Genomic DNA, 144,179 nt, shown 5'->3' on the forward strand with positions numbered 1-144,179 from the left:
TAAATGGATTTATGTATTGATCTTATTGTAATATCTTTTAGGTTGTTGACCTAATTGGTTTAGGCCTTAGGGTTTGTATATAGAAGAGGTAGAAACTCTTTGTAAAGTATCATGGTTGTGGAAAAGGTCATTGTCCAGGATTGTAATGTGTGAATATTGTAATATCATTCAGGTAGAGGATTTGGTTGATCATTGGTGATCGATTTGGATTTAGAAGAGGATTTAGTCCTCCGGTACTAAGCTTAACTAGGACTATAATCAAAAATGGTAGATGCTATCTCTGGTAGTTCACTCTATTGGGTTGTTGTCCATTTATCTTTATAAGGCTGGAGCCTCTCTATAGTCAATGAGACTCTTTTTTCAATGAGCAGTACGCTCTAGGCAGTGTGCCTTCCTGCAAGTGCAGGCCCCCCCTCATTGTAACACATACTTTCTGTAGAAGTATCATCTGACTGTGGGTAGGCTTCCCACCATGGTTTTTCCCTTTTTGGTTTTTCCATGTACAAATCATGGTGTTATGTGGTATGGTTTCTTTGCATTGATTATTTGTTTATTTGTTAAGTTGCAGTGTTTACTGGTATTTGTTTCTTCTTTATCGACACTTAATTTGGTTAAAGGTTATTGAGTGGATTAAATGTTATAATCTGTTAACAACTGATTCACCCCCCCCCCCCCCCTTCTCAGTTGTTCACCAGTTATCCTAATATAATTTAGGGGTTGTTGCCCCTCCTTCCAACTAGATGCATAACATGGTGCATCTTTCTAGGGGGAGCATTTTGAACACTTACCAAAATGTTGAGAGGGGGGGTGAATCAACATAAACAAAATATTACCAATTTAATGTGATTCTATCTTCATTATTCATCCATATCAATGAGATAAAAGTAAATAGAAATAACCACAAACACATCCACATAATAACACTAGATGTTTACATGGAAAACCCAAACTAGGAAAAACCATGATGAGAATCAAACTCACAATATGTATATTCACTTTTTACAACAAATGTGGCCATTGACCAAACAACTTACTACTCCAGACTTGCAGACTATGGTGTGTTGGCAATAGACATTGTTCCAGTGAAGGTTGTTGTATGATAAATTCTTAGGAGTTGTCATTGATGGAAACTCAATTCTGAAATCATATTCGGTGTACATAGATTTTATTTACCAGAAGTTGCATTGTTCATGAGGCATAAGTTTGGAAGGTGGAATATAGTAACCGACAGAGTATGAGTTCAATGTTTAGATCTTTATTTTGGTTGCATAATTTTAGTTGTAGTAATAGAGGCAAATGATTCGAGGTTTGAGGCAGATTATATTTAATCTTGATATCCAATGTTGATTCATGAGCAATATTGAAGGTCCATAATCTAGTAACTCAAGTAGAACAGAGCTATTTTGATGTAATGTGCTATCCAAAATCCTTGGGATGATTTCGGTGATTGGTTTCAAGTTTGTGGAGATTGGGCTGACATATGTGAAGCCTTTTATCATGTTGTTTAGGTCCGCATATGAATATGTGGATGGATTGAGCCGACTCATTAGCTACACATTTCATGTTGTGTGTTATGCAGTTTTTGGAAGCTGACATGGGAATTGATTTGTTTTATTAGTGTGGATATATAAGATCGATTTGGTTGAGAATTTTGTAAGAAGACATGAGTGTAAGAAGTCTATGTGAGTGAATATGCAAAGTTTTGTGAATGTGATTGAATATTTTGGTGCTCCGATATATGACAGAGCAGGAAAATACAGGAGAGAGACAAAACAGTTGCAAAAGTCAAATTGAACCTAACTGGAACTACTATTTAGCATTAGTAGATGCTATTCTTTAGTTCATTCATTATTGTAATCATTTGTAATCAATTCTAGGATAGTGAGTCCTCTGGGTTGTAGCCCTTTTATGTATTTGAGTAGTGAACTCTAGGCAGTGAGCTTGAATGCAAGTGCATTCCCCTTTTTGTAATATTATCATACTCCTGATCAAAGTATAATAATATTATGGGTTCAAATCCCACCATGGTTTTTCCCTTTCCAGGTTTCCACATAAAAAAATATTGGTGTTATGGTTTTGTGGTTGATTGGTTTATGTTTCTACACTTTACTTTCATTCTTATGCATCCGGTAGTTAACGAATTAGTTTAATAAATTTGTAAATTGCAAAACACTAATTCACCCCCCCTCTCAGTGTTCATTGATTTTGACAATTGGTATCAGAGCCTAGTTCCTCAGAAGGAGCCTAACAACTTGAGGAAGATCTGGATGATTGACTCAATGGACTCTAGTTTGCAGAAGCAACTTACTATGGAACTTAAAGATCTTGATGCAGATATGAAAGAGAAAAGTAGCCTAAGGAGAAGTCTAGAAGCAGCTAAAAATTTCATTGAATCTCTGAAAGAACAAGTGAACACATCCAGAGAGAAGAGAAAAGAACTAATGGATAAACTCAAGGAGAAAGAAGAAAAAAGCATTGACAATTAAACCCTACAAGAGAAGATGAATGAATGTGAGAATATTTCCAGAGAGAATGGAGTCCTAAAGAATGAGATGCAATCCATTGTGATGAAGCTGAAAAAAGAGATTGAAGATGAGAAGAATAATGAGGAAAATTTGACTCAGTAATTGAAATATAGATCTGAAGAGTGTCACAGATTGAACTATGAGAATGATCAGTTAAGACTTGAATTGGTGCAATTCAAGAATGATGAGAAAGAACTTGAAAGGCATATCATAATCCTAAGAGATGAACTACCCACTACTAATGAGTACAAATAAAAATTCAAAGCTATCTTAGCTAGGCTAAATGAGATGGTGGAAAGTCAGAGAAGTGGAAAAAACATGCGAGGAATTTGATATGAGAAAGGAGAATCCTTTAGTTCTGAGCAAAGCAATCACCAGAAGAACAAAAGACCTTCGGTAAAAAAACATAATTCTTATAAATTAATGGTAAATGTTTTGTTTGCAATAAATTTGGTCATATGGAAAAAGAATGCAGAAATAGGATGATAAAAAATGGTCCTACCTTTACCGGTCAGTGTTTCAAATGCAACAACTTTGGTCATAAGTCAAACATGTGCAGAGAAGTGATGAACAATTTACAAAATAAGAGATGTTATGCTTGTGGAATGTTTGGACATATTTCTAAATGATGCAGGATGAGACAAAATCAGATGAACTTCATGCCTATGCAAGGAAATGTTGTCTGCTATGCATGCAACAAATCCGGTCACATTGCAAAGTATTGCAAAATCAAGAAGGTAAGAAAGAATGTTTTGTTAGACAATAATATATCAGATGAAAAGGGTAAAGAAAAGGTTGAAGAATTCAGAGAGTAGCATAAGAAGATGTGGGTTAAGAAGGAAGATTCAATTGTTCAAAATGGCTCCACACCTAATTCCAATTTTGGAACCTCATTTGGTAACTAAGGCATTTTGGCCTTAGGGGGAACCTTTTCATGCAGATTCTTAAAACCCCCTTTTGGAGTTCTGTAATCGACTGAGGAAGATTGTAGATGATATCCAAAAGATTTCCTGTCTATCTGAGTATCCGATGATGAATTCTTAAAGAAACAAGATATCCAGAAAGCCTTTAGGGTTGTGAATTTATTACAATTTGAAGTTAGGTTTTTAAAATGGGAATTCTATCATTCATTCCTCACATTAAAAATGAAGAGAAAGAGCGAGAGAGTGAGGCGAGCGAGATTAAGCAGCAAGAAATAGAGCTTGAAGAGTTCCAACAGTGATTCATAGTATCCGGTTGAATTTGAAAAGGTATGTATCCATGTTCGAGCTATCTATTTATAACCCTATTTTTGAAATGGCATCTACATCTAGTGTAGAAACTCTATTGGTAGTAGAGATCATTGAAAGGGAAAGGCTAGTAATTAAGAAACATCCACTCAAATTCATCGAAGATGATCCAGAAGGTGCATTTTCTTCTGTACTGTATGGCATGTTATGAAGATATTAGGGCATTCATTGTAATATTGAAGAGATTTAGAATGAAAACATGATATCACTATAAACTAAGCACATGATGGATGGAATGGGGAATCTGAAGCCTGAATTTAAATCATTGCAAGATAAGGGTTTTATCCAATTTGTTCATTTTTTGGTGTTCGATGAACCCGAATGGGCCAGGTATGTCTTGAGTTGAATCCATGATAAATTTATATGGCTAGATAGACCTCACAAGATCACAAAGCAAGCCATCCAACCAGTAACTCGTCTGAATGCAATCGGTGAGATCCCCGGTCTGAGAAAGGTCAATAACACAACAGTGACAGTGCTTACCAGATCCCAACATGACAACCAGTTAATGACAATAAGTGATATCATTGAACATGATGTGAGATTTTCCTCAATGGTGATGAGATACAAGGTGTACCAGTCTAGCAGACATAATTTAGTATCTAGCACTATAATATTTGTAGCCTATCAGATGCTTAAGGAGGATAAGAGATATGACTTGTGCAAAGTGCTTCTTGGTGAGCTAATAAGAAATTTGAAGAAGATCAAACAAGATAAGAAACATGTTTTCAAGTTTGGTTCTCTGATTGTTTGTTTGGCATTTTACTTTTTGAATGAAATCCCTAGTATAGGAAAAGTACAGTGGGATTATGATAAACTGGTGGCAGTCCAAATTAAAGAAGGTTTACAGGGATCAGGTGATGTGGTAACTCAAAAATATGCTTTGTGGGGTTACTTCAAATCATTTCAAGCAATGATGCAAAGCAGAGAGAGAATCCCAAAAGATAATGTTGAGAAATATGAAAATACCATCTATTTCATGGTAGATTAAGATCAATGTCACATGGAGGCAACACAACCTAGAACAATTTGGATCATGCCCATGGGATATGAGGTAGATGGAAACACTCTTGATGCTTGCACACAACATCTTCTAAGTAAACCAGTATATGAAAAGGAAGAGAGGTTTGGTGCTTACAAATAGAAAGACCTAGACCTGCACAAGAAATTCACTGAGCCTGCAAGAAAGAGGAAGGTTAGATAGGAAGTTGAAGAGCTTACAACACAAATGTGAATTACAAAAGAAGTTATTCAAAGGGCTAGGGAGTAGAACATTATAAAGGAGGAGGACATGGTAAATCCTAAGAAGTCAAAACTAGTCTCCACTCCTCCCAAGCCAAGGCAAGACCAATCTAAACCTATCTCTGGTGCTCAAAAGCCTATTCCTCCACCCAAGCCACAAGCCAAGTCAATCAATGCAATAAAAGAAGAAGATATGTTGCAGCCACTTTTGAGGATGTAGAAACAAAATTGATGAAGTGGTGGAGTCCAGTCAACCAAGAAGTCAAGGACAGAAGCTGAGCCATCTGGTAGAGCCAGAGCAAGAAAGAAACAAAATTCTAAATTGGATGAAGCACTGAAGTACGACAAAGTTGAAGGTACATATGATGTTGTCCCCCCAATGACATTAAGTGAAATAGTTGATCAAGTGGTGAAAGAAGGTAATCTGAAGAACATACTTGTATATTATGAGAATTTTAATGATAATGATCAAGGAGCTATAGAAGAAGCAGTTGTATAGTATATGAATGTTTATAGTAAAGAATTAATATAATTATCATCCATGATACCCAAGAGCCTATATGATATTTTGGATGCAAGGAGACATACATCCAGTTTGGAAGATGAAAGGATAAAGGAATATGTATTAGTAAATTTGAGATCTGTAATCTCTAAAAATGAAGTTGATAGATTGCTGAAGATTGCTAAGGATAGATTCAGAAGCAAGAAGAGAGTCAATAAGATCATGCTTGGTAAAATAGATGAAGTAACTAAAGGGATTGAAGCAATTTTGAGATAATTTTTGAAAGAGCATAGATATGATGTTAATTCGGCACACGATGACACTCAACCGAAAGAGCAGTCACAAGATACATCCATTCTGAAAGTACATGTAGTTGTTCCTGATGAGTAGAAAGATCAATCAACTAAGAAAGCCACTCTGGCAGTGCAAACAAATAAAAAAAACCATTGATACTACTAAGGTTGATACCTCTAGTGAAGTTAAATAAGACCCTTCGGTGAGAGAGACTAATTTAGTGAAGGCAACCGAGAAGATTGGAAAAGTGGATGAATAAAAGGGAAAGGTTCAAGCTAAGAAGAGTGAAAAAGATACTAGTGCAGAGGTGACAGAGAAGGGGAAAGGAGAAGAGAAGGATGACCAAGCTCTAGTGATAGTGGCAAGAGACACTAGCAAGGGAAAACATGTCATCACCGATTCAGATGATTTTTATCAAGGACCTATTGATCTCAGTTCTCTTTCTTTGATTCAAGCATTGAATCTTACAACTCTTGCACAAGAAAAAGCCAGTGAGGACTTACTCAAGTCCCACACCACATATAAAGAGTTGATAACATTGGCAGCAGATGTATTAGAGAAAATTTTGTCATCATTTAAACGGGATATAACTGATACTCCCTCTGATAAGCTTAGAAGTATGTTGAGTGTTGTAGAATATCATTTTTTATCTATAGAGAAAGCTACAAACACTAGAGTTTTGATTCAGTTCAATGCTATGAGACTGAAAACATTTTTGAAGATGATTGAGGGAGATAGGGTGAGTTTAATAACTGCTTTGAAGAGTACTCAAGATGCATTACATGAAGGTGGCCAAATATACAAGCCATGTCTAATTTTGCCTATTTACTATAGACATTGACAATAAAATAAAAGAGTATGAAGGCCAATTAGCCAACATATCTCAATCATATGCACCCCATTCAGTCCTGACTAGCAATTTTGAAGGTCAAGTTATGAGTATATTAGATAAGATTAAGAGTTTAAATCAGGAAAAAGACAGAATTTTGGGCAGAGTGGGAGAATTAAGAAGCCTTATCACTCCCTAGATAGACTCACTAATCAGCAGTGTGCAAGATGCAAAGGATGCTATGAATAAGAGTGTTCTAGTAGATAGAAGAGGAGCAGATATGCACACATATATTTTCAGTGGGATGATTAGTATTTTGGAGAGTTTTAAGAAGGGTTGGGATAAGCACTTGCTAAAGCTAAAGATAATTTTTGCTGATATCTTTAAATTTTTGTAAGTAACCGTATCATATCCTTATATATAAATTTTGGTGCATTCCTATCTTTGGCATTATTGTCAAAAGGGGAGAGAGCATAGTGAAAAATGGTGCAAATCCTCAAGGGGGGCTTGTTGATCTTGTTGAGTCTTGTTGAGTTTTGGAGATTCTTGAAGTTTTAAAGTTTTGCAATCTTGAGTGTACAATTCATTTTTCACAGTGTTGCCATCAATTCCCAAGGGGGAGATTGTTGGCAAGAGACATTGTTCTGGTGAAGTTTGTTGTATGAGAAATTCTTAGGAGTTGTCATTGATGGCAACTTAGTTCTGAAATCATATCTGGTGTACATAGATTTGATTTACCGAAAGTTACATTGTTCATGAGGCATAAGTATGGAAGGTGGAATATAGTAACCGACAGAGTATGAGTTCAATGTGTAGATCTTGATTTTGGTTGCATAATTTTGGTTGTGGTAATAGAGGAATATGATTTGAGGTTAGAGGTAGATTATTATTTAATCCTCATATCCATTGTTGATTCATGAGCGAGATTGAAGGTCTGGTATCTGGTAACTCAGGTAGAATGGAGCTATTTTGATGTAACATGTGATCCAGAATCCTTGGGATGATTTCGGTAATTGGTTTCAAGTTTGTGGAGATTGGGTCAACATATGTGAAGCCTGATACCATCTTTTTTAGGTCCGCATATGGATTTGTGGATGGATTGAGCTGACTCATTGGTTACACGTTTCATGTTGGATGTTATACGGTATTTGGAAGCCAACATGGCAATTGATTTGTTTTATTAGTGCGGATATATAAGATTGATTTGGTTGAGCATTTTGTAAGAAGAAATGAGTGTGAGAAGTATTTGTGAGAGAATGTGCAAAGTTTGGTGAATGTGATTGAAGATTTTAGTGCTCTGATATATGACATAATAGGAAAATAGAGCAGAGAGACAGAACAGTTGTAGAAGTCAAATTGAGCCTAATCGAAACTTCTATTTGGCATTAGTAGATGCTATTCTTTAGTTCATTCATTATTGTAATCATTTGTAATCAACTGTAGGACAGTGAGACCTCTGGGTTGTAGCCCTTTTGTGTATTTGAGTAGTGAGCTCTAGGTAGTGAACCTAAATGCAAGTGCATTCCCCTTTTTTGTAATATTATCATACTCCTGATCAAAGTATAATAATATTAGGGGTTCAAATCCCACCATGGTTTTTCCCTTTTTGGGTATTCACATAAAAATCTTGGTGTTATGATTTTGTGGTTGATTGGTTTATGTTTCTACACTTTACTTTCATTCTTATGCATTTGGTAGTTAAAGAATCAGTTTAATAAGTTTGTAAATTGCAGAACATTGATTCACTCCCCCGCTCGCAGTGTTCATTGATTCCAACAAGGTGTATTGCCTTAGGCAAGATACAAAAGATGACTTGCATAGCTAAATATCACTTCTTCAAGGTAAGATATAGATAACTATTCAATACAATATATAGTATGATTTGAACTATAAAAAGAGAATCTATATAATATCAATAACAGTTCCAATTAAAGCACTCTCTAAGTCTTTGAATCTTTGATATGTTCCAAATATATACCACCTTTTATTTGTTTGTCTTTCTCATATCTACACACATACATATATAAAATATTTTTAACCTTAATATACCATCTAGATCAAAGCACACATACTATGAAGTTAGCTAGAGGGAGATGTAATGTGTATATAACCACTAGACCAAAAACACCCAATTTCGTCAATGCAGAATGTACAAAAACGTGTATACTATCGACTCCAACCTCTGCAAGAGATTCATTCATTCCACACACTACCACATATCCTCAAATGTGATTAGCCATTTGTTATCCCTTGATTGAAACCAAAAAGTGATTACCATATACTCCAGAAAACTAACAATATATTTATTCAATCTTCTAGGCTACTTAAGATGAAACATGACTAACCAGAAGATGCCTATACAAAATTTGTTCATTAACCAAACCAGGAAAGAGTACCGAACAACCTTCAATTAAGAGGGGTTGACATCAATGATAAGCTAGAGGGGCATATTACAACAATCTCCCCCTTTGTCATTGATGACAATACTGTGCCAACAAAATTAAAACCAAAACTTCCTTCCCAAAATCTCTCCCCCTTTGATAGTAATGACAAAAAGGTGTGCATGCTTAAGTAAACTAACACCCCTAAGGGTAACACCTTATCAACATCAATAAAAATATGTACAAAGTAAAGAAAGAAAATAGTCCACAGAAGATTACAATTTTTGTAGGCTAGGAGGAATGATAGCTTTATTCACTTATTTCAAAGATCTCTGAGTAATTGCCCAATCATCTTCAATGGAAACCAACACCTTGATTTGACTTTCAATCTCAAGAATGAACTACTCAACAATATTATAGTTCACTGGAACTGACACAGATGCTCTCAATTTTTGCAAGTCTTTTAGAATTTTTACCATACTGGTGAGATGTATGTCCATAATGTCTCACAATCTATAAAAATATTTCTTCACAAGTTCCCTTTGATTGACCAATTCATTTAGTCTCTTGTAAAGTGTCAATCTCCTTTTATCTCAGACTAGTGGATTCACGCCATGTGTAGAAAAATTTATAAATTTGAATTACATTGCCCACACTCTGCACAAATTTAACAATACAGTCTTTTAGACAATTGTGTGCTTCTGCACACCTGTTCCTTGACCAAGTCAGCCAATTGTCTGAAAGATTATTTTCCAAAGTCTTTTAAATTTCTACTTCAAGGTTTGAAGCTTGACCTTTCAAATATTCAAAAGACAATTGCAGTTGATCCTTATAAAAAAAAGAATCATCAATTTGCATATATGGACGCTTCTCATGGAGAAACTTCAATATGTATTCTACAAGGCTCTGAGACACATAGTTATTTTTAGTAGCTTCAAAATGTAACACATTTCTCAACTCAAGTATTTGTCGAGGGGACAGTTTCCCCAAATTAAATTTTCCTTAAGAAACTGGTACCTTCAATACCTTAGATAAAATCTCCTATACAATAACCATTTTCAGTTTTGTTGAGTCAAGCACAATATGTGCTTCTTCTGTCTCTTTGTGCAATGAATCCTCTTTCTAATCAACACTCTTATCTAGATTGTTCTTCATTATTCCAATATCAGTATCCTCATTTATGCTTGAATCTTTATAAGTGTCTACTAGTTATTCCATTACTTCATTTATGAAATGATCAAATGTATCATCACATGAGCATTTTCTAGAATATTGTCATTTTGTTGTTCTACTTCATCCCTTGATTCTTCTACTGCAAGAGATTCTTATTCAGGATGAAATTTGTTAACCAAAACAACTGTCTATTGAACATTGTCTTCATTTTATTTTTCTTCTATTTGTAACATATGAGTACTCCCACTACTTTTACCAACACACAAATGCTTATCTTCTTGCTCTGAAGGATCAGTTAAAGATTTTACCACTTCCAGTGAAACTTCAACCGCAATATAATCAGTCTATTTAATGAAACATTTGTAGCGTCGTAAATTGTATGCACTTGCTAGGGTGGTACAATTTCACACCTAGTTTAGCACCCGCCTTAGTGCATTTTACATTCTGCATTGCATTTCTCCTTAAGAACTTAATTAATCAAATTAATTAGGTCTAAGGTCCTATTTCATCATTCTCTACATCATAAAATTGGGCCCTTTTCACTAAAGCGCGCCCTTCGCATTTTATTCCTCCAATACACCACTTAATCAAAAACCCTAATTAAGTCCTATTTCAAACTTGGGGGCTTGGTTTCGGGGTCAAAACATCTCGAAATCACCTGTAACTTCGGGATTCTCTCTAAAATCATCATATCTGACAGCCCTGAAAATTTGGTGAAAAGTTGTCGGGACCGTGGCGCTCGAAGTGCAACATGGTCCCGGACATTTTTCCTGAAATTTTAGGAGCGCGATCCAATCATAAAATAAAGCTTAACCCCAAGAAATTAGCGAGATATTCAATCTCTAGGTCGGCCAAAATACGAATTTACGACCTAGGGTTTCATACATAAAAGCTCTCTTTCCTCATTTGAAGGGATCCGATTTTTGTTTTCCAGGAACTTCATATGTAGCGAAAGGGTATATCTTTGAAGACTTCAACATCTTACAACATCTTTCTATCAAGCATCTATCAAATTCATTCATCCACTTAGGGCTTGGAAGACATTGAAGAACAATAGGAGATTACCGACTGAAGATTGGCTTGTACTCCTCCCTTGAGGGTTGGGTATGATTTCATGTTGTTTTCATGTCTTTACATAAGCTTCAATACATCATTTATTCATGCCTTAGATCACTTTGCATCTTGATTTAGAGCATTTACATTATCATTTACAAGCAATTAGGGTTTACTTTCTAGGTTGCTCTAGTTTGCTTTCTTGCATTTTAGGACCTTGCACACACACTAGGTCTACACACACAATACATTTTACAAAACAACTTGGCTATTCGTGGAGGTGGAAATCACCGAAGCGGGGGTTTGACTAAGGCAAAACCCTATATAGCCGCCCATACACCCTTTTCCAGATATCACTGTAGGTTTCGGGATTCAGACGACACCGCGGGATACAGATCCGGAGAAAGAAGGTCGAGACAGCACTCTGTATCAAATTGCAGAGCAGAAGACTGGGATAGGGGCATTGGGCGCCTTGGTCCTGCCAGGACAGGGGCGCTGGGCACCCTGGTCCTGCCAGGACAGGGGCACTGGGCGCCCTGGTCCCTGGGACAGAGGCGCTGGGCGCCCTGGTCCTCCGGACAGACAGTTTGCAGACAGCTTTCCGACAGTGTTCCAGAGTGCAAAACAACAGTTTTCGGTGCAGTTTTCAGGACAGTGGCACCCGCGCCCCCATCCCGAACATTTTCAGTCCGATTTTGACTCTGGGTACACATCTGCATTCTTATTTCATCCTTGTATTTACAGCTGTTCATTGTTTAATCTCAATTCTGCAATCTTGTTATTAGTTCGTACTTGCATTTTGGGATTAGGGTTTGAACTTGCATTACTTGATCTTACAATTTCAACAAGGGAATAGAAATCCTAATAGATATCCCGTGGCTCTCTCTTTCACAAAAAGAAGTAGCCAATTGTGCGATATCTCTAGGCTCTTTCGTATTCCGTAATGTGTGTCAAAAGGTAGGATTAGGGCATGTTAACCTAGTCTCGCTTTTTTTTCCCCCACACATTTTGGTGAACCCGACGTGAATCTATCATTGCCTCCTCTTGCATTACATTTGTTAGATCTAGATCTAGATTTAGTGTGTTTTCATTTCATTTTCATTAAAGAGAAAAAAAAAAAAAGTGTTTCTTTGCATTGTGTGTTTAAATTTTATGCAATCTTTTCAAAATGTCAGATTTTTATTTGCAAAATGTTCATGCTTTTGATGATTATTATGAGTATAGCCAAGATGAATTAGATGAAGCTTTAGATGAGTTTTTAAACCCTAAAGATGCCAAACCTTCATTTTACCAAAAACTCATAAACCTTGTTACTATGCCATTTAGGTGTGATGAGAAAGATAAGTCGAATGATTCCTCTCAAGGATACATTCCTATCAACTCTTCCCCTGAATCTAGTAACATGGTTGTTTTCAATAATACCCTCTATGAGGAGATGTCTCCTTTTGAATCAAAAGACAAACCTTTTAACCGATATGATCATGCTTTGTTGGATGATGCTCTTGATGACTTTGTGGCTTTATCGAAATCTTTAAACAAGAACAAGGCCTCTAAATTGGTTAACATGATAAAATTGAATGAACATAATAAGCCTCTCTTTGAAGTCCAAGGTGCTTATCCTTCTCCCACCTTTCAAGTTCTTAAATCACCTCTCCTTACTATCCAAGGAAGGTATGATCATGATTCCTTTCGTACTCCGAATAAACCAATCATCACCGTGCAAGGAAGAAAACCTGTAAGTCCTTACAGTTATGCTAAACAAATAACTAGAGAGAGTTATCATGCGGTTGCCCATACTTATCATACTAGAAATAATAGGCAACCTAATCCTCCTCCTGTTATTCCAGTTTCCCTTCCTAATCCTCAACAATTCTTCCTCAAGCTCCCTGTATTTTGCAAGTTATGGGTAAGGAATATGATCTCATAGAACAACTTAAAGCTACCCCTGCTAAGATATCCCTTTGGGATTTGATTCAAACTCCTTCCGCTTATCATGGAATGTTACAAGATGCCTTGAAAGATTTGAATGTTCCTCCACCGAATACATCTAGTAATATAGCATCTTTTGTTAACTCTGTGATGAATCCTAAAGCTCAAATTGTGTTTACCCAAGATGAGTTGCCTACTAGTGAAATTCAACAACAATATGATCCCTTGATGATTGTGGTTATCATGAAAGACATTGCTATAAGACGAACACTAGTAGATAATGGCTCTGGCCTTAATGTGTGTAGCATTAATTTATTGCATAAGATGAATGTGGATACGTCTCTTATTGAGCCTGACTCTCATCCCATTCGTGGCTTTGACAATGTGGCTAAGACTTCATTAGGTATCATCACCTTACCTCTCACAGTAGGACCTGTTACTTTGCCTACTCCTATCCATGTTATGCCGGGAAATTTAACATATAACTTGTTATTAGGGAGGCCTTGGATTCACAGCATGCAAGTTGTCCCCTCTACATTGCATAGACAAGTTAAATTCGTTTATAACAATAAGACATACACTTTGATGGGTGATACGAATTTTCAAGCTTTTCTACAAACATCTACTTCCAAAGGGAGTTCTTCTAAGCCATCCTCGTCTAGTGATGACTCTTTAAACAAGAAACCTATCGATGAATCCTCGCTCTCCGATGATCGGAATTCTTTGATGAGTCTGGAGCTCCTGAAGAAGATCCTTCTCGACTTGAAACTACACATAAAAAGGATTTTGATCCTGAGAAGGTTCTTGCAGAGGATGATTGGGGATCTCTTGATTTTAACCCTACCTTTGTAGGTGAATATAAGGTTCCTTCTAGAGAAATTAAAATTGAAAAGAAGGAAGAAGCTGAAAATCATAAAGTTGAAAAGAAAGAAGAAGCTAAAAATCAATCAACCTTACCTGAATCTATGAGTAATAATTTTGTGGCCGCTTCTCAAACTTCTTCTCCTCACATCTATAATTATGAAGAGTTTGATTCTTTGTCTTATGAAAAACCACCTTCTCTTCCTGAAATGGCTGATCGTTATGGTCGTAGTTTTCACATTTTTGCTAAACATGGGTATCATGGAAAAGGTTGTGGTGCTCATGAACAAGGGATAAGAGTTCCTCTAGAGACTAATTTTCACAATTATGCCTTTGGACTTGGCTATAATCCCTGCAGACGTACTAAAGCTTCTAAAAGACCATGCATTAGTGTTAATGCTATTTCTACATTTCTATCAATGCAGCACCCTGAGTATATTGATGGGGATCCTTCGGGTGACTGTGCTTTGGATATCTTCCCTACCGATGATGCTTTAGCTGAGTTCTTGGGAGCCTATGACACTCTTCCTCGTTATCATCACAATAGGGGACTCCCTTATTGTTTGAACACCGAAGCCTATTTTGGAAAAGAGATTGATAATGATGAGATTGTGAAAGAATTCCCTCAGTTAAAGGATACTCCTCAACAAAGTAATCTTCTCATAAGTGACACCACTGATGTTAAGATGGATCCTTGCAATAAAGAGAAAGTCATTAAAATTGGGAAATGTTTGGATGAAGAGGAACAGAAACAATATGAAGAACTATTGCATGAATTCCCTGAGATCTTTGCTTGGGCATATTCTGACATGCCTGGTATAGATCCTAAGATCGTTACTCATAATATTGTCTTAGTTCCTGATGCTAAGCCCGTGAAACAAAAGATTCGAAAAATGAATCCTAAGGTGGCTCTGCTTGTTAAGGCTGAGATTGAAAAATTATTGGAGGCTGGATTTATCCGCCCTATTGACTATTCCCCATGGATTTCAAATATTGTCGCTGTGGCTAAACCAGACAACAAAATAAGAATGTGTACTGACTTTCGGGATCTAAATAAGGCTTCTTTAAAAGATGATTTCCCTCTTCCAAACATTGACATAATAGTTGATTCTACGGCAGGACATGCCTTGTTATCCTTCATGGATGGTTTTTCAGGCTACAATCAAATTTTTATTAACCCTCAAGATCAATTCAAAACTACTTTCACCACTCTTTGGGGTACGTTTTGTTGGATAATGATGCCTTTTGGACTTAAAAATGCCGGTGCAACTTATCAACGAGCGATGACCCTTATCTTTCATGATTATATGCATAAGATTTTAGAGGATTATGTTGATGATATTTTGGCCAAATCCTTTCTTTGCATGGATCATGTTAAAGTCCTTGGTCAAATCTTTGAAAGAATTCGTAAATATCACATGCGCTTGAATCCCCGAAAATGCATTTTTGGTGTGGATAGTGGAAAACTATTAGGGTTCATAGTTTCGCATCGTGGGATTGAGGTGGATACTAAGAAAATAGATGCTATTGTCAACATGCCACCTCCTAGAAATGTGTCTCAACTTAAAAGCTTACAAGGAAAGATTCAAGCTATTCGTAGGTTCGTGTCTCAGCTTGCGGATCGTACCTTTCCTTTTACTCAACTTCTTAAAAAGGATATCACTTTTCAATGGAATGAGGATTGTCAGCAAGCATTTGAAGATTTAAAAGTGTATTTGGCTAGTCCTCCTATTATTCAACCTGCCGAACCTTCTAAACCCTTCCTTCTGTATACAGCTGCTTCCTCTCATGCTCTCGCAGCCTTGTTGGCACAACATGATAAAGATGGTAAGGAATGTCTGGTTTATTACATAAGTCGTACCTTACTCGATTATGAGACCCGATATTCTGCGATAGAAAGACAATGCTTGGCCTTGGTGTTTGCGACTCAAAAATTGAGACATTATCTTTTAAATTCAGAAGTCCACGTCATGGTAAAGTTTGATCCTTTGAAGCATCTTTTCTCTAAAACTGATTTATCAGGACGTCTAGCTAAGTGGGTTATGATGTTAACTGAATTTGACCTTAAATTTGTTTCACAAAGAGCAATTAAAGGGCAAGCATTGACCGATCACTTAGTTGAGGCCCCTTCACCTTTCTCCTTCCCTAACCCTGAGTCTTTTCCTGATGACTTCATTCTTTCTATAGAGAAAGATGAAACTTGGGAGTTATACTTTGATGGCTCTAAGTGTCGTACGGGATCGGGGGCAGGTGTTGTTCTGATTTCTCCTACAAAGAAGTCCATTCCTTTATCATATCGTCTAAATTTCCTGTGTACCAATAACATTGCTGAGTATGAGGCTCTTATAGCGGGAATAAAAGCAGCCTTAGCTCTGAATATAAAACACATACATATCTATGGAGATTCGCAATTGATTATAAGACAAGTAATAGGAATATATCAAGCAAAACAAGACAAATTATCACAATATAAAGGCCTTGCTGTCTCTTTATTACAAAATTTCGATTCTTATACTATGGAACCCATTCCTCGAAAAGATAATCGACATGCGGATGCAATGGCATGTGTGGCTTCTCTTGTATCTTTAGAGGACCCTGTGGTTGATCTTAAATTTGTTATTCACAACCTTATTTCTCCAGCTATTGTAGACGATTCTAGCCTGGTAACATGTTGTGACTTTGTAGACTCAGACGAATGGTACTCGCATATCGTAAGATATTTGACTGATGGTACCTTTCCTGATTCTGCTAATAGGAACACTAGGGCTAGAATCCGCAAGCTGTCTGCTAGGTATATCATTCTTTCTAATGTCCTTTACCGAAGGGGTTATGATGGTCTTCTCCTTCGTTGTCTTAACAAGTCGGAAATCCCTGTTGCTCTTGAAGAGGTACATTCAGGTGCCTGTGGGGGGCATTTTGGGGGCAAACCCTTGGTTCATAGATTGCTTCGTATGGGATACTATTGGCAAACTATGCAGAAGGATTCCTTTTCATTTGTTAAAAAATGTCATCAATGTCAACAACACAATAATCTGATTCATGCTCCTGCCCAAGAACTTCGTTCTCAAGTAGCTTCTTGGCCTTTCTCTGCATGGGGTTTGGATCTTATTGGAAAAATCTCTCCTCCTTCATCTCAAGGACACACCTTCATTATAACCGCAATAGATTACTTTACAAAGTGGGTAGAAGCTATTCCCCTTCGCTCTACTACTGTTGAAGTGATTTGTCAATTTCTTCTAGAAAACATTATTTCTCGATTCGAGATACCTTCTACACTATTATTTCAGATAATGGGACATCGTGTAAGAACAAGGACATGAAGAAATTCCTTGAGAAGTATCATATCAAACATCGATTTTCTACACCATACTATCCTCAGTCAAATGGTCAAGCCGAATCATCCAATAAGATAATTGAACAAATTCTTCGCAAAACCGTGAGTAAGCATGGTAAGAATTGGAGTAACCAGCTAATCTATGCTCTTTGGGCCTACCGAACGAGTGTACGAATTACTACGGGAACTACTCCTTATAATCTTGTTTATGGTGCTGACGCTATTATGCCCTTAGAATTGGAGATTCCATCACTTAGGGTTTCTCTCAAAGGTATAGTAGATGATGACTCTTATAGAGAACAACAACTTCAACAGCTTGAGATGCTTGATGAACAGCGTATAAACGCTCTTGAGCATATTCAAGCGTATCACAAAACTCTACAACGAAGCTATAATGATAAGGTTATTCAACGTTCCTTCTCAGTAGGCGACTTAGTCCTTTATGAGAATCAACGCAATGTGAATGCCTTACCTACAGAAAAGGGAAAATTTAGTCCTAATTGGCTTGGACCATATATCATTATTGAGGATTATGGATCAGGTGCTTACAAAATAGCGGATGTAGATGGTACGCCTCTTAAAGAACCTATTAATGCTATGCACTTGCGTAGATATTATGCTTAATTCTTCATTCTTCATCTATCTTCTTTTTCAATTCTTCAACATTGGATAATATGTTAGTATCTCTTAATTAAAGCAAAATAGAATTAAATGTTATGTTGTTTAATCTATATTGCTTCGTGCCTGACAAGCGTGTCTTCTTACTTTATAGTTTGTCTTGAATTCATTTATGTAAATTGTAAAAGATTTACATTCCTATTATGCTAGCATATTATACAGTGTCTTTATGTGTTAAGTAGAATCGTATCATGTTGTGTTTAAATTCAGAATTAAATCACATTAGTTATATGATTCTTAGACTTAATGCATATGTCTTCCTTATCATCAATGTAGTACTTGATTAAATATTTAATTAAGTCACACATGTATCAATTTAATCATGGAGCATTGAGAAATCAATCACATGGAAATTAAATTCTGAACATACATGTACATTTACCAAATGAATTAGATTTAATCAAAACAAAATATACATTGTTTTAAGCATTAAAGATAACACATTTGAGACAAAGAGAAGCATGTATATATATATATATATGTGGATCGTATACAAAAACAGGTCACTGTATATCCAAAATGTGACCTCTCTTTTACATCATAAAATCATCTCCTATCCCTAGGGCTAGTGGCTGGAGAGTGTCAACTGGACGCTCCCTCCTGATCTGGCCGTGAAGGTGGACCCATGGGTGTGTAGCGCGATACAGGTCGTGAGTGACTCTGAGAGGAACTCCTGCGATCCCTATCCATAAGGATCGCGTGATAGGTGGTAGCCTCGGCTTGAGCTGCTGCTAGATCTCGCCGCGCCTGCTGGAGGTCCTCTGATAGGACTCTCTCTCTCTGCTGTGCCCGCTGAACGTCCTTTGATAAGACTCTCTCTCTCTCCCTCCATATATCTACCTGTACTCGGAATGGGGAAAACAAGTCCTCATGCCGACCCGCATTCCCCTGAGGCCTATAGGCAATCTGTGAGGAACTGGGGATCTGTGCTATCATGGAAATGTCTGTCATTGCCTGCTGAATCAGGGAACGCCACTCCTGCACATTAGCTGTGGCAGTAGAACAGATTTTTTGTTAGTACCATTCTATATCATCAAAACATCAATCAATCAATATAAAACTACTATACCTGGATCTCCCTCATGCCAGTAGGGATCATGATATGGTACCATCTGTGCCTGGGCACCGCTAGGCTCCCCTCGATCGAATAATCTATGCATGATGGGTGTAGGCTGGACGGTACTAGGAACAGGTCTCCGTATCGCCTCATGTTCCCCTTGTTGGGGAATAAGAGGTGGATCCAGAGCTATGGTATCATCTCCTGAATGGTGGGGAGCTGCATCCAATTCCTCATCATCTCTATCCTCCTCCTCGTCATCCTCATCCTCATCTGCATCATCACCTACATCTCCCTCATCCTCCTCTCTATCTGTATCCTCCTCCTCCTCCTCCTCGACACTGGACTGATCGCCTATAGGTGAATCAGGATCTCCCGCCTCCTCATGATCCTCTCCCTCCTCTGGCTCCTCTGACCTGGATCCCTGGTCCTCGTCCTGGTCTCCATGTCTCCATGGGCCTGGATAGCCTGTCGGATGATCTGGTGAAAAGATAGGACCTGGATATGATCTCATAAACCATGAGACGTACCTGCGCTGTGCTCCAAGCTCTGCAGAGTAGTCAGTGACTACATCCTGATCAGATCCCTCTAAGTTTGTAGTCTCAATGTCATCTACCGTCGGTCTCGCTACTGCTCTAGGTCTGGGAAGGACCCGTGAGTGTCAAGTATAGATGGGCACATCGGCTGGAACACACTGCTCTAGCCCAAACTGCCTCCATACTCGGTCAAAGTAGAAAGGGACTATGATGTGTGCATATCGTCCTCGCAGTAGGCGGTTCCTCTGTAGGCATGCTAACTGTCTCTCCATACCATCCCATCTGTGCATCTGTAGGTAAGGTCTCCACACTATCACCTCGGCTGTCAGTCTGTCAAAAATCACTCTCCAATATAACAAATCTCCAAATCTCCACTCACTGGTAAGTGGATAAGCGAACACCCTAGGTCGCTCGCTCGCTGTACTCAGCAGAAAGCCGATGGGCCTGGTGCATGTGAAGTGCTCTAAAATCCACACCTGTAGAAGTGTGCATGTCATCAAACTGAACCCCTGTCCGAATACATACTCCTCAAGGTCATGATAGAGATGCGCAAGCATACTTCGACCCCAAGCATACACTCTCCTGTGTCTCTCCATCGCTCTGATACACCATGTGAGACCCCAATGCATGTGCGTGCCTTGCCCATTAGGGCAGATGGCTAGTGCTATGATGGCTATCATAAGGTGTCTCAGAAGGGGTACCTCCCCTGTAGGATGTAAGAGCCAGCTGACCATGATGTGACCTCTCATCTCGCTCGGCATGACTCTCCCTATGCAATACACCTGCTCTCTCTGATGATCCTCCGCTGATCGATTGGTCGCGTATGTAACTGTCGCTCCTCTGATAGGAAGATGAAGTATACGGTATACATCCTCGAGTGTGACCGTCAGCTCTCCTACTGGAAGGTGAAAAGTGCATGTGTCAGGATCCCATCGCTCCATCAAGGCCATCAGCATTGTAGGATGAAATCGAATGGCCGGCATGAGAATCACAGACCACAATCCCACAATTGACAGTGTGTCTCTCTCTGACAGAGTCAGCCGCAGAATCTGATCTCGCAAAGTGCGAAGAATATGTCCCGCTGTATGCTCTCTCATGTACGGGAGACCCTGCAACAACAAAACATGACTGTAATCAGTACTCAATCATCAAGAACGCTAATGCAAACTATCGTACATTGTATGCCAGCCTTGTAACCCCTCGCCAGGCCCTGATTGGGGACCATGGCACCCTGTCAGGGACCATGGCGCCCTGTCAGGGACCATGGCGCCCTGAGGGGACCATGGCGCCCTGAAGGGACCATGGCGCCCTGAAGGGACCATGGTGCCCTGGGGGGACCAAGGCGCCCCACAGGGACCATGGCACCCTGGGTGGGCCCCAGTCAGCCTTCAAGGCCCACATATGATCACAAAAAAGTCAAAATGCGAAAGAATCAAAAGTCAAACATTCAGTCAACTCACCTCGTCTAGTGGCTCGTCGTCGATCACGGCTTGGCGCAGGATCTCGATCCTCGTGGGACGCTCCGATCGTCGTGAAGGCATGATGATGGCTATGTGGGCTCTGCTACACTGAATAGTATTATGAAATCAACAAAGTGACGAATACAAGTGTCACTTTCAAGGTATATACTCTCGTTTGTTTGTTCTTACTTTTTGAAACCCTAATTCTCCTCTGTCATTCATTTTATCATAACTTGAGTTTGGGACATGTGATTTTCAAACCATTTGTTGCGTTGGAATCATATTTTCCTTCCCCCTACTCTCAGGATGTTCCAAAAAGTGCTCTGATGAAGCCTATTTAGTGAACACCCCTCATCAATACTCTCTTACACAATTTGTCGCAAGTAAACATGCTACCCTGTTTCACCTCCCTAATAAGCAAGTCGAAACAGGAAGGGGCATATAGCTACTCACAGATTTCATCACTTTCCCTAGTAAGCATTAGGTGATTTTGTGATCTAACGTGTGTTTTGTAGGGTGCGGTTCCTAACTGTGTACTGCAGATACCGCTGGGGGCTTCGTCCGACAACTTATGGATATATCCTTTTTCAAATAATGTTTACTTTTCTATACTTTAGCTTGCATATGCACGTAGTACTCATATGACCGCTAAAGTGGGGGCTAAATGTAGCGTCGTAAATTGTACGCACTTGCTAGGGTGGTACAATTTCACACCTAGTTTAGCACCCGCCTTAGTGCATTTTACATTCTGCATTGCATTTCTCCTTAAGCACTTAATTAATCAAATTAATTAGGTCTAAGGTCCTATTTCATCATTCTCTACATCATAAAATTGGGCCCTTTTCACTAAAGCGCGCCCTTCGCATTTTATTCCTCCAATACACCACTTAATCAAAAACCCTAATTAAGTCCTATTTCGAACTTGGGGGCTTGGTTTCAGGGTCAAAACATCTCGAAATCACTTGTAACTTCGGGATTCTCTCTAAAATCATCATATCCGACGGCCCTAAAAATTTGGTGAAAAGTTGTCGGGACCGTGGTGCCCGGAGTGCAACATGGTCCCGGACATTTTTCCCGAAATTTTACGAGCGCGATCCAATCATAAAATAAAGCTTAACCCCAAGAAATTGGTGAGATATTCAATCTCTAGGTCGGCCAAAATATGAATTTACGACCTAGGGTTTCATACATAAAAGCTCTCTTTCCTCATTTGAAGGGATCCGATTTTTGTTTTCCAGGAACTTCATATGCAGTGAAAGGGCAGATCTTTGAAGACTTCAACATCTTACAACATCTTTCTATCAAGCATCTATCAAATTCATTCATCCACTTAGGGCTTGGAAGACATTGAAGAACAATAGGAGATTACCGCCTGAAGATTGGCTTGTACTCCTCCCTTGAGGGTTGGGTATGATTTCATGTTGTTTTCATGTCTTTACATAAGCTTCAATACATCATTTATTCATGCTTTAGATCACTTTGCATCTTGATTTAGAGCATTTACGTTATCATTTACAAGCAATTAGGGTTTACTTTCTAGGTTGCTCTAGTTTGCTTTCTTGCATTTTAGGACCTTGCACACACACTAGGTCTGCACACACAATACATTTTACAAAACAACTTGGCTATTCGTGGAGGTGGAAATCACCGAAGCAGGGGTTTGACTAAGGCAAAACCCTATATAGCCACCCATACACCCTTTTCCAGATATCACTGCAGGTTTCGGGATTCAGACGACGTCGCGGGATACAGATCCGGAGAAAGAAGGTCGAGACAACACTCTGTATCAAATTGCAGAGCAGAAGACTGGGACAGGGGCGCTGGGCGCCCTGGTCCTGCCAGGACAGGGGCGCTGGGCACCCTGGTCCCTGGGATAGAGGCGCTGGGCACCCTGGTCCTCCGGACAGATAGTTTGCAGACAGCTTTCCGACAGTGTTCCAGAGTGCAAAACAGTAGTTTCCGGTGCAGTTTTCAGGATAGTGGTGCCCGTGCCCCCGTCCCGAACATTTTCAGTCCGATTTTGACTCCGGGTACACATCTGCATTCTTATTTCATCCTTGTATTTACAGCTGTTCATTGTTTAATCTCAATTCTGCAATCTTGTTATTAGTTCGTACTTGCATTTTGGGATTAGGGTTTGAACTTGCATTACTTGATCTTACAATTTCAACAAGGGAATAGAAATCCTAATAGATATCCCATGGCTCTCTCTTTCACAAAAAGAAGTAGCCAATTGTGCGATATCTCTAGGCTCTTTCGTATTCCGTAATGTGTGTCAAAAGGTAGGATTAGGGCATGTTAACCTAGTCTCACTTTTTTTTCCCCCACACACCATTTGATATCCTTTGGATCCTCACACTTTATTAGATTTACTCTTTCCTTTTTGTGAAGCCTTGTATTAAGAGAAAATTGAATCTTTCCTCTAGCTTCTTTAGATAAAGGGCTACAGACTTTGTCAAGGGTAGCAATCTGAATACCATTTTCTTTAAGTACTACCTCGCTTCTTTTCTTTGTCAAAGCATCATACGGACTAGCAAGAACAAACTTTTGAATATCACACAAATTTTTGTTACAGATGACCAAATATTTTACAATTTCACTTTCAATTACCTCTTTATCTACAAGCTATGCATCATCATAAACATCTACAACATTTTCTATAGATCTATTTTCATACATAGTATTTACAAGACTATCTATAGTAAGAGAAGGTTCTACCTTTTTCTCCTTTTTCTTTTCACCTCTCTTTTTAGTTGGCTTCTTCTGGGTACTCTTCTTTGATTCAGTAGTGGCAAATTATCTTCTGGTCTTCTATGCAATAAGAGTGGCATCCTTTTCCTCAATGTCTTTCATCTTAGTCCTCTTGGTTCTTGGACTAATGGCAAATTTATTTTTTTTCAAATTCTTCATCACTACTGCTCTTTACTTCCTCAACATCCTAAAACTCAAGCTTTCTTTGATCTTTTGTTTTCATCCTTGGAATTTTCATTTCATTGAAAGCATACTTAGAAGGAGTTCCAAAGGAACTTTATATCACCTGAGGTAATGCCAAAATAGATCTAGTCAACCTATGTCCAAAGACATTTGCAACTCTAGGTAGTCCAATATCATCAAACATTTCATCCACTCTTTTCTGTAATCCTTTCTTAGATCTTTCCTCCCTCAAGCTGGCTTCCAATTTTTCAACTGTCCCAAAACAACGCTCATTAGGATCCTTTTCCAATTTGATAATTTCTAAAAATTTTCCTTGTGCCTACTCTTCTGAAACTTCATAGGGTAGTTCAAAAATCCAAGCTACTTGTGGTTCAATGGTCATAATGTAGTAGTTATCTCTGCTAAGTAGAAAGGTGAATTTATCTTAGTATTTCAATACTATATCTAGAGGAAATTTGTGCCTTTCTTGCATCTTTTCCTTGAAGTCCACAAACCATACTCTAATTTCTCATTTGTAGGTCTGAGTATCAAAACTATTGATATGCAATCCCATTTGTGCTCCAATGGGTGTGGATTTCTCCCATACATAATTATCCCTTCTAGGAAGCTCATGTAGATACATAAATGCAAGACAAATAATTAAAAAATCTGAATGTGAACATATACTTACTTTTCCTCATCTTCTCCAGATTCTCCATCAATTGTTCATACAAAAGTTTAGAGACGTTGAATTGATCTCCACACACAACTATTTAGAAAGCAGTGTGAATAGTAATCACAGTCGTGGTACCCTCACGATTCTAAAAATAAATCTTATATGCAAGCACATTTGCAATATATTTGACTCCTAGTTCAGTAATGTCTTCAATTGCCATTGCTCTTCCATCTGTCTTTGCTCCTGTTAGCTCACTCACAGTGTCAATTTTCATAGATCTTTTTGCAAGAATAGAACCATTTTTATAAAGGCTAGTCAAAGCCCTAATCTCATTCTTTGTAATTTTTTATGGTTTGTCTAAGTACATGGTATCTCCATGAATTCTACTTAAAGTAACCCTTGTCCATTTAGGATCATAAGAAAAATTGTGAAAAACCCTCTAAATGCCTAACCCTGACTCGGTAATATTCTCATACTCACTTTTGATAATTATCCCATCATTTTCAAACATTTTCTCTCAAAGGTCAATGAAACTTCCATGACTCACTTCTCCAATATCTACATGAATATAAGCTTAAACGTCTTTAGTGTATAAACAATGAATTGTAACACTAGAAAACACACCTTCTTTATCCTTTAGAATTACAATAAATGGATATGGCTTCAACACAGGTCGTGACTTGAGAGAATCATCATCAACAACGGAAATTGACATCGTGTCTACAACCAGGGTTTACTTTTTCAACATTGGATGCACTCTTTTGTTTCTTTTCATGAGAGCTCTCATAATATCAAATTCCAATTGAACAAAATAATCTTGAAAAACCAATACATTCATTTTTTAGTGTACTAACATTAAATGCGCAAGAACCATAAAAAGATGATAAAAACTCTATTCCAACTATAGGCTCATCATAGTATCTAGAAATTACTAGAAATTCCTTTCCAAACATTGGAATGTTAAAAATAATCCTTAGTATCTTATAACTTCAGGGCTCATGTATGATATTCCTTCAAATCTCCCCCTTAGACCTTGTGGTGTGATTATTATCTAGAAGAAGGTACAACACCTTCTATAGGTGTAGACTGTTGGCAACAACAGAGAGGGAAAACTGAGGAGGGGGGGTGAATTAGTTTTACCAGATCTACAAACTTAACCACAAAATAGATCTAATAAATTGCAGCAATAAAAAAGATAAGAAAATTGATAGCACAACGCACAACACCAAGATTTTGACATGGAAAACATGGTTAAGGGAAAAACCACGGTGGGAACCTACCCACAATAAGATGATACTCTATAGTAGTATGTGAAAATATTACAATGGGGAATGCACATGCATTCAGTCACACTTCCTAGAGCTCACTTCTCAAAAGATAATGACTTGGAAGGCTACAACCCTCAAGGAAGTCTCATTGACTTACAACAAGATTCGGACTACAATCCAGAAGGAATGAACTAAAAGAATAGTATCTCCAAATGCTTGATAGTTTTGGTTAAGCTCAATTGTCTACTCTCCAACACCAAACTCTTCTGAATCACAATACCAAGGGATGAATCACTTGATTGCACATACACCACTCTCTGATAATGCAGACACAACCTTGATACCTAATTTACATGACTTTATCACCTATTTATACAATTCATCAATCTTGACAACAAGGTCGGCTAAACCCTCAACTCACAATTACAAAATTACATCACACAATACAAAGATCAACCATCAGACCAATATAATGATTTACATGACATAACACGGACCTAATTCAAATATCCAAATATGCAACACCACCAAAAATCACACCAAGATCAATAGAAACACGCTACACCACCAGGAAAACTGCATAACACGAAGAACATCGCCAATTCAGCAAAATCACCAAGAATTCAAACAACGATCAATGCGGATCATCAAAAAAATTAGGAAACATTTAGGAAACACTAGCAAGCATGTTGTAATCATTAGCAACATCTACACCAACACCACTTAACAAAAATCATCATCGATCAACATCGGAAACTCAAGAACACTCAAACAATAGTAACTATCATGAAGAAAAGATAACTTGCGGAGAACCAAATCATGAACCATCTAAAATGAAGATACACAAGACCATCCCAAACAATATCCCAAAATCTCAGCACAAGATCTGATCATATCAAAATATACCAGAGGAAATACTGAACTTTGCAAAGCACTGATTAGATAAACAAACTGCAAAATCGGATCATCTGATATGATCAATTAAGCTTCCCAGATCACCAACACCAGTATAGAAGAATATAATGATTCAATAAATACTCCATACACTAGACCATAATCCCAATAAACCAATCTGCAATCACCAGAGTAGGAATATATTGACAACAATATATCCTAGCAACAACAATGTCTAACAATATCCCCCTTTGGCATTGATGGAAACATATGAATGTGAAAAAAAATCAATCCAAAGAAAGAAACATCTCTAGTAGACTCCCCCTAAGATCAAAAATAGTTTTTCACATGCTTCTCTCCCCATTTGACAATAATGCCCAAGACAGAATACAAATTATACTTCTCTCCCTAGAACACATCTTCATGAATCTCTCCCCCTAAAAACACATAGCCAGACTACTCCAGCAGAGGACCAACACCAACTCATCAATCTGAATAAAGAGATAAGACTATGAAGTCCACTGGATTGATGCAACTCAATGCATCTAGTTCCCATCAAGAGGGGTGGATACCCCTAACTTGTCTCCCAAATAGGCAAATGTATCTATATGCAAAGTCTTTGTGAAAATATCAGCAATCTATTCTTTTGTAAATACATACTCCAACTTCACTTCTTCTTCATCGACTTTCTCTCTCAAGTAATGATATTTGATTGACACATGTTTAGTCTTTGAATTTTGCACTAGATTCTTTGACATATTAATAGCACTAGAATTATCATAGTATACGACAGTGATGAATAATGATGAACAGTAAATACCCAACAGATACTGAGAGGGGGGGGGTGAATCAGTATAGACAAAAACTTCTCCAACAACTTAAACTGCAAAGACTGCACTAACTGGTAAACAATATCACCGATCTAAATCAAGGCACTACCGATAAAAAAAAGTATGATTGTGAAAGATGTAAACCGATAACACTTAGAACTCAACAAAACCTAATACCTTATCTCAACTTCACCCATATTCTTAAGCAAGTAATACATCAGAAATATAATGAACATTGGATCAACATACTTTTACCGCTTAACAGAAAACACTAAAACATCACATGAAAAAGCATCACACATAACACACTGATTTTTCATGTGGAAACCCAATTGGGAAAAACCACAGTGAGGATGAATACCCACAAGTTGTTATTGAACTCTTTTGAAGTTCACTCTGTTAGGAGCCTAGTCTGGTTAAGGACTTTACAACAGGTTCTGCTAGGAACTGATCTTGCTAGGGATCACTCGGTTAAGGGATGGCTAAATACCCAGTTAGAGGTTAAAACCCTATTAAAGGTTACCTTGTAAGAGGATTTGAAGGACTCAATGATTTTGAGTCACCCTGTTAAAGGATTTACAAAAAGCTTGTTAAAGCTACCCGGTAAAGGGATTTTCCATCTAATGAAATGGTTAGAAGTCAACAGGTAATACACTGATCTGATAACAACACTTAATGCCAAGGCAGATCCGTTTCAGTTCCTTTACATCTGCAATCACACTCTACAAATCTCTGCTTACTCCATTGGTCTAGCAAGAATCACCTCACATACATTCATTTGCCAACAACTTCAAATGAAAAACATCATCGACCTTATAGACAAGAATTAGGTTGGTAGCCAAAACCTAAAACCCTAAGCATCTAGGTTAACAATACAGTCATCCAATCTTGGCCATTTAAACACATTACATAGAGGAAAAAAATCTTGAACAAATCTCAAGATGTTCTCCATCGTCCATTCTTCACCATTTCTAGAAGCTGATAACCCATCACGTGCTCTCCACTGTTTACTAAGATTTTGCACATTCCTGAGGTAGATAGAATCAATCTTCTTCATGCAAGATCCTTAAGAAGATTCTTCACGCGCACAAGGCTAACATGGCAATGCAATCTAATCTTCATTTCAATGCTAACTCATCATAGGATGTCATCGGTCGAATCACACAGACTTGGAATGCATCAACCGAAAACCCTGAAGTTGAGACTACCAACCGATATTCATATCAAATGAAACCTCGATACAAACTTTGCATATACCGGTTCACACTCCAACATACTGGTTCACTTGTTGCATATATCGGTTCATACTATCATACCGATTCACTTGTCAGTTTTCTTACTTCAATATACTGATTCATACTTCAGCATATTGACATCAATGACAACATACAATCATACCATGTCATCAAACTCTACACATATGCCAACAATCTCCCCCTTTGGCATTGATGGCAATACACAAAGATATCTCTACATATTCTTCCATATAATGTGTCTTCAATACTGCAGATATCTTCTCTGCTTCACATCTTCTCCCCCTTTGACAACATTGCTAAAGTGGAGGCATAAACATCCATGATATACTATGTTGCTCCCCCTGAGGAGTAGAATCCTTCAACACATCAATCCTAAAAAATGATTTGACAATGCAATACCTGACTGATGTGGAGCACATACCTTTAGTTCACCTCTTGAAGGGGCAGCACCCCTAATTCACCTATTAAATAGGTAAATGTAGTCTTTGATAGATGCTTGGTGAATATATTTGCTAACTGCTCTTTACTGGAAACATGTTCCAATACAACCTCTTTGTTCTGAACTTTATCCCTCAAGAAATGATACTTGAGCTCGAAGTGCTTGGTTCTAGCATGTAATACCAAATTCTTGGAGATATTAATTGCACTTGTGTTATCACAAAATATACTCACCGGTTCAGATACAAGGACATTGAAACCACTTAATACATGCTTCATCCAAATTGTCTGGGTGCAGTTCATAAATGCTGCTACATATTCTGCTTCTGCTATGGATTGAGAGATCTACAACTTTGCTTCTTGCTCATCCATGAGACTATTCTACCACTGAGAAAGAATGCACCACTGGTTGTGCTCTTCTGGTCGTCCACATTGCCAGCCCAATCAGCATCAATAAACACTTTGAGATTGAAATAATTATTGTATGGATACCACAATCCATAATCTATAGTTCCCTTCAGATATCTAAGAATCCACTTGACTGCTACCAAGTGAGATTCTCTTGGACTTTTTTGAAAACGTGCAGCAATGCCCACTGCATGTGCAATGTTCGGTCTACTGTGTACAACATAGTGCAACTTACCAATGATTGATTGGTATTCCTTCTCATTCACCAATATTGGGTCATCTTCTTTAGACAGTTTACAACCTATCATCATCGGTGTACCAACCGATTTGTTGTCTTCCATGCCAAAGGTCTTCAACACATCTTTGACATACTTGGACTGAGTGATAAAGATACCATCTTTCATTTGTTGAATCTATAGTCCAATGAAGAAATTAATCTCTCTAATTAGTGACATCTTGAATTCCTTCTTCATTTCATCTGCAAATGCATGGCTCATCTTGTCATCTCCACCAAAAATTATGTCATCAACAAACAATTAAGAGATTAGAATCTGATCTCCTTCTGTCTTTAGATAGATATTGCTATCTTCACTTGATCTTTCAAATCCATTTTTCACAAGATGGGAGTGTAAACGTTCATACCATGCTCTAGATGCTTGCTTCAATCTATACAAGGCTTTATGTAGTAACACAACATATCATTGTCTTCTAATAGGGCAAACCCATCTGGTTGCTCTATATACACTTCCTCTTCAATTATTACATTCAGGAATACAGATTTCACATCCATCTGATGCACTTTGAATCTCTTGAAGGCTGCATATGCAAGTAGCATTCAAACTCCTTCCAATCTAGCTACTGGATCAAAGGTTTCTCTACAGTCTTCTCCTTCTTCTTGAGCATATCCCTTACATACCAATCTTGCTTTGTTTCTTACCACTGTGCCATCTTCATTCAGCTTGTTTCTAAAAACCCATTTTGTGCCAATAACATTTTTTTACTTAGGTCTGGGTACCAAAGACCATGTACCATTCTTTTCTATCTGCTCAAGTTCTTCTTCCATAGCCTTAATGCAGTCTTCATCTTTGTGTGCCTCTTTAAATGTTTTGGGCTCAAATTCAGAAATCATGCAAGAATTCTCTTTGACCTTTCTTCTTGTAAGTATTCCTGCATCCTTATCCCCTATGATCTGTGTTGGATCATGATGCAACTTTACATACCTAGGAATGATCTTAACTTATTCCTCTTGCTTTTCCTCTTCATCCTCATTTTCATCTTCATCAGCATCTACTGGTGTAGGAGCATTGTTGCTTGTACTTGGTTGTTTTGCAACCAGTTCCCATAAGGTTACACTCGGTTCATATACCACTCACTCGCTACTGGTTTCCTCAGGTTTCTTAGAGGTTTCATCAACTCTAACATTGATACTTTCAACAATTCTCTGAGTCCTATTGTTAAAACACTTGAGAGCTTTGCTCTTGGTGGAATACCCTAGGAATATTCCCTCATCACATTTTGCATCAAACTTCCTTTGGTATTCACTTCTCTTGATATAACACTTGCTACCAAACACTCTAAAGTAGCTTACTACTGGAGTCTTACTAGTCCAATATTCATAAGGAGTTTTATCCTTACCTTTCTTGATGAGTACCCGGTTCATAGTGTAGACTCCAGTGCTCACCGCTTCTCTCCAAAAAGTGTGAGCAACCTTCCCTTGAATCAACATCGTTATTGCAGTTTCAACTACAATCCAATTGTTCCTTTCTACTAGGCCATTCTACTGTGGAGTGTAGGGGGCAGACAGTTGCCTCTTGATGTCATTCTCTTTATAGTACTTATTGAATTCACCAGAAGTGAACTCACCTCCTTGGTCAATTCTAAGGTATTTAATCGTCTTACCGCTTTCCTTTTCAACTAGTTCTTTGAAGGCTTTCAACTTTCCAAAAGATTTAGACTTGTCTTTCAATAATGTAACCCACATCATTCTTGAGCAATCATCAGTAAGAATCATAAAGTACCTATCTCCCTGAACACTCCTAGTTTTAATAGGACCACACAAATTAGTATGCACAAGATCAAGTAAATTATCTGATGTGAAAGATTTACCTTTGAAGGTTGAGGAATACATTTTCCCTAGTTGAAATTCTCTACACAAAGGATTCTCTAGTTTGTTCAGCACAAGCAATCCTCTAATTGCCTTGATCTTACTGGCCTTCACAATATTGTCAAAATTTACATGGCAGAGTCTCCTATGCCATATCCAACTGTCATCAAACTTAGCCATTAGACATTGACTGATATTTGTATTTAACTTAAATAATTTACCTTTGGTTTGCATACCAGTGGCCATCAGTTCACCACTCTTTCCTTTTATTTTGCACACTCCATCTTTGAATTCTAGAGTGAGTCCTTTATCATTCAACTGGGCAACACAAAAGGTTATGCCTGAGACCTTCTACCCAATACACATTATCAACACTGCTTTTTCCATTTAGAGAGATGGACCCTTTGCCTTTTACCATACATGGTGCATCATTACCAAATCAGACTACACCTCCATCATACTCTTCCAGAGACAGAAACTTCCTCTGGTCACCAGTCATGTGGTGAGAACATCCACTATCAATAATCCACTCATTAGAATTATCAAAGTGGGAGACAAGAGCCTTCTTGTCTGACACATCTTCCTTAACAGCTACAAAAACTATGTCTTCAATTTCTTCATCTTCTGATTCATCATCAATGACACCTTTATCGACTACAATAAGACAGTTTCTCCTATTTCCTCCTTTGAAATTTTTAAACTTCTCTGGTTTGTCCTTATTATCACTATTAGGACAGTTGATAGCAATGTGTCCTATCCTATTGTAAGAAAAATATTTCAAAGGGATCTTACCTCTGTATTTTCCAGTTCCCTTAGGCAGTCTCTTGGAAAGAAGAGCTTCAAAATCCATCAGGATCTCCTCATCATCCATATCCCTTCTTTGTCTTGGTTCACAGCTAGTACCAACCTCTTTTCCCTTTCTGGATAGTGTAGCAGATGCTCTAAAGGCTGATTCAGTCTTCTGAACACTGCCATCATAACTGTTTAGCTCATATGCGGTCAACTTAGCAATGATGGAGTCAAGGGATACCTTTGTCTTTTCAATAGATCTCAACTCCTGAATAGTGGCAACCCTTATTGCATAGACTGGTAATAAGGATCTCAAAACTTTGCTAACAATGTTGGAATCATCCATTGTACCTCCTGCACTCTTGATGTCTCCAACAACAATTTTAATCCTTATCCCATATTGTTGAATGGTCTCTCCTTCAACCATCCGCATGTCCTCAAATTTTCCCCTAAGGCTCTCTTCCTTAGCTTGCTTCACATGCTCATCACCGTCATAGATAGTCTCCATAATATCCCATACATCTTTGGGATTGTCTTTATCCTAAACATTTATAAACTCAATATCAGATAGACTGCTGATAAGAGCTTCCATGACTTGCCCATTCTCCTGAATTTCTCTTCTTTGATCATCGATGAGAGTACTAGTAGGGACAACATAAGTATTCTCAACATAGTTCCAGTGTTGAGCACCCATGCTTTTAATGTAGATCTTCATTCTATCCTTCCATATCTTAAATTTATCTCTGTTGAACTTAGGACCTTCCCTCTTCATCATTAGAATAGGATCTTTTCCTCAAATGGTTAAGCTTATAACACAGAGGACCTAGAGGACACTTTGATACCAATTGATGAATAATGATGAACATTAAATACCCAACAGATACTGAGAGGGGGAGTGAATCCGTATAGACAAAAACTTCTCGAACAACTTAAACTACAAAGACTACATTAACTGGTAAACAATATCGCCGATCTAAATCAAGGTACTACTGGTAAAACATAGTATGACTATGAAAGACATAAACCGGTAACACTTAGAACTCAACAAAACCTAATACCTTATCTCAACTTCACCCATATGCTTAAGAAAGTAACACATTTGAAATATAATGACCATTGGATCAGTATTCTTTTACCACTTAACAGAAAACACTAAAACATCACATGAAAAAGCATCACACATAACACACTAATTTTTCATGTGGAAGCCCAACTGGGAAAAACCACGGTGGGGATGAATACCCACAAGTTGTTCTTGAACTCTTCTAAAGTCCGCTCTGTTAGGAGCCTAGTCTAGTTAAGGACTTTACAATAGGTTCTACTAGGAACCGATTCTGCTAGGGATCACTCGGTTAAGGGATGGATAAATACTCGGTTAGAGGTTAAAACCCTATTAAAGGTTACCTTGTAAGAGGATTTGAAGGGCTCAATGATTTTGAGTCACCTTGTTAAAGGATTTACAAAAATCCTATTAAAGCTACCCGATAAAGGGATTTTCCATTTGCTGAAATGGTTAGAAGTCAATAGGTAATACACTGATCTGATAACAACACTTAATGCCAAGGCAGATCTGCTTCAGTTCCTTTGCATCTGCAATCACACTCTGCAAATCTCTACTTACTTTTTTGGTCTGGCAAGAATCACCTCACATACATTCATTTTCCAACAACTTCAAATGAAAAACATCATCGACCTTATAGACAACAATTAGGTCGGTAGCCAAAACCTAAAACCCTAAGCATCTAGGTTAACAATATAGTCGGTCCAATCTTGGCCGTTTAAACACATTACATAGAGTAAAAACATCTTGAACAAATCTCAAGACATTCTCCATCATTCGTTCTTCACCACTTCTAGAAGATGATAACTGTTAGGCCCAATATGGAAAGCTAATGTACTGAGAGGGGAGGGGTGAATCAGTACTTCAAATCCTTTTATCAACAATATCTTTACTATTATGCATAAACCAAAAACTATTGTAACATAACATAAAGCTAAAACAAATAAGTAACAATCATACATGATTCACTCCATAACACATATATTTTGGTTACGCAGAAACTCTTGGTTGGAGAGAATAACTGTGGTGGGGATGGCACCCACAACTTCACTACTGCAATAATAAAGAGTGCTCGGTTAGTGCTATATATTTAGCTATTTCTGATAGCTTACCCTATTAGGAGTAACAAGATCTATTAGATCTACCTTGCTAAAGGATTTTACAACACTTTATATAAATGTTGCACATGGTTAGAGGCTTTACAATTCATAGACTTGATTAGAGTCTTTTACCCTATTAAAGGTTTCTCTTACAACTTCAAAATATTACAATAAGACTTTACAAATATCTGCAACTTTACATCTGAAATGCAGTAGCAGATTCTATGTGCTCAAAATAAGATTACCTTGCCTATAGCATACCTTGGTAACTCATAAAGTAACTCGGTAAACCCTTCTGTTTACTCTGTTCTTTGAGTGTTCTCTAAAAACCTTCTCGGTGACCTCTGTGTCTCTGTAATAGTCATAATACTCTGTGATTTCTCTTGTATCACATAAGTCTTGCTTCATACACATATGTACACACATTTCTCTCATTCACATATATCTCTAACCCTAAATTCATGCTATATAAATAGATTTCTTATGTCGGTGATCTGATTCATTGCTTCGATCTTACAAACATGATTTCTTGAATGAATAACCATGCAAAATATTTCATTGGTTAGATGACCTCAAAATTGTACAAAATCTATATGTGTAATTTCCAATGCGATAACGGTTCTATGTGCCTCAATCTTGTAACACGTTTTCATATGTGTGTCTAGGTTCAATGAATCTGGTAACACGTTTCACTTGGTATATATCAACTCGATGTATTATCTTTACTGCTCTGTAGACATGAAATAACACTTGGTAGATAGCTCAGTGTACACTGGGCTTTGTGACTGTTTTCCTTCTATAACCGACTAGACTGTTCATACCAACTAAATATTTCGGTAGTATTAACTGACTAGAGTATATAGAATGACTTTGGATATAAAACTAATGGCAATTTGATAAGTAGTAATAGATAACCCATCATGCCCTCTCCACTGTTTACTAAGATTTTGCACATTCCTGAGGTAGATAGAATCAATCTTCTTCATGCAAGATCCTCAACAAGATTCTTCACACACACAAGGATGACATGGCAACGCGATCTAATCTTCATTTCAATGCTAACTCATCACTAAATGTCATCGGTCAAATCACACAGACTTGGAATGTAGCAACCAAAAACCCTAAAGCTGAGACTACCAAAAGGTAGTCATATCAAATGAAACCCCGATACAAACTTTTCATATACCGGTTCACACTCCAACATACCAGTTCACTTGTTGCATATACCGATTCATACCATCATACCGGTTCACTTGTCAGTTTGCTTACTTCAATATACTAGTTCATACTTCAGCATATTGACATCAATGACAACATACAAATATACCATGTCATCAAACTCTGCACATATGCCAACAAGTAGGCTCATCAAAAATAACTTTGATATCATTCAACATTTTCTTCATCCAAACCACCTGAGTGGAGCTACTAGAAGCATCAATGTACTCAGCTTCAGCAATAGATAAGGACACTGAATCTTGTTTCTTACTAGCCCATGAAACCAATTTCTTACCCAAAAAGAAAGCACCACTAAATGTACTCTTCCAGTCATCAACATCACCAGCCCAATCAGCATCAATGTAAGCACATAACATGAAATCATCATCCCTCGAGTATGACAAATCATAATCCATAGTTCCCTTCAAGTATTTGAATATCCTTTTCACAGCAGTGACATGACTCTCTTTCAAATCAGCTTGATATCTAGTAGCCATGCACACAGCATGCATAATGTCCATTCTAGTATGAGTAAGGTATAACAGTCTATAACAGTCCACCAACCATAGACCTATACAAGCTCTGATTAGCTTTCGAAGATTCATCATTCTTAGATAATTTGCAACCAGTCATGATAGGATTTCCAACCGGTTTGGAGTCATCTAACCCAAACTTCTTCAGCAATTCTTTCACATATTTAGTTTGAGATATAAAAATACCTTTTCTAGTCTGTGAAATTTGTGAACCTAAGAAAAATTTCATCTTGCCTATCATAGACATCTCAAATTCTTTATGCATATCACCATCAAACTTCATGCTCAAGTTATCATAACCTCCAAAGATAATATCATCAACAAAGACTTCAACAATTAAGATATTACCATTTTCAATCTTAAAGTATATATTACTATCAACAGTCCCTTTATTAAATCCCAATTTTAGCAAATAGTTATCCAATCTAGCATACCAGGCTCTAGGGGCTTGTTTCAATCCATAAAGAGTTTTATTCAGTTTACATACCATGTCTCCATCATCTAATAACAAAAATTCATCAGGTTGCTCAATATAGTCTTCTTCCTCAAGATCACCATTCAAAAATGCAGATTTGACATCCATCTAATATACCTTGAAATCTTTATAAGCAACATATTAAAGCAGCAGTCTAACGGCTTCAAGTCTGGCCACTAGAGAAAAAGTCTCCTCATAATCAATTCCTTCTTTTTGTGAATATCCTTTGCATACCATTCTTGATTTATTTCTGACAACTTCACCGACTTTATTCAATTTATTCCTAAATACCCACTTAGTACCAATAACATTCTTATCTTTAGGTCTAGGAACAAGCTCCCATGTGTTGTTCTTCTCAATCTGATCTAATTCTTCTTCCATATCTCTCATCCATTTTTCATCTTTGCAAGCTTTAACAACATCTTTAGGTTCAACTGTAGAAATAAAACATACCTCTTCAGCAGCTAGCCTTCTTCTTGTCATCACACCTTTATTTTTATCTCCAATAATCTGATTTTCTGAATGATTCATTCTCACATACTTTGGAGTATTCTAATTTTTAGGTTCCTGCACCTCTCCACTGATAGTAGCAACATCCAGATTAGCAGTCTCTACCAGATCATTTTTCTTCAATTCTTTAGTTTGAATAGGATTTAGATTAATGTGTTGACCATCATCATATCCACAAGCTCTTATTTATTTTCTATAAACCTCATCAACCTTCACATTTGCACTTTCCACTATCTATCTTAGTCTTTTATTGTAGCATCGGTAGGATTTTCTCTTTGTTGAATATCCCAAGAAAATTCTTTCATCACTTCTTGCATCAAACTTTCCTATGTCCTCATCTCTCTTGATATAACATTTGCTACCAAAAATTCTGAAATATCTCACAATAGGAACATGACCAAACCATAACTCATAAGGGGTCTTATCGATATCACCTTTAATATGAACTTAGTTGAATGTGTAAACAATAGTGCTTATATATTCTCTCCAATAGGTCTTCAGAACATTCCCTTCAATTAACATAGTCCTTGTAGCATCCAAGACAGTTTTGATCTTCCTTTCAACAACTCCATTTTGCTGAGGGGTTCTTAAAGCAAATATTTGTCTTCTAATCCCATGATTCTTACAAAATGAGTTAAACTCACCCCAAAATAGTTCTCCACCTCTTTAAGATCTTAGACATTTCACCTTCAATCCTGAATCAGTCTCAACCTTTGCTTTGAATATCTTGAATTTGTCTAATGCTTTAGATTTCTCCTTCAAAAAGACAACCTACATCATCGTGGAATAATCATTAATTAGCAACATAAAATATCTATCTCCCTACACACTTCTAATATTTGTAGGTCCACACATATCAGTATGCACAATATCTAGCAGTCCATCAGATATATACTGCTTGCTCTTGAAAGAAATTCATGTTTGCTTACCCAATTGACATTCCTTACATACTGGGTTAGTAGGCTTAACAGTCTTAGGCAGATCTCTAACAACTTGAATAGAACTTATCTTAATCATTGAATCAAAACTAACATGACACATTCTCCTATGCCATAGCCAACTCTCATGAATCTGAGCAATCAAACAACTTTCACCGACATTCAAATGAAAAATATTACCTTTAGTCTTAGTTCCAGATGCAATCTCTATATCAGAGGCATTTAGTATCTTACATTTGCCAATCTTGAATTACAAATCACAACTTTTATTAACACTCTCTCCAACACTTAAATATTATGCTTCAAACCTTCAACATACAAGACATCATCAGTATTATTCTTACCATCAAAAGAAATAGAACCTCTACCATGGATCACATAGGCTTTGTCATCTCCAAATCTCACTATTCCACCACCATACCTTTCCATACTCACAAATTTGCTTTTATCACCAGTCATATGGTGTGAACAACCACTATTTATTACCCATTCATCTTTTTCTTCAACTTTAGTAGCTAAAGCTTCCTCCTCAATGATGCATCTAGTGGAATCAATAGGTACTGGTCCATCTTCCTTAATGGAAAAAACCACAACTTCATCTCTATTGGCGTAAATAAATATTCATTATGGATATTATTACACTTTACTTGAGTTAGCTTAGGATAATGCATCTCTTCGTAGTTTGGATTTGAGACACTTAGGGAGGTGTGCACATAGGGATATAGCTTGTAGGAGAAATTCCACCTTTTGTGGTCTTATTTTGCTGTTACACTCCACATTCGATGGGTCATCCACCTCTTGTGGAATATTATATTATTTCTCCTATCTACCCCTAGTATTTCTTACATACCCTTGTTTCTCATTGAGCCACATGTCATGATTGTGTGCTCATATATCCATATGGCCTTGCCTATATAAGCAGGCCCATATTCATTGCATTGGTCAATCCAGCTGATCATTTGCATATTGATGAGAATACAGTTTGTTCTTATCATTCTTTTGTCTCTCTTTTATACTTTTCATTGTGCCTTTGATCTTGGCAAAATCTCACATGGTATCAAAGCCATTGGGGCTTCAATTGATTGGTTTTTGGAGACATCTTGGAAGGCTTCTATTTTCGGATTTGAGGGACAACATTTTTTGGAGGCATCTTAGAGCATTTTCAACCTCACCATTGCATTCAGGGGGGCATTTCCATAAAAATCAAGTATAAACTCGACCTATTTTGATGAAAATCGAATTTTGGGTGTTGGAGGAATTTTTTGCCCAATTGAGGCGGTACGGTACAAAATTTTCAGATCTCAAAAAAAAAAATTCTGAATTTTTTTTTTCCAGTTTTAAAAAAGATTTTTTTTGAAAAAAAATAAAATAATTTGTTTTTGTGGATCCATACCTTCTGCCCAGTTAGCAACACACAGTCAGCACCCAATCAATAGATTTTGAAAAAAAAATAGACCCCTCTTCGTTGAGCAGTTTGGTTTTTGGGTCAATTTTGGAGGCCCATAACTTGCTCAATTTTGCTACTTTTTGGGTGCAATTTTTTTTATTTGGGCTAATCTTTTGTGCTTTTCGCAGTGGTGTGGTTATTTTCTGATTTTAGTGCACAGGTTTTTCAAAATTTTTGGATTATATCAGCTATACCTATCCAATCCTCAATTTTGCAACTTCAAAGGCTTCGTTTGAGCTCATACGACCTCATTTTTAGGTGTATTTTTTTTTTAAAGTGCATATTTTTTGTCTACTTTCATAATCTATTTCAGAGATTTTGAGTGGAAATTGTACTTTCAGATATTGGTCTTATTTGGCCTATTTGGTACTTGTAAATTGCTTGGGTCTTAGGTTAGATCTCTTGCATTATTAGTTTGAGTCTCTTTTGGCTTTATTGAGCCAGTTGTAAAGTTGAAATTAGAAGTCCACTTTGCCATTTTTTGCAAGTGGCCCATTGTACATGCACTAAGTATAAAGTGCCAAATCATCATTTTGGGGGCGGGGTTCTTTGATTGAGTGAATTTGAGGGGGTCTCTTGTGTGATTGTGCCTCTCTTTCTTTTTTCTCTTTCATTTTTGTTGCAATGAGTCCTCATAAATTTCCACCTTTAACTCCACATAATTATGCATCATGGAAAAAGGTCTCACGCATTACATAGATGGAACAATAGCACCACCACCTGATCCTAAGGTTGATCCTAATGCTCAGTTAGAATGGCTCACTAAGAATTGCATGGCTCTTGGAAATTTGCATAAGTATGTATCAGATGACCTCATTTTTCACATTGAGAAGTGTACTACAATCAAAGAGGCTTGGGATATGTTTCAGAAATTGTATGGTCAAGTTGATGAAATCAGAGGTTACAAGATTGACAATGATCTCACCAACTTGGATCCCAAGAGTTTTGATACAATCCAAGATTATGTCACCAAAGCAAATGAGCTAAGAGAAAAGCTTAAGGATTGTGGAATTGACAAAAATGATGCTCAGTTGATATTCAACTTGTTGGACAAGCTTGCACCAGAATATGCAGCATTTGTGTCTAGCTTCCAAACTCATCGTTTGACAGTGAGGAGTTCCTACATTACGCCTTCATTTGATGCTTTCACAGAAATGTTGATATTGGAACAATCTAAGTTGTTGAACACATGGGGCTTCTCAAGTCTTCAAAGTCCAAGGCTTTGGTGGCTAGTCAAGGGAGTCAAGGGAGTCAAGGCAAAGATTCCAACAAGAAGAAGAAGCAATCTAAGTCAAAGCCACAATAGGAAAAAGGGCAATCATCCTCTCCATCACAAGGTGATTTTTCATCCTCTTCCAAGAAGGCGAATCCACCTAAGAAGGATAAACCTACTTGTGCATATTGCAAGAAGTATGGTCATGATGAGCATCGATGCCACACCAAGCAAGTTGATGAGTTGACAAATCTTCTCAGGAAAAACAACATCAACTTGCCATCTGCCTACACAAAGAAGGATTCATCTCCTTCGTCTTCCTCATAGTCTAAGGGAAAAGGGCAAGCATTTGTGGCTACAATAGGTTCTTCACATCAGTGGATACTTGACTCGGGTGCCTCTTATCACACGGGTTCTACAAAGGAGCATTTTTCTTCATTGGAGTCATCTACGGTACCTCACATTTACATAGGTGATGATACACAAGTAGAGGTTGAAGGGAAAGGTTTAGTTGACATGGATGATGGAACATTTGAGAATGTTCTTTATGTTCCTAACTTGTCTACCAACCTTCTCTCTATCTACCAAAACACTCACTATGGGAATGGGAAAAAGGTTGAGTTTATACCTGATTCAGTTGTGGTAAAGGAACTTGATGATGATGCCTTGGTAGCAATGGGACAAGTCAATGACAACTCAAGGCATTATTCATTCTCCCACTTTGTACCAAGTTCTCCTTCTAGGGCCTTGCTTACTCATTCAAATTCAGAAAGTAAGCTATGGCATGAGCGGTTTGGTCACCTCAACTACCGCTACCTTGAGCATCTCAGCACTAAAAACATGGTCACAGGTCTAACTCAAATTATTTTTTCAGAGGGTGTATGCTCAGGTTGTTCCATGGGCAAGCATCTGGAGGAGAAGTTTGATAAGGGGAAAGCTTGGAGAGCTTTGGAATTTCTTCAACTTGTTCACAGTGATGTAGCAGGTCCATTTCCAACACCGTCATTTAGCAAGGCCCGCTATGTCCTCACCTTCATTGATGACTACTCCCACTTCACTTGGGTCTACTTTCTCATTCATAAGAGTGAAGTATTTGACAAATTTTAGGACTTCAAGACTTGTGTGGAGAAGCAATCCAGGAAAGTGGTCAAGATTCTTTGTATAGATAATAGAAGGGAATATGTGAACAAGAGACTTGAGGATTTTTGTACATTTGAGGGGATTGATCTTCAACATTCTGTTGCATACACTTCACAACCAAACAGAGTTGCTGAGCGCAAGAATAGAACTCTCAAAGAAATGGCTAGTTGTATGATACATGCACATTCTCTTGATCCTACCTTTTGGGCAAAGACTATCAGTTATGCCACACACATCCAAAATTGGGTTCCTCACAAATCTTTGCAAGGTATTACTCCTTTTAAGGCTTGGGCTGGTAGGAAACTGATTGTGAGACATTTCAGAGTATTTGGGTGTCCAACATGGGCTCGCATACCTCCGCAAAAATGCAAGGCATTGGAACCTCAAAGTCAGCCTTGCATATTTGTTGGATATCCCAAGGGTGTTAAGGCATATAGATTAATGGATCCTGAGACACATGAGGTGTTTATTGAGAGGAGTGTTCACTTTGAGGAAATATCTCCTAGCTTAGTCTCTCTACCTCCTCCACCTCCCTCCATTGTGGATAGTGATGCTAGTGATTCAGATGATGAGACTTCTTCAACTTCGACTCGTAGGGTTACACCTCCATAGGGTCCACTAGCATTTGAGGAGCCTCATTCTCCACCTCTACCTAGACCTCATTAGGCTCGACAGACACTTGAGTCACTGGGTTCTCTTGTTGGGGATCCTTCAGATACACAGAGGACTCGATCATAGCATCAGGATCTTCCACATGCATTCATTGCTACCACTTCCGATCCTTTCTTCTCTCAGCAAGGTTCACTAGGTGTCATTCTGATCTGAATGTCTACATTTTGTGATAGGATGACTCTCACTTGATACTTGTGCTCTATGTTGATGATTTGATCATTACAGGGAGCACTGCATCCATCATTAGAAGGGTCAAATCTGCTTTGCATGACATATTTTTTATGACTGACTTGGGTCTTTTGCACTACTTTCTCAGGCTAGAGATTTCACAGTCACCTTTTGGGATTACACTATCGTAGCCCAAGTATGCTCTTGATCTACTTGCATGCTTTCATATGGTTGATTGTAAGCCTGCACCGACTCCCTTTCTTTTAGGAGTCAAGCTTGAGGCTCAATGTTCTTCTCCACCACTTGATACCACATTGTATTGTCAGCTTGTGGGTAGTCTCATCTATTTGACTCATACATGCCCTGATATTTCATTTGCAATTGCCATGGTTTCCCGCTTCATGTAGGAACCACAAGAGCTTCATTGGAAAGTCGCCAAACACATCCTTCATTACGTCTAGGGTACACATCACTATGGGATTCACTATGCAGCAAGCACATGACTTCGCTTGGTTGGTTACATAGACTCTGATTGGGCTGGCGACCTTGATGATCGTAAGTCTACTTTAGGTTACAATTTTCACCTAAGCTTCATTGGAAAGCCGCCAAACACATCCTTCATTACATCTAGGGTACACATCACTGTGGGATTCAGTATGCAGCAGGCACAGGACTTTGCTTGGTTGGTTACACAGACTCCAATTGGGTTGGTGACCTTGATGATCGTAAGTCTACTTCAGGTTACAGTTTTCACCTTGGTTCAGGACCCATTTGTTGGAAGAGCAAGAATCAGCATGCTATTTCTCTCTCTTCGACTGCGGTTAAGTATCGAGGAGCTATTAACACAGCGATTGAGACCATTTGGCTTTAGCAAATTCTCATAGAGTTTCGGTTCACCACTCCACGACTGATAGTTATACATTGCAACAATCAGAGTGCTATTGCAATCTTGAAGAACCCAGTCTAGCACCAACAGACCAAACACATCGAGATCCATATGCACTACATCCGAGAGCTGATTCAGAAGTAGGTCATTGATTTGCAATATTGTCCTACAGTGGAGCAGGTTGCTGACATCTTTACCAAAACTTTTACCAAGATTAAGTTCTAGCAGTTGCAAGCTCTCTTGAGGGTGCAAGATGTCTCATTAAGGTGGCTCAATTGACTTCTCATTCCTCTCTTATGGGGGGGACTTTTTCCTCTTTGAGGTTTTGTCCTTCTTTGAGAGTATTTTTGTACATTCATCTCTTTTTTTTGGGGGGGGGGGTTTTTCCCGCTGGGTTTTCTCCCTTTCTCCATTTGTGAGAGATTGCATTGCATAGTTTCTCTTGCATGTGCATATTGTACATGGGTACCTATCATGGCCTAGTAGCCGGGACCCATCTTGCATTGTTGACTTGAGTCTTCATTCCCCTAAGTTTCACTTAAGGGGGGGTGTTGGTGTAAATAAATATTTACTATGGATATTATTACACTTTACTTAAGTTAACTTAGGATAATGCATCTCTTCATAGTTTGGATTTGAGACACTTAGGGAAGTGTGCACATAGGGATATAGCTTGTAGGAGAAATTCCAACTTTTGTGGTCTTATTTTTCTATTACACTCCACATTTAGTGGGTCATCCACCTCTTGTGAAATATTATATTATTTCTCCTACCTACCCCTAGTATTTCTTACCTACCCTTGTTTCTCATTGAGCCACATGTCATGATTGCGTGCTCGTATATCCATATGGCCTTGCCTATATAAGAAGACCCATATTCATTGTATTGGTGAATCCAGATGATCATTTGCATATTGATGAGAATACAATTTGTTCTTGTCATTCTTTTGTCTCCCTTTTATACTTTTCATTGTGCCCTTGATTTTGGCAAAATCTCACAATCTCCTTCTGGTTCTTTATCTGTAATACCTTCATCAACAACATAATAGAAGTTTTTTTGATTCCTCTGCTTTTGGTTAGACTTGTAAGGCTTATCATACTTCTTATGCTTCTCATATCTATCATTTATGCCATGCTTATCAAACTTATCATGCCTATCATACTTAGCCATTCTCTTTGGGCATCTAGAAGCAAAACGTCCTACCTTATTGCAAGAGAAACATTTCAAGGGAAATTTTCCATCATACTTACTGACACCTTTTTGAAGACTGATTCAAGTGGTTCTCCCAATGGGGTGTACTTCCTTCGTGGTCTAGAAGTTGTTTGAGTATTCACTTGATTGTTTGTAGAACTTGATCCCGAAAAGATGAACTTGGGTCTCACTGTATTGGCATCAATAACACCATCATTGACTGTGTTCTTGTTTTTATTCCAAAATCTTGGCTTGTCTTTTCCTTTAAAGTCATCTTTCTTTTCCTTGAATATCTTAATGACTCCTTGTTCAATTAGAACCTTTTCTGTTGCTAAGCCTTTTTCAATAACATCCTTGAAGGTGGCCAAACAAGCTTTCCTTAGATCATAGCCAATGTCCCTATTAACATTTTGAGTGAACATTTCTACCATTTGTTTTTGTGGAATCTCACAAGAGCATCTGCTGGCTAGATTTCTCCATCTTTGTAAAAATGATGCAAAAGATTCTCCCTCTTTTTGCTTGGTGTTGCACAAAGTAGTGACTGATATGTCTGTCTCTATGTTGTAGGAGAAATGTTGGATAAATGCCTCTGCTAAGTCACCCCATGACTTAATGTCAGGTGGTAGTTGAGAGAACCATTCCATAGCTTGATCGCCTAAGCTTTGCGGGAACAACCTCATCAAATATGTTTCTTCTGCCGCTACCTCAATGCAAGCTATGAAAAATTGTCGTATGTGTGCCTTGGGGTCTCCTTTTCCTCTATACTTGTCAAATTTTGGCATCACAAAGTGTGCAAGAAATGGAGGCATTGGAATGCTCTTATCAAATGGATAAGGACATATGTCTCTCATAGTGTATGTTGGTTTTGGTGTACTCATGTCCTCCATTTTCTTTTGTAAATCTCTGATTTGTTGCTCCAAATTATTCTTAGGTGGCGATCGATTTCTTGTAGCATACCCCATGTTTGAGACACCAATTTGAGGAGGAGCTTGTTGCATGTATGGATGATATTGATCATAGACATGTTCGTATGGAGGAGGTCTATATTGATGTTGCATATAGGGAGCACTTGGTATAGCTTCATGTTGAGGAACCCCATATCTATTCTGTGCATGTATACCATATTCTATAGGCATTTCATTTTCTAATGTGTTGCCCCCAAATTTGACATGAGGTTTCCTTGTGTCCAAATTTTGAGCATGCCTTTGAGTGTCCAATTGTTTTGGTTGATCCATAGCTTGAGCATATCTATCTGCATAAGACTTCCATAATGGTCTTCGAAGGTAAGTATCATATGTTTGACCGTGTGTATGTGGGATTTCTGGTTTTTGAAGCAAAGCTGATGGTGATTCAGGTACCATATGCGGTCCTCTATTTCCTCCACTATTAGGTCTCCTTTGATCCATGTTGGAGTGAGTTTGTTGTGAGGGTTGGTTTTCCATAAGTTGAGACATGTCAAAGTCATGAGGTATTTTAGCTCCACTTTGTGCCATCATGTGTAAGAAGTATTGTCTATCCCTCTTCATTATCTCTTCAACCAATCTATTGAAATGAGGATTCATTATGGATTCTTCTATATCTGCTGATTGTATTGAAAAGTTGTCCACATTGTCATTGTGTGTAGCATTTTTGTTTGTAGTGTCTGTGTTTTCCACATTTGGAATGTGTCTATAAACATCCATGTTAGGCAATGTAGTGTGCTCAGGATTGAAAAATAAATAATTGTCATACTCATAAGAACTCATGTTTGCGGACTCTTGAGCTTCTTTAGCTTTTCTCCTAGATTTTTGAAGATGGGTTTCAACCATGAACTAGGTGTTTGACCAAGATGTGAGAGACTAGATGAAAAATGGAAAGAGTATGGAAGACCAAGAGTTGTATGGAGTGTAAATGAATCTGAGGTGTACTTGCAATGTCCAAAGTGTAAGACCAAGTATGTAAGTAGTAGAGTAGGTGTGACTTCCAAAGAGATGATTGTTTCTCTTGATGAGGTAAGCTGACCTTGACTCTAAGTAAGACCAAATGAGACCCAAAGGTAAGAAACCTTGATGAGGGATCACTTAGCAAAGTGTAGTTGTATGTAGTATGTTGACAAAGTGTGATGAGGACAAGCAAGTGACCTTTTGACTCAAGTTTAGACAAGTATGAATGTAAAATGAGATGTAAAGCAATGATGGACTGTATGAGACCCAAGGACAGATTGAATGCTAGATGAAACCTGAAGAGACAACCTAGGAAGCTCAAGTATTCCGAAACTGATTTCCTTTATTTGCTAGACTGTAAAAATTTTCAATTCTAGACACAGACGCTTCTGTACACTTCATAGACGCGATTCACAGACACAGACGCTGCTAAAAACACAGATGCTATTCTGCCCTTCACAGACGCGCTTAGATTATCCAGACGCGGTTAAAACAAACACAGACGCATTTCTGTAAAATCCATGCAATTTTTCCAATCTGTGAAGTTGTTTTGTTGTGACCAAATCCGACTGTTTGACTGTTTTTCGTGACAAGAAGACACAATGTTGATGAGGACTCAATGTTTGCAAGTGTTTTAGACTCCAAAAGTGTGTTGTTTGATGTGAAATGTTTTGCATACACTTGAAGACACAAAAGACACAATGTTTTGTTGTTTGGTCTTGAATGTTTGAATGTTTAAAGTAAGACAAGCACAATTCTTATGGCTAGCCAGGACAATAGTTGTTGATCCCACATAGGATTTTACCCCCGAGGCTACGCTATTCAGAGCGGATACTTAGATGTTTGACCTCACTGGCTCCACCCTCGGTACTCACTTCTCGGGTCAGCCAAGCATCAGTCCCCATGAAAACTCCCCATGGTGAACTTTGTATCTCTACTAAGAACCGTATGTGTGTGGGCCGCTACCAGAGGTCCGACCTCCTGCCCCAACAACTAGAAGGATTTGGGCTTCTAAAACAAAAAGGTGCTAGTAAGGGCATCCGCTCGTGTGGCCATACATGTGGCACTTTCAGCTCTATAAATACAGAAGGCTCCTAGCCGGTAGGGGTTACGCCCTACAAATGATCAAATAAATTTGATCAAACGGGTTTATGGGGAGACATAGTGTCGGTATGAACTAATCAGCACACGTTATTCATAGTTTTTACCATGAATACATTTGATTATAGTGGTTTGGATGAGGTGGGTTTTCCTCGCTACCACTTGGGTCGTTCTTTTCTCACTAGTAGTCCTAATGACCACACGGGAAGACAGGCCCTCTAAAGATTAAACAAAAAAAGCCTATTGCTCAAGACACAAAAGACAATGATTCAATTTTAGTGCACCAATGGAAGTGTTTGCTAATCTATGAAAACAAGGCACACAACAAAATTTCAAAACCCTAGCCAAGGACCTACAACAAAATCTGTTAGTAGTTTGGGTTGTTTCAAATGATAACCCCTTCCTGCAAGCACACAAGTTAGGTAAATTTTAGAAAAACCCAAAAGACTTTGTGAAAAGGGGCCTTCAACAAAAACGTTTTTTTTGCTTCCAAAACAAGCTGCACAAACTTGGTTAGCTAGATCTAAAAGGGTTAGTCCAAAATATAAACCAGATCTGAAACCCTAAGCGCAAAATCCAAAAAATTGAATCAAAGCAAAATTGAAAATTTCAAAACAGTAAACACAGACACTGTTATACCAGACACAGACACGTCTGTACGACACAGACGCGGTTCTGTGATTCACAGACGCGCTCATAACACACAGACGCCCTTCCAGGACGCAGACACGATCAGATGCAACACAGATGCGTTTCGGATACATAGACGCGGTTCCAGAAACCTGCAAAATAAAAATTTGGCAAAAACACAGACGCGATTCCTGATTTCACAGACGCTTCTGAAACCCAGAGACGCGATCCGAACGCTCGCAGACGCGGAAATACCTAAAATGCCATTGAAAAATGTCTGATCTGCAACTTCAAAAATGCAAAATCTACAACAAAAATGTTAAATGCAAAGGGACAAAAGTCCCACCGGGCGTGCCAAAATGTATATGGTGAAAATGGATAACAATAACAACAATATTGAAAGGCTAAATGAATTCAACCACTAAACCCTAGCCTAACAATGAACAAAGATCCACCATAACATATGAAGATTACCTAAGACAATGCAAATAACTCAAAATCACAAAGATTATACCATCACATGTCCAATAGGGTTTTGATCTCCATTCTTTCTATCTCCATTGATCTTGCTTGATGTATATTTGCTCTCAGATTTTTGTATGCACAAGAGCTCAACAAAGAACGGAATGTGGTTGCAAGTAGGATCGTAATGTAGTCAAGTCCTCCAAATTGTCGATTAGGCTGAGTGATTAGGGTTTGACAATGAAGAAGGCATCTCCTTAAATAGAAGACACAATATGAAATGGAGGGATAAGATTGAGAGGTGTAAAAAGAGAGGTCGGCTAGGATTAGAGGGTAGGTATAAGAAATACCAAAATAATGAAAGAGGTAGGTAGTGTAGGAATTAAGAGATGAATGACATGTGTCATGTGTAGAAAAAGATAATGAATTAATTAAATAAATAAAGATTTATTTAATTAATAGAAGAAATAGGACAATTAAATAAATAAAATATTTATTTAATTTAGGAAAGGGTAATTTAAATAAATAAGTGTATTTATTTAAATGAGAAATAAGGCTAGAAGAGGATAAATCAATTAATTAAATAAATAAAGATTTATTTAATTAATAGAAGAATTAGGCTTAGATAATTAAATAAATAAAATATTTATTTAATTAGACATGACAATTTTAGGTGTCTACATTTTGCCCCTCTTTGAGACAATGCGGCTTGTCGCGTTGTTTCAAAGAAGATAAGATGAACTGATACAGAGTTGCCCTAGAATGGGAATAATATGCCCCCTCGAGAGATTGGATGAAAAAGTCTAGAAAGATTGCAGACAATCTCTCGATAAGAAAGATAGGCTAGAATGAACTGATCGGATAAAGTGACAAAGTCACGGGATGAAGAATACTGACTCGGGAAATGAAGGCGAGGGCTAGGGTAGGCTATAAGATAGACCACGGGCAAAAGACATCCTCATTGTCATCTACACATTCACAAGATTAGAGTGCAGAGAGAGAAAAGGGCAGCAGCAGTCAGCAGCGATGGCTTTCGTACACAGATTCGATCGTGTTCGCCGATTTCAGAGGCCAGCAGAGGCAGGAGAGCCGGTAAGTACCACCAAACCTCCTCGTACTTTGACGCATCTCAATTTTGTCATTAATGCATGCTAGGTAATGTAATAAATGCACGTTTATGTTAGGAAAGCGCGTTTGCATTTGAAAAGTATGAATTTGCATCTTCTAGGTCAAATCGGCAGTTCTGTGATGAACATACACTGTCGATTGGATAAGCTGCTGAGAGGATACACTCAAGTAGGTCCTCTAGGAAGACTAGGATAGATCAAGGCACTTTGTGATGAACAGTGAGTACCAAGATAAAGTACTTTGTGATGAACAGGGAGTACTAAAATATGAGCAGCACTTTGTGATGAACAGGGAGTGCAAATGTGAGTAACACTTTGTGATGAATAGGGAGTGTCACACACGTAGTACTTTGTGATGAACAGGGAGTACCACTAGGATAAATAGCAACACTTTGTGATGAATAGTGAGTGTCACTAAGGTAGATAGCCATATGCATTTAGATAGCGAGTAGCATTTTGTGATAAACAGTGAATGCCACTATAACTGACATGATTGAGTTGCTTGACTGCAGGAGTATTTGCTGATGCTAGAGTGACGGGAGAGATTCCCGTCGACGCAGAGGTTGCGACCTGAGTTGACACTTGAGGATAGAGCTGCCATCGAGGAGATGGGTTTGAGACATGTGCTGTATGTGCCTAAGTTTCGGGCGAATAGGGGACTGCTGACTGCATTAGCTGAGAGATGGCACTCTGAGACGTGCACGTTTCATCTACCGATGGGTGAGATGACAGTCACCCTAGAGGATGTATATAGGATTATGTGGATATCAATTGATGGGGAGTTGATTTCATACGATCGAGATGGAGACAGGGATGCCCTTAGATGAGTGTTCTAGGATCCAAGATTGGAGATGAGGGCAGGACACGTGGCATGGGATACCATGACATGGATAGGATTAGCACTACCAATAGTGTTGGCAGGAGTGATCAGTGAGTTCCTCTGTATCAGTTTTGTACCATTTTGTATAATGATGTAGACACCTACGGGTGATTGTAGCCATATGATTTTGACATCATTGTATCATGACACTTTATATATATATGAGATGATTCATCTTTGCGGCAGCTATATGCATGTGTACCTATGTGATGCTTATGATATGGATGCAAATATGTATATGATGCAATGCAATATTTTTTTTTGTTCTTTTATGTTTTATATGTGTATGCATGATGCAAATGTGAATGTAAGTAATGCAGATGAATATGATAATGCAAATGTAAATTGTGCTAACAAGTGTTGTGTGCAGGATGTGATGCAGTTGTGATATCTATATGTATGTATGAAATGCTTATATGTGGTAATGTAGGTGCAGCTACATGAAATGCAAATGTTTTTGGTGTGTCATTATACTCAGTCATGTGATAGCAGGCTACGTGGACTCGAGAAGGATGAGGGAAGTCAATCAAGAAAGGGGGGATGAAAGATAGAAGATATGAAAGTGAAAGAGCTTCTTGTGCGTTATCATCATTGAGCTTTATTATGGCAAGTAGGTTATGACAATCGAGGCATATGTTTGACCCAGAAAGTCATTGTACCCATTTGCATGGAGATAAGACAGTCACAAACAAGGAATGCCCCAGTTCATACTAGACTCACAGTGTCCTCATATCCTTGGACAAGTCATAGCATTACTAAGAGACAATCCACAGACAGCAAATGCAAATAGGTGACGATACCCCATCCTCGCCTTTCTAGTCAAAGACATCCTGGAGATAGTATCTCTAGTCAGAGACATCCTGGAAAAGCTAAAAGACATGTCACCAAAAAGATGAAATCAAAAGAAAACCAAGACTCGACACCAACATCCACTATAGTCCTCAAGTTTAGTGTCTCTTGTCACTTGTATAAGTCTTATTTGATTATGGTCACAATGTTCACTTTCACAAAAAGGATAGATAGCACTGAACCATATGTTGTCTGAGTCTGTTGAAAGATTTGATTTTGTTGAAGCTCATTGTTGCTGCTGTGTCTCATTTGAAACTGACTGAATCCATGAAACTGATACTTTATTGCGGAGAAGACAAAACTTTATTGCGGATCTGTGATGCAGATGTTGCTTTATTGCGGATTGTGCGCGGATAGACTGAAGAACGCTAAAAGAAACTGTACTCCTTGAAACATGTGATGTTCTCATTTCCACACCCATCACTAGACGTAGGATTTGTCTTAGTCACAGATAGGATCTGATTTATTATGGATGGAAAGGGATGCGAAAAGGGAGGTTTATTATGAATGGCTAACCAATCCTAGGTAGATCAATAACAAGCCATGATGGGACTGGGTAAGTTTATTATGAATGAATAGGTTGTGAGTGTGTGCCAAGTGAAAGAATGAAAGTGAATCCTGAAGGAGGGAGGAGCAATGTCTCTACGCATGGCACTGGTGACCCAGTTTTCACCATGGTACTTGCCCAAGGCGCCACCGAAGTGGTTTTCACTGTTGGACGAAATTATTTCTCTTTACTTTTTTTGATTTTTCAATGTTTTTGTGTCACAAGGCGCCTGTTTGCCAGGTTTTCACCAAGTAACGATTTTTTTGTTTTATAATTTTTTTGTATTTTTGAAATTTTTTGATTTTTTTTTTTTTTTGAATTAAGATGTTCTGAAAAGCTATGTGTAGAACTTGCGAAGGTGCATGCTGTTGATAGGATCCTCCAAAGGTTCACCTTCTGTAGTTGAGAGCTGATATACACCGGATCCATAGGCTGCTGTAACGATGTAAGGACCAAGCCAATTTGGTTCAAACTTGCCTTTCTTCTCTCTGTCTTGCTGATTCTTGGGATTTTCTCTGAGAACCAAGTCACCTACCTCAAATGTGCGAGGCTTGACTTTATGATTGTAGCTGCGACTCATTTGTTGTTGGTAAGCCTTGAGATGATTAAAAGCAGTTTGTCTCTGTTCATCCAACAGTTCTAGTTCTTGTAAGCGAGAGACCCTGTAATCTTCATCGTTGATTATGTTTCTCAAAGAGACCCATAAAGAAGGTAACTCGACCTCAATAGGCAAGATAGCTTTAGCGCCGTAGACAAGTGAGTAGGGTGTAGCTCCTGTAGGTGTGCGGACACTTGTGCGGTAGGCCCAAAGTGCAGGATTGAGTTGGATATGCCAGTTATGGCCAGCGTCGTCAAATGTCTTTTTGAGGATTTTAAGAATTGTTTTATTAGATGCCTCAGCTTGGCCATTACCTTGGGGATAATATGGTGTGGAGAAATGATGAGAGATATGGAAGCGCTCACAGAGTTCACGAACATCCTGATTTTTGAAGGGACGCCCGTTATCAGTGATAATGGAAGTGGGAATACCATATCGGCAAATGATGTAGTTAAGGATGAAGGTAGCAATTTGTTTCCCAGTGACTTGTGTGAGAGGCACGGCTTCAATCCACTTTGTGAAATACTCTGTAGCTGTGATAATGAATTTATGACCGTTGGAAGAAGGAGGGTGAATCTTGCCTATGAGATCGAGTCCCCACTGACAAAAGGGCCAAGAAGACGCAAGTGGTTGTAATTCTTGTGCTGGTGCATGTATTAGGTCTCCATGAATTTGACACTGCTTACATTTCTTGACAAACTGATATGAATCTCTTTCCATAGTAGGCCAGTAGTATCCAGTCCTGATGAGTTTCTTGGCCAAGGTAGGACCACTAGTATGCGGACCACATATCCCTTCATGCACTTCACGTAACGCAATCTGAGCTTCGTCACTTTCTAAACATCTAAGGAGAGTGCCATCTAGACCTCATCGGTATAGGATATCAGCTAGAATAATGTATCGAGAAGATTGGTGAATGAAAGTGCGGCATTGGTTGGTCGATAGATCGGGAGGTAAGATATTGTCGCGAAGGTATGTGAATATGGAACCATATAACTGGGATTCAGGACCAACAATGCATATCATTTCAGTAGGAGTGATCTCATATGAAGGAACCAACAGGTTGTCTACCAGGAACTCATAGCAGGTTTCATTTTGCGGTAGATCAATTAGTGAAGCAATTGTAGCCATGGCATCTGCAGCACGATTCTGCTCTCTTGGTATCTGCTCAAAATCTATCTTTATGAAGTGCTGTTTCAAATCATCTACCAGTTGTTTGTAAGGCATTAGTTTTTCATCTTTTGTTTGGTAATCATCAGTTGCTTGACGGATAACTAGTTGAGAATCCCCAAAAACATGAAGTTCTTGGATCTTCCATTGAACTGCGATTCGTAATCCAGTTGTTAATGCCTCATATTCCGCTATATTGTTAGTGCAAGGAAATGATAAGCGGTATGACTTTGGTATAAAATCACCCTGGGGGGTTATAAAGAGAATATCAGCTCCTGCCCCATGCTGTGTGTATGAGCCGTCAAAGTATAGTTGCCATGGCTTTGTATGTGATATTGTTAAAATTGCTTCATCTGGAAATTCTGACTATAGAGGAACATCATCTATCATGGGAGCATCTACTAATTGATCTGCAATTGCTTGTCCTTTTATTGCTTTTCTGTCCACGTACTCGATGTCAAATTCACTCAGGATCATTACCCACTTGGCCAGTCAACCAGTAAGTGTAGCTTTGTTGAGAAGATACTTTAGTGGATCAATTCTTGCAATCAACTTAGTTTTGTGAGTGAGCATATAATGTCATAATTTTTGTGAAGCAAAGACCACAGCGAGACATGCACGCTCAATTGGTGTGTAGTTTAGCTCATATCCCACCAATGTGCGACTGATATAGTATATTGCTTTTTCCTTGCCGTTAGCTATTTGTTGTGCTAGGAGTGCCCCCAGTGCTATTGGAGTAGCTGATATGTATAGTAGCAAAGGCTAATCTGGAACTGGTGGCATCAAAACTGGCGGATTCAAAAGATAGTCTTTGAGCGTCTGAAAAGCTTGTTGATAGTTATCATCCCATTTGAACTTGATATTTTTATGTAGCAGGTGCTGAAAAGGATTACACTTATCTGCAAGTTGTGCTATGAATCTTCGTATGGACTGGAGTCTCCTTTGTAAAGATCGAAGTTGACTGATATTCCTTGGTGGCTGCATGTCTAAGATAGCCTTGACTTTTGCTGGATCGGCTTCGATTCCTCTTTTGGACACAATGAATCCTAGGAGCTTCCCGGAGGTTACTCCAAAGACGCATTTCTTGGGGTTTAATCTTACCTTGTATTTTTCCAACCGATCAAAGATGACTGAAAGTATGTCCAAATGCGTATCTCTGTCTATTGATTTTCCCAAAAGATTGTCAACATAATCTTCCACAGTTATGTGCATGAGATCATGAAAGATAGTGGTCATTGCTCTTTGATATGTGGCACCTGCATTTTTCAGCCCAAAGGGCATGACATTCCAACAGAAAGTTCCCCACGGACAAGTGAATGCTATTTTATGTTGATCTTCAGGTGCAATCCTGATTTGATTATAACCGGAGAATCCGTCCATTAAAGATAACATTTCATGACCTGCTGTAAGATCAACGATCAAGTCAATATTTGGTAGCGGGAAGTCATCTTTTGGACAAGCTTTGTTGATGTCTCTGAAATCTGTACATATTGTGATGCTGCGATCTGGTTTACTGACAGGTACTAAATTAGAGATCCATTCAGGATAATCAATTGGGCGTATGAATCCAACATCCAATAATTTCTCCATCTCTGCTTTAACTAGTAATGCCACTTGTGGGTGCATTTTCCTTAATTTCTATCTTACTGGCTTTGCCCCCGGTTTGACTGTCAAATGATGCATTACCAAATCCGGGTCTAGTCCAGGCATATCAGCGTATGACCATGCAAAGTTGATTTGTCGTTCCTTGAAGAAGCTTATGAATTTTGCCCTTTCGGACTTTGTCAATGATTGAGCCAGGAATATGTTGTGTGGAACCTCTTCTGTACCAATGTTTGTCTTTATAGTCTCCTCTACCAACATGGATGATTTTTCCTCATATGATGCTGGGAGAATGTCGAGCCTTCCATCTTCGGGTGCCTCAGAGAGGTTTTCACCCTCAGATACGTCCTTTCTTTTTACTTTTTTGGAGTCAGATAGTGCCATAGTGTGGTTTTCGCCATAAGACCCTTGTTTTGTTCTTATTTTCACATTTTTGCGACTGGAAGGTCCGACACCCTCACCAAAGTATGCCATGTTGTTGAGTTCTATTATGTATCCTGCTTTGTGGTCTCCAAGGGGAAGATCATCTCATATGCCAAGATAGTCGATAATGGCTTCGTCATTTTGAAATGTATCAAATTGTGCTGATCCTTCATAATCCCAGTCAATGAGTTGGGGATGAACAAGGGGAAGGCTTTTAATGTTTTCAGAGTTAGCGGGGCTAAGAGTGAAGATGTGGTTATATTCGGGTATATCGAGACAATTGTCGAGGTCATCGATGGCACTCTCCTCATCAGTTTTGATCGCAAGCGAATCCAAATTGTCGTCACTATTAGCGCATTCTGGGACAGGTGTCCTCATCCTATGTGATTTCGACCTAAGACCTTGAAACGAAGACTGTGGGAAATCCTTATGAGTTGGTTCTTGACCAACTTTGAACCTTTTGTAAAATTCCTCCTCTTCTGTGGGTTCATCTGGCTCTCTGAATGTCTCACTGAGCTCATAGTCACTGGAGGATTTGTCTGAACCCCATTCCCATTCGTTGGAATCTGTGGAATAGTAATCTTCTTGTTGAACTTTGGCAACTTTGATTTGTGATGCCTCTTCTGTCCTTTTAGTGTGGATCTTGGAAGTCAAAAAACCAAGTCCCTTTGAGCATTCTCTTTTTATAGTCAATTCAGGTTGTAAGGGTTCTATGACGCCTTCTTTGCATAACCCAAGAGGGCTTTTTCCATCATACCCAAATTTTTTTAGAATCTTGAAGCCTTTGCCATATTTCTCATAGGGTATATTGATCTGATCTTGTGTGTCTTCTTCAATGTCTTTGTAGAGCATTTTGTATAAATCTTCCTCTCCTAGTTCGCCCCATTTTTGAAAGGTAGTAGGATCCCATCTGAGTATCATGATGGATATTTGCTTTTAGGATGTGGCCTTCCATATTGTTTTGGAGAGCTCATGACTTGTCGCAAATACATGGTCTGATTTAAAGTGTATTCTCCCATGCCTTTGTCTTGAAATTTGCCTTTAAGTTCACCTTGTTTTGATGTCGAAGGTTTCAATGACTCAGGGTCAATGTATGCCGAAGAAGGAACAGCTTCACGATTACTGGGAATGATGGTCTCAGTATGTGATCTCAAGTTATTGCAATATATGAACGGATTTGGATCACCGTTGACTATTACCTCGACTCCATTATGAGGAAACTTAATGCATTGATGATATGTTGATGGGACTGCCCTCATTTCATGAATCCAAGGACGTCCTAGCAATATGTTGTATGTAAGATCCAGATCTAGGACTTGACAAACCACATCCTTTGTGACTGGCCCAATTCTTAGAGGTAAGGTGACTGTGCCCTTGGATGAGCACTCTTCATCATCATATGCCTTGATGGTGATCTGATTTTCTGAATTCACAGCTTTATCAGAATATCCCAATTGTTTAATGGTGCTCAAGGTACAAATGTTTAGACCAGCTCCTCCATCTATCAGGACTCGCTTTATTCGATGTTTGTGTATGAAGGCTTCAATGTGTAAAGGTGCATTATGTGGCTGACATATGGAGGCGTCATCGGCTTCTGCGAATGTAAGGGAATGTGGAATGGAAAGGTATCCCACCATGGCTTGAAACTGGTCCACGTTCAGATTAGTAGGAACAGCAGTATCTCTCAAGATTTTGTCAAGGATAGCTTTATGAGCAGGGGATATGCGTTAAGAGCTCAAGAATGGAGATGAGCACGGGTGTCTTCCCTAACTGTTCTACAAGGTCATGCTCAGGTTTGGTTGATGAAGAAGCGGCATTTTTAGTGGAAGCACCTGGCAAAGTAATCTTACCTCGATGAGTTGTAACATGACATTCAGAGGTATGTTCGGAAGAAGATCCAACACCTCTTAGGACAATCTTAGGTCTCTGAGAAGGATTCTCAGGATTTTTGTTCTTGATAGTAATGGTAGATATATGATTGTCCATTGAAATGTGATTGATAGTTGAATCATAGTTGTAAGGTGCTCTAGTATAGTTGGCTTGATCATCTGTGACTTTGGCTTTTCCTTTGTCATGCTTTGGGAATGGTTCCTTAAACATTTCATGTTCTTGATTGGATGAGTGTCCCTCAATCTCAATGTCACCTCTATCAATAAAATCTTGCACAGTGTTCTTCAGTCGATGGCAATTACCTATCTTATGACCCTTGCTCTTATGAAACTCACAATACTCATCATCATTCCACCAATTTGGTTTGACCTTTGGTTCATATGGAGGAAAATCTGGAACTGTGATCACTTTGTTTGCCACAAGCTTTTTGAAGACTGATTCAAGTGGTTCTCCCAATGGGGTGTACTTCCTTCGTGGTCTAGAAGTTGTTTGAGTATTCACTTGATTGTTTGTAGAACTTGATCCCGAAAAGATGAACTTGGGTCTCACTGTATTGGCATCAATAACACCATCATTGACTGTGTTCTTGTTTTTATTCCAAAATCTTGGCTTGTCTTTTCCTTTAAAGTCATCTTTCTTTTCCTTGAATATCTTAATGACTCCTTGTTCAATTAGAACCTTTTCTGTTGCTAAGCCTTTTTCAATAACATCCTTGAAGGTGGCCAAACAAGCTTTCCTTAGATCATAGCCAATGTCCCTATTAACATTTTGAGTGAACATTTCTACCATTTGTTTTTGTGGAATCTCACAAGAGCATCTGCTGGCTAGATTTCTCCATCTTTGTAAAAATGATGCAAAAGATTCTCCCTCTTTTTGCTTGGTGTTGCACAAAGTAGTGACTGATATGTCTGTCTCTATGTTGTAGGAGAAATGTTGGATAAATGCCTCTGCTAAGTCACCCCATGACTTAATGCCAGGTGGTAGTTGAGAGAACCATTCCATAGCTTGATCGCCTAAGCTTTGCGGGAACAACCTCATCAAATATGTTTCTTCTGCCACTACCTCAATGCAAGCTGTGAAAAATTGTCGTATGTGTGCCTTGGGGTCTCCTTTTCCTCTATACTTGTCAAATTTTGGCATCACAAAGTGTGCAAGAAATGGAGGCATTGGAATGCTCTTATCAAATGGATAAGGACATATGTCTCTCATAGTGTATGTTGGTTTTGGTGTACTCATGTCCTCCATTTTCTTTTGTAAATCTCTGATTTGTTGCTCCAAATTATTCTTAGGTGGTGATCGATTTCTTGTAGCATACCCCATGTTTGAGACACCAATTTGAGGAGGAGCTTGTTGCATGTATGGATGATATTGATCATAGACATGTTCGTATGGAGGAGGTCTATATTGATGCTGCATATAGGGAGCACTTGGTATAGCTTCATGTTGAGGAACCCCATATATATTCTATGCGTGTATACCATATTCTATAGGCATTTCATTTTCTAATATGTTGCCCCCAAATTTGACATGAGGTTTCCTTGTGTCCAAATTTTGAGCATGCCTTTGAGTGTCCAATTGTTTTGGTTGATCCATAGCTTGAGCATATCTATCTGCATAAGACTTCCATAATGGTCTTCGAAGGTAAGAATCATATGTTTGACCGTGTGTATGTGGGATTTCTGGTTTTTGAAGCAAAGCTGATGGTGATTCAGGTACCATATGCGGTCCTCTATTTCCTCCACTATTAGGTCTCCTTTGATCCATGTTGGAGTGAGTTTGTTGTGAGGGTTGGTTTTGCATAAGTTGAGACATGTCAAAGTCATGAGGTATTTTAGCTCCACTTTGTGCCATCATGTGTAAGAAGTATTGTCTATCCCTCTTCATTATCTCTTCAACCAATCTATTGAAATGAGGATTCATTATGGATTCTTCTATATCTGCTGATTGTATTGAAAAGTTGTCCACATTGTCATTGTGTGTAGCATTTTTGTTTGTAGTGTCTGTGTTTTCCACATTTGGAATGTGTCTATAAACATCCATGTTAGGCAATGTAGTGTGCTCAGGATTGAAAAATAAATAATTGTCATACTCATAAGAACTCATGTTTGCGGACTCTTGAGCTTCTTTAGCTTTTCTCCTAGATTTTTGAAGATGGGTTTCAACCATGAACTAGGTGTTTGACCAAGATGTGAGAAACTAGATGAAAAATGGAAAGAGTATGGAAGACCAAGAGTTGTATGGAGTGTAAATGAATCTGAGGTGTACTTGCAATGTCCAAAGTGTAAGACCAAGTATGTAAGTAGTAGAGTAGGTGTGACTTCCAAAGAGATGATTGTTTCTCTTGATGAGGTAAGCTGACCTTGACTCTAAGTAAGACCAAATGAGACCCAAAGGTAAGAAACCTTGATGAGGGATCACTTAGCAAAGTGTAGTTGTATGTAGTATGTTGACAAAGTGTGATGAGGACAAGCAAGTAACCTTTTGACTCAAGTTTAGACAAGTATGAATGTAAAATGAGATGTAAAGCAATGATGGACTGTATGAGACCCAAGGAAAGATTGAATGCTAGATGAAACCTGAAGAGACAACCTAGGAAGCTCAAGTATTCCGAAACTGATTTCCTTTATTTGCTAGACTGTAAAAATTTTCAATTCTAGACACAGACGCTTCTGCACACTTCATAGACGCGATTCACAGACACAGACGTGGCTCTGTTCGACACAGACGCTGCTAAAAATACAGACGCTATTCTGCCCTTCATAGACGCGCTTAGATTATCCAGACGTAGTTAAAACAGACACAGACGCGTTTCTGTAAAATCCATGCAATTTTTCCAATCTGTGAAGTTGTTTTGTTGTGACCAAATCCGACTGTTTGACTATTTTTCGTGACAAGAAGACACAATGTTGATGAGGACTCAATGTTTGCAAGTGTTTTAGACTCCAAAAGTGTGTTGTTTGATGTGAAATGTTTTGCATACACTTGAAGACACAAAAGACACAATGTTTTGTTGTTTGGTCTTGAATGTTTGAATGTTTAAAGTAAGACAAGCACAATTCTTATGGCTGGCCAGGACAATAGTTGTTGATCCCACATAGGATTTTACCCCTGAGGCTACGCTATTCAGAGCGGATACTTAGATGTTTGACCTCACTGGCTCCACCCTCGGTACTCACTTCTCGGGTCAGCCAAGCATCAATCCCCATGAAAACTCCCCATGGCGAACTTTGTATCTCTGCTAAGAACCGTATGTGTGTGGGCCGCTACCAGAGGTCCGACCTCCTGCCCCAACAACTAGAAGGATTTGGGCTTCTAAAACAAAAAGGTGCTAGTAAGGGCATCCGCTCGTGTGGCCATACATGTGGCACTTTCAGCTCTATAAATACAGAAGGCTCCTAGCCGGTAGGGGTTACGCCCTACAAATGATCAAATAAATTTGATCAAACGGGTTTATGGGGAGACATAGTGTCGGTATGAACTAATCAGCACACGTTATTCATAGTTTTTACCATGAATACATTTGATTATAGTGGTTTGGATGAGGTGGGTTTTCCTCGCTACCACTTGGGTCGTTCTTTTCTCACTAGTAGTCCTAATGACCACACGGGAAGACAGGCCCTCTAAAGATTAAACAAAAAAAGCCTATTGCTCAAGACACAAAAGACAATGATTCAATTTTAGTGCACCAATGGAAGTGTTTGCTAATCTATGAAAACAAGGCACACAACAAAATTTCAAAACCCTAGCCAAGGACCTACAACAAAATCTGTTAGTAGTTTGGGTTGTTTCAAATGATAACCCCTTCCTGCAAGCACACAAGTTAGGTAAATTTTAGAAAAACCCAAAAGACTTTGTGAAAAGGGGCCTTCAACAAAAATGTTTTTTTTGCTTCCAAAACAAGCTGCACAAACGTGGTTAGCTAGATCTGAAAGGGTTAGTCCAAAATATAAACCAGATCTGAAACCCTAAGCGCAAAATCCAAAAAATTGAATCAAAGCAAAATTGAAAATTTCAAAATAGTAAACACAGACGCTGTTATACCAGACACAGACACGTCTGTACGACACAGACGCGGTTCTGTGATTCACAGACGCGCTCATAACACACAGACGCCCTTCCAGGACGCAGACGCGATCAGATGCAACACAGATGCGTTTCGGATACACAGACGCGGTTCCAGAAACCTGCAAAATAAAAATTTGGCAAAAACACAGACGCGATTCTTGATTTCACAGACGCTTCTGAAACCCAGAGACGCGATCCGAATGCTCGCAGACGCGGAAATACCTAAAATGCCATCGAAAAATGTCCGATCTGCAACTTCAAAAATGCAAAATCTACAACAAAAATGTTAAATGCAAAGGGACAAAAGTCCCACCGGGCGTGCCAAAATGTATATGGTGAAAATGGATAACAATAACAACAATATTGAAAGGCTAAATGAATTCAACCACTAAACCCTAGCCTAACAATGAACAAAGATCCACCATAACATATGAAGATTACCTAAGACAATGCAAATAACTCAAAATCACAAAGATTATACCATCACATGTCCAATAGGGTTTTGATCTCCATTCTTCCTATCTCCATTGATCTTGCTTGATGTATATTTGCTCTCAGATTTTTGTATGCACAAGAGCTCAACAAAGAACGGAATGTGGTTGCAAGTAGGATCGTAATGTAGTCAAGTCCTCCAAATTGTCGATTAGGCTGAGTGATTAGGGTTTGACAATGAAGAAGGCATCTCCTTAAATAGAAGACACAATATGAAATGGAGGGATAAGATTGAGAGGTGTAAAAAGAGAGGTCGGCTAGGATTAGAGGGTAGGTATAAGAAATACCAAAATAATGAAAGAGGTAGGTAGTGTAGGAATTAAGAGATGAATGACATGTGTCATGTGTAGAAAAAGATAATGAATTAATTAAATAAATAAAGATTTATTTAATTAATAGAAGAAATAGGACAATTAAATAAATAAAATATTTATTTAATTTAGGAAAGGGTAATTTAAATAAATAAGTGTATTTATTTAAATGAGAAATAAGGCTAGAAGAGGATAAATCAATTAATTAAATAAATAAAGATTTATTTAATTAATAGAAGAATTAGGCTTAGATAATTAAATAAATAAAATATTTATTTAATTAGACATGACAATTTTAGGTGTCTACAAATAGTTACTACCATCAATTCTCGGTCTCCCCTTTCTAAAGATAACACCTCCAGTTGCCATCGTAGATCTCCTCAAGTGGTTAAGCTTCTTCCAAATGATCTAGCTCTAATACCAATTGTTGGCAACAACAAAGAGGGAAAACTGAGGGGGGGGGTGAATCACTTTTCACTAAATCTACAAACATAACCACAAAATATATCTGATAAATTGTACCAATAACAAAGATAAGAAAATTTATAGCACAACACACAACACCAAGATTTTGACGTGGAAAACCCGGTTAAGGGAAAAACCACGATGGGAACCTACACACAATAAGATGATACTCTACAGTAGTATGGAAAAATATTAAAATGGGGAATGCACATGCATTTAGGCACACTTCCTAGAGCTCATTGCTAAAAAATAATGACCCAGAAAGCTTCAACCCTTAGGGAAGTCTCACTGACTTACAACAAGATTCCGACTACAATCCGGAAGGAATGAACTGAAAGAATAGCATCTCCAAATGCCTGATGATGGTTTTTGTTAAGCTCAATTGTCTTCTCTCCAATACCAAACTCTTCTCAATCAAATTTTCAAAGTATGAATCACTTAATCATACATACACCATTCTTTGATAATGCATACACAACCTTGATACCTAATTTACATGACTTTATCACCTATTTATACAATTAATCAATCTTGACAACAAGGTTGACTAAACCCTCAACTCACAATTACAAAATTATATCACACGATACAAAGATCGACAACCAGACCAATGTAATGATTTACATGACATAACATGGACCTAATTCAAATATCCAAATATGCAACACCACTGAAAATCATGCCAAGATCAACCGCAACACACTACACCACCAGGAAAACTGCATAACATGAAGAACATCATTGATTCAACAAAATCACCAAGAATTCACACAACGATCAATGCAGATCATCAAAACAAATAGGACACATTTAGGAAACACCAACAAGCACATTAGAATCATCAACAATAGCTACACCAACACCACTTATCAAATCTTCATAGATCAACATCAAAAACTCAAGAACACTCAAACAACAACAACTATCATGAAGATAAGATAACTTGCAAAGCACCAAATAACGAACCATCTGAAATGAAGATACACAAGACCATTCCAAACAATATCTCAAAATATCAGCACAAGATCTAATCATACCATAATATACTGGAGGAAATACTAAACTCTGCAAAGCACTAATCAGATAAACAAACTGCAAAACTGGATCATCTGATATGATCAACTAAGCTTCTCGAATCACCAACACCAGTACAGATGAATATAATAATACAATAAATACTCCATACACCAAACCATAATCTCAATAAACTAATATGCAATCACCAAAGTAGGAATATGTTGACATCAATGACAACAACATATCCTAGCAGCAACAATGTCGAACATAGACTCACCTTCTATTTTTACTTCAGTCTTATCCTCTGATTTCCTCACCCAAATCTTCTTTATTTTCTCTCTTTCCTAGTTAATATAGATTTTCCTTGCCATGTCATTAGACTTAAATTGTGTTCTAATTCTGAAATGTTTTGCGATACGGCCTATCTTATTACAGTTATAACATACCGATCTTGTCTGAAATTTGCCATTATTCATGTTGTTATTTATGAACCTCTAGTTTTACCTACACTCAATAGCTCTATGTCGATACATATTGCAAGCATAGAATGCTTCATTGAAAGATTTATTATAACCCATGTTTCTATAGATTTTCATCATTATCCTACTTCTGGATTCAATAGCTCTATGTCCAAATTTATTGCAAGAGTAGTACCTCAAGTTACCTGATTGATTACTATATTGACTTTTGTATTCACTAGCTCTATGTCCAAATTTATTGCATGAAAAATAGTTTCATTAAAGGAATACCTGGATCTCCTATCATTTTTCCTATTGTTTTGTCTGATGTTCTTGTGATCTAAAATATAGTTAGTATCTTCAATATTCTCCTTTCCTTTGGAATTTTCTCCTCTTTCATAGTTGAGTCCATGCTTGTCATTATTTTTCTTCTAAACACTGAGCATAGCATCAAGCACTTCACTTCATCCTTTCAGCTTCAAGCTTCTATCAATTTGTTCATTTGCCTCAATTCCTTCCTTAGTTTATGCACTTACTTTTCAAGTTTAGAACATTCCTCTATTTTGCTATTCAGTTTTGTATCAAGATCGTCCATCACTTTCCTACCTTCATCGAGTAGTTTTCCTAAATAGGCAATTTTGTCTTCAACCTTTTTGCGCATGAATTTTGTCTCATCTAGATCAATCAAGGTAGATCTCAATTCCCCTTCCATGTCAACCACACCTTCAATTTACCAGTTATGACAACTCTTAGTATCCATATCAACAAGTGTTCAATTCACAAATCTACCCCAGTGATTAAGCTAATTCTTCAAGAACCAATGCTCTTCAATAGAAATTGTTGAACACTTATCAAAATGTTGAGAGGGGGGGGGAGGGGGGTGAATCAACATAAACAAAATATTGCCAATTTAACATGATTCTATCTTTGTTATTTATCCATATAAATTATCTTAAAAGTAAATAGAAGTAACCACAAAGACATCCACACAATAACATTGGATTTTTACATTGAAAGCCCAAACTAGGAAAAACCACGATGATTATCAAACTCACAAATATGTATATTCACTATTTACAACAAATGTGGCCACCAACCAAAAAGATTACTGCTCTGGACTTGCAGACTAAGGTGCATTGCCTTAGGTAAGATACAAAAGATGACTTACACAATTGACTTGACCACTTCTTCATGGCAAGATATAGATAACTGTTCAATACAATATACAGTATGATTTGAACTGTAAAAAGAGAATCTATACAATGCTAATAGTAGTTTCAGCTAAAGCACTCTCTAAGTCTCCAAATCTCTAATATGCTCCAAATCTATACCACCTTTGCTCTGTTTGCCTTTCTCATATCCTCACGCATACATTCATAAAATAGTTTTACCTTCTTATACCATCTAGATCAAAACACATATACTATGAAGTCGACTAGAGGGAGATGTAATATATATATATATATATATATATATATATATATATATATATTACCACCGGACCAAAAACACCCAGTTTCGTTAATGCAAAATGCACAAAAATGTGTATACTGTCAGTTCCAACCTTTGCAAGAGATTCATTCATTCCACATGCTATCACATATCCTAAAACGTGATTATCCATTTGTCATCCCTTGATTCAGACCAAAAAGTGATTACCATATACTCCAAAAAACTATCAAGATATATTTATTCAAACTTCTAGGCCATTTAAGATGAAACATGAATATCCAGAAGTTGACTATACAAAATTTTCTCACCAACCAAACTAGGAAGGAGTACCAGACAACCTCTAGTCAAGAGGGGTTAAAATCAATGACAAGCCAAAGAGGCATAGTGCAATAGATAAATTCAAGACGCATCTTTTTCCTAGACTATTGAGGACTAACTCTTAGGGGGGGTAAGTAGTGGATTGATGTTGACAAGGGGAGCATTTTTTGTAGATTCTAATGAAGACCCCTTACCCTTTTCCATTGATGTCAAAGGGCGAGAGATATTGGAGCACATAGTAGGTGTTTCCATCAATGACAAAGGGATGGATTGTTGCAATTGTGGTATTTTCAATAATGTCAACTAGAGACTATTGTAGATATGGAGCAATGTGTTGTGTTGCAGATATGGAGCAATGTATTATTGAATGTTCTTATTTGGATGTCCAAAGGGAAGATTGTTGATAGTGTGTTCAACCTATGTTTATATGATTCTAATATTCATAGTTGAATGAAAAATTTGTATTGAGTTGAAAGTTCATGGTGTGGATGTCAAAATTTTCCTCATTGATAGATTGTTGCAAAAGAGATAATTTGTGTATTTTGTGCTAGTATTGGTGTCTCTAGCTCTAGAGATTGTATTGTATTTCTCTACAATTAAAGATATGATCCTATAGTTTGGAAGTAAGACAAAGGAGGATGTTTAGTCTATATGCCTCTCATTTCAAGTCACGAAAGTCAATAGAGTTATTCCTCATGCATACAGAGTTAAGACAAGTGTTTGTCATTATCAACATGTGTTAGAGGAATGCTATGCACTTCTTTACATTTCACATTTGGCTCTTTTTTTTTAGATAACTTTCTCATATTATCTATATATTATTTCTATTCAAGTTTTAAGTATATAGGTGTACTGTAAATATGAACATAATTGCTAAATCTAAATTACATGTTTCCTGGTAGGCATGTGATATCTTAGTATCTATTTTTTTACACAAGATAAATGAAATATGTTAATGTGAGAGAATGGTACAAGAATGATTTTTAATGTCATATGATGTTTGCATAAGCTCTACATTGTACTTCTTGATATTTTTGAAACTATTTGGTGCATATAATGGATGTTTGGAAGGTTAAATGGTTTTTTGGCTGACTTGAGATGTTTGCACCAGTTCCTTGAGGTTTTTGAAAGAATAGTGATGTGTGGTAAGGTGCTTTGGGTCTTGTATATCTCTTTCCTTACCTACATTTACTTCGCTTCCACTGTAGAAATGTTTGGGACCGACCTCCTTGGGGGATGTACGTTTTAGGCCTACACATTTCATCCTAGGTGACTTGGACTATGTGCACCACTATTTTGATGTTCTTGCAAGCATGGAGAAATTTTATAAGTTTAATTAGGTCTTGGTTATCCTTTGGGTATGATTGTAGTTCTCTTTTCTCTGCAAATATTTTTGGGGGTGATGTCTTTGGTCAATGCATGTTTCATGTTCATATGATTCATCTTGGCCAACTTGGAGAGTTTTTTTATACTTATAGAAGATATAAATGAAAGATAAAATGATTGCAAAAATTTTTGGTTGATGTGTGAAGTACAGTGTGTGGCGAAGAAGACATTAATGTATATCGAAGGCAGTGAGCCAAAGGTAATCTTAGTTGAATAAGGCTGAAAGTGTGCTACAGGTACTGAGTTGAAGGAAACTAATGGTGCAGAAGTATTGTGGTTGAAAGTCATCTATTATTTATGCTAATCCGAGGTTGAATCCTCCTTCTATAAGTGTTGTGATCATTAGAGAGTAGTGCACTTCCTTTGGTTGAATCCATAAAATTGTTATTGAGGAAGTTGTATCTTTCTTGGGTTCTAGCCCTAAAAAAAGAAGTAAATCTATTTATATCATTGTGAGGCTAGATTCGGATAGTAGCTCCAAGCATCTTGCTCATCGTGGTTTTTCCCTTGTTGGGTTTTCCACATAAATCTAGTGTATTCATATGTAATGGTGTTGAATGTTTTGTTCTTTCTATTTTTCATTGTTGCTAATCTACTTTAAGAAGTATTTGATTTTTAAGTGGTGTTGAAGGGTTTGAGATTTGATTGAATATTGATTCACCCACTCCCCAATCTCAGTATTTTGGCCTGTCTAACAATTCCTCTCCAATTGAGTGGTCAATTTTTTGGATATTGGATCTTATTTTAATTAATCACATTCAAATTAAAACTTTACAAGAACTGATAATATAATTGTCTCATTCATAATTTGATATAATTACATAGACATGTTCCACTTTAGAAACTGAATGATATTATCTTTAACTAAAAAAATGATAATATCAATTAGTTATTTTTTGTATGATATTGATGATAAAAGATGATACATCTTAATGTCTAATTAATTACCACTTCTTCTAAATATTTATGATATATCTCTATGATATGTAGTGAGATGTTGAAAACACACTTTCTATTGAAATTCATTCAAGAGCCTTAACCAAATGAAAATAGATGTGTTATTAAATTAATATAAAATATATTTTATGCATAAAATAAGGAAAATGTATTCAAAGATAACTCTCAATAGGTGTGTTGGATGTTGTTGAGAAGGTTACTTGAATGATGTGTTGTCATTGATGTCAACATATTCTTCTGTGTATCCCAGTATTGCAGTCAGATTGGATGAGTTGGTTTGGCTAGTGTTGCAGATGAGATATTGCGGATTAATGGGTTTTGAGATACTTATCTCTAGTTAATTCAGCAGAATTTTTAGAGGTCCACATGATGATTAGATTGTGTTATGAGATTTGGTATTATGGTTGATATGCAGTTGTTCATGTTATTCGATGTTCTAGTTTGTGCTCTGAATTGCTCGATAATTGCAATATCTTGTTGTGCAGATTTGGTAGAGTGTTTGGGACATTCAAGTGTGTCCTCAATTTAGATGGTTCATGATTTGGAAGCCTACAAGTGAATCTTTCAGTTTGAGAGTTGGTTGAGTTGATGTTTTGGAGGTTTGATATAATGATGATGATGGTTCTAGTAAGTGGTGATGTTGTGGTTGTTTCTATGGTGATTCACATTGCTTATGGATGTTTCTAGATCATTTTCTATTATTGTAAAGCTCTAATGCCAATGGTTAATAAGATGAGGGGGGGGGGTGAATCATACAAACTTAATCTTTAATATATTCAACAGATTCAACCTCGGTAGCTTATACTTCAGAATATGTAGCCAAAACTATAACACATTCAAACTTATGAACAAATAACATCACAACACATATAACACCAGATTTAATGTGGAAACCCAAATAGGGAAAAACCACTATGGGATTTTGGACCCACTAAGAAATATACCCTTCTAGAGTATGCTCGGTTAAAAGCAAATCATGTTGAAGATTACAAACACATTGCTAGATGTGACCCGGTTAAGGGATTTCCCTCATACTTGTTAGAGTCTTGCACTTTGTTAGAAGTGACCTTGTCAAAGGATTTCAAACACTCATTTAGAATGTTACCTTGCTAGAGGGTTTACAAATAAGACTGTTAGGTCCACTTGGTTAAGAGATTTCCTGTCACTTACAAAACAAATAATAGTAATAAATTATATCTGCAACTTCACATCTGAAATGCTAAAGTAGATTCTATTTGCTCAAAACAATCTTGTCATAAGACTTATCTAGTCCCTTGTTGGGCTTGTTGGGCTTCTCAATCTATTCTTCAATCATATCTTCAAGATTCTTAGCTCGGTAAATATTCCTGTAGCATCACTGTGCATACATTTGCTCGCTTTCATTGTTTATCAACAATTCCTTATTTATAAACAATTTCTAACCGCTTAACCTCCTTGATCACATTTCCTATGATCAATATTAGCCATCAGATCATTAAACTGGACTAGGTTCAATGAATCCTTTGATCTGAAAACATTTTACCTGGCCTTGGAACTTGCATTCCTTCCTAGGAACTTGTGCTAGGTTATTGCAGTTCAATATGTGCTATAGATCTTCCTCTTGATTTTCCATTGCCGTAGATCCTTAACAAACTTCTTGCACGACATACCAGTCATTTATTCATCTCCAGCTCATCAGCATCCTTCATTAAATAATGCTTTTATCCATCCAATGTGATCTATTATAACTCGGTTGTTACTCGGTTAATACTGAACTTTGCTCGGTAGACATTCTTCCTTCTTTAACCGATATTGATAACCTTAGGGTTTACCGACTAGGTTCCTTTCTCGGTGACATAATACAATATTAAACTTATAATCAACATGTGTAGGATATCAAAGCAATCAAAACAACATGATCTCATCATTGTCTAACACGGTAATAGTTACCCATTGAATAACTTATTATTCCCCTTCATTATCACATTCTTTCTATGTCACTTACCGACCTCCTAATACTCATCAACACATACTTCTCAAGATATGGCAACATCATACTGAATCAGAAAATCAATTTCTTGACATTAATGACAAAACAATATTATTAAGACAATAATCATCCTTCTTCGATTATATCATTAATCTCCAACAACCTTCTCAATATCCTTATTGAAATACCAACAATCTCCTTTCTATTGTAATGCCAACAATCTCCCCCTTTGGCATTAATGGCAAAACCAACAATTAAATGGTAATACCAACTTGATTTATTCCAACTGATTCGGATTCAAATTGCTGTTAGAATTCTCCTGTTAATGTTGAGCTATTAAAATCTTCTCCTGACGTCTTCTCCATTTAGTCTTATCCCCCTGTCATTAGTCTTCTGTTATTTTCTCCATTTAGTCTATCTTCTCCATTTAGTCTTCTCCCCTTTTGACAACAATGCCAAAAGGAAAAACTAATTCATGATTTCTGTCATTGTGAAGTAATTTCCTTGCAGTTTTATTCACGGTCAGAGCATCTTGTCTTCAATCACTATTACCTGCACACCTTTAGAAAACCTCCTAAAGTGCGTAAATCATCATCAATCCACAAACAATATTCTATGGAGTCATCAAATTGATGCTTTCACCGAACTTGTCAGTGAGTAGAAGATAGGGGTAGGACCCCTAACTTGCTTCTAAGATACTCAAAAGTGTCCCTTGGTAGTGGCTTTGTGAAGATGTCTGCTATTTGTTCCTTTGAACTGATATATTCCATCACAACTTTCTTCTCTTGAACTTCTTCTCTGAGATAATGATACTTTATAGAGATATGTTTTGTCTTAGAGTGCATTATCGGATTCTTTGAAATGTTAATGGCACTAGTATTATCACAGAATATAGTTACTAGCTCAGTAACTTTCTCATTTATACCTTCCAACAGTTGCTTTATCCATGCTATATTTGTACAATTCAATGCTGCAATGACATATTCAGCTTCGGCTGTTGATTGTGAAATGCATCCTTGTTTCTTGCTAAGCAAACTTACTAGTCTATCTCCCAAGAAGAAAGCTCCACCACTTGTGCTTTTCCTGTCATCAATGTTTCCTGCCCAATCAGCATCAGTATAAACTTTTAAATCAAAATCATTCCTCTTTTCATATACTAAGCCATAATCTTCAGTGCCTCTCAAGTATCTAAAAATTCTCTTGATTGCTGTCATATGGGTTTTTTGGGGCTCTACAAAAAATCTTGCAACTATTCCTACTGCATGTGCTATATCTAGCTTGTTGTGAACAACATATTGCAAATTTCCAATCATAGATCGATAACGTGTCTCATCAATAGATACATATTCATCATTCTTTGATAGTTTACAGTTAGTAGTCATAGGAGTACTTACAGGTTTAGAATCCTCCATTCCAAATTTCTTCAAGATTTCCTTTATGTACTTGGATTGAGTAATGAAAATCTCATCTTTCATTTGCAGTATTTGTAAACCTATAAAATACTTTATCTCACCAATTAATAACATCTCAAATTCTTTGCACATTTCATTTCCAAAGTTCTTGCATAAGGAGTCATTACCACAAAAAATAATATCATCAACAAATATGGCTGAGATCAGTATTCCATTGTCCTCATCATTCTTCATGTACATATTGTTGTTTTCACTTGTTCTTATAAAACCAATCTTGATTAAGTAAGAGTGCAGTCACTCATACCATGCTCTAGGTGCTTGTTTTAGACCATATAAAGCTTTGTTTAATTTACATACCTGATCTTTACTCTTGTTTTCAACAAATCCTTCAGGCTGTTCAATATAAACTTCTTCTTCTAGTATACCATTCAAAAATGCAGATTTAACATCCATTTGATATACCTTGAAATTTTTGAAAGCAGCATATGCCAACAATGTTCTTACTCCCTCAAGTCTAGCCACAGGTGCAAAAGTCTCACCATAATCTATTCCTTCTTCTTGAGCATAACCTTTGCAAACTAGTCTTGCTTTGTTCCGAATGACCTCACCTTTTTCATTTATCTTGTTTCTGAAAATCCACTTTGTACCGATTACATTTTTGTCCTTCGGTCTTGGTACCAATGTCCATGTTTCATTCTTCTTGATTTGATCAATCTCTTATGTCATAGCATTTACCCAATCTCCATTGTTAAATGCCTCTTTTACTATTCTTAGTTCAAATTCAGATATCAGACACGTGTTCTGTCTCAGTTTGTTCCTTGTCATCACTGGATCATCCTTGTCTCCTATAATCTGACTTGATGCATGATTTCTTCTGACATATTTGGCCAATATAGGCTCGGTAGGCTCTGTATGATCTTCTTCATCACTCGGTAACTGGATATTATCTTCATTTTCTTCAGCAACTTTCTCGGTAGGACTTCTCAGTTGAACATAAACAAATTCTTCATAATTTTCTGGTTCTTTGGAATTTCCTTCATCATTTCTTTCTCCAAATTCATCAATTTTCACATTTGCACTTTCTACTATTTTGTTAGATGATTTGATCAGACATTTAAATGCTTTACTTCTAGAAGAATAACCAAGAAAAGTTCCTTCCTCACTTTTCTGATCAAACTTTTCATTTCTGTCATCTTTGTGAACATAACATCTACTTCCAAAGATTTTAAAATAACTTACATTAGGTTTCTTGTCATACTAGATTTCATATGGAGTCTTCATAGTTCCTTTCTTCAGTTGTACTCAGTTTAGGGTGTAAATTGCAGTGCTAATTGCTTCTCTCCAAAATGTTTGAGGTACCCTCTTTTCTATCATCAGGGTTCTGGCACAATCTACAATTGATCTATTTCTTCTCTCAGCTATCCCATTTTGTTGTGGAGTTCTCGGTGCAGATACTTGCCTTTTTATACCATGATCATTGTAGAATAAGTTAAATTCATCAGAAGTGAACTCTCCTCCTCTATTAGATCTAAGACATTTTAGCTATCTTCCTGTTTCATTTTCAACTCTTGCCTTATACTATTTAAACATTTGAAAAGCTTCTGATTTTTCTTTTAAAAACATAACTAACATCATCCTTGAGTAATTATCCACAAATAATATGAAATATTTATCACCATAATAACTTTGAACTTTCATGGGACCACAAAGATCAATGTGTACTAGATCTAAAATTTCTTTAGAAGTGTAGGAATTACTTGTAAAGCTTGATCTTGTCATCTTACCCATCTGGCATCCTTGACACATAGCATTCTTAGGTTTTTCCAGGCTCGGTAGACCTCTTACTCAGTGCTTCTTACTTATTTTGATCAGATTATCAAAATTTACATGACAAAACCTTTTATACCATAACCAGGTATCTTCTATTTTTGCATATAGACATTTCTTCTGAGTTGAGTCAAGATAAAATGTATTACCTTTTGTTTGTGTCCCGGTAGCAGCCAACTTTCCATGTTTGTCATGAACTTTGACACATCCCTTCTGGAATTCTATTCGGTATCTTGTATTGTTTAGTTGTGCTACACTCAACAAATTGTATTTCAAACCTTCAACCCAGTATACATCATCACATTTAGCATTGTCAAGAAGTGTTATAGATCCTTTACCTTTCACCAGACATGGTGCATCATTACCAAATCTTACATATCCTCCATCATAGTCTTCTAATTTAACAAACTTATGTTTATCACCTGTCATGTGATGTGAGCATCCATTGTCTATGATCCAAGAATCATTATTATTTATGTGAGATATTAGGGCTTTTTCTTCATACCTTTCTTCATTTGATCCATCTTTAATAGCCACATAAACAACTTCCTCTGTATCAGTTTCATCAGATTTATCATCATTGGATTCCTCATTAGCTACTAGGCATGTCTTTTTGTCTCTCCTTCTGAAGTCTCGGTGTCCTCTGTATTGGTTGTGTTTCTGCCTGTTATCTCGCTATTCTCTCTTTTCACTAGATTCTTTGTCAGGGCAGTTAGAAGCCATATGTCCTATTTTATCACAATTGAAACATTTTAAAGGTAGCTTTCCTTTATACTTACCTTTGCCTCTCAGTAACCTTCTAGCCAATAACGCTTCAAACTCTTCTTGCTTTATGATTTCCTCATACAGTTTGTGTACTTCTTCCATGTTTTTACGAAATCTCTCACTTGCTCCACTATGATTTCCTTCAAAATACTTATTCATTCTATCATTATAGTCATCAAATTCACCAATATGAAAAGAACTAAATTCAGATTCTACTTTATTTACCAAAGACCCACTGTTATCAAAATTACTTAACTCAAATGCATGTAGCTTAACGATAGTGGCATCCAAAGAGACTGGCATGTTTGGTACAGACCTTAATTCATTGATTGCAGAGACTCGAATGGTATAAGTAGGTAGAAGGGTTCTCAACAACTTACTTGTTACATCCTTTTCTTCAATAGTTCCTCCTGCTCCTTTAATTTGATTGACAATTTCTTTTAACCTTGTACTGTATTGGGTTATGTTCTCACCTTCATTCATTCTCATGGATTCAAGTTGTCCTCTTAGACTATCTAGTTTTTCTCTTTGAACATGTTCATCACCGCCATACACATATATGAGCTTGGTCCACATCGCTTTTGCATCATTACAACCTTCTAGATCATTAAACTCTGAATCGGTTAATGCTAATGTTATTTCAATCATAGCTTGAATATGTTCTTGCTTTGCCTTTATCTCTTCCATGGTCATCGGGTTGGTGCTAGGTGGTATGTAATCATTCTCCAAATAATATGTTGCATATTCTCCAATTCTTGATAAGTGCAGCTTCATCCTTTTCTGCCATGTGGAGAAACTTGACTTGTTCAGCTTTGGTGCATCCCTTTTATACATCTTCAGATCTTTACCTCAAGTACCTTTAAACTTTTCTTCCGGAGTCCACTGCTTTGATACCAATTGTAAAGCTTTGATGCCAATAGTTAATAAGATGAGAGGGGGGGGGTGAATCATACAAACTTAATCTTCAATATATTCAACAGATTCAACCTCGGTAGCTTATACTTCAGAATATGTAGCCAAAACTATGAAACATTCAAACTTATGAACAGATAACATCACAACACATATAACACCAGATTTAATGTGGAAACCCAAATAGGGAAAAACCACTGTGGGATTTTGGACCCACTAAGAAATATACCCTTCTAGAGTATCCTCGGTTAAAAGGAAATCTTGTTAAAGATTACAAACACATTGCTAGATGTGACCCAGTTAAGGGATTTCCCTCATACTTGTTAGAGTCTTGCACTTTGTTAGAAGTGACCTTGTCAAAGGATTTCAAACACTCATTTAGAATGTTACCTTGCTAGAGGGTTTACAAATAAGACTGTTAGGTCCACTCGGTTAAGAGATTTCATGTCACTTAGAAAACAAATAATAGTAATAAATTATATCTGCAACTTCACATCTGAAATGCTAAAGCAGATTCTATTTGCTCAAAACAATCTTGTCATAAGACTTATCTAGTCCCTTGTTGGGCTTGTTGGGCTTCTCAATCTGTTCTTCAATCAGATCTTCAAGCTTCTTAGCTCGGTAAACATTCTTGTACCATCATTGTGCATACATTTGTCTGCATTCATTGTTTATCAACAGTTCCTTATTTATAAATAATTTCTAACCACTTAATCTCCTTGATCACATTTCCCATGATCAATATTAGCCATCAGATCATTAAACTAGACTAGGTTCAATAAATCCTTTGATCTGAAAATGTTTTACCTCGCCTTGGAACTTGCATTCCTTCCTAGGAACTTGTGCTAGGTTATTTTGGTTCAATCTGTGCTGTAGATCTTCCTCTTGATTTTCCATTGCCATAGATCCTTAACAAACTTCTTGCATGACATACCAATCATTTATTCATCTCCAACTCATCAGCATCCTTCATTCAATAATGCTTTTATCCATCCAATGTGATCTATTATAACTTGGTTGTTACTCGGTTAATACTGAACTTCGCTCGGTAGACAATCTGCCTTCTTTAACTGATATCGATAACCTTAGGGTTTACCGACTAGGTTCCTTGCTCGGTGGCATAATACAATATTAAACTTAAAATCAACAACATGTGTAGGATATCAAAGCAATCAAAACAACATGATCTCATCATTGTCTAACTCGGTAATAGTTTCCCATTGAATAACTTATTATTCCCCTTCATTATCACATTCTTTCTATGTCACTTACCGACCTCCTAATACTCATCAACACATACTTCTCAAGATATGGCAACATCATACTGAATCAGAAAATTAATTTCTTGACATCAATGACAACATAATATTATTAAGACAGTAATCATCCTTCTTCAGTTATATCAATAATCTCCAACAACCTTCTCAATATCCTTATTGAAATATCAACAATCTCCTTTCTATTGTAATGCCAATAGTTGTGGTTGTTTCTGTGGTGATTCACATTGCTTATGGATGTTTCTAGATCATTTTCTGTCCATGTTGTTGGTCTGCATTGACCATTGTGCACGATTTTTATCATTTTCTTGATCCGGTGGTGTTCTTCATGTTATTCGACATTCATGGTGATTGTAGGGTGTTGCGAATGATCAAGGCATAATTCTTGTTGGTGTTGCATGTTCGAGGATTTTATTTTGGTCTAGACTATGTCCTAGCTGATATTGTTTTGGTCCACATGTATTGTTGTAGCATGTGAGGTTATTATTTTGTAATTTGTGTTAAGGGTTGACCTGACTTGGAAATATAGGTTGATGATTTGTATAAATATATGTAATAGTCATATTGCAAATGTGTCTACAAGTGATTTGCATGTGAGAACAATGTTTTGATCTTTCAGTAGCAGAGGAGAAGTGCGAAGAAGTGTGCAGAAGTATGGAAGAGAAGAGTTTGAGTATATGTGCTTAACCAGAACTGTAACCTAGCATGAGAAGATGCTATTTCATTAGTTCATTATCCTCCAGATGGAATCCAAACTTTTTTGTAAGGTAGTGATCCTTCCCTAGGGTTGTAGCCCTTCCTATTATTTGTTTTGAGCAGTGAGCTCTAAGCAGTGTGTCTGAATGTATGTGCATTCCCCATTGTAATATTACACTTACTCCTAACAGGGTGTTATCTCATTGTGGGTAGGTTCCCATTGTGGTTTTTCCATTTACCTGGTTTTCCACATAAAAAATATTGGTTTTATGTGTTATATTGATGTGGTGTTTATTTGTGCTTTTATTGTTTATTATCAGATCTGAATTTATGTTTGAGTTGTGTAGAGTTTGAGAGCAAACTGATTCATCCCCCCTCCCCCCCTCTCTTAGTTTGCTGCATTGTTGCCAACAAGGTGTCTACTATTGGTAGAGGCATTTTCAAAATTAATAATCTAAAAAATTATTAGTTTTGTTAATCTTATAATCATGTCTATGAGGAATATAGCGTGAAAAATTAGAATTATTAAGTGTAAATTTTATTTTGAATCCTAAGGGAATTAGGTGGTGCTTTCTTCTCCATAGTGAATAAGTTTGCTTCCGTTTTTTCTAAGCTTGTAGCCTTTGAAGTTGGTGAAATTTTGTCCAATGGTGAAAACCTATGTAGACCATCAAACAATTTCAAGGCTAAGTAGAATTATGTAAGAACCACCAATAAATATTGCTCAACAAAAACACACCTTTTCTATAAAAAAATGTCACCATTTGGATTGTATTGACTAATAATTATTATATTGAATGTGTGTAGTTTATCTCACTTCAAGTAATCAATAACTTCTGAAATAAATATTAATTCAACATAAAACAAGTGGTGCACATAGAAAATATCTAGTATATTATCTATGAAATTGGTGAAGTTCAATTTAGCCTCATTAAGGAATAAGGGCTAGGATTGATTTGAGAGATCAATGGAATAGGTTTATTTAGAGCATTGGATGCATGATAAGAATCCAAGTGGTACCTTGTGATTGGTGTACATAAGAAGTTTTATGATCAAAGTGATTTGGATTGTGATATCTTCTTGGAGAAATATGGAGGGTGGTGATCGGAAATTATTTTTTGGGAAATCTAAAATAGTCCTTTTTTGAAGTCTTATGAAGGACTAGGATTTTATAGATTGAATGCATGGAAAATATTTGACGAGAGGAATTTATGAATACTTGTAAAGTATGGGGCCCTATGTACATGAAAAAATTCTTTTTTTAAGATTCATATGAAATATTAAAAAAATTTGATTTATATGCAATATTAGAAAATCTTGAGATTATTTTTCTTGATTAATCATTGTTTGGATTGTGCAAATGATTAACTAGATTAAATAATAGATTTTAGTGAACTAATTATTTCAAGGGAAATAGAGGAATAATATAAATAGATTATATATATTTTTGGACTAAGAATCATGGAAATGATGAAATTAAATAAACAAATATTGAATTATTTTATTTTAAATTAGAAAATATAAAAATACTGATTAATTAAATAATTAACTTGATTATTTAACTAATGCTAGAGGAAGAGTTTTAGAATTATTAATTAGATACATAAAATCATTCAATTAATTTAGGGAGAAGATGATGAAAATGGTATTGGAAACAACAAAAATGTTGAGAGGAAATTTTAGATGTCTACATATAGATTTATGAAATCACTATAGGAAAAAACCAACCAACAAATAGATTTATATTGTGGCTCTGGCACTTGGTAGGTGGGGTTGCATTTTCTATGCATAGGACCTTCCCTAATCATGTTTCTAATGTAAAAGTGGTGAATTATTCCTATTATTTATATTGCATATAAGAGAGTGAAGGGTTCTATCTAGAGGAAAGGGTGTCTTCCTTGTGCTTTTAATACTCTTGTGGTGTCGTTAGGGCAAGATGTAATTGATTGTGAGAACTTTGCAAGTAAGGGTTTAATTTGTAAATTATTTTTACTAAGGTCTTCTAATCTCAAAGATTTGGTCTCCTTTGGTTGATTGTAAAATGGGGATTTAACCTTCTTGTAGAGGCTTTTTTGTGCTAAATAGTGGTGCTTGGATGTGGGATTCACATCCTCTTTCAAATCACCATTGGTCTTCCTCTTTCAACCCTTTAAAATAATACATTTAGGGTTAGATTGTCTTATCTTCCCTTATATTTTTGGTGTAGTTTAGTCTATGATGCTTTATTGGCAATAATATTGGTAGATTCCTAAAGGTAGGCTTGGTGTCCAATAAATTAAATCACACTTCCTTTTCTCACATTTTGGTTGTAGTTAATATTTCAAAATATTTGCCAAGTGAAGCTGTTCTATAGGTTAATAATAGGTATTCATCTCAATTAATTGATTATGAGGGAATTCCTTTTCATTTCTGAGATTGTTTTTCTACTAGGCATTGCCCTCTAATTGTTCTCTTGGTGTTCATAGGCAATCTTCCTCTACTTGGTAGAAGAGTTCTATTCTTGACTATCTCAAAATACATCTTGAAGATGTGTTGAGGGATGATTCAATTGTTGATGATGAGGATTTAGAGCATCACTCTTCTATTTCAGATACTTCCCCCTTTAGACATGGTGAGGTGCCTTCTATTTTTCCTTTGATTTCTAAAGATCCTATTAATATTTCTCCTCCTTGTTCTTCAAATGGTAGTGTGCAATTTGTTGAAATTAGGGTAATGACTCTTCTTGGATGGTTGTTCAAATGAGGAAGAAAGGTCATCTTAAGTTAGATCCTCTCTTACATGCTAAGCCTTTAGATAGAAAGTTATATAGAATTGTATCAAATGTTGGTTTGGCTTGAAGTTGCACCCTATTTTTTTCGTTTTTTCTATTATTTCTCTATTTTTAAATTTTTTTTAGCTCATTGTACAAGGTTATAGGTCCTTTCGAAACCTTGCATACTTGATAAAAAATATAATTTTCATAAAAGAGGTGTTTTATCAAAAGAACTACATGCCTCTTTTAGGAAAAAACTCCTTAAGAGCAATGCCTTATTACAAATAAAAGTTCAAGATGATGTTTTCTTTATTGGAAAATATAATTCCAAGATGGTTTTTATTTTCTTTATATATTATCCATCACAAGGAGTGGCTTACAAATCACAATGAATTTGGGATAAATCAACACAATATAATATTAACTATTAGCTTTACTAATTATTATTATAATACTTTCAATATTACATGGTTAAGACATGCCCCGATTTCTATTAATGTACCCATGTATTGGATATGATCACATTCTATCCCTTAGACATAATACTTGACATGATTACATCCCCTTGTTTAATTTTAAATTGCCTTTGGTTTGAGCCTTCATTTTGAGGTTAACAATCTAAAGCATGATTTTTACCTATTGGCACGAATGCCAAAATATTGAATTATATTTATAAGGCTTGTATTTATGGGAATTATCCTAGGCCATTAAACAACACATCAAGAGAGAGTTTCTTAAAGAAAAATACATTTGCTACTAACACTTTTTAGATCCAATACACTAGTTGTTGTGTTTGCATCAACACTACCTCCACTCAATCATACTTTGTTTTACCACTATTAGTTCAATTTCAACACTTAATTAATGCATATAGAATCCCTACATAAAGGGCCCCACAATGCCTCTAATCACCACCAAGTGTTTCCTTACATAATAAGTGAATAGACAAATAGATTTGTAGGATTCAAACATCTATTTTCTCATTACATAATCATGTAAATCTAGATGAAATTGCATCAGGTTGGTAGGATTCCTGCTACAATTATATTCTAGAATATTAGCTTCTCAAATTTTATTTGTCACAATCTTTTATCAATGATGCAATTCTAAATTTTAAATTGCAAATCTTTATCTAAACACCCATCAATCAAAATCTACCTTCGAGTACATAATTGTTCAATTTATCACATTGACGTTTCACCGCATACCCAATTTCCATCTCAATTAACATAATCCAATTATATTATCATATTACCCAGCTTTAATTTCATTTACCAAAGATATTTTACTAACAATCTTGGAGGGTCCCTTCAGTTCCCTTTCATATGAAAAAAGCTATAATTCCTTGAGAATGAAAGTGCATTTGGTGTAATAATTTGTTTGGAAGATTTGTTAGGTCTACCAAAATTGTAGGCATGAGAGTTATCTTGTCATCAATTATGAAGAGTTCGTACAAGGTACTAAAGACTATTCCCTTTCAATTTGTCGGCTTTTGTGGTAATGTCAACTTATAGAAAGTATTGAGGTTGCCCCCAAGTAATTTCGCATTTCTTCTCTTGGACCAACACGAACACTTTTTCTCAAGTAATTATCACCACAACTCCCCCTCTTGTTCAATAAATAATTCACCTCATAATTTTTCCATTGGAGGATTGAAATCCTAATGTTTTTTTAACCATATGATGGGCAAGATTGTTTGCCATGGCCAAAGTAATTAATAGTAATTAATTGCAATGCATGAATATCTCCCATGTCATTCATTAAATTACGGAAGTAGATGATCCAATGCCCATGCACCTTGTGACACGTGTCATATAAAAATAAAGAAAAGGTTTAAAATTGTGATATGCACCATGGAACTAAAGTCAAAATATAAGCGGATCAATTGTAAAGTTGATATTTTACTATCATACGGTCAATATCTTTGAGAATATATACATTGAACTATTTGCAAAAAGGAAATGATATTGATCCCTTGTTTACTATTATAGTCCTTTACTTTTTACACATGATTGCATTAAATGTACTTTTATTTCCTAAAGTTAAAGAGGGATGAAAGGATGATCATAGAATATAAAATAAGAAGTTAAAGTTGAAAGAGGTTAATTTGTTTTATTTAGATTAATGCTATTTTGTTTTATGTTGTTTTATGTTAAGAGGTGGTACCAAAAAGTGAATCATTTTTTTTGTAAATTTTGTTTTCATGTTAGTAGGATGATGTTAATGTATTTCTTGAACTGCACAGTAATTTATTATGTTTGTGCTTGCAATAATGGAATACTTTGAATGTGTTTGCAAGTATATAGTCTCAAGTTTGTATTTGCAATTTTGTTTTATCTTATATTATATTAAGAGGTGGTACACAAAATTGAATCATTTTTTTTGTCTTTTTGTTTTGATATTAGTAGGATGATGTTAATGTGTACTAGTATGCTTTCAATAATAGAGTTCTTTGAATGTGTTTCAATGTATATAGTCTCAAGTTTGTCTTTGCACTTCATGACTTAATTTCATTCTATCATATTTGGGGAATCATGCCATAGGTTATAAAAATTTATTTTAATTGTTATAATTGAAATGAAACTAGGGTGTTTGGCTCTCAAATGGATGAATGTGAAGTGGGTTAATAGATTAGAGATAGTTCACATGCCAAATGGCTACAAAAGGTTGATGGGATTATTTATTAAGGAAAGGGGATAAAGGAAAGGTTAAATGAGAAGGAAAATCGCTAAGAAGATTAGCCATAATATGTTACATTATTTTTCCCATTGTTTGGGAAAGAATTTTTGTAAATCCTTGAGGTTAAATAGTTTATGCGGTGAATATATAATGTCCCAAAATTTTGTCAAAGAAATTAATGGTAAAATATGAACAATATTGTTTGCTATGCAATTGTAACATAGATGTGCCACAACACACACCTACACATAAGAGATGACACAATACTACAATGAATCTCATTAAACACATAATTAATGCAAAAGAATGAATAACATAGTAGAATACTTAAACATTATCATATGAAAACCTTAACACGATGGTCATACATGAGGATAGAGTTTCCTCTACTTGCAGTGACTAGATGCTAGGCCATGACCTTCGTCTCTCGTAAATAGACCAATCAAGGTTGAGAATAACCATCTGTAATGTTGTAAATTGCACCCTATGCAATTTCATGCTATATAAGTGCCTTCGCTTTAAGCCGATTGGAGGTATCCTTTAAATTTTGTTGGCTTGCCTTGTCACCCTTGGTTTTGTTCTTTTTTGTTGTTGTTGATGATAGTATGACCCATGGACACCTACACGCTAGGAAGATGTCCATGTGCCGCTCTAGCATCTCACAAAAATGCAATTCGAAGGTGGTCATTGGAGCATTACACCTATGATTAGCAGAGGTTGTAATGCCTCTTGTAGTGTGCACCGACATTAGATTCGCTTTCGAGCTCCTTTCTAGCCTTCGTAGGCTTCATTTTGCAATCTCTAATCTCTAACACTTTAATCAATCTCTCAAGCATTCTCAGACTTCTCTAACAAATTTGATCAAGCTCTCTAGAAATTTACTCATTCTTCAAGACATCTTTTTGCTCTCTCGCATTCCAAAGATTTTTCTTGGTTCTCTTCATTACTTTGTGCTTGAGACTCCATCATCACCATTATTTTGTGTTTGAAGGAGATTTTTTGCTTCTTCTTATTTTTAGCAAGCTCTTCGCTTTTTAGGTGTATAAGGGGAGTTTCTTCCCTCTTGCTTTTATCATTTTATTTATCTTTTCAACATGTATATTATCTTGTTTACTTTGTATCTTGTTTATTAATTTATCCATTATCTATATTGGTTGTCCGTGGAGGTGAAAACACCAAAACATGGGTCTGACTATGATAGACCTCTAAAACACAACCCTAACGTTTTTGTCTCTCTGTTTTGTGTGTAGGTTGTTGAGAAGAGCTATCTTTGCTAGATGTTTCATCATGGGCCCATTTTAATCTTGTTCTTACTGTTATGCCCAAAATTTAGGGCAAAAACGGAATGATTTAAAAAAAAAAAAATACTAATTAATTAACAAAGTTCGCTAACCTGACATGCATTAACATGTTTGCCATATCTATATTCGAGCTAACTCTGATACTAAACTAAGTAACGAAATTAATTAAAATTTATTTGCGGAAAATTGAATGATTTAATTTATATTCTCATCAAACGTAGTCAATAGTTTAATTAAATCAAACTCATTAAAAATAGTAGATGAAGATAAATTTAATCTCCAATAAGACTATATAGTTTTAAATCCATTTTTAAATCAATAATTAAAATAATCGATTAAAGTGTCATTTAGTTTAGATAATTAATTTACACGGGCAATATTAATTACGGGTAGCTATTAATCGACTTTAGAAAGCTAATTAAAAATTATTTTTCTAGCATCCATTCTAACCTAAAAAATGAAAGGTGCTTAAATTAATCCCTTTTAAATCCAAACTTAAAAGTAAATACTCTAATTAGAATAACTAGGCAAAATTAAGTATTTTCCATACTAAACAAATTTTAAAATATAAGGTTAGGCTTTATTCTTTTAATTTTCCCCAGCTTCCTATTAAATATCATATATGGGTATTTAAATATTTGTATCTATAAAAATACTTACCCAAATATATATATATATATATATATATATATATATATATATATATATATATATATATATATATTAGCCTTCATAAAAGATTTCCCAACTTAATAGCAATTAAGCCCTTCAAACCCTAATTAGGGATTTTCAATTATAAAATGGCCCTAATCTAAATGAGTTACCATTTTATTTGATTTATTTATTACCCTAGCCCTACTGGGTTATATTTTTTTATCAAAACTTTGATGCAGGGTCGAAGCCCATCGAGCAGTGGCCATGGTAAATTTCGCAGGTTAAAGGGGGCGATGGGGGCGCCACTGTGTGTGCACATAGTGGCAGCGCGACACCACTGTGTGTCCACACAGTGGGAGCCGCAGCGGCCCACACCACTGTGTGTCCACACAGTGGGAGCCGCAGCGGCCCACACCACTGTGTGTCCACACAGTGGGAGCCGCAACAGCCCACACTGTGTGACCACACAGTGGAAGCCACAACCCACACTATGTGTTCACACAGTGGAAGCTGCGAGGCCGACCACTGTGTGTACACACAGTGGGGTCCGCAGCCATACAAAAAAACCCCTTTTTTTAAAAAAAAGTTATAAATATTTTTATTTTTATGTATTTTAAATATATATATATATATATATATATATATATATATATATATATATATATATATATATATATATATACAACGCATTTTATTTTATTTTTTTATTTTTATTTTTAAAACATAGTTATAATGATATACATGCAAACTGCCTTAATACTATATTTGTATGAATTTATAAATTTCATGAGGCATCCAATTAAAATAAATAGGCTCTAGTATTTTTATTTAGATGAAGAGGATATAGATGGGATAATGATTTTCAAAACTTCATTCTACTATATTGCTTTTATAAGAAACATAAATAATTAATTTATTTTTCGATATACAATATGCATGCAAATCTAACTTATGCCTTTTCTATTTAATTTTATTTTGAATGCCTAAGAATAAAATAAATTTCCTGCTAAACTATTCATCATAGCACATCGAATAAACTTTATTTTTGAACTTAGGGAATACTAATTTAGTAATACATTATTCTTTTTTTCAATAAATACATTTACTGATTCTGCAATTTCTACAGCAACTGACTAGATATTTTTATTAAAATCTAACAACAACTACAACTCATATTTTCTACAATTAAAATGAAGACAAATTCACAGATGAAAGAAAAGCACAAAATTAAATAAAACTGATTTTCATATTACATTGACTATTGCATGCAATTCAAAAGTAATTCTTTTCAAATAGAAATAGGAATATATCTAGCTTTTTACAATATGAAAGATATTTTGCAAAGTTTACAAGATGTTTCTTTATTTTAAAAAAATCACTAATCTCATGTCTATATTTCGAATTTACAATTAGCCTCTCATTCCCAAAGAATGAGGGTGTATTTCTCCTTTTAAAACTAATAAATACAAATGCAATTAGATTTTTGCAACAATAATCTTCTACAACTTTTCACTTGTCCTATTCTTTTCTCCCAACAATCCTACATAATAAATCACAAATATGACCATGGAGTGCTCACCTCCCAGCCTAGGCTAACTGGTAGCCACCCCCGAGCTCGGAGAACCAAGCCCTAGATGGGTAACAAACATGCAAACACATAGAAGACAGAAAACACACAAATTTCAAGCACACTCCCAACTTGGCTACACTACACCACACTTTGGTGATGACCTTTTCAAGGGTGGTACTGGACCAATACCCTAAGGAGAACTACAAGTATGGAAAACATGTAGCCACCTCATGGCACAACAAATACATCAAGAATTTCAACCCCTTATTCCTTATGCCCCCCCAAGGCATTCTAGCCTTATATCCCTCCTTATGACCCCCATTGCACAACCAGGCCATGCAGCAAGGGTCACACAAAAATCCCTTGTGATCGCTCTCAAAACGAGAGTCTTTCACTCGAGGGTTGTCACTGCTACCACCCACAAGATCCTCCTCTCTCCCAAGAGTAAGAGGTCTTGAAAAACTCCCAAAAACACATACAAAATATAATGCAAAATACCAAATGAAATTCCCAAAAAGGACATACAAGAAAACAGAGTTCTTACACCAACATACCTTCAAAACACATGCAAACAGAAGTCATTTAAAGAAGAATGTAACCAACCTTAATCTGCCCAAAGGTAGGATAGTATTTGAGGAAGAGCTGCCCAAATCCATAGATCTTCTTCTTCTACCCTTAGCCAAATTTTCTATTCAAATCTATTATATTCTTTTCAAAAATTCTCTTGTCTCCAAAAATGGAGAGTGGGTGATTACCCTCAAATTTTCAAATTCTTGCTTAAGAAGCTCATTCTCTCAGTTCTCACAAGTTTCTAAAAGATAAAGAGGAAGGTAAGACAGAATGGGAAAAAAAACTCTCATTCGAATAGGAAAGTTTACAACTAGGTTCAAACTTCTAATTTCAATTTTCGCACAACTCAGAAAAGCCAAATTTTAGAGTGTCTAAAAGGTCACTTAGGAGTAGAAACTTGCCTAAAATTACCCATAACCCTTAGGTATACCTTATGGGTTTTAGGAAACCCTATTAAACTACCCCTAGGTGTTCATTTAACCCATTTTAAACCCCTCTGAAGTTTATTTTCGGGTCAAACATATGTTGACCTCTCCAAGGATTCTTTTCCCAAGGTATTTATGACATCATGTTACATTAATTGAAAAAGCTAAAGTTGACCACTTTCCCACCAAGAGACAAAAATAGAACATTTAAACTTAAATCCACACATGTGTCAAGTGACACAAATAAAACACTTTTACAATTTAAAACATGAAATCGTCTCTTGTGGATTTTACACAATAAATTTAAATAACACTTAACACACATGCAACATATACTGTTACGAATAAAATACAACACAAACGGGGTGTTGTCTCTCCAAATAGACAACCCTTGGCTTACAAACATACATAAGTCTAGGTTTGGTTCTCCGTAAATTTCAATAGTCACATGGATAACTTCCTGCGCATCTCAATTTACACATTAGTACTTTCAAATATCCACATATAATATAATTCAAAGGAATAATAATACACATCATCACTTGCATACAATTTACATCTAAACAAATTAAATACATCTTTTATCCAAGCAATTTCACATAAGCAATTCATCCTAATTCTCATAAACTTAAACATACATCAAATTTCTATTATCACAGTAAAGTCCTGCAAATTCAATAATGACATCTATCATCACAATATCATCTTATCTAACAATCATGTAGTGTTCTCTCTCATAAAGCATATAAGTAAATCATCAAAACATAGCAATGTTATCCAAATCCTGAAATCATATAAGTTCTAAGTTTCAAAATGCATCAAAATAAAGTATCCATAATAGTCTAAATATAAAATCCATTGAAATGTCAGACTAAGTCGAGGTGAGGCCTCACACTTACTTTCCCTTGTCTTTTCACTTCTCATTTACAATTAGTTTAATTTCTATTACGTATTTACAACACTCAAAGCACATTAAAAACATATCTAGTCACTTTGTATTTTCTGGTATGGAACTCAATACTCTGCTCATACGGGACACCAACATGTCATGTTGTTCCCCATGACTCGCATGTGCATCCTTGAGTAGATAGTTAGTCAAGGTCACCAGAAGATCTTTGTGACATACCCTTTTAGATTCTATGATCCAAACATTGTGATCTACTGGCACATGATAACTATCATGCTTTGTGATTATCCAAAATGGAGAGGTAGATTGAGTGTCCCTAAGAGGTTACCAAATGCCTTTCAAAGTGGTTTTATTTTCCCCCCTCTACATTTTGGTGAACCTAACATGAAGGCTTATCTTTTATTTATTCAATTTTCTTCAAAAGACTTTAACAATTTCTGAGACAAACATTTCATTACTTGTGTCAAGTTCCTTTCTTGTATGCTTTTGGAGTTTTCAAAATGTTGTAGTTTTTTTATGAGCTTTATAACCTAGACCACCTTTGGGTTTGTTGTGAGGATAACTTATAGACCAAGTATCCCAACTCATTCATCAAAATTCATTCCTACATAATTAGACCATGCATCAAGTGGTCACCCATATGTTCGCATGGTCACTATCACTCTGATATTTCCCCCTAGCTAGAGGCTATATAATAATGACACAACCTTTACACCTTTTTATGTTCCTTATACTGGGGAGCCTACTCCTTTATACATCTCAACTAAGATAATTAGTCACATTATCATAGGTGTGATGGTTGATCCCATGTATTGGGTTGATGTTATCATGGAGGAGGTTCTATTCATTAATGGTTTACATAGAGTGAGATATGACACGTGGCATGCCTTTGTTCATGTAGTGTCATAAATTGTATCCATTCAATTTTGTCCTCACTTAGACTTCACCTTGGTGCTTCAGATTTTGATTCCTGATGCCTGTTCCAATACTGCTCACACCATCCATAGACTTCCATTTTCATCTTCTTCTCTACCTTCCCTCCAAGCCCGAGTCCCGATTGTTAGGACTAGGCACTAGGCACTCCAGTCCTCTCAATTAGGGCCCATTTTCGGTCCCCATAATAGTCATCTCAAATGAGTGGTAAATTTGATCCCATGTTGGCCTACTCTAGAAATTCAATTAATTTTTAGGCAGTCATCTATAAAAGGAGGTCTACCCCTCTCATTTGAAACCTAATCTAATTACTTCTATGATCTCAATTACACTATAGGAAATTCAAGTGAGTAAACAATCAATCATTCATCAAACATTGGAGAAGAAGTGAAGTCAAGTTTTTATATTCAATATGGCATCCATGATCAACTTTCTTTAAAGACATTCTACATGAAACCCTAAAATCCTTGAATGAAGATCAAACAAAACTTCTTCGAGGTATACATTGTCCATTACAAGCATTTTGTTTCAATTCTATCCTTTCCCTCAAAAGTAAATCATCTTGTCGTGATTTCCATTTCAATTTCAAGGTCAATTCCAAACCAAGGTGTAACCTAAGGCAAACCCTTATCAACAACATATTTCCCTCTCTTTGTGTGTGTATGAAATAGGTTCAGGAGTTGTACTCAAGGATTCTGATAAAGTTGATGGCAACAAACATGTCCAGGTTTTGATGAAGCGAAATTCAAAGGACTAAGGTGAATCTATACCACCTAGTCCCAAAAAATTCGGCTAAACTTCTAGGAACATGTTCTTAACATATTATTTGTCCAAATCCCAGTTTGTGGCTCCATGGGATATCTGTTGTAGTCTAATTTTGACAAGTTGCTTCAATTATTCATTGTTTTGTCCTAATTTCACAATTACCTTCCATTTTCAACTAAGAAAGAGGGTAACAAACAAATAACTAGTGAATCTAATCAAAATTTCAACCATTTCCATATTTGGATTGTGGCTAGATCTATTAGGTTCACCTCTCTTTCAATTTTTGGCTAATTTGGATTGTAAGTGGTTTGATTATCTTAATGGAAACCCTAATTCTAAATTACATCCTATACATTCTGGTGAACCCAACTTCTTGCATGCTTGTTTATGATTTTTTGTCCCGGATTTGATTTGTATCCACTTTAACATTAATTTTTACACTCATAAATCTTATTTACAATTGAATTACATAAATTTAGAGGTTAATTTCAAAAAAACCCTTATTTATTATTCTAAAATTGACTTGTGGGTTGCATACTTTTTCAATTATGTTTTCAGATTTGATTATTATGACATGTTATGTTTAGATTTGGAGGCATCTAATATTCAATATCATAATTTACATTGCTTAATTTATTAGTTAATCAATCATTTTTATAAAGAATTGCAATTCTTAATCATAGTTTTCAATATTTGCATACAATTTTACCTCCTTTGTGCATGAGTTTTGTTACCATTAGTCCTACATACAATATTGTAGTGAGAAGAAGTTGTAGACTTAAGGCTTCCCAAGGTTTAAACACTAATGATATGGAGCCTCAATTAGATAACTTAATCCATGTGAATGTTGATTATTCCTCTTACCCAACAACTGACATCACTTATCACCATTCTCCTCACACTTCTCATGATGTGGATGAATCACTAACTAGGGTTACTATTGACCAATTGGATAACATTGATAATGAATTTGAAAATATTCAACAATGGATGAGTCAAAAATACCTGGAATGTGAGGCAATCCCCTTGATCGAAGGATTATTTTAAGAATGGTGCAAAATGATAAGATAGGTGTGGATTTTTTGCATGGCCTTTCTCATATTGTTGACACTAATATTATGCAAACCAAAAGTTGTGTTGATGTCCTTGGTTACTCTCAACCAACTAACCAAGTTAACCATTCCATTCCTATGCCTAAATCCTTGCCTAGTGCACCTACATTTACATCTTATATCATGAATAGTTCCACACAAAATGTTAATCCTACATATTTTAGTCATGAGGACATTTCTATTAATTAATATTCTTACATACCTCCTTCCACAAGCCTTTCATTTATTTCACAATCATCTCCCATACTAACATACCATAATGTTCCCCCTCCATATTCTCAACCTCCACCTTCATACAAGAATGTTACTCCTCTATCACAATCCAACATGTCCAATTTCAATCCATCAACCAAAGCAACCATCAATAACCTAGCTCAAAATGTTACATCCTTAGAACATCAATTGGATTCCATAACTCAACCAAAGTTCAATGTTCCCACATTTGATGTAGCGATCCCACTATCTGATGATATTATCTATGTGGTTCCTCTTAAGAATATGAAAATTAGTCAATTAGAGCTCTACAATGTAAAAGGTGACCCATTGACTCATGTTAAGACATTTCAAACTTTGTTTAGTGATTTTTCTCATGACCAAAGAACTATGGCTAAATTGTTTACTAGAACCTTTAGAGGTAAAGCCTTGCAATGGTATTGTTTTTTGTTTCCATGTTTTATTACCTCCTTTCAACAATTGGATAATGTTTTTATTCAACAATCTCAAACTAACATTAGTCCTAAGATTACTTTGACTGATTTGATTCATTTTAAACAAAGAGTTAAAGAAAAAGTGATTGATTTTATTGTTAGATATAAATATTTGCATCATCAAATTTCTTATCAAGTGCTTGATCATGATGTTAAAATAATTTTTATTGCTAATTTTAAAAAAATACATTAGAGATAGGGGTCTAATTTTTTAGTTTACTTCTTTTACACAATTGTACACAATTCTTCATAATTGTCAGCTTCAAGTGAGTCAATTTGAATCATCCTCTTCAATGGATCTGAATGATAAGAATGAGAGTGTTCAACAATCATTTATAAAGTTTAAACCCAATAAAGGTTCATCAAAATCAATGACAACATCAAAACATGAGTGGTAACTACAAGATCAAGTGCGGCCCCTTTACCCAAATACTTTAGAAAATAATTAAGTCCTCTTTCTAAGTCTTTGCATAGTAGAATGTTGAGGTTAATGAATTCCAATGTGTTGCAACTTCCTCGCATCAAGAAAATTGACAATTCTAAACCATTGGAACCTTACCATGATCCTAATTTTTTTTATCAATATCACTGTCAACCTATTCATGATATTGAGAAGTGTTACAATTTGAGGAATAAGATCCAAGAATTTATTGATAGCAATATTGTATCTATAGCTAGTGTTAATAAAAAAAGAAATAAATCCATAGCTCCTCCTAATCAAAATCTCCAAATCTTTACCAATCTGTTTCTTTCTCATTCTACCAATGTTGTTGAGTTTGAGTCTCTTGCTTTTCTCCTTATGAACTTTGCATAGAATCTAATAATGTTGTGAAACTTGTTGGCAAACCTACACCTCCAAAAGATATGAATTACTTTTGATCATAGTGAAACCATTGTTGCGGCCTATTATATATCACTGTAAAGATCAAAGACAAACTATCACAAGGGGTGCTCATTGATCTAATGAGTGTGGTGAATGTGATTACTAAAAAACAACTTTATATTTCACAATTGAATCGAGTAACATATGATAAATTTTATGTTATGGTTAAGGTGTATGATAATTTATCATGTCCTACTATTGGTTCTATTACTCTTCCCATTGAGGTTGGTACTAAGTGCTTAGATGTCACCTTTTCTATTATTCCTACATTGGATCAATTTCATGTGAAACTGGGACATCCTTGGCTCTCTTCCATGAAATATATTCCTTCTATGATTCATAAATATTTTAAATTCCCTTATAATGACACTATTATAACAATTAATTGTTGGCATTAAGTTGACATTAATGTCAACATGTTCAGATGCAAGTTGATATGGTTAAGTATGCAAGGGGAGATGAGTTGGTTCAGGTTTGGGAGTTTATTTGGTTCAGCATGCAAGGGGAGATGTGTTAGTTCAAGTTTGGCATTATTGCTGGGAGCTTGTTCATGTTGATCTCACATTGTGATGGTTGCAACTTTTTGTATGTCTGAGTTTATTGCTGCGAGATTTCATTTCGACAACATATCTTAACTGTGTTGGAGATCAATGGAGTCTTGTCAATGTTTTGTACCTTAGTAATAATGCATTTCGGTGTAGGTTTGTCTTTCGGTAAGACCTTTTTCAGTCTTGGTCGAGCCACAGTGTCTCTCTAATATTCCAATATTGTTGAATCATTTTGATGTGAGATCTTGCATGTCTCTGCGACATCCTTGTTGTTCAGTGTGACTTCGTCATTCGATGAGACATGTTTTGGGTTGAGTAGATCCTCAAGGTTATACTGACATCCTCGTTTCAGTGAGACTGTAGATATGTCTTGTCAACTTGCAGTTCATTATGATTTTCCCTTTTGGAAAGACTACTTTTGGACTTTTCAGATTTCCTATGTCATTACCGATACCCCATTTTGGTGTGACATTCGACCAGTCTTGTTAATATGGTTTCTTGTTCAATGTGACTCTGAGTTTTGGTGAGACCATTGTCAACCTTTGCAGTCACACAGTGTTATGCCAACATCCCTATTTTGGAGAGACCTTTGATGTATCTCACCGACATGTTCATTTTTTTATGAGACTTTTCTTTTTGACAAAGCTTTTTTTTGCTTCCTAGCGGCTTTTGGTGTTATGCTGACATAATCCTTTTCACTATGATGTATTTGGTGTCTTGCCAATGATATATGTTTTTCAATATGACATTTCTTTATCGATCAATTGCTCTCTGATGGAAGTGTAGCCACTAGTTTTTGTTGTTCCATGTTTCCTGAGGTACCCAATAGCCCGACTCTACAAATCGAAGCAGTCAACAGTCAAAGGATTGCCATGATCCTTTTTTCTAGGAGGCATAAGGTGTCTTGCCAATAATGATTATTTTTCTATATGACCTTGTGTTTCAAAAAAATTATTTGTGCTTCATGGCAATCATTGGTGTTGTAGCGATATGTTTCTTTTCGATGTGACATGAAATGTTGATAGTTTTGATACTTAATATAAGTACAGATCCAATAGCCAACAAGATGAGAGGGGGGGGGGTGAATCATACAAACTTATTCTTCCATAAAAATATCAGATTCAACCTCAATAACATATATTTCAGTAATATAACCAAAACTGTTAAACATGCAAACTCAAAAGCATATGAACATCATAAACCTCATAACACTAGATTTAACGTGGAAACCCAAATAGGGAAAAACCATTGTGGGATTTTGGACCCACTAAGAAATATACTCTTCTAGAGTATGCTCGTTAAAAGAAAATCCTATTAAAGATTACAAACACATTGCTAGATGTGACCCGGTTAAGGGATTTGCCTCAGATCTGTTAGGATCTTCACCTTGTTAGAAGTGACCTTGTTAAAGGATTTCAAACACTCAATCAGAATGTCACCTTGCTAGACGGTTTTACAAATAAGACTGTTAAGTCCACTCGGTTAAGAGATTTTTTGTCACTTTCACAAAATAATAATAATAAAATCTATCTGCAACTTCACATCTAAAATGCTAAAGCAGATTCTTATTTGCTCAATACAATCTAGACATAGAACTAATCTTGTCTATCTACTGGGCTTCTATACTCTGTTATTCAAACAGGTCTTCAAGCTTCTGTGCTCGGTAATCACTATGTAGCATCCATGTGCATACACTTGCTTGCATACATTGTTTATCATTAGTCTCCTATTTATAAACAATTAGGTAACTGCTTAATCTCCTTGATCACATTTCCCATAATCAATCATAGCCATTAGATCTTCAATCTTGTCCAGGTTCAATGCATCTTTCGATCTGAAAATGTTTTACCTTGCCTTGGAACTTTCATATTAGTCTTGGAACTTGTCCCAGGGTATTGCGGTTCAATCTGAGCTGTAGATCTTCATGCCGACTTTTCATTGCCTTAGATTCGTTAACAAACTTCATTCACGGCTCACCAATCATTGATTAGTTCTAGCTCATCAGCTTCCTTCATTAAATAACGCATGTAAACATTTAATGCATTCTGTTATAGCTCGGTTACAACTCGATAACAACTCAGTGAATACTAAACTTCACTCGGTAGACATTTCGCCTTCATTAACCGATAGTGATAACCTTAGGGTTTACCGACTAGGTTCCTTAGGGTTTACCGCCTAGGTTCTTTGCTTGATAACATAGTATAGTATTAACCTTTACATTTTACAACATATGTATGATGTTAAAACAATATAAACATCATGATCTCATCATTGTCTGACTCGGTACTAGTTGCCCATTGAATACCTTATTCATCCCCTTATTCATCATATTCTTTCCTATGTCTTTTACCGACATCTTTATAATCTTCATATCATACTTCTCAAGATATGGCAACATCATACTAATTTAGAAAATCAATTTCTTGAAATCACTGACAAAATAATAATATCAAGACAGTAAACATCTTTAATCAGTTATATCCATAATCATCAACAACCTTCTCAATATCCTTATGAAATGCCAACAATCTTTCATTGTCTGTAATAATGCAATATTGCCAACAGACGTGTCTTGTCGATATAGTTACTTTTACCATGTGATTTTGTAATTTTGGTGAGACCTATTTTGGACTATGTAGATCCCCTGGGTAATGCAAATATTCCTATTTTGATGTAACATTTGATGTATCTCATCGACATGGAAATTCGGTAGGACTTTTCCTTTCGGCAAAACCCAAATTTCTTATTGTTGGTTGTTTAGAACTATAGTGATATGATTTCTTTTTCATTGGGACCTTGAGAAATTTTGGTGAGCTATAGGTGGGGTAGTTCAATCGATAAGGTTCTTTCTTCGTTGTGACATTTAATGTGTCTTGCCAATGATATTTATTTTTTGGTGTGACTTATCCTTTTGACATAACATAATTTACTTGTCTTCTCTTTGGGATTATAGAAACATGGTTTTATTTCACTATGATGCATGTTGAGTCTTGGCGAAGTACCTCTAACATCAAGGAGAGATGAAATGATATGTTTTCCTCCTTACCAGAGAATGTCGATACATAAGTGGTCCACATGGAGAGATGACTAAGGTTGACCCAATGCATAGAAGGAGATGATGAGGACATGGAGTATATAGGATGAAACAATTTCCATCTGGATGAAAGGAGAGGTACTGCTAAAAGAGAATGGTTACTTGGACACACCAAATGTGGTAGTTTACAGTTCAATCTGAACTGATGACATGAATAGATTAGAGAAGGCTAGGTTTTGTTAGACAGTTCAAATAACCAAAAGACAACTTAGAGGGGGGGAGGGTTGAATCAGTTGTCAAAAATTACCAGAACATTTAGCAATTAAAAATTTAATACCGGAACCCAAAACATTAATACCAGAATGCTTAAACCAAATACCAGAATAACAGTTAAACCAATTAAGCATAAACAATAATCATAGAATAAATACCATCCACATGACACCAATATTTATACGTGGAAAGACCGGTAAAGGAAAAAACCATGGTGGGAAGCCTACCTATAGTCAGATAACACTTTTGTAGTAAGTATGTGAATTACAATTGAGGGGCCTGCAATTGCAGGAAGGCCAATAGCCTAGAGCGCACTGGTCATCACAAAAGGAGCCTCACTGACTACATAGAAATCCAGACTACTATTTGGAGAAGTGTTTGAACTATAAAGATAGCATCTCCTATGCTTGAGTATAGTTCTGGTTAATCTCTATACCAGAGGACTAAATTCTCTTACATAAACCCAACTCGATCTCCAATGATCAACCAAATCCTCTACTTGAATGATATTACATTATTCACATATTACATTTCCATATCCCTGACCATGATGATCTACATTGAGATATTACATCATATATATACAAACCCTCGACCATGAATAATCAGGTCAACCACCAGACAATAAACCAATTACATAATTACAAAACATGTCAACCTTAGACCAAACAAATAATAGCCAACACATAAGACATCCTAGAAACACATCGAGAGGTCTTATCCACACGTTACATTAAGCCGGTCCATAACCTAGATGAACTGGGACCCAATATAGGTCCAAATGCTAAAGAAATGATCCCCATCTGCCAAGTCTCAAACATGAACACCAACAACATCCAGAAAATCTACCAGAAGCTGCACCAACACCACTTATGCAATTCATCAAAGATCTTCATCAAAAGCTCTACCGGTGAAACCCTCGTCAGAACCAGAAGTCAAGCTTCCAAGAAAACATGATAGCATCCGATCACTAGACCAAAACCAAATGACTGAATATGATAATGAGTATCATGAATAAGACAATTCCATAACCAAATCATACTAGAGCCTACCGGATTATGTCGGATCCAAACCAACCAGAAACTGCTCAACCTATCGGGACTAGAAGGGTGTCGATAAAGCATCCAAATAGTTAGTGTTGGCATCAATGATGAAAAATCAATGCAACACATAATCAATTCCTTCAAATGGCCAATAATCTCCCCCTTTGGTATTGATGGCAACCGTAGATGTGAAAAACATCTAACTACCAAGAAATGCCAAACAAGCCAGCCAACAATCTCCCACATAAAGATATAGCAATGAAGTTCTGAAATAAAGACCAAACTCCCCCTATGAATGATATCTCTATAAAGATTTGAATTATACATATATCTCTCCCCCTGATGTATACAACCAACTCCTTAAGTTTCTTTTTCACATCAATATCTCTCCCCTTTTGACATCAATGCTAGAAATCTGACAAAAAAATATCAAAGCAAAAACATAAACCACTGAATCATAAAGCTGACTACTCCCCCTAAGCAATAGCATCCCCACATCAGTGCCGGAATGAAAAATATCTCTGATAATGCATACCAGACTGATGCCAAGTCGCATCAATGAAGTCTCTACCAGAGGGGCAGAAACCCCTAATCTATCTCTCAAGTACTCAAATGATTCTTTAGGTAAAAGTTTAGTGAAAATATATGCAATCTTCTCTTTAGTGTTCACATAAACCAATCTGACTTCATTTGCTTCCACCTTTTCCTTCAAAAAGTTATACTTGATAGATATGTGCTTTGTCTTAGAATGAAATACCAAATTCTTTGATATATCAATAGCAGTGTTATCACAATGAATAACTACCAGTGCATCACAATCCACCTTTATATCCTTCAACATTTACTTCATCCATAAAACTTGTGTACAACTAGTAGCAGCAACAACATACTCAACTTAAATAGTAGATAAAGAAGTGCATGATTGTTTCTTGCTGATCAATGAAACCAACTTCTTTCCAAGAAAGAAAGCTCCACCGGAAGTACTTTTTCGGTCATCAACATCTCCAGCCCAATCAACATTTGTATATGCACATAATGTAAATTCATCATCCTTAGGGTACCACAAACCATATTTTGATGTACCTTGCAAGTATCTAAAAATCATTTTCACCCCTCTCATGATTTTCTCTAGGATCACTCTGAAATATTGATACAATATAAATGATATTCATTATGCCAGGCCTAGTCTAAGTCAAATAAAAAAGACCTCCAATCATAGATTTGTATCTAGTAGGATTTATCGGCGCAAAAACATCTTTTCTTGTCAATTTCTCACTTGTAACCATAGGAGTACTTACCGGTTTAGAATCTCCCATACCAAATTTCTTCAACAATTCCCTAGCATACTTAGTTTAACAGATGAAAATACCTTTGTCAGTTTGAGTAATCTACAAACCTAAGAAAAATTCCATTTCTCCAATCATAAACATTTCAAATTCATTCTTCATATTGTTAGCAAATTCCTTACACAACTTGTCTTCACCTCCAAAAAAATGTCATCAACAAATACTTCAATAATCAATATATCATCATCTGTGATCTTATAATATAAATTATTGTTAGCATTACCCTTAGTAAAACCAAGCTTCAGAATATATTTATCCAACCCTGCATACCAAGCTCTAGGTGCTTGATTCAATCCATATAAAGCTTTCCATAACCTACAAACCATGTTTGTATCATCTGATAGTGAAAAACCATCAGGTTGCTCAATATAAACTTCCTCATCAAGATCCTTATTAAAAAATGCACACTTAACATCCATTTGATAAACCTTGTAGTTTCTATGGGCAGTATATGCAAGAAATAATTGTACAACTTCAATCCTAGCTACAGGTGTAAAATTCTCTTTGTAGACACCTAAAAATGGTCAACGCTTGCGGAGTCATACTTTAACATTTGGGCATTGCCTTATTTTAGGGTTTTTGCGTCGCATTAACATTTCTCCTACAATTTGCACTTGGTCTTTATCATTTGCGAGCATTGAGTCCTTCTTCTACATTCATCATTTTTCTCACTCTCAAATTTGGTCTTGTCGACAATAATCTTCAGTCATGATTTTGGTCGATCTTATCCTGTCGCACTAATGTGCATGCTCATTTGTCATCATTTTGGACATCGTCAATCCTAATTAGGGTTTTGTCTTCTTATCAATCTTGTCATCATGCGATTGATTTGTCATCGATCGTTGTCATTTTCAATCTTATTATCTTGTGATTGATTTGTCATCGATTCTTGTCCTTTGATCAATTTGTCATCAATCTTGTCGTCTTGTGATCGATTTGTCATCGATCGTTGACATTTTCAATCTTGTCATTTTGCAATCTATTTGGTCATCAATCCTTGTTCTTGTCAATTTTGTCATTTTGTGATCGATTTGTCATCGATCATCATCTTTCTCAATCATGTCAATTTGGATCAATTAGTCATTGTTCCCCATCAATTGGCGCATTTATCAATCAAATCACTTATTAGCATTGGTCATTTATCAAGTCAGAATCATGATCAAATCGAATCAACATCAATTATCTTTTGTCAGGACCTAATTGTCATCCTTGCATTTCTAATTCATCTTTTAGGGTTTCATGATTTTATTCATTCAACCCTGTTTGTCATTTCTCCCTCTAGGTTAAATAATTTATTTATTTATCCTAAGTCTTCTTGTCACAATTAAATGTTTATTTAATTGGCTAACTAATTCCTCCCTCTTTGTGAATTAATTAATAAATGAAAAATTGTTAATTAATTCACTTAATTTCCTAATTTCCTCATTTTCTAATTTTCCTAATTTCTAATTCAATTTCCTCCTATTTTTCTCCTAATTTCATGGGAATGACATTTCAATTTGTCATAATTTGTCATAATTTACAATCAATCAATTTTGACATAGAAATTTGTCATAATTTTGTCATAATTATCAATCAATTAATCTTGCATAGAAAGTGCAAATTTGTCATAATTGACATTCTTGATTTGCAATTTCCAGTCGAATCTCTTCATGCTAATTTGATCTTTTCTCCAATTTGTCCATAAATTGGATGAATTTCTTCAATCCCAACTAATCACTTTTTCTAATTACTACCTGGTCGAATCAATCACGCTTCGAGTATTCTTGCGCTACAATCTTGTCTACTTGCTTTCATATCATGCTTATGCATTAGTAGGTGAGATCCACAAACAAATCTATTTGAAGAAGAAATAAGGACAATGGAGCCACATGAAGGAGACATTCATGTCTGCATTTGGTTTGCTTAGTTTTCAATCTTGAATGTCTTGTTTTCATGTCTTTATTGAGTGTGTTTAGGATTGATCATTGCATTTGAGCTTTCGTGATTGAGCTAGATTATTAATATTGATTTGCTTGTGATGATTTCTGATTTTTTAGCTACATTAATTGGTGAACCCAATGTGAACTAACCCCCTAATCATGCTTTTGAGTGCTCTTGAGTTGATTTGCAGGTGAAAAACCCAAGAAACATGGTAATGCAAGGTTTTTTGAGAACTTCTGCGCCTGTGTGAGACAATCTGCGCCTATGTCAAGCATTCTACGCCTGTGTCAAGCATTCCGCACCTATGTCAAGGACAATCTGCGCCTGTGTCAAGCATTCTGCGCTTGTGTGAGACATTCTGCGCCTGTGTAGGGCCAGAAACAAAGGTTAAAGGCAGTGTTTTTTACTTGCAAATTGTTCTGTTTTGCATATTGTTTCTGCTTTTTGTTTTTTTGGTACTGATTCTCTATGCAACACCTTGGCATACGCATGAAAAAGACAACAAATGAAACTACTAACACGTTTTATGCAGGTTCGATAGTCAAAGACTAAACATATCAAACTTCTGACTTGGGTTTTTGCAGGTTGCCTTGGACTACAACTAAACTTTGTGTTAGTAATTAATATTTAGGCACCTAGTATGATTTCTAAATAGGATGAAATGAATGTATGTTTGTTTTGATTGTTGAGTTTGACATTGGAGTAGGAAAGTATGCTCTCATCCTTCTTAGGGTGATCAGAAATCCAGATCTTCGATACCATGCTCATGTTTTTGATTGTGTGTCACCTTCAGAGGGCCTGCCTTCCCAACCATTTGCTTTTGCAAGCAAGTGACAATCATGAGAAGGGAACGACCCAAAGTGAGTACGGCTAGAATACCTTGACATTCTAACTCATTATAAATAAATACCTGATGGGCGAAAGCTTTGAAGGAAGGGTTACGTGGGAATTGCAGTTACTTGGGAAGTGATGACCCTTGAACTCTTTCTCATATCAACATCTAAGTAGGACCTCATGGTCTAAATCGTGCTTGCGTGACTACATTTGTTTGGTATCTTGGTGGGCTTAATGTATCAATCACACTTGCGTGACACCAAGGAGTAATGCTTAACACAAATCCTTACTAAACACCTTGTATTTAGAGGCCAAAAATCCTTCTAGTTGCTTGAGAAGGACAAGTTCGGATACTTGGAAGAGATACTAAGTTCGCCATGGGGAGATTTCCATGGGGACTGATGCTTGGCTGCCCTGAGAAGTGAGTGTCATGGAGGGGAGCCCATGGGGTCAAGCATCTATGTATTCTCCTTGAATCCCATACTGAGTCTACCTCTCAAGTACCTAATGTCCTTGCCTACCATAAGAAATGTGTGAATGAGCATGATTGTCTTGAGTCTAAGTTGAAATATCTTGTCTTCTTTTCTTGTCAAAAGTTGAATTGCATCTCATTTCAAAAACAAGACAAATTGATTCAAAACAAGGTTAAACACAAGAACATTTCATCCAACAAAGTTCAAAACACCTTCAAACATGGTTGTCAAACATTTTTCAAAATCTTGTCTCAACATTCATGTCACTTAGATTTAGGTTCATCTTAGGTTTGCATTTTGCAAAGTCATTGTCAACTACCAAGGTTAAGTTTCACCTAGGTCATACTCCTTTGCATATCAATAAGGGTCATCCATTTGCATGTGTCCTCTTGCATTAGAGTAATACCATTTCATAATTCAACCTTAGGTTTTGTCTTAGATTGACATTGTCATACATTTGCATTTGCATCTTTGTCCTCATAACATTAGGTCACATTTGCATACCCTAGGTCTCTTCATTAAGTTTAGGTCATTATCATATCATATTAGGGTTATTTGCATAGTAATTTTCCCTTTGCATATAGTGTCAAAACAAGGTTTTGTCATACTTGAGTAATCCAAATCTTTGATAAACCCTAAGTCATTGTTAGGAAGTCTAGACCTTATCAACCTTTTCTCTTTTTGTCATTATTGTCATTTGGTCAAACCTAGCTTAGTATCCAAGCATATAGGGGAGACATTGTCATTTTATCCTTTTGTCACTTGGTCCTCTTGTCATTTGAGGTCTAGACATCATTTCAATTTCCTAAGGGTCTCTTTTAGATTTGCATTCTAAAATTTTTGTCAAAATCTTGAAAAACAACCAAAAACATAGGTTGCATTCTTGCCTTAGATTGCATTTTTAGTTTGCATTTAGTTGCATATCATATATTGTCCTTGAAAATTTCTAAAAATATTGCATTTGCATAAGTGACATGCCTGTTGAAACAAGGTCAAAATCTAAGAAGATGGGCGAACCAACATATCAACCCATTGACAACATATCAAATTCACAATTTCAAACTAGTCAAATAGTACAAATTGAAGGTTTATCAAACACATCACTACCACCATATGGAATGGTTCAACTTGGACCACCTCCATTATATGAACCAGTGTTTGTACCTATGAAACCAGGACATGGGAGTGTTCCACCAACACCAAGAGGAAATGCACCTTTCGATTGGAATCAACCAAACCTGCAACATGAAATTCAAACATTACATGAGGAACAAACTCTTTCACAAGGATTTGGTTCAGATCAAGGCATTCAACAAGAAATGAATCCAAATGTCCAACTAGATGCTTCATCAGATTTCGATGCTTCTGATGATGTTGATATGTTCCTTCAAGATCCAAAGTTGACAAAAAAGATGGATAAATTTTTGAACAAGGTCTTTAAGATGTTCCCACAAAAATATCTTAACATGATGAGTAATGTGACCTCCTCAAGTGAGCAAATCAATGTGCAAAAACAACAAGGCGGTGAGCTGTTAAGTTTCTCTCTGCATCCAAATGAAGAAAATACATGACAAGAAACTCAATCTACCTTGATGAGTAAACGTGCTTCAAAGGCATTGACAGTGACTATTTCTCAAAAGTCACCATTTGAGACAATAAATAATCCATTATTCAACACAACACCTGTAACACAAGATCAAATGAAGACCACGCAAATATTGACAACTATCCCTCAACAAGAAGTGGTTCCTTACATGCATAAAATTGGATCAAAATCTAAGATGCAAGAAAGCTTCATGACTAGAATGCTTGATATCACCAATGTCCAAAACAATTCCACAATGCAACAAAGTTCTTATGTCCCATCAAGCTCAATATATTTGCCAAACACTATTGCGATAGATCCTTCGATAATGGCGACACAAAGAGCTACGAATAGTGGTTTGCACCAACAACAATTGTTGCAACAATTGAGTAATACACAAAAGGTACAATTGAATGTGCAAACAAGCAATGTACAACAACAACAATATCACATTCAACAACAAATTGCAGCGCCTTTTGCCCCATTACAAGTTAATGCAAACTTGCAACCATCACAATGGATTGGACAAACAACACAATAAGTTAATGCAAGTGCCATACCCCATCTTAAGGAGAAACAACAAAAACCACCCAAACAAAGTTTTTTGCAAATGATGGGATTTACATCGCGACAACAATTGGCACAAAGTCAGCAAATTTTGATTTGTCAACATCAACAACAACATGTGCCTCAATATGTGCCAAGACAAACAAGCTATCATACTTCACAACCGTAATTGGCGCCTGTGCAATATCAACAACACCCTCGATTGCAATATCAACCTAGGCTACAAGAAGCACAACAACAAGGTCAATATCAAGGCATGGCACAACCACAACAACAAGAGATGTACCAAGAACATTATATGCCGGAGACACCAAAAATGGCCATTTCAGAGCATCAACAACCGATCGGAAACATGATGTATTGACAAAGAGTACCCACTGGGATTAATGATGGACCACCAAAATCTAATACAATTGCGCAACAGCTTGAGAAGTTGCAACAACAAGTTGACGCATTAGAAACTAAAGGGACAAAGAAGTTGTATACAGATCAGGATTTATGTCCTAATCCATTTGACAAGAGCTTATACATGCCTCCATTCCCTAAGCATTTTGAAGCACCTAATTTTGAGAAATATAAAGGGAATGGCAATCCAAAAGATCACATTCGAGTATTTTTCGCAGCATGTACTGAAGTGAGTTATGAGGAAACATATTTAATGCACTTATTTGCACGAAGTCTCACGAGACAAGCCATGGATTGGTATTCGCATCTACCAGGAAATATAAAGACTTGGTCTGAATTGGCTCAAAAGTTTATATCTCACTTCGCATTCAACATCAACAGTGACGTGACCATGTCAGATTTATGCAACACCAAGCAAAAGCAAGGTGAACCATTAGTGACTTTCTTGCAACGATGGCGAAGCTTGTATAGTCGTTCTTCCCTAGATATACCTGAAGAACAACAAGTGAATCTGTTTATCCAAAATTTGGTCCCAGAAATGATGTATGAACTAAAATTGAAAAGTCCCAGTACTATAGAGAAACTCATTAAGAAAGGGATGAACATTGAAACTGCTCTTGTAGCCAAGGGAATCATTAAGCTTAACAAAGATAGTGACAACACAAACAATTCAGTGGACAAAAATAGATTTTGGTATAAAAACAAGAATGTCACTAATGATGGAGTTGTTGATGCAAGAGCGGTGAATGCAAATCAACCCCCATTCACAATCAAGAAATTGAGTGTTCCTAATATGTCAACTATGGAACAAAATCAAACACCAATGAGCAATGTTACTCAACAGCCACAATACCAACAACATACTCAACAATACATTCAACAATATAATCAACAACAAGGCCAGCAACAAAACCAGCAACGCAAACCTTTCCGATCGAGGGATGGGCCTCCTCTATAGTTTACGCCATTGGGAGAGCCTATTGAGTCAGTAATGAAACAATTAATACAAGCAAAATTTATTAAGCTACCAGATATCAAGGCAGAACCAGTGGTAAAACCGCATTGGTGGAATGATAATGCATACTGTGAGAACCATCGGTCAAAAGGACATAAAACCACATCATGTTTTCAATTGAAACGTATGATTCAAGACTTGTTAGAGTAAGGAGTAATTGAGGTAGATCCACCCAACATGACCTCTAACACTGATCATACCATTTTCAAAACTCCTTTGCTTGATCATGACAAGGGTAAAGCATCTTCTTCAAATTCTACCCAGACAACAAATTATGCAAGTACTGGTTATAACAATGTCATCAATTGTTTTCGAGCATCAAATGAGTATGTTTCCACCCTAAGAATAAAGGGACAAGATCCTTCTTACACAGTCACCACTCATCGATCCAAAATAGTCCTGAAAGGAACTCCTGCAGCTCCTCCCAAACCAACTCCTGCAAGTTAGTATAATCTCTTGGATCATCTAGGAAAGACACCTACACAAATATCAATCCTTGAGTTGTTGAAAATGTCCCCCATGCATCGTGCAGTCCTAGATAAAGCTTTAATTGAGTCCACTGTCCCGACAGACATTGATGTTGACTAGTTTCAAGCCCGGATTGGACATCTAGCTGTTTCCCAAAATGTCACATTTTCTGATAATGATATCTCACTTGATAAGCTCCCTCATAATGATCCTTTACACCTTGAAGTCTTTGTCCATAATTGCAAAATCCAATGAGTCTTGATAGATGGCGGAGTGGGTCTTAATATTTGTACCTTGAGAGTGGTCATTGGCCTTGGTTATACAGAAAATGACATTGATGCTTCCAGAAGAATAACAATCAAAGCATATGATGATGCTAAGCGCCCATCTAAAGGGATAATTACATTGCCTATCAGAGTTGGTCTAGTGACAAAAAACACTTTCCTGTAGGTCCTAGACCTCGATCTCCCTTACAATATGATTCTTGGTCGTCCATGGATCCACGCAATGAAAGCAGTTCCATCCACCTATCATCAATGTTTAAAATATCCTTACAATGGAACTGAGATAACAATTCTAGGAGATCCTAACCCATTTGAATTTTTTGCTACTCTAAAGGATTCCCCTCAACAGCAAGTCCCAGTCAATAGAGAGGCCCACTCACATAGTTATGTGGATCCTAATGAATTGTTAGATGCTGTCAAAGGAAAATTGAAGATACAGGACCAAGGATGCGGAGAATATTCAATGGATCAAACATTCCTCATCGGGAATTTACCAATATCTCCAAAATCATATGGCAAACCACATTTGTTGCAAAAGGAACCTAAGGTAGTTATTCAATATCAGCCTCCCACTACATTTACAAGATGGGGTGAACTTGACAAAGAAACTTTAGATGATGATGTCATAGATTGGCTTTATAAGGATCCAACTGAGACCCCACCTATCAGGTTGCTAGTGGAATGGTACGACAAAGGATTTATTATGCTGCAAAAGAAAGGATATGATGGCTGCAGTGGCTTAGGCCTGAACAAGAATGGAAGGCTAGAACCTGTTATACCCAAGATGCGACCTCCAACTTTAGGGTTAGGTTTTGTACCATTGCGAATTGGATCCTCATCTACCAAAGTGACCACGTGTGGAAAAGGGTGTGACTTTGATGATGAAATAACACCTGAGGATACCTGACCCGAAACTGATTCCAATGAATGGGAGTGGAGTTCTTTTTCTTCTAGCTCCTATGCCCTTGACAATATTTTCCTTGACCCTGATGATTTGCCTATGGAAGACAAACATGAAATAACTCCCCTTCCTAAAACATGTCCTAATGCTTGGATAGAGTCATTCTGGGATCCAAGCTCTGAATCAGATACAAGTAGTTCAGATAGTGATACCACAGATGTTTACATCTTTACCATTTCAGTCCTCTCTCTCCTTAAAACTGATGATGACATGCCCCTCGTCTATCCCCAGCTTATCCAACATGACCAACAAGAACCACTCACATTGGACTATTTTCAAAATGACGAAGCAATTGCAGAATTCCTTGGACTACGGGAAGGCATACCACAAGGTGATCATAAGGCAAGATTCGCTATTGACTTAGATTCCACAACATATTTTGGGGAGTCAACTCCATCTTCCAGTCATCAAAATGAAAAAAGAAAAGAAAAAGTAAAAAATCAAAAGAATAGGTCTTTGAGTGAAAACCATAAGGCACTCTTTGATCATACAAAAGTAAAAATAAAAGACGTACCTGTGGGTGAAAACCTCTCTGAGGTGCCCAAAGGTGGAAGAGTGGACATACCCCTATCAAGTCAGGATAAATCAACATTGCTTGTGGAAATGACCGAAGAAATCAATTTGGGTACACTTGACAACCCTAAGGTCATTCATTTCGCTGCTTCTCTATCAAAATAGGAAAAGATAGATTTTGTCAATTTCTTTCTTGAGAAGAAGATCAACTTTGCATGGTCCTATGCAGATATGCATGGCCTCGATCCAGAATTAGTCCTTCATCACTTGCCATTAAAAGTAGATGCCAAGCCTGTCAAACAGAAACTTAGAAAGATGCATCCATAGGTGGCTCTTTTGGTCAAGGTAGAACTGAAAAAATTACTGGATGTGGGCTTTATCAGACCCATTGATTATGTAAACTAGATTTCAAATTTGGTACCAGTTAGCAAAGTAACTGGGGGCATTAGAATCTGTACAGATTTTAGGGATCTCAATAAAGCATGCCCTAAAGATGATTTTCCACTGCCAAATATCGACATCATAGTTGACATGACTGCTGGATATGAGATGCTCTCATTGATGGATGGTTTCTCCAGCTATAACCAAATTCGCATTGCTCTTGAAGACCAACATAGGACTGCATTCACCTGTGCTTGGGGTACCTACTATTGGAATGTGATGCCCTTTGGTCTTAAAAATGCTAGCGCAACATATCAAAGAGCGATGATGACAATTTTCCATGATTTCATGCATACTTTGATGGAAGACTATGTTGATGACTTATTATGCAAATCTATCACAAGAGATAATCATCTAGCCATCCTGGGCCCAATCTTTGACCGAATGGAGACTTACAAGCTCAGACTCAATCCAAAGAAGTGTGTCTTTGGTGTCACCACCGACAAATTACTAGGGTACATTGTTTCTCACAGAGGCATTGAAGTCGACCTTGCCAAGGTTAAAACAATAATGGATATGCCTCCTCCTTCTAATCTCTGTCAACTAAGAAGTCTACAAGGAAAGCTACAGTCAATCCACTGCTTTATAGCTCATTTGGTAGACAAATGTCATCCATTTTAGCATCTATTGCATAAAGGTGTCGCTTTTAAATGGATTGAGCAATGTCAATCAACCTTTCAAGCTCTCAAGGACTATTTGTTGTCGCCGCCTATTCTAATGCCTCCTATAGAAGGGAAGCCATTTATATTGTATATTTATGCAACTGAAATGGCACTAGGAGTTCTCTTGGCCCAACAAGATGAGAACGACAAAGAGCGAGTTATTTATTATATCAGCTGGACACTAGTAGGCTATGAGCTAAATTATTCAACTATTGAACGGGCATTCTTAGCAGTGGTCTTTGCAACACAAAAACTCTAACACTATTTGTTAAATCACCAAACATTGCTGGTTGCAAAAATTGATCCCTTAAAATACTTTCTTAGCAGAGTAGCTTTGACGGGTCGCTTAGCAAAGTGGGTTATGATCCTCAGTGAATTTGATATTGAGTATATGGAGCGAAAGGTGATAAAAGGACAAGTCATAGCAGATCAACTTGCAGAGGCTCCCATTTATGATGATCATCCCATGTTGACCGATTTTCCAAATGAATCAGTCTTTGCTCTCACATCTTCTAATGAATGGAAGTTATACTTTGATGGATCCCATACCAAGTTCGGGTCCGGAGCAGGCATCTTGTTTGTCACCCCTCAAGGTGATGCTATTCCCAAGTCCTACAGAATCACTTTTCATTGTACCAATAACATTGCAGAGTATGAAGCGCTGGTCACAGGACTCCAAGTAGTGGTCCATTGGAACATCACGCATTTACAAGTCTATGGAGATTCTCAATTAGTCATCCGACAAGTGAATGATGACAATAAAACAAAAGATGAAAAGCTTATTCCCTATAAGCATATGGTAGATTTCTTCAAGACAAAATTCATGGCTATCCATTTCAGTCAAGTTCCAAGAATACAAAACAAGTCGGCAGATGCGATGGCTACGATCACTTCCATGTTAAATATGCCCCACAATATGGACAAATGTGAATTTTTGGTCGAATAGTTGCTTGTTCCTTCTTTTGACATTCCAACAACAGATGTGATGTGCATTCTTGTTGGTCCTAACTCCCTGTGGTACAATGATGTATATCAATATTTGAAATCCCAAACCTTACCACCTAATCATTGTCGACACTCTTTACTGTCATTCCTTTGATCATACCCTCCTTAGGTGTTTGGATTCTGATGAAGCACAAATGTCTTTACATGAGGTTCATGATGGTATATGTGGGGGCCATTTCAATGGTCTGAGCTTAGCCAAAAAGTTGATTTGTGCTAGGTATTATTGGCCCACTTTGGAAAAAGATGTTCATGATTTTGTTAAGAAGTGCTACAAATGCCAGATCCATGGAAATTACATTCATGCACGAGCCCAAGAGCTTCATTCTGTCATATCTCCGTGGCCCTTTTCTCAATGGGGATTGGATCTTATTGGCAAGATTCACCTGACATTTGCAAATGGACACAAGTTCATCATTATAGCCACATAGTATTTTACAAAATGGATCGAGGCTATCCCCATGACCTATATCACTGGTGTGCAAATTTCAAAATTCCCATTGAATTATATCATATGTAGATATGGGGTTCCCCTTGCCATAGTCACAAATAATGGTCGTCCCTTCAAGAATAAAGATGTCAAGGAACTCTGTGAAAAGTTTCATATCCAACACCATTTTTCTAGTCCATACTATCCACAGGGTAATGGTCAAGCCGAAGCATCAAATAAAACCATTATCAAGATCCTGAAAAAGGTTGTCAATGACGCTGGTCAAGATTGGCATGTATAGTTGAATCCAACATTATGGGCCTATCGCACTTCTATCCACACACCTATTGGCGCAACACCTTATTCCTTGGTGTATGGTGCGGAAGCCATTTTACCCTTGGAAGTGGAGATTCCTTCCTTGCGTGTTTCCTTGCAACATCTGATTGATGATGAGACACATAGAGTCTCTCGGTTGCATCTGCTTGAGATGTTAGATGAGAAACATCAGACTGCCCTGACACATTTGCAAGCATATCAAAACCGTCTCCGTCGCTCTTATAATAAGAAGGTCAAAGGGCGACACTTCAAAGTGGGAGATCTGGTTTTAAAGGCAAACCCTAAGAATGCACAGTCTACTGACATCATCAAGGGTAAGTTTGAACCTAATTAGGTTGGGCCTTTCATAGTGACTGCAGCCTATGGCTCAGGGGCATATTAGCTTGCCACTCCAGAAGGTGAACCTTTGTCTAATCCTGTCAATAGCATGCACCTTCGCAAGTACTGGGCATAATTTTCTATCAACACTTCTTCAAGTATGATCCTCAAAAAATGCAAAAAAAATCAAAAAAGCATAAAATACAAAAAAATCAAAAAAAGCAAAAAAAAATCAAAAAAAGCAAAAAAAAATACAAAAAAAAAAAAAATTGAAAAAAACAAAAGAGAAAAAGAGCAAAAAAGTAAAGAAAAATGATTCCCCCTCTAGTGAAAACCTGGCAAACAGGTGCTTTGGGCAAGTACCAGGGTGAAAACCTGGCAATCAGGTGCCATGTGTAATGAGATCATTACTCTGTCATCTATCATGACCTCTAGCTATGCTTTCTCTCAGCCGGTTTATCATGTCTATCTTTATCTTGACCCAATGTTCTGTTCTAGGCCTGTGATTGGTCAACATCATTGTCTTGCATACTCTGGTTTCTTGTACATATGTCTTTCAAATGTACATTGGGTGCATTCCCCTTGTCATGATCAATCACTGGAACTTTTAAAAATTGAAAAATGTCCTGAAATAATTCAAAAAAAATTGAAAAATGTCCTGAAATAATTCAAAAAAAAATTGAAAAATGTCCTAAAATAATTAAAAAAAAATTGAAAATGTCCTGAAATAATTCAAAAAAAAATTGAAAATGTCCTGAAAAAATCCCTAAACATAAAAAAATGTCCTGAAAAAATCTCTAAAAATAAAAAAAAATGTTCTGAAAAAATCCCTAAAAAGTCAAATAAAGTCCTGAAAAAATGAACACAAAAAAATTGTAAAAAACTCGAAAAGCATTTTGCAATAAATAACCCCTCATAGACAGATCACTGAGCATCCATCCAACAACAATTAATCACAACACTGCGCTTTCTTGCAAATCACGCCTTAATAGATAAACTTTTTCAATCAAACCAAACATTCAAACTGATCACAATTGTCATATCAATCAAATGTCAGCATCAATATCATTTGACTTTGTCACTACTATCATGGGTCTTATATAGGGTGTGGTATACTCAAAACCAAACTGTGTCCTATCTTAGACGGGGTACCGCATTCCCTGAAACCAAACAGCATGATCGTCCTATCAGCACTTTCAACTTTTGACAATGAAGATCAAGATGTTTGTTTGACTTGTTGGAATTTGTGCATCTTATCTTTTTACTGATTTATCTTTGGCTTCGATCATGTTCCTATGTTGCTCGATGATGTCACTGAGTGATTTAGAGTGACCAGGATGGTTCATGGTCCCTTTCTTTTTTGTTGTGATTGCTGTTTGTCTGTGGTGTGTTTGTCTTTTGCAAAAAGGGTTGCATTTCAGCTCTGGCCTTCAATACCATGATGCTACGCATCCATTTTGCTACATTAAAATAAAGGTTCTCACCTACAAAGTGCATTACTGAAAGCAAGTTTTTCTTCGTCTCTAACTGTCCTCTGTCTCATTTTCTTCTTACTAACATTTCTTCCATCCGTTCGGATAGTCAATTCGGTCTAGTGCTCTGATTTCCCCAAACACATATGTCGCATCCTGCATTCATTGGTTAGTACATTTGCATTACATCAAACATCACATCAAGCATTTTATCCATTTCATATTATAAATGCATCAAAAACACATAAAAAAATATATCCATACATGTTCCACAATAATACATCAACCTTGCATAAGTCATCCATACATAGAAAACAACTATGAGTCATAACACATTGCATTCCATCATATCGATGCATATCATATCACATATCACATAATATCGGAGTACAAAATTGGACTGTCTATCCTAAGTATGGCCCATAGGCTGGCTATATAATATCACACTACATAATGTCAAACTACATCTGTTCGTCATAAGGAGCACGTGCCTCTGTCCTCTTCATCCCTGCCCTATCTCAAGGATGATGTCCCCCTTGCCCCAGGTCCTGGCTATGGTGGTCTCATAGGTCCACTCACCCCCATGCTACTCACTGACCTCCGACGGCATGGCCTGCTCTCTGTCCTCAATCATGCCCGATATGAAGCTGCTCTCTGCTCTGGTGGAACTACACTCTCATATAGTGTCCTCCAATGGCGTATCTCCTCTCCGGTCTCTACCAACATCTGTGCCATCTCCCATGCACTGGCATCCCTAATCGACCCAATATACTCAGTGACTCTCTATTCTTCTTGCTATGCCTGAGCTATTACTATATCTTGAGCCACTGTAAGTCTAGCTATCTCTGCTCTGAATTGATCATGCTCTATCCTCAAGATGGCATTCTTTCTCTCTAATATCGCAATGTGATCGTGCTGACTCGCTATGGCAGCCCTGCACATCTCCATCTCCTCTATCCTAGCTGTCTCCGGCTCTATGGGTATATCCTGCAATGACTCCTGATCGGCTGAATCTGGCTCATAATTGTCATCCCCCTCATCATCTCCGTCCTTGTTGTCCCCCTCATCCTCATCCCCGCCCTTGTCTTCCTCATCCTCATCATCTCCCTCCTCCTCTCCTGTGAGTGGAAAGTCCTCCTGTCTCCTCGGTACTGGAATATCAGGATCTATCAATGGCACTGGCTGTCATCGTGCAAACCATCTCTCATACTCCTCTATCATCCTGACATCCACCACATCTGATCTCCAATCCCACTGTCTCTGTTGTAGCTGTGTGAAGTCAGCATATGCTATGTGTGGTTGAATCATACTCCCCCACTGACTCGTCTCTCTGTGAGATTGGGCAAAGTGTGTAGTCCTTCTAGGTACATCCTGCCTCTCTCCAAACTATCATCTGACTCTCTCTGGAAGGTACATCTCAATCACTCTTTGGCAATTCACTGGTTGCCCAATTAGGTACCTCTCTTGTCTACAATATGGTAGCTCATCACTATCATCTGACCATCTAGGGAAATCACGATATGGCCTCCATGTGAACTCTCTCAGTCTATCTAGCTCATGTCACCAATACAGTATGTATCCAAAAGGACCCTATCTCAGTGCTCCTCCATAATAGTACACATATGGTCGATGTGGTACTACTTGTCTCTCTGCAATCAATCGACATATGGCTATGTGCTCAAATGCCCATACCTGTAGTAGTGTGACTCCATAGCTCAAAGTCTGCACTCCCTGATATGCTATCTGATGTAACTGAAAATACAGCATAGCCAGTACACATGGTCCCCATGCGTACACCGTCCCCTCTATCACCATCCGCTCTAGCACTCTTCCCCATCCAATCAGGAATCCATGTCCTCGTCTATCTCTTGCTAGTAGGCATGCTATCACCACTACTATCACCACATATCGTCGATCATACTCTGATGCCATGGTCTCCCAGCCGATCTCCCTCTCTACGATATCCAGATCATCTGCGTCACACTCAAATAATCTGCACAACACGTCTCTCCCTGTCACTAGGTCATACTCTACCATCTCTCCATGAATTGGAATGTGGAGGATACGCCATACATCCTCTAGTGTCACAGTTGCCTCTCCAGTCACCAGATGAAATGAGGAGGTCTTCGAATGCCATCGCTCTGCCAATGCGGTAAGTAGTCATATGTTTGCCCTAATCTCAGGCATGAATGTGATATAGTATATCCCAAGTCCTACTAATGTATCTCTATCTGTGCTCCTGAGTCTATGTCATAACATGAAGCAATCTGGTCGGTTCTCCCGCGTGATCAATGGATATTGTCGACTTTGCATCACAGTTGGGGCACATTTTGTCAGTTTTAGGGTTTACTCCTATGGGCTGCATTTCCTTGTTTCATATCCAAATTAGGGTGTTCTTTATCTATTTTGACCTATCCTATTCTTATCCCCCTTTTCGGGATCATTCGCATGCCAATTTTGACCAAATTAGGGTTCACAATGCACAACTGTGCCTGTGTGATAAGTCCTATGCCTGTGTAACATAACTTGCACCTGTATCCCCTACACAAGCATAGAAGACCCTACACAAGCGCATAATTCACCCTACACAAGTGCAGAAGTCAGTTTCTGCATTCCCTGTGGGCACCGCAATGTCCTGCAAGCAAGTCAAATTCATCAAATTGAAAATATGGGTTTTTGAGATACATACCGCTACTCCTGCATCATCCGATCATCTGTACATGTGTACATGTTCTCCAAGGTGATTTGCCCTTGGAATGTTTGCCATAACTCTGCACGTGTCCTTTTCCAGAGCAACAAATTCTCCTCTTTGGCTAGTGCAAATGAGCAATTTTCCTTCTCCTTGTCTCATTTATAGATCTTTGTCAGTGCATAGATGGACATGCACTCTCTCCATCTCATGCTGGTCATGGTCTTTTGCACCTTCAATTTCTTGTCATTCGTGCATCCGATCCCCGATTTTCAGTTCGTTTGATCTTATCATTTTTATCGATCAATTGGCCTCTTTTTTTGCATGTTTCTGGCCAATTCCTCGAGGGGGCATGCATATGTCATTGTTATTGTCTGGGGCATTTTCATATGTCATTGTCAGGGTCTGGGGCATTTTCATTATTGTTCTTTGAAACAACGCTTAAAATCGCATTGTCTCAAAGAGGGGCAAAATGTAGACACCTAAAAATGGTCAACGCTTGCGGAGTCATACTTTAACATTTGCGCATTGCCTTATTTTAGGGTTTTTGCATCGCATTAACATTTCTCCTATGATTCACACTTGGTCTTTATCATTTGCCAGCATTGAGTCCATCTTCTGCATTCATCATTTTTCTCACTCTCGAATTTGGTCTTGTCGACAATAATCTTCAGTCATGATTTTGGTCGATCTTATCCTATCGCATCAATGTGCGTGCTCATTTGTCATCATTTTGGACATCGCCAATCCTAATTAGGGTTTTGTCCTCTTATCAATCTTGTCATCATGAGATCGATTTGTCATCGATCATTGTCGTTTTCAATCTTATTATCTTGCGATCGATTTGTCATCGATTCTTGTCCTTTGATCAATTTGTCATCAATCTTGTCATCTTGTGATCGATTTGTCATCAATCGTTGACATTTTCAATCTTGTCGTTTTGCAATCTATTTGGTCATCGATCCTTGTTCTTGTCAATTTCATCATTTTGCAATCGATTTGTCATCGATCATCATCTTTCTCAATCATGTCAATTTGGATCAATTAGTCATTGTTCCTCGTCAATTAGCGCATTTATCAATCAAATCACTTATTAGCATTGGTCATTTATCAATTCAGAATCATGTTCAAATCGAATCGATGTCAATTATCTTTTGTTAGGACCTAATTGTCATCCTTGCATTTCTAATGCATCTTTTAGGGTTTCATGATTTTATTCATTTAACCCTGTTTGTCATTTCTCCCTCTAGGTTAAATAATTTATTTATTTATCCTAAGTCTTCTTGTCACAATTAAATGTTTATTTAATTGGCTAACTAATTCCTCCCTCTTTGTGAATTAATTAATAAATGAAAAATTGTTAATTAATTCACTTAATTTCCTAATTTCCTCATTTTCTAATTTTCCTAATTTCTAATTCAATTTCCTCCTATTTTTCTCCTAATTTCATGGGAATGACACTTCAATTTGTCATAATTTGTCATAATTGACAATCAATCAATTTTGACATAGAAATTTGTCATAATTTTGTCATAATTATCAATCAATTAATCTTGCATAGAAAGTGCAAAATTGTCATAATTTGTCATAATTGACATTCTTGATTTGCAATTTCCATTCGAATTTCTTCATGCTAATTTGATCTTTTCTCCAATTTGTCTATAAATTGGATGAATTTCTTCAATCCCAACTAATCACTTTTTCAAATTACTACCTGGTCGAATCAATCGTTCTTTGAGTATTCTTGCGCTACAATCTTGTCTACTTGCTTTCATATCATGCTTATGCATTAGTAGGTGAGATCCACAAACAAATCTATTTGAAGAAGAAAGAAGGACAATGGAGCCACATGAAGGAGAAATTCATGTTTGCATTTGGTTTGCTTAGTTTTCAATCTTGAATGTCTTGTTTTCATGTCTTTATTGAGTGTGTTTAGGATTGATCATTGCATTTGAGCTTTCGTGATTGAGCTAGATTATTAATATTGATTTGCTTGTGATGATTTCCGATTTCCTAGCTACACTCTCCATAATCAATTACTTCCTTTTGAGAATATCCTTTACATACCAATTTAGCCTTATTTCTTATAACTTGACCATCCTCATTCAATTTATTACTAAAAACCCATTTAGTTCCAATAACATTCTTATTTTTAGGCCAGGGAACCAAAGTCCATGTGTTATTTTTCTTAATTTGATCTAATTCTTTTTCCATAGCTTTCGACCAACATTTATCTCTACAAGCCTCAATTACTGATACCAGTTCAACTTGTGAAATTAAACATACCTCATTAGTTTCCAATTTTCTTCTTGTCATCACTCCATTGCTTTTGTCTCCAATGATTTGATCTTCTAAATGATTCAATCTCACATACCTAGGAGTCCTCTAACTCTCTGTTCCTCTTCCCCATTTTTTCAATTACTGTAGAGTTTTTTGATACTGCTAGAGTAATTAGTTCAACACTCTATTTTGGTAAAGGTTCTACTGGTTAAGCTATAATCTTTTCCACTGTCGCTTCCTTCTCATAAACTTTGATTTGACCTCTATTCAGCTCATCCACTTTGACATTAACACTCTCCACAATTCTTTGTAATCTTTTGTTAAAACATCTATATGCCTTACTTTAATTAGAATAACCAATAAATATGCCTTCATCACATCTAGGATCAAATTTTCCAATGATATCATCTCTCCTGATATAACATTTACTACCAAAGATTTTGAAATACTTAACTGTAGGTGTATTGCCAAACCATAATTCATAAGGTGTCTTACCAGTTTCTCCTTTGATATGTACTTTGTTGAAGGTATAAACCATTGTGCTCACTCCTTCTCTCTAGTAGATATGAGGTAGACTAGCTTCCATCATCATTGTTCTAGAAGCATCCAAGATAATTTTGTTCTTCCTTTCCACAACTCCATTCTGTTGAGGTGTCCAGGGAGAAGAAAATTGTCTTTTTATACCATGCTTCTCACAAAAGTTACTAAACTCACCGGATGTGAATTCTCCACCATGATCTGACCTCAAATATTTAATCTTCAATCCTATCTCAGTTTCTACTTTAGCCTTAAAGATTTTAAACTTTTCAAATGCTTCAGATTTTTCTTTTACAAAAGTAACCCACGTCATTCTAGAATAATCATCAATGATTAGCATGAAATATCTATCACCTTGAAAAATTTTAACGCTAGAAGGGCCACACAAATCAGTATGAATAAGATCAAGAACATCATTAGATTTATCTTGTATACTCCTAAAAGAGGTTTTGACTTGTTTACCCATTTGACATTCTTTACATATCGGATTATAGGGCTTCATAATCTTAGGTATGTATCTAACTGCCTTAGTTGAACTGATCTTCACAATGCAATGAAAATTTACATGACACAACCTTTTATGCCATAGCCAACTCTCATCAATCTGTGTAATCAAACATGTCTTCTCACTGGAGTTCAAATGAAATATATTACCTTTTGTCTGTGTATCGGTTGCAATCTCCAAACTAGATCTATTAATGATTTTACATTTTCTATCCTTAAACTGTAATTGAAATCCCTTGTCCACCAATTATCCTACACTCAAAATATTTTGCCTTAAACCTTCAACATAATAAACATTGTCAGTATTGTTCTTATCATCCAATGATATAGTTCCTTTTCCTTTGATCATACATGTTTTCTCATCTCCAAATCTAACCAAACCGCCATCAAAATATTGCAAATATAGAAACTTCACTTTATCTCCAATCATATGATGCTAACAACCACTGTCAATTACCCATTAATTCTTGTCTTCAATCTTAGCAGAAAGTGCCTTCTTTTCAGGTACATTCTCTTTCAGTACTGGAACATCTTCCTTGATAGCCAGGAACACCCATTCCTTCCCATTGCCAAAACCACTAGAAGAGTCTTATGTTGGTTCATCATCATAATCAGTAATGCCTTCCTCATTCACTATGTAGCATGACTTGTCTTTGTTTTTCCTATACTTATACTTGTTTTGATATCTAGGGTTAGGCTTAAAAGATCTAACTCTTTCTTCAAATCTTGAATTCCTTTCAGGACATCTAGATGCAAAATGACCAATATTATTACATGCAAAACATTTAAAAGGTGTTTTTCCTTCATACTTACTTCCTACCAGTCCTTTAGGTACTCTTCTAGCAAATAGTGCTTCAAGTTGCTCAAACTCTTCATCTTCTCTCTTCATATCATCCAATTCCTTTGCATATAAAGATTTGCGATCTTGCTTACCGGTTGCAGATGTAGATACATGAAAAGTTGGTTCAGTCTTCATAGCTCCAGAAGGTTCAATTTTTTTAATATCAAAAGCAGATAGTTTCCCAACCAAGGTATCTCTATTAACAGATGTATTAGCCATTGTTCTTAGCTCATTAATAGCAGTAGCCTTCATCTTGTAAGCTAGCGGAAGGGATCTCAAAACTTTAGAAACAATTTCATCTTCACTAAGAATTCCACCACAACATTGAATTCCTATAACAATCTCATTTACCCTTTCCATGAATGCAGTAATACTTTCATCTTCTTCCATCTTTAGGTTTTTTATATCTCACATGGTAACCATCAAGTTTTGCAATCTTCACTGTAGGGTCACCTTCATTAAGAGTCTCCAACTTATCCCATACAACCTTTCCAGATGATTTGTTAGTTAATCCCATTATTTGCTAATCAGAAAGTGCACACAAGAGGGCTTCTCTTGCTCTACAATCATTCTCAAGCTCCTTATATAGGTTTGCCAAAGGAGGATTTCTAGATGCCATATTATGAGGTGTGACACTATTATGTGTGATCTCCCAAATCTCCTTGCCAAGACATCTCAGATGAGTCTCCATCCGAATCTTCCATATTGTGTAATTTGTTCTATCAAGCCTAGGAATATCCCTCCAAAAGATAGCTCTAGATGAACTAGATGAACTTGAACTATTAGACGCCATAGGATCTTCCTCAAGTGGTTAAGCTTACTGTAGAGAGGACCAAAGCTCTAATACCAATTGTTAGATAGTTGAAATAACTAGAAGACAACTGAGAGGGGGGGGGGTGAATCAGTTGGCACAGATTACCAGAACATTAAGAAATTAAAACTTTAATATCAGAACCCAAAACATTAATACCAGAATGCTTAAACCAAATACTAGAATAGCAGTTAAACCAATTAAGCATAAAAAATAATCATAGAATAAATACCATCCACATGACACCAATATTTATACGTGGAAAACCCGGTATAGGGAAAAACCATGGTGGGAAGCCTACCCACAGTCAAATAATACTTTTGCAGTAAGTATGTGAATTACAATTGAGGGGCCCACACTTGAAGGAAGGCCAACACCCTAGAGCAGACTTCTCATCACAAAAGGATCCTCATCGACTACATAGAAATCAAAACTACAATCCAGAGAAGTGTTTGAACTACAAAGATAGCATCTCTTATGCATGAGTACAGTTCTGGTTAAGATCTATACCAGAAGACTAAATCCTCTTACATAAACCCAACTTGATCTCTAATGATTGACCAAATCCTCTGCTTGAATGATATTACATTATTCACACATTACATTTCCATATCCTTGACCATGTCGATTTACAAGGAGATCTTACATCATATATACAAACCCTCGACCATGAACAATCAAGTCCGCCACTAGAGAATAAATTAATTACATAATTACAAAACATGTCGGTCTTAGAAAAAAAATAATAATACCCAACACATAAGACATCCCAGAAACACATCGAGAGGTCCGATCCACACGTTACATTAAATCAGTCCATAACCTAGATCAATCAGGACCCAATATAGGTCCACACACTAAAGAAATGATCTCCATCTGCCAAGTCTCGAACATGAACACCAACAACATCTGGAAACTACACCAGAAGTTTCACTAACACCACTTATGAAATTCATCAAAGATCTTCATCTCAAAAGTTCTGTCGGTGAAACCTTTGCCGAAACTAGAAACCAAGCTTACAAGCAAATGGGATAGCGTTTGATCACCAGACCAAAACCAAATGACTGAATATGATCATGAGTATCATGAATAAGCCAATTTGTGCAAGGGAACCCATTAAAAATGATCATTTAGGCTTAGAGGAGGAAGGATAAGACCTTAAACATGTCTTAGGATGTTTTCCTTATGTTCTAATCATGTATTTTGTGTTTGTAATAAAGGACCCCATCTTGTGAGCCAAACTCCTTATTTAGCATCTTGATAAGCCAATTAGGAATTTTGGACAAAAGGGGACTAAGTGTGCTGAGGATATGTTTGTCCTATTAGTTTTAGTTGTTTTATGTACTTCTAGGGTGTTTAGAGGTGTTAGTCTTGACCCAAGTCATTTGGGTGCAAGAAATGACATTTTTGACAACCTTGTCAAAAGTTGTCATGAGCAACTTTTGTGCAAATTTTTGAATTCTTGTAGGTCTAACTCCTCCAACATATCTAACCTCTTTTTTTCAGTTGAGAGAAGTTTTAGAGGGGTATAAACACCTTGAGGACACAATTCCCAAGGTTATACTGTATGGAGAAAGATTTTATGATTGCAAACAATAAGAAATTCTGAGTTTTTCCTGCAAATGTGAAGTTTTGGCACGGGGTACGGAGTTATACGGATTGGGAAAAATCCCCAAAATTGTGATTTTGTTAGTACAATGAGTTACCAATTATTTTGTCTTGATTTGAGGTCTTGATCATTTGTTTTACTCCAGATATCCAAGTTTTGTTGTAGGTACCCAAAAAACCATGGTTTACTTAGGGTTTTGCCTTTTCATGGCCGTAACTTTTAACCCATCCATCTAAATCATGGCATTGGGTGGGATAAAAGTTTGGCCTATGTAATCTATGATTCCAAAATAATTTTGTAGGAGGAGCAAGGGAGATATGTGTTTGATCAGGCCCTAGGTAGATATCTCTATTTGGCTACCTAGCCCTTAGACTGCAATAGTTACCCTAGAAGACAATTGGTGATGATTCTAGGTGTGTAACCATGGAATATATAATGGTTTATGGTTCCTCACATGCTCATGGGGTTGTGGTTGTAAGGTGTTTCCATTTTGATATAGTTGCTTCACAAATGGAGACCTAATTAGCCCTTTAGGACAATTGGTCATCACCAGGTTTAGACCTTTCCTTGTCAGATCTTGACTTCTCCTTTTGGGGGATTATGTAAGACCATAAAGGGTACTTGAATCAGTGATTTTTTTTCCAGGGTGTTTGGAAAAGTGTGTACTTAAGGTCCCATTACCCATCTTTAAGGGCTACAAGCAAATAGGCCTAATTGTGAAGGTGTCATAGGGAATTGGGTTAAATCCTTGAAACTAGTGTTTGGTCTGGTCCATGTGAGTATTGTATGATCCAAAATAGGTGTTGTGAAGGTCAGGAACCTTAGGAGGCTTCATGATTCATAATGGAGCAAGTTACCCAATTTGAGTAGTATGAATCTTGGAGTGAAATGAGAAGTTGGAACTAAGATTGTAGAACCTTGCTTTGTAGGATCCTATTGGTGTTTTGAGGGGTCAGTGTCATACATCCTGAAGTGTTTGACAAGATACAAGGAGGGCTCTGCATCAAGTGGTATCATAGCCAGGTCTAGGCTAGGAGCCCCAAGAACACAAGAGGTGTATCTTAAGCGGGAGTGTTGGTGTTTGAAATAAGCCACACTTGGACTGATGATGGACTGGTCCAAGAAGGCCCAGTAGCTCAGTGGTAGAGCACTCCATCAGCATATGGAAGGTCCTAAGTTTGAGTCCTAGCTAGTCAACATTTGTATGGATTGGGACCAATCCCCAACGTTGTGATTTTGTTGGTGCAGTGAGTTACCAATGATTTGGTCTTGATCATTTGTTTTGCTCCAGATATCCAAGTTTTGTTGTAGGTACCCGGAAAACCAGGGTTTACCTAGGATTTTGCCTTTCCATGGCCATAACTTGCAACCTGTCCATCTAAATCATGGCAGTGGGTGGAATGCAAGTGTGGAATATGTACTCTATGATTACAAAAGCATTTTGTAGGAGGAGCAAGGGATATGTGTGTTTGATTAGGCCCTAGGTAGATATCTCTATGTGGCTACCTAGCCCTTAGACTGCAATAGTTATCCTAGAAGACAATTGGTGATGATTCCAAGTGTGTAATCTTGGAATCTATAATGGTTTATGGTTCCCCACATGCTCATGGGGTTGTGGTTGTAAGGTGTGTCCATTTTGATATAGTTGCTTTACAAATGGAGACCTAATTAGCCCTTTAGGACATTTGGTCATCATCGAGTTTAGACCTTTCCTTGTGAGATCTTGACTTCTCCTTTTGGGGGATTGTGTAAGACCATGAAAGGTGTCTAAATCAGTGATTTTTTTGCCAGGTTCTTTGGAAAAGTTTGGACTGAAGGTCCCATTACTCGTCTCCAAGGGCTACAACCAAATAGGCCTAATTGTGAAGGTGTCATAGGTAATTGGGTTAAATCCTTGAAACCAATGTTTGGTTTGGTCCATGTGAGTATTGTATGATCCAAAATAGGTGTTGTGAAGGTCAGGAACATTAGGAGGCTTCATGATACATAATGGAGCAAGTTACCCAATTTGAGTAGTATGAATCTTGGAGTGAAATGAGAAGTTGGAACTAAGATTATAGAGCCTTGCTTTGTAGGATCCTATTGGTGTTTTGAGGGGTCAGTGTCATACATCCTGAAGTGTTTGACAAGATATAAGGAGGGCTCTACATCAAGTGGTATCAAAGCTAGTAACTGCTTTGGTAAAGAGATAGTGATTTTGAGAAAGTGGCAGATGGAGAGGAAGAAGTCCCTAGGGGACCAATCACCAACATGGAATTGGCAAAGATTGTGAGAGAGAAGGCCAATTCTTGCAAGGCCATGTAGAAGGAGATAGAGAGGTTGAGGGGTAGAGTATATGGGAAGGAAGATGGAGGCACTGGTAGCAGTGAAGAAAGGGATGAAATGAGATCCCTATGCCAGTGGTAGATGCACTTCCTTAATGACCTCAAGTCCATGGAGAGAAGAACCATGGAGCAGAAGATTGATTTGCCAACTTTCACTAGGAAGATGGAACCAAATGTAGTGGTGGATTGGATAGACTCCCTATCCAGTTTCTTTGAATATGAAGAGATTCTAGGGCACCAAAAGGTGAATATTGCTAAATCCAAGTTGAAGGGATCTGCCCTAACTTGGTGGAACTTTGTCTAGGAGGAGAGAGAAAAAGACAACAAACCCAAGATTGTTTCTTAAAAAAATATGGTTGCCTTAGTAAAGGAGGCTTATGTACCCAAGGATTATGAAGTTCAACTTCACAAGAGGAGGCAAAATCTCAAGTAGAAGGAGATGGATGTGAACTCTTACATTAAGGAGTTCCAAAGGCTATGTATGAAGTCTAAGACAAAAGAGGAGGAGAGTGAAAAAATTGCTCGGTACCTAAATGGATTAAGGTACAACATCCAAGAAGAACTAAACCTCCTTAGCTCAGATACAGTTGGTAAATGCCATCAAATTGCCATCAAGGTGGAAGAGAAAATCAAAAGGAGATAAGATCAGAACAATAAAGGAAGATGTAGACAATAGAGAGGGGGAAGACATTTTTTTAGAGGTAAGGGAAATGGTTTTGGAAACCAAGGTGAAACAAATCAAGAAGGCAGCAAAGGAGAAAGTAGTCACAATAACAATGGAGGATAAAATCAGAGGGGTAACTTCAAAGGAAGAAGCCACCATTTAGGGGAATATCGTAAGGTAGAGGTCCAATTAGATGCTATAACTACAATCAAGAAGGGAACATGGCCAATAGGTGTCCTGACAAGCCTACTAGTTCCATGGGGAAAGAAGAAGTAACTTGGTCCAAGAATTTGATTGCCAAAGTGTGGCAAATGAAAATACATACCAGAGTGTCAATGGCCCTGATAGCTATGGTTACCCTGAAAGAGGTGAAGATTTGATGATCAGAAGAGTAGTAACTACCATGAATATGGCTGACAAAGAACCCCCATAGAGAAAGTCTCTATTCAAGACCACTTGCAAAGCAGGTGGAAAGGTATGCAAGGTTCTAATACATTCTGGATCAACTGACAAATTCATGTCTCTAGAAATGGTGGAGAAACTAAAATTGAGAAGACTACCTCACCCTTTCCCCTACAAGGTCTCATGACTCACCCAAGGTCAACAAGCTATTGTGGAAGAGCAGGCTTGGGTAGAATTCCAGATTGGAGCTTATAAGAATAGGTTGTTTTTTGACATTGCAAAGATGGATTCTTGCCATCTCCTATTTGGGAGACCATGGCAATTTGATTTGAAGGCACAACATGATGGTGCTAGGAACACATTTTCAATCACCAAAGATGGTAAGGTGATAGATTTGTTACCTTTGATGGAGAGTGAGGAGGAAACAAAAGCAAAGGAGGCCAAGGTGTTGGTGGTAGGAGGAAATGAATTCATGAAGAAGATAGAAGATGAAGGCATTGTTTGTTATGCTCTTATTCCTAGTGCCAAAATGAAAAAGGTGGAGAAGTCTGAAGACAAGAAAGGAGATAGATTAAGGTTGGTTGACCCTGCTTTGCAGCAGTTACTAAACAAGTACAAAGGTGTCATCTTTGATGGCATGCCAAGGAAACTACCTCCTATGAGGGATATAAATCATTGCATAGACCTTATACCTAGATCCACCCTACCTAACAAAGCATCATACAAGCTCACCGTGGATCAGAATGTTGAGATGGCAAAACAAAATGAAGAATTGTTGGAGTCCAGACTAATTGGCAAAATTTTAAGCCCATATGTAGTCCCTATAGTCTTGGCATCCAAAAAGGAAGGCACTTGGAGACTTTGTACAGACTCAAGGGCTATCAACAAAATTACTATCAGGTATAGATTTCCAATGCCTAGGATTGAGGACTTGTTTTGATTAATATGAAAAATAGGTTTTAAGGACCCGAAACCTTTAACATAGGAGCATAAAATAGCTCATTAAAAATAATCTAGACCTTCTTTAAACAACTTACAAAACAACTAGAAAGAAGGCCAGTAAACCGAATGGACAACAAAAGAAAGGGACATCAAAGTGGAAGAAACAGAGAAAAGACAAAAGATTAACAACAACTACAAAGACTTAAGAATATCCTCCACCTTATTGACCAGCTGGTCATAGTTTGCCACAACAGCTTTGAGCTCTTCCATATCCTTGTTTGTCTTCTTCTCCTTCTTTTGGCCTTTGGTCCTTGTTCTAGGTCCTTGCACTTCTCCTATACCTTTAGTGTCAGGTTTTATCTCCAAGGAATCCTTCTCGTCCTCCAGTTTGTTGATGAGGATTTTGGTATTGTCAGTCGAGGCCTTCAAAATGCTAAAGCTTTGTTCAACAATACTTTTGAGGAATTTTTCAATTTTGTTGAGTTTGTTAGCAATATCTATCACTCTCTGATCCATAACATTATCATTAGTTTTTATCTTGGTCAGGTCCTTATCGATTTGTTCGAACCTAGGGTTGAAGGAATCTCTGATCTCTTTGGCTCTAGAAATAGTTTTTGTCAAATCCTGAACATATTCCGCCATAGATTTGCCTCCACCAATACTGATTGTCTCCAGAATTTGGACCCTATGGCTTAGCTTCTTCTTATCCTCCATAGCTTTCTTGTAACTATTAATTAACCAATCGATGGTGTCCACAAATCCTTTAAAAACCTTAGAGGGAGGATTTTAAGGGGGATTTTTCTCACCAAGATTGTCCTATTCATTTTTGGGGGCATCGCCACTAGTGATCTTATCAACTTTTCCATCAATCCTCTTATCATAACATTCCCTTGTGGTCTCCTCCAATTTTAGGTCGACTTCAGGATCCTTTCTTTGCACTTGTTCCTCCAGCTCCATAACATTATCTTCATGCCTCTTCTATTTGTTCCTTATCTGAATATAAATTTTGGTTTTCTTTTTCCGAGGAGACTAGGGTTCATCCTTCTCAGAATTCTTTGAGACCTCTGAGGAGGAGGAGGAACGAATCTGGAAAAGATTTTGTTTAGATTTTTTCTTACCCTTTGAGGAGGAGGGCCTGGTACTCACTTGTTTTCTTTTCTTGCTAGTTTCAGCTTCAGAGTCATCTAGACTCTCCTCAGACTCACTCATCAAATCACTTTCAGACTCCTCACCTATTGAAAAAATAGAATCCGACCCTTCCTCCTTAGACTTAGAGATAGAAGGATGAGGGCGGGAAATTTGTTTGGCTTTTAGGTTGTCGTAAATTAACACTATAAGACCTTGATGCATGGCTGTATTACCCTTAGGGTTCCCTTTATGGGCCTTAATTGTAGCATTCATAGAACACAATAGGAAATATGGAATATTAAATTTTTCATCATACCTATAATGGTTAAGCAAAACAAAATGATAGCCATACACTTTTGTGAATCTACCATCCAAGGTAACATAATGCATAATAGCAAACAAGACCTCCCTCCATGGCTTAACAAATGCCCAAGGCAGGTAGTAAGTTTTACTTAGCTTTACCAGGAGCTTTTTCTCCTTTGCCATTTTAGGGTATCTCTCAATAGCCTCCTTGCTCAATTTTCTATCTCTGTAATAATTGCTTCCTTCCTTGTGAAGACCCATGACCTGAGTGATGAGGTCTTCATCAATAGAGATTGTTTGATCTCCCATCTTTAGAGTGCCCTTCCTCTAGTTTTTGCAGAAAAAATTAGTGATTGTGGCATCCCTAATAAAGCTAAGTAAGTTTTACTTAGCTTTACCAGGAGCTTTTTCTCCTTTGCCATTTTAGGGTATCTCTCAATAGCCTCCTTGCTCAATTTTCTATCTCTGTAATAATTGCTTCCTTCCTTGTGAAGACCCATGACCTGAGTGATGAGGTCTTCATCAATAGAGATTGTTTGATCTCCCATCTTTAGAGTGCCCTTCCTCTAGTTTTTGCAGAAAAAATTAGTGATTGTGGCATCCCTCCCATGGAGCCTCTCCATAAACTTTGAAAACCTTCCCTTCTACAAAATGTTCCAAACAACCTCCTTTTGTTTCCACTCCTTACAATTGCTAGGTTTATAGCGGTGTCTATTTCCTCCCTTTTTTTTGCTTTTCAAAATAGAAGGCCGAGAGTTGCAGAGATCTATAGGAAAGAAATTTCTTGAAGTTACCACATATACCCAGAAAGTGTGGGAAAAGGTGGCTTGTGTCTTGTAATAAATGGTACTGACATTATTATAATTACTCATATCCCTCCTATTAATCCATTTAATCATTATTTTTTCCATTTATGATCTTAGGGGTACTATTGTATCGATCCATAAATATGATCGATCTGATGTCATCGAGGAGACCCTCTTCACCCTTCCAAGTCACCATATTGTTGTGATTGACCACCACATTGGCTACCCAGTCAACTAAACCATTAGCTTCATGATAAATGTGGGAAATGAAGCATTTCTCAAAAGTGTTGATGAGATCTCTAGTAGCCTTTATTATGTTGTTGATAGTCCATGAAGGCTTAGAGGTTCCCTTTAGGCACTTGATGATGTTATTAGAATCCCCTTCAATCCATAGATAGGCACAGTTCCATCTTTTAACTAGGAGAATACCTTGGAGAGAAGCCATAGCTTCCACCATGTGATTAGTTTGGCAACCTATAGGAACAACTATCATTTCCTTACAGCTACCATTTTCATCTCTGAGAATTGCACCACATCCCACAGGGCTAGGATTGCCTTTTGCAGCTCCGTCGAAGTTGATTTGGAGCCAACCATGAGGGAGAGTGTGCCATCTGGCTTCAAGTCTCTTATCTTGTTTGGGATCAGTACTACCAACACTCTTCATATTCTAGGAGCTAAAAATGTGAGTTTCCAAGGGGTTGGTGGAATTGCAAGGATCCCCAAAGATCTCAATTTTCTCCACAATAGCCCTCTAGATTTTTTGGAAAACAACAACCTAGGTGAGAGAGGTGTCCCTGAATATGTGATTGTTCCTTTCTTTCCAGATCCCCCACAGGATGTGAGGGAGAGATAGCTGCCACAAAGATCTCAAAGAGCGGTTAGACCAATGATAACTCCAAGAATGGAACAATTCACTTATAGTGTTAGGAAACACCCAATCCATGTAAAAAATATTAAGAAATCTTTCCCAAATTGAAACAGTGAAGGAACAATGGATAGCCAAATGGTCCATAGACTCTTTCTCCTCAAGACATAAATCACATCTATTAGGGAAGGAAAAGCCTCTAACCTTAAGATTATCTAAGGTCAATATTTTATTTTGAAGGATTGTCCAATAGAAAAAAATAATTTTAGGGATAAGACCCTTTATCTAGGCTTTAGACCAAAAGGGATTCTCTGAGGGGGCAGGGGAAAAAACACCATACATTGAAGAGATAGTGATGTTGCCTTTAGGTTCATGTTTCCAAATAAGGGAATCTTCCTCATTGTACAACCAGGCAGGAGACAGATGGTTCTTAAGATTGGTAAGGTCAGGGTGAATACTTTCAATATTTTTCCATTTATCACCTATCCAATACCCCTCAACCAATGAGCCAAATACTCTACTACAGGGGGAAGCAAAAGGGGCCCATTCAGGGATTTTAATTAAAGACTTATCAAAAATCTAGGGATCCTCCCAAAATCTAACTTTCCTACCATTGCCAACTCTCCATTTCACCCCTTTAACAATGTTGTCTTTACACTTAGATGCATGATTCAAGATATGAGATCCATTAATACTGAAATTAGAATTGATGAAAGAGAGAAGAGAAGAAGACAAAAGAGGATACTTACTTCTCTAAATTTTACACCATTCACTATCAGAGTGGAACAGTCTCCAAACTTGTTTAGACAAGAGAGCTTCATTGAGGGTCTGGATTCTTCTCAGGCCCAGACCACCTTTACTTTTCAATTTGCACACCTTGTCCCAAGCCACTAAAGCCATTCTTTTCTTTTCCTCAACCCCTGACCAAAGAATTTTTTTTGAATTTTCTCAATGGCATCAGCATACTTAATTGGAATTTTGAAGAGGCCAAGGGCATAAATAGGTATGCTTTGAAGGGAAGCTTTAATAATTTGAAGCTTTCCAACCTGACTTAAAAGAGCACCTTACCAACTAGCAAGCTTTCTTTTAAATTTATCCACCAGAGAACTCCAAAATTAATTAGGTGGAGCAATGCCCAAGGGGAGACCAAGATAAGTAGTAGGAAGATCAACAATACGACATTCCAAAATTCTGCTAATTCTATCTTGTCTTCTCTCAGGAGTGTTGATGAAAAACACTTCACTTTTAACCTAGTTGATAAGGTGGCTGGATGCAGAAGCAAACTTACAAAGGGTGTCCTTCAAGATTTTGGCTTCTAAAATGCTTGAGTCCTCATGACAATGGTGTCATCCACAAACTATTAGTGGAAGTAGATATGATCAGCTGAGGAAGGTGTGAGACCCTTAAAAATACCTCTCATCACCATACTTTCCATGGGCCTACCAAAACATTCAGCCATAATAATGAAGAGGATTGGGGAAATGGGATCCCCTTGCCTCAGTCCTCTAGAATTTTGAAAGAAGGAGGAGGGAGACCCATTGACAAGAATAACAAAGGAGGCAGAGGAGATGATCTATTTGAAAAGGTCCACACATTTGTTAGAGAATTCAAATACCAATAGGACCTTCATGAGGAAAGACCGATCAACCCTGTCATAGGCCTTAGAGAGATCAAGCTTGAGGATGAAACCCTATTTCTTAGCCAAATCAAGAGAAAGGATATTCTCATGGACAGTTATGATGGAATCAAGAATTTGTCTTCCTGGCACAAAACCATTTTGTTGATGATTAATTAGAGAAGGAAGTATAGTTAGGAGTTTGGAAGTTAGGACCTTAGAGATTATCTTATAAAAAGAATTGCATAAGATGATTGGCCTGAACTTATCCATGGATTCATCACCTTGAATTTTGGGGATTAAAGAAATGTAGGTACCATTAATCTCTTTCAGAAGTTTTCTAGCCCCAAAAAATTATTTGACCCCACTGGAAACATCTTTCCCAATAATATCCCAGAATTCTTGAAAGAAGAACATGGGGAAGCCATCAGGTCTGGGGGCTTTGTTACCATCAAAAGAAAAGACAACATTTCTAATCTCCAAGTTCAGAGGTATTGAATTTAGGGAGGCATTCTTCTGCTCATCAATGAGGCAAGGAATATTCTAAAGGAAAGAACTTTGAGCATCAACATGCAGGCTTTGATACATACAAAGAAGTTCAAAGAAGAATTTTTTGGCCTCATTTCTTATCTCCTCCTCCTTAACCAGCTTCCCATTGTCCACCACCAGTTTTTGATCCTGTTTGCCACTTTATGTTTGATAGTCGACATATGAAATAATCTAGTATTCTTATCTCCTTCCTTCAGCTAGATACATCTAGACCTCTGCTTCCAAAAAGCTTCTTCTTTAGCAATAATTTCATGGTATTTTTTGAGGATCTCATTTTCTTTAGCAATAGACAGAGTAGAGAATCCATCCTTCTGGATTTGGACCTGTATTTAATTGAGGTCTTCCTGAATTTTTCCTTTGGCCTCAAAAATATTCCTGAAGCTGGATCTATTCCAAGACCTTATATTATATTTTATGCTTTTGAGTTTCTTCACAATTGTATACATTGCAGTGCCCTCAACTTGAATGTTCCACCATTCCTAAATTTTATGGGTAAGATTTGGATGAAGAGTCCACATTTTTTCAAATGAAAAAGGAAAATGCCTTCTTCTATTTATGGGGTCAACAAAAAGAGTTATGGGATAATGGTCCAACCCAACCTGGATGTGAGAAGATAGAGAATAGAAATAATGTTTGTACCAATCATCAAAAATAAGAGCTTTGTCAAGGCAAACTTGAATAAGGTCACTTCCAGTCCTCCTGTTAGTCCAAGTGTAATTGCAACCTTGTATCTCCACATCATTAAGAGCCTGATTATTTATAAAATCCATGAGTGCCAGTCTACTTTCCAACTGAGAGGGGCTTCCACCAAATTTTGCCTCCTCTCTCAAAGGGGTGTTGAAGTCTCCCATGACCAACCAGCTAAGGTTCTTGAAGCTGTCCCTTATTTCCATATTTTTTTCCCAAAAAAGGCTTCTAGCTTTCAAGGTATTAGGAGCATAAATATTAGTGAGGACCCATGAGGTTCCATCTTTTAAATGCTCAAATTTAATGCAAGAGAAATTATTTTCTTGAATAAGAACATGACCTATAACACTATTGAGATTCCAAATAGTTGCAATGCCTCCAGAGGCACCTTCCGAGCTGCCACCACTAATACTCCCAGATTTAAAGAATTTCAAAGATTCAACCTTATCTCTACTCATCTTGGTTTCTTGAATACTAAAAATATCAAGTTTACTATACCCGACATCAACTTGAGCAATTTTATTAGACTTCCTTAATTGGGCAGCTGAGAGGGTGGATCCTTTTTTATTCCTATGTTTTGGAATTTTCCAATTAGCTTCTTTCTCAAGAACCACTTTAGGGTTACTGAGAATTCTAGAAATTTCTTCTTCATTACCCCAATTACGTGATCTAGAATCATGTGATGAACTATTGACTATTTTAGAAGCTTGGTCTGAATCTGAGAGGTTCATACCCAATATGGCACATTTATGGGCTTCTTGCATATTAGACCTGTTCATGAGAGGGGAAGAGTCAGTCTTTTCTTCTTGAGAGCCAGTAATCTCCCCTTCCTCAGGTTATTCAGCTTCCTTAGTATCCACATCCTTTTGGTGCTCTTCATTGGGTGCTTCCTTATAGACCAAAGTGTCAGTAATTACCATATCGACATTTTCTTTTGAAGATTCAAATTGTTCTTTTAATTCCTCTATTCGGATCTGCCCTACCAAGGGGTTGTCCACTTTCATTTGATCCTTCCTCAGAGATTCCTGGGGGGGGAAGATTAGAGACAAAGGCTAAGGAGATCATTTCCTTATTTTCCCCCAAAGGTTGAAAACAATTGGTATCAACAAGGTCAGTTTCGTTATTTTCTGAGTTTTTGACTTGCCATACCTTTTTCTCTAGAGCCTTTTTACTTTCAACTAAAGGTTTGTCTTGCTTGTGCTCCCCTTTAGGTTTGAGAGGACAAAGTTTGGCCCAAGGACCTGCTTTCTTGCAATGAAAGAAAGAAAAGGGGATGGATTCATATTCAATCTGTTGTTTCCATGTTCCCAACTTTGACACTATGTCTATATGTTCTGGCATATCTGCATCATGAGCTATCCCTACACAAAATTTGGCATGAGTGAGCCTCCTTCTCGAAGCTATGACTGGGTCTATTGAGAGGAGCTCACCAAAAGAGCTTTCTATACCTGAGAAAATTCTTTCTGCCCAATACTCAAGAGGTAGACCTGGTAGCTTAACCCAAACTGGGACTTGTACCAGAAGAGAATCACTCATGTTTAGATTCAGATGCCATTTTTGAAGGACCAGAGCTGTCTTTCCAACCATCCAAGGAATACCATAGAGGATCCTTATTTTATCTTCTTCACATGAAAAGGCAAAGGTGAGGAGGCCTTTGGGTAGAGTCAAAATTTCAACATTACCTTTCAAAGCCCATTTCCGTTTGACATAAGCCCTAACAACTTCAATGTTTGGGTGAGGTCCCATAAATTTCCCCACTAGGGAGTTCGACATAGTACTTATGTTATGATCCAGAATTGAATCAGGGATAGAAATAGCAAACTTACCACCACTAGGGTCTGATATATTCTTGACAAGAGGTAAGGAGGATTTTCGAGATGGTCTAGTTCCAAAGAGGGATGACCACTTTCTAGATTCTTTTCCATTCTCCAAGACCTCTTCACATGGGCTGGACCCTCCACTAGACCCCCCCACCATGTTTCCAGAATCTACATTCTTCTCTGGCAGAGTACCATCAGCCTACAGAATATTTGGAGGCTTGTCCTTCTCCCCCATAGGGAACAACTCCATCATTCTGGCCGCTCCCACCATTGGAACCAGAGTTCTCGCATTGCATGGATTTTGAAATTTGAATTCTTCCATTATCGCTTGATCCACCTCCATGTGATCTCTCCATTGCATTGGCTACAAAGGCCCATTGAGGACTTGTTAGATTGCTAGGGAGTGCTAGATATTTTACAAAAAATGACTTGAAAAGTGGCTACTATCAGATTAGGATTAGGCCGGGAGATGAGTGGAAGACTACATTTAAAACAAATGAGGGGTTGTATGAGTGGAAGGTCATTCCCTTTAGCTTATCTAATGCACCAAGTACCTTTATGAGGTTAATGAATGAAGTTTTGAGGGATTTCATAGGAAATTTTGTCATAGTCTACCTAGATGACATTCTAATTTTTAGTCAAACCAAATAAGAGCACCTAAAACATGTAGACCTGGTACTAAGGAGATTGCATGAAGAGAAATTAATGATCGATTTGGAAAAGTGTTTGTTTATGCAGGAAGAGATCATCTACTTGGGATTTGTAATCTCATATGGTGAGTTGAAAATGGATCAAGAAAAGGTGAGTGCTATATTGTCTTGGCCTACATCTAGAACAATGAATGATGTTAGTAGCTTCCATTGTTTAGCCACATTCTATAGGAAATTTATAAGGGGATTTATCCATATTTGTGCTCCAATGCTTGACACCATAAAGGGAGGACAAAAGTGTAGGTTAAGGTGGACTAAAGAGGCAGATAACTCCTTTGAAACATTAAAGAAGAAAGTTCCAGAGAAATTGGTCCTTTCCCTACCAGATTTCAACAAAATCTTCCAAGTGGAATGTGATGCTAGTCACATGACTATTGGGGCAGTGCTTAGTCATGAAGGAAGGCCCATTGCCTTCTTTAGTGATAAATTAAATGAGGCAAAGAGGAGGTACTCATCCTATGACCTAGAGATGTATGCTCTAGTCCAATCCTTGAAAAAGTGGAGACACTACTTGCTACCAAAGGAGTTCATAGTCTTCACAGACAATCAGGCCCTTATTTTCATAAATAGCCAAGAAAAGTTGAACCATAGGCATATGAAATGGGTAGAGACCCTACAAGCCTTCACTTTCAGTCTTAAGCATAAGAAATGGGTCAAGAATAAGGTGGCAGATGCTTTGAGCAGAAGAGTATTAACCACAAATCAGATCTAGTTGGAGAGTGTTGGAATAGACTCCTTGAAGGCCTTTTTATGAGGATGATGATGACTTTGGAGAGATATAAAAGGTATGTGCATCTTTTGATTAGTGGTTTCATGTTGATTTCTCTGAATTTATGATACAAGATGGATTGTTGTTTAAGGGTGCACAGTTGTGCATACCCAAGTGTTGTATGAGACTAAACATAATCAGGGAGAAGCACTGTGGAGCAATGGCGGGCCATTTTGGCCTTGACAAGACACTAGACTTGGTGAAGAGGCACTACTTTTGGCCCAAATTGCAAACATATGTCAGGATATTTGTGGACACATGTGTGATATGCCAAAAAGAAAAGGGGAAGTCCACCAATGTAGGCTTATACCATACTTTACCCATTCCTTCAAGACCATGGGAAAGTATAAGTATGAATTTTGTTTTAGGATTGCCTAGGACAATAAAAGGTTATGATAGTGTTTTTGTAGTGGTGGATAGGTTTAGTAAAATGGCACATTTATTGCCATGTAAAACCACCTATGTTGCTTCTTATATTGCAGATTTAGTTTTTAAAGAAATTGTCTCAATATATGGTTTGCCTTTGACCATAGTCTCTGATAGGGATGTGAAATTTATTGGACACTTCTAGAAGACTCTTTGGAAGAATCTTGGCACAAATCTAGCCTTGTCCTCAACCTACCATCCCCAAATAGATGGCCAAACTGAAGTTGTAAACATATCATTGGGAAATTTGCTAAGATGTTTGACTATGCAATATGTAGAGAAGTGGGATAGCATACTGTCTCAGGAAAAATTCTCTTATAATGATATGGTAAATAGAAGCACTGGTAAGTCACCTTTCCAGGTTGTGTATGGAATCCAACCAAGGGGTGTGTTGGAGTTAAGGGAGATACCTCAAGGAGAAGCCATTAGTGGAGATGGAGAAACCTTTGCCACTACCATAAAGGAGATACATGACCAAGATAAATCTCACCTTCAACAATATGCAAAAAGGTATAAGGCTCATGCTAATAAGAAGAAGAGGGATGTCTAGTTTAATGTGGGAGACTTGGTGTGGGTTCACTTGAAGAAGGAAAGACTTCCAAAAGGCAAATATACAAAGCTTATGCAGAGAAAGATTGGACCTTGTCAAATCTTGAAAAAATATGGACAAATTTCTTATGAACTCCAACTCCCACCTGATCTTGGTTTGTCACCCAATTTTAATGTATGTGACTCAACTCTTTACAAATTTAGTGTTGACGTAGGAGGAAGCAATTTAGGTTGTAGCAGATGATGACATTCCTAAACATGAACCACCAAAGTTGCATAAAGTTTTGGACACCAAGGTTGAAAAGAGGACAAGGAATAAAGTATATATGGAGTATTTGGTGGCCTAGCAAGGACAATGAGATTCTGAAGTAGTTTGGATGAGAGAACAACAAATCAAAAACCATGGTGCAAACCTCTAGACTCTCATCTCAAGTGGACTTAAGATTTCTTCTTCTGCGGAGCATGGTGTAGGGGAACCCCTTCAACATGATCATTCAAAATCAGAGGAGGAAGGATAATACCTTAAAAATTTCTTAAGATGTTTTCCTTGTGCTTCAATCATGCATTTTGTGTTTGTAATAAAGGACCCCATCTTGTGAGCCAAACTCCAATTTTGGCATCTTGATAAGCCAATTAGGACTTTTGGACAAAAGGGGACTAAGTATTCTTAGGATATGTTTGTCCTAGTGGTTTTAGTTGTTTTATGTGCTTCTAGGGTGTTTAGAGGTGTTAGTATTGACCCAAGTCATTTGGGTGCAATAAATGACATTTTTGAAAACTTTGTCGAAAGTTGTCATGAGCAACTTTTGTGCAATTTTTTGAATTCTTGTTGGTCTGACTCCTCTAATGGCTCTAACCTCTTGTTTTAGGTTGAGAAAAGTTATAGATGGGTATAAACACCTTGAGGACATAATTCCCAAGGTTATACTATATGAAGAAAGATTTTATGATTGCAAACAATAAAAAATTCTGAGTTTTTCTTGCAAATGTGAAGTTTTGGCACGGGGTATGGAGTTGTATGGATTGGGACCAATCCCCAATGTTGTGATTTTGTTAGTTCAGTGAGTTACCAATTATTTGGTCCTAATTTGAGGTCTTGATATTTTTTTTGCTCCAGATATCCAAGTTTTGTTGTAGCTACCCGAAAAAGCATGGTTTACCTAGGGTTTTGCCTTTCCATAGCCATAACTTGCAACCTGTCTATCTAAATCATGGAAGTGGGTGAAATTAAAGTGTGGAATATGTAATCTATTATTAAAAAATAATTTTGAAGGAGGATCAATGGAGATGTGTGTTTGATCAGGCCCTAGGTAGACATCTTTATGTGGCTACCTAGCCCTTAGACTGCAATAGTTACCCTCGAAGATAATTGATGATGATTCCAGGCATGTAACCATAGAATATATAATGTTTTATGGTTCCCCACATACTCATGGGTTTGTGGTTGTAAGGTGTGTCCATTTTGATATAGTTGCTTCACAAATGGAGACCTAATCAACCCTTTAGGACAGTTGGTCATCACCGGGTTCAGACCTTTCCTTATCAGATCTTAACTTCTCCTTTTGTGGGATTATGTAAGACCATAAAGGGTGTCTGAATCAGTGATTTATTTTCTAGGGTGTTTGAAAATTTTTTGACTTAAGGTCCCATTACCCGTCTGCAAGGGCTACAAGCAAATATGCCTAATTGTGAAGGTGTCATAGGGAATTGGGTTAAATATTTGAAACCAGTGTTTGGTCTGGTCCACGTGAGTATTGTATGATCCAAAATAGGTTTTGTGAAGGTCACAAACTTTAGGAGGCTTCATGATGCATAGTGGAGCAAGTTACCCAATTTGAGTAGTATGAATCTTGGAGTGAAATGAGAAGTTGGAACTAAGATTGTAGAGCCTTGCCTTGTAGAATCCTATTGGTGTTTTGAGGGGTCAGTGTCATACATCTTGAAGTGTTTGATAGGATACAAGGAGGGTTCTGCATCACCAATTCCATAACCAAATCATACCGGAGCCTACCAGATCATGTCAGATCCAAACCAACTAGAAACTACTCAACCTATCGGGACTAGAAGGGTGCTAGTAAAGCATCCAAACAACTACTATTGGCATCAATGACAAATAATCAATGCAACATGCAAACTATTGAGTGGCTCCAAAAATATCTAAAGGTATTTTGTCAATAAGATATCACAACCATAGGAATATTAGAAAACCTTCAGTTGACAAGACATCAAGGCAAATGGGTAGGTGAAGATTATTATAAATAGTAATAAGATCTTAGACATTGATCTAAAATAGAAGAAGAGATAATTAATGAGGGCAGCCAAATAGGCTATAGGAAAGATTTCTTGGAAGCTCGAGAAGACTAATTTTGAATTTCCTTTTGGAGGGAAAGATGTCGATGTACATAGATGACTACTAAGTGTAGTTAGTAGGTAGCTTGATGGTCTGAGTTGATGAGTGGGGGATAGAAGAGTTAGCGTGTGTGAAGAAAGGTAGAGTAGAAAGAAGAAGAGAAAAGGAGGTGTTGAACCCGAGTGCAGGACAAAGAAAGAAGAGAATACCTAAACGCACAAAGGAGTGAAAGATACTTAGAGATTTTGTTAGACACAATATACCATTGAGAGGGGGGTGAATTAGTGGTTTCCAAAACTCTTAATATTTTAATTCTAAGAGTGAGTACTGGTTAACAACCTAAAGACCAAGTAATCCTACCAATAAGATAAATCAAGGCAACACAATGCAATCACATAGAGCCACATCACATAACACCAGTATATACAAGGAAAACCCAAGATGGGAAAAACCTCTGTGATAAATGTTGCTAGAGTCTACTGCTCCACTCTAGCCTCACAATAAAAATACTAGTTACAACATTTAAGGCACCAACCCAAGGAGCACAATCCCTACTAATTTAGGGCACCAACCCAATGAGAACCAACCCCTTCAAATTTATGGGTACCAACCCAAAGGAGAATCAACCCCTACACCAAGATCCAACTCAGTGATTACAAAACATATATCAAAACAATAGTTGTATCCTGGTTACAATTGAGTTCTGTAATCTCTACAAATAATCTCTCTCTATTGGTTTCTCTCTTACTCAGATTTACTGATAGTATACTTTGTCTTCCACTCTACCTCCTCTCTGTCGGTTCACACTCCTCTACCTTACCGGTTCACTCCCATCACCTGTCACACTGCCTCTTCCTTGTTTGATCTATTCTTACTCTCTTCCTCTCTCTTCTTTTCTTGTTGTTGCTGCCTTACCGATTCAGGCTCTACTAGCTGTCTATCTTTGCACTTGGTTACCAGTGACTTCCACAGTACCAGTTTAATCCTTCTTTGTCCTCCACCTTGCTAGATCTCCTTCAAAAATCTCCCTTCATGCTTCACTCTCACAATTAGATCAAATATTTTCTTTCAACTAGCATCACACCTTCTAGAAGCATCAATCAATTTGGTCTTCTACCTATATACTTTATAGCTGAGCTTTCCCACCAAAACAAAACTTCAAACTATTGGCATGCTAGGGTTTCTTCCAGTGATCATGAGGAGTATCGGATCCAATAAGATCTCATTCTACACAAACATCGACAACCTGAAAGCAATCAAGAATTTCTATCATTACTCATTTCTTCCAAAGCACATTTTCTATACTTAGCAAACATGGACAGTCAGTCGGCTTGGCACTTGGTCAATCACCATAAATGGTTCGATGGTTTGCATCACCAACTTTGATCAGAACCTAGACACTCTACATCAATCGGTGCATCCCATCGATCACCTTTGTTCGATCTTCCTCAATCCAAACATCTCTACTCTCATCCCTTGAGCTTCGCAGTCACCATTTAATGTTGGACCAACTGCCAACTACCTCACAGACACACATCACCAACCTCTACATGCTTGCCACTTCAACTCCACGTGGCATTTCTATCGGTATACATCAAATTAGACCTCTATGTTGGTTCAGACAAGATCACTAACCAAACACTTAATCGATGCACACTTATCAATCCTCTAGTATTGTATGTACATCATACTTTACCGATTAACCTTCTTTCCATTGCCTTCTCTATCTTGTCAGTGTATCACATTTACCCAACCATCAACCATGTCAATCCTAAACAACTATCTAGGATGACTCACTATGTGCATCTTCATCAGATTGAGATCACTTCAATTTTGTCTCTCTGTTCACTTAGTTGTATGTCGATATCCACCTTGTTTACCAATTGACACATTTCTTCCTTCATACCAGTAATGTGCATGATATCTTCATGCCATCCATCTCCAACTGCTATGCATCTATGGCAACACCACTTTCCATTTGCATACCAATAACTCTATGTGTGCAATTGCAGAGCCTTATCTTCATTTGACTGGTTCTCCTCTCAACTAGTTTGCCAAGGTGGAAAAATCACCATCATAACTCTTCCTTCTCTGTCTTAGTATCATATCATGTCTTCACATGTTGATCCGGTGCACATCTCCGATCTCAAACTCAAGAGGCATCCTCATTTTCCACATTAGTCGTCTGGTGTATTCATCCAATCACCTGCCTTTTCTTACTCTAATTGTCTTATCCTAGAGAGTCATGATGTATGTCATGTATACTGTGGGATAAGAAAGGTATTACCACTTATGAGTGGGAAGAATAGACAATTGCACTTCAGCTACCAAACACCAGTGGAGGAAGATCAATGTCACCTGCTAGTAATAATGTGACTTCACAAAGGAGAGGATATATATTCAACTTGACATATGTCCTAGTAGCTTTTCCATATGTCATCTTTTCTCACTGAGGCAACACACTCTTTGTCAACCTTCTCTTCATCTGGTGGGAGGCCTGCTAGATGGCATCATACTACTATACCAATGGCCTATTCACTCTGTAGTCTTACCGATCATCATCTTATCCGTTAGTGCCAATATGTATACTAACATGTTCATCCACTTGTTCATCGGATACCCATTTCTTCACACCCAATCATCAACTTGTATACCGATGACTCTATCTTGCATACTGGTTGGCCTCAACTACACATACTATCAGTTGACATCCATGAAAGTAATACCAGTTGACATCAATGACAGCACTACACATACATCTCCCATACCAGTTCCAATACTAGTTGACATCAATGGAAACACAATTCCAATAATCCCCCCCTTTGGCATTGATGTCAACACATGTAGTATCGGATATACTACAGATTCTTTCTCCCCCTTTGACAACAATGGCAAAGGGCATTGACATCCGGTATACCACAGACATTATTTTCTCCCTCTTCCTACTGGTTGCTTCTCCATTTTTTACGACTATGCTTTGCATCATCTCAAATAGTAACACTTGAGATGGATGGTTTAGATACCAATTGAATCCAATCCTATATACCAGTCTAATACCAATTGTAGAAGCACCAAATTGTTGAAAGGTGTGTTAGTGAATACGACTTACCTGCCAGTCAAACTGCATCTTCTTTATTTGATACCAATTGTTGATACAGGCATTGATACCAATGGTACATTCTTAATTTGTGGGGGTTGCATTGACACCAAACTATTGGTAGCAATCAGGTACCAATCTGATATATTCCCCCCTGTGCAAGCAACTCTCCCTCTTTGTACTCACAACTAGTTAAGTGAGCCCTTTTCTCATCCTTTTCAATTTGTTCTACCTATAAAACAGACTGCACTTCCTATCACCTAGTGGCTTAATGACAAATGAGGACATCCTTTTCCTATTCTATTATAATCCTGGTTATCTTGATTATGACTTTGATAGATAGACAAATTGAATAGGCACCTTCCTAGAGTCACTATCATACTGGTATGGTCAAACAACTGCTTGATCTGCCACTGTGTTTAGTATGTCTGATATCAATCAGAGGATATGGTTGTAAACTCCCCCTGAACTGTAGATCTTTGGTCTTCTTATCATGTCAGGTCCTAATCCGATGCTTCAATCTGCACCTTGTACTGGTAGAAGTGAGCATTTGTGAACTGCAGATGATCTACCACTTCCATGATTTCCATCACATTCTTGTGACATCCTCTTCCATGATCACAATACCATCATATATCAACATCATGTCACCTATCCAACCGATTGACTCATTAGGAAGTGTACACATGAGATCAATTACCGGTTCAACATATTGCCAGACAATGCTTCTTCAATATTGCCTAAGGCAAAATTTCCCTTTCCCAAGCTATCAGATCCATTGCAATGTTACCGGAATACATTGTCTCACATATTCTGCAATACTTGTAATTGTCCCTACCAGAAATATACTACACATGTCAGTTTATTGTACCAGTCCAATATCTTTGCCAGTTCACTTTCTCCACTAGCCCTTCTTCCTATGTCACATCCCACTTTGACACTTGTAGCAATGATTCATCTCACCCATGTGAATGTATAGCCAAGATATTAATTGCACACACTCGGTCATCTCAACTTCTCCCTCATACTGGTAGCTGCCCGTCCTTTTCTTTGTCCTTCTCAATGTGGGGGTGAATGATCTGATCAACATGTAGCTCCCCCTAAGGATTTGCATCTCCTTTAAACTTTAGGAGATATCACATGTGCATTGAATTCATAATGTTGGTCCATGTTCCTACTCTCTTCCTTCTTCCTCCATACTTGCTTGGTCTTAGTACTCTTCCCATTTGTAGTCATGGGAGCAAGTCTTACCTTCTTTTGTTGATTGGTCTTTTCTTTACTAGGTTCTGTAGTGTGACGGGATACATTGACATGGAAGCATGTTGCATTCATCCCAACTGGATGATTGGAAGACCTTCTATCAGACCAGTTTGATTTTCTTCTCAGGGTCATGCCATTGTAGCCAGCTACTAGTTTCAACTAACTTCTTGATCTTGCGAGAGTGTTTCTCCTTTGGGCATA

This window comes from Cryptomeria japonica, chromosome 6 (assembly GCF_030272615.1).
Source record: "Cryptomeria japonica chromosome 6, Sugi_1.0, whole genome shotgun sequence".
In the NCBI taxonomy this organism is placed as follows: Eukaryota; Viridiplantae; Streptophyta; class Pinopsida; order Cupressales; family Cupressaceae; genus Cryptomeria; species Cryptomeria japonica.